Here is a 109,461-nt window from a genome sequence, read left to right as displayed (position 1 = left end):
CAAGATAAGCATAAAAAGGGTGTTCTTTTGCCAACATTGATAATCATTTAACAAATTAAAATATCATCATTGATATTATCTTATCAAACAAGAAAATCCACAGCAATCCCTACTGATACGGATCCGTATTTTAAAATCAGAATCAGATCACGTATAGATCCATTCAAATATTCAATAATTCAATCGTAATAACCAAAGGTAGATTTGTAATTAAGGTAAGATTTTAAATCGGGTGGCAAAATTATAATTAAGTATACTTAATAGCCTAATGGATAGGAGCAAGAGGATGGACACATAAGGTATTTGATTAATAGATTTAGGACAAGCTTGAAATGAAGTTAAATAAAGGGTATAAGGTAATAAAGGAGAGAGTGAGGGAGAATATGGAAAGAGGGGATGAAATTAATAAATAAGAAAGGGAGACGTGTCATCTACCTTTTTCTCAAAATCAAGAAACCTACGAAAAGGGAGAAGTGCCGTTTTGACTTTCGAGGTTGATTTTTGTTTTTTTTATCCCAAACTAAATGTATTAATAAGAATAAAATGTAGTATACATGGATAATACGGGTACCTATAGAATATATGTATATTACAACTTTTTTGGATTAATATGCCAAATTATGACTTTTTGATTGAAACGTTTGGATACGGCAAAAAATCCGCGTATTATTTGTGAATTTACTAACTGTTTGAGATTTAAAATGTAACCGCAAGCGTACGGATCAGTGTAGCTACGGGTCAAACATAGGGAGAGCAGCCACTTTATTTTTTATTTCTTTTAATAATGCAAAAGTGAACTGATTAATGGTTGTGATCTAATTCTAATTACCGTCCTAAACATATGTATCTAAAATAACGTCCTAACCATTCGTCATCTAAGAATTTAAAGACGCAAGTCACGCAATTAAAATTAAATAAATAAATAACTGAAAATAAACAACCCACGCAATTAAAAATAAATAAATAAATAAAGGAAAAAAAATGTTGAAATAAAAATAAAGTAAAAGAAAGGGAATAAAGCTAGAGAGAGACTCACAAGTAGGTTTCTCTACTTAGCCCGAGGGATGCATCATAATATGAGATTCCCTACTTGACCAGAGAGTCACTCTTACAAGGATTACTCTACTTGGCTTTAGGGAAAGGGAGACAGTTAAAATAAAAGCAATAAATTGATGGTTCTATGGCTAGGAGGGGCAAAGCCAACACATACACTAGCCATGAACCTTGGGGGAGAGGGATAGCAATAATGTAACGACTGAAAATAAAAATCCTAAATTAAGAAAGAAAGGGTAGTCAGAAGAGGGAATGAGAGGGGGGAGAGAAGACTACTGAAGGAGCCTACTTACTTGAATCAATGCTTGAACTTGAAAAAAAATTGTTCCACGGCTCGTGATCTTGTCACCTAGATCTAAGCCTAGAACTATAACTTAAAAAATTACAACTCAATTGCATAAATCATAAACATAAAAAGGTTGAATAAAAATAAAAGAGTGCTTGCATTAATTGACATAAAAAAAACTATTACAAAAGTGATTAAAGCAAAAATAGAGAAGAACTAGAACTAAAGAGAGAGCAAGAGGAAAAGAGAGCAACTAAAAAAAAACTAGAAGAAGAATGAATTGTCTCCCCTCCTCTTACATGAATTGTATTTATAGTGAATGGGGAGGTAGGGTAACAATTTTCTCTTTACTAAAAAGGAGAAACCCACAATTGATTGTGAGATCTTTTGAGTCCAAAAGTGCTAAGATGGAGGAGAGAGAAGAGAAATAAATTTGGAGAAATTTCCTATAATTTTTTTGCTTATTTTCTTTCCTTCTTTTTTTCTAATTTATTTTTCTTCTTTTCCTCTCTCATAGGGACGATTTTCTTCTTGCTTTGTGTGAGTTTCTAATTTATTTTTCTTCTTTTTCTCTCTCATAGGGACGATTTTCTTCTTGCTTTGTGTGATTTGGACAATCTTTGGTGATGATGTGGAGGAGAGAGAAGATTTGGACAATCTTTATTTCTCCCCTTTTTTTCTCTTTCTTTTTTTTTTTCTTCTCTTCTTGCTTCCACGATTTTTCTCTTCTTGCTTCCATGATTTTCCTTGCTTCTAATTTGATGTGGAAATCCCCTCCATGCCCTTAGTGCTTTAAGTGAATGAAAAGCAGGAAATCTTCAACAAATTCTCTAAAAAAAACAACCATGAGATTCGAACTTGAGACCTCTTGGTGAGTAAGGGAATTTTGCACACCATAGCTCACCAACTACACTAGGTAGTTGTTGTTACCAAAAACAAATCTTCAATCACTTAAGGATGTGGTCCATCGATCCTTGTTGGCATCTGGAATATTCCTTGTACCTCTGGGACAATTACAAACGGACTGGTTCTGCATCTCGGTTCAGTTCTGATCCATTATTCTTTTTCTGGCCCGAAAAGAATAATCATTTGTACAGGTGACCAAACGAATGTGTACTTTTAATTGAACACGTCCATCTTGCTCAGAATTTCGTCCTCTTCGCAACCATGAAAAGAAATAGGACCTCTTTACATGTAAAATTGAAGATATAGTGCCCGATAATCCTTAAGGCCTTAAAAATATAAAATCTGCAAAAAGAGAGTAAAACCCAAGGTAGCTCCATTCTAAATATGTAAAATGTATGTTTTACTACCCTAGATTTCACACATAAATGTGCTCATCACTAACTATGGGTATAAGTGTACGTGGATATGAGGTATGGGTTTAGGGTGTAAATGTATAAGGGTATCGAGTATAGGGCATGGTGTATGGAATATTATATATCGGATATAGAGAAATGGACCACCCAAATTAATATTCCAAGGTGACTGATAAGAGAGATATAATAAAGGGCAGAGAATGGACAAGTTGCTAGCTTATCGGTAAAATGTAGAGATTCATTTATAGTTTAACCATTCGGCTTGGCCACATCAACCCTCCGAATGAATCGAGCTAGGTTCACACCAAAATTGATATGAGTTTATTGGATTGTGTTTTGGGCTAGGGGTTTGTGAGACTGAAACCAAATTGGTACACATTGAAATCGATAACACATCGAATTGAACTTTAAAATTCGGATCGAAACCGATAACGACTTGAATTCATTAAAAATAAATTTCCCCCCCTTACTTTTGAATATATTTACATGGTAAAATGAAAACCAAAAGGTAGATCAAACCAAATAATCAAACCGACAGTAAACTGATAAAAAACCAAAATCCAACCAAAAATGATGTATCCTCATTAATTCATGTTTTGATTTCACATAGAAACCAATGAAATCGAACCAAAATCGGTCCAAAATTGACACCGCTTAGAGAAGTAATGTGTCATCGATCATGTGCGACTAATGTCTTTCAGTACAGCTTGCTATATTCCATTGGATGAACTTTTTTCAATCATATGCATGACTCTTAGGCAAGAATGGATTTTGTAAATGCCTCTATAGGTGGGAACGGAGAAATTTCCAATCCCCCAATAGAGTATGGACGAAAAAAAATGGGAGAGCATAGAAAGAGTGGGGGAGAGTGATTGCATGGGAGCAGGGAAAGAGAGAGGGCCTGGGAGGCAGAAAAGGTTTGAAGAAACAAGGAGAGTGAGTGGGAGCAGAGAAGGAGTGAGGCAAAGAGACGAAGGTAGGGAGAGAGAGAACATTGTGAATGGGAGAGAAGGAAGTCGTGGGAGATAGAGAGTGAGTGTATGGTATGTCCCTTCAGTCATCCTCCATTATCTTTCTCCCTCCCTCTCCCTTCCCATCTCGTCAAAATCTAACACCTTCTGAGCTCATCAATTTTCTTCCCGACCACAAACCCCTGTTATCTAATTCCATACACCAACTTGTCGACTCTTGTCAACCCTAACACCTCATTTTCAGATCTCATCTCATTTTTATGTTTTTTGTGTGAAATGGGTTCCACCTGATGGTTTGGGTTCATTCGCAGGCTGAAAGGGAAGAAGATCCAAAGAACTACGACAGGACTGGATACTTCTAGTACTATTCTTGTGTTACAATGGCTATATTGTTACATGTTATTATATCATGGGAGGTATGGGTTCTTGCAAATAGGAGGTGCTTATGTTCTCTGGAAAGATGATGGATGAGGTATATTTTTAGATCTGCCAAGTGGCTCGCTAATGTTCTTACCCTACTTCAGATATGCAGATTGTTTGTCCTGTTTAACATGTTCGTTTTCTCTCCCTCAATGATACATCTACTATGACTTTATTTCAAATTGAAAATTTGTTGTGATTTTGCAGGGACAAGTTTAAGAACGCATGTCAAGGACCTAGTTCATTTGTTGCAGGAACAGGTTTAATTAATCCCCTTAAACGACTACTTTTTTTCCTTTCTCTTGCTCTCTCATAGGATCATAGGATTATGTGTTTCATGACATCAAAGTGACTCTGGCTCATTGCTTTGATGACTTCTTCCCCCTTAGAGTTGAATATCTGACTTTTCTCTATCTGCTTCTCCTACTTGTTATGCAAAAAGCTGCCATCAAGAAGATAGATGTGCAAGCATCGAGAGAGTTCCTTATGTAATTAAAGGTTCTCACGCATGCTCATCACTTGACCCTGGTATTGTTTTTTCCTGAAGGAAGTCTAGTTTTTTTGTTAGACATGATCATGCATTTGAATACTATTTCCGTCGAAGATTCAACTATTATATTATCTTCAACATTTTATGCTTTCATCATTGAGGAGAATTTCTTACATACTTGAGTATTCATTTTTACATCTGAGAGGTTTTGTTGTCAAATATCAAGTCCTTGTGTCTAGGTGATAATCTCCATGTTCAACAACAGTAGTAGCTAAGGAGTTCTGGAAGCTTGTCACCATGGTTGACGAGAGAATAGGAAAGTGTATACTCATATGTGACTACCCAACTAGATGAATCAAATTCCTTAGCTAACCATCTAGAGTGGTCGCAATCTGTACAACCAAGTCTAAGAGCCATTGATGTGATCGAAACCCATAAATTTCATCTAGTGCCACGAGGTTATGGTTGTGACTTGAAATTAATTGGTCAACAATCAAGCCCCCTTCAATTGATTTTACCCGCAGATGAGCAGGACAACCAATTCTACTATCAACTCGACGGTTGACTTCTTTTCCTTCTTGCATTTTATCATTGCAATCCTTAAAACCTTCCCTACTACAAACATACATGCGAAACAAGACATCCCTCTCTTCGTTCATTCATTCTTTCGTTTTTCTTGACCTCTCCACTTTAGATTTTCTAACGCTAAATCCCATCTTCTGAGCATAATTGTTTTAAAATTCATATACATCATTTTCATTGGCAAATACTTCCCATTTTACGTTTCTTTCTTCCTTTGATATCATATCACCAGCTCCCTCAAGCCCTGGGCTTTCAAACCCTTTCATAATTTCTATCGGCAAACATCATCTGGTATAACCTCAATGTGCATTAAATGGAAGTGTCATTTTTGTTCTTTCAAATCATTGTTGCCTTTTAGGACATTGCATAGGAGTTCTTTGATTGTTAAGAGCCTTTCTAGTCTTCAATGGCACACACTGTGGCCTCATCTATGACATGAACCACAGCTATTGCTCTAGCATTGTGTGTCCGGATCTCAGCATCTAGCACATGACAATGAAGGTTAGCAAGCACATCACATTCTTCAGTTTTCTAAAGTAATTAGAATCTTGATGGATTCAAACCATCATACCCTAGATAACTCCCAGGTACTCTTCCATTTTGAGCTAAAGATTACCCAACAATCTAAAATAGTTAGAAAATTTCAGATTAGAACATCACATAATTATAATTCCAATAAACATAGAGCAATAACATTTTAACGTCACACTCTGGTTAACAGTTTCATATGGCATGCTTCCGTGTCAACAATCCTCAATTCAATCCCCATTTAGAGCAAAGTAAAAAAGTTTTAAACATAACCCAAGTCCCAGTTTTCCACTTTCAGCAAGTGAAGGAACACTAGAGACACAAACAGGTTGATTGTCTAATTGAAGTTGTGTTAATTTAATTGAAGAACAAGAAATAACTATAAAGTTATGCACTTGATAGCACTTTTGTGATCTTCAAAAGACTTCCTTTAACATTTGAACAAATTAAAAAGATATATTTTATTAAGGATGTATTTGGCAATAGCTGTGATCTTCAACGGTCATTTTTTTTTTTTTTTCTGGTGAGGAACTGGGTGGGGGGGGGGGGGGAGGGAGGAGTGCAGTTGCTTTACTATGATAATGATGGACACAATCAAAGTTAATATATTACACCAAGAACCAGCTCAAATAAACTATCCAGCCACTTGAAGAGTAACATTATTTGAACAGAATTACAGCCAACATCATCTAATAGAAAGGTGTGATCTTATATAGGGTTCATCAATAAGATGGTTCAGATACATATGCTAAGCAAGAGGCCGAAGATGGAAATGTCCCTGCTTATAACAAAAGTAATTACACAGTATTGCAAGTTGGACGTATCCAAGTACTCACACCAATTTCTTCAAATTAAGGTAATAAAAGTTTATTGCACGAATACAACGTATGTATAAACCTCATCTACAAAATAAGATGGTTTTGATACATCTTCTAGAATTGGTTATTACCTTACTTAAACTAATTTCTTCTGTTTTCTTATGCTGGTCTATATTGAGATTTGGGTGCAGGATGTTTGCAAGTTGGACGCATCCAAGATTTGGTACGATTGGATTGATAATATGAAAAAAAAAAAAAGGTGAATGTACCTGTATCGATTTGGGTACTCTGGTCACTGGTCGATGCTTTCTGCTCTGGTCGTTGCTCGGTCGCTGCGTGGTGAAGATTGGGATGAATAAACCCTAGATTTTCAACCTCCTGCTCGGTGCCTTGGGAAGGAGATAGGGAATAGAGGGAATCCGAAATAGAGGGTGCAGTAGAAGCATGAACCTCAGCCTCCCTGGTCGATTCGTCCTTCACTGTGTTGTTCTTGTTTTCCCCAGACCACCGAGAAGACCTGCAACGAAGGAATGAAAGAAACGTAAAATGGAAAATGAAAAATAGAAACCCTAGATTGGGATCAATCACCGAGAAGACCTGCAACAAAGGAAGAAGGAAACGTAAAATGGGAAATGGAAAATAGAAATCCTAGATTGGGATCGATAGTAATAAGAGCTAATGGAGGATTCCTCTAATCGGGTGGGTTTGCAGCTGAAATGGGTTGAGCAAGGGGCTAGGTTCGAGTAAACATCCTCAACCGTAGGATGCTTTTTTGCCACATGTCTTCATGCTGAGCTTCACAGCACCTCACGGTGCCAAATCCTCCCCGCAGAGGATGTTTTTCCTTTGTCCAAAGGGTCAGGCACCGGTTAATGTTATCACAAAAAGTATAATAATAAATATCCCACCATTTTAGCTCCTCTGGTTCTCTCTATATTAATACTTCCACCTTATCTCTAGTTTCTATTCATACACGCATATAGAAAAACAGAGAGAGAGAGAGAGAGAGAGAGAGAGAGAGAGTGCTCTTCATTGAAAGGGGCTTCGATATCAGAGAATAAATTAAGAGATTTTCCAAACCACCATCACCATGTGTAACCCAAAACACCACTGGTAGTCCATCATCCCAACCACTACCACCAAAACGGTTGTGATTGGGAAACCGGTTGAACAAATTCAATACGAACATTAGAAGCTCTTAGAAGGTAAAATAGAGACAAATAGGAAACACAAGCTAACAACAACAATACAAATAAGGCCACTTCACATTCTCACTCACAATACATATAGGAAGAGAGATCAATTCATGCAATATAAAGAAAAAACTGAGCTATGCAAATGGTACTGGGCAATATCCAAAACACAGGAAATGCATGTCCCAATTCAGTTGAAAGGCTTTTATCACCATATCCTAAAATTGTGATAATAGAACAACTGCAATAGAAAGCATCAACAAGATCCAACTTCTCAACTTTGTAATTCAAGATTGTCCCAACTAATAATAGAAGGGTAATCGAAGCTTTACTTCAACTGTTGTGCTGTTGTTTTGATCCACTATAGACAGACTATCGAGTTCCACCAGAGACTACTCATGAAAGTACAACTTTCTCCCCTGCGGCTCCTCTGTTCTGGTATTTGTTATAGCAGCTTTCAAGCTCTTGATCCTCTAGATTGAGTCATCAGATTCAGTCTATGTTCTAGTTATTCAATATCCTCTGTGGAACTTTCCTTACAATGGTATATTGAAACCGATCTAATGGCTGGATTGGTAGTAATTTGTGAGTAGCTAATTTTGGGCTGAGGTTTTGAAGGGTTATTCAACTCTAAGAGACCTACCTTCGATTGAGATACCAGTCCCCATCAGAGTAACTTACTTGTTATTTCTGTTGCTACTTAATTTTTCTAGTATTCTGCCTATTTTTTCTGTCCTGCGATAGACAAGATACTAGTACTATTTGTGTATCTAGGGGTTAGGTTTCATTCCAAAGCATGGTTGCTATGATTTGAAACACCATGTTGTTAGGTGTTACTGTTGTTTTTATTTGCTGCTTACATGTTGTAACCTTTTTTTTTTGGGGTAAAATTTACATGTTGTAACCAACTGATAATAATATCGAGTGATCCAACTGTGAGAATAGTTCCTAGTTGTCTTGTTGAGAACTGGCCTTACATTGGCATGGTTACTAACTAGTTTCAAGTAGGACAATTGTTTAAAAGGGTTGGGAGTTCTCAAACATGGACTTCAGAGCTTAGAAACTATCTTTTATTATAAATCGAAACTCAATAATTTTCAATTTTAATTCGAAAAAATCAAGAAAACTAAAAAATTAAAGGCAAAAGCATATGACGATCTCAGAGATTCGAAGCTTAAAATCTGAAGTAAAACTAATGTGTATGAACCGGCAACCCATGAATCAAAACCCTAAACCCATCACTAAGAACCAATAAAGCCAAAAATTCATAAAACAGTTAAGCAAATAAGCTGAAAAAAAAAAATGAAAAAAGCACAAGCATAGAAGAAGCTAATAACAGATTTGTATCTCTAGGAATTTACCATTTCTCCGCCAGGCACTAACGAAAAAGCAAGAGCAGATCGGAGCTCTGTTCACCTGAAAAAAGACAATAAGTTATTGCTCCGACGGCCGTCTTGTTCAGCTTACCCTTTCTCACCACTACAGGTATAAAGTAGAAAGGAAAATCGATAACTAGTGGGGAAAGCAGCAACCATTGGTAAAAGGCAGAGAATACCTGCAAGCAGTGACCATTGGTGGCTCGTGAACAGCAACAGTGCTAGCAAAAATATTATCCATCTTTTTTCCTTCTCTCTCTCTGCTCAGTGTTCTCTGAGTAACTCAGTCCCAATACTTCAAGTCTCAAGGAAGGGGATGATTCGTCGACCAACGACAAGAGCTGCTGAAGCGAGGGAAGAAAAAATTGTGTGAATGGGAGGTTAGGGAGGAAATGGGGTTTTGAGAAGAAAAAATGGGCCCGTTTGATAACGTTTCCGTTTCAAGAAAGGGAAAAAACATAAATTTTCGTTTCTAGAAACAGAAATGGAAAAAGAGGAGTTTGATAATACTTGTTTTTGGAAACTGAAACGAAAAAGAAGGTGTTTGATAAATATTGTTTCTGGAAACGTTTCGGACATGAGTTGATGTTTATTTTAATTAAAAATTTTCACATTATTTAATTGTCATAAAAACTCACAACCCTTCATTCTACCAAGACAAGCGACCGAACAACCTTCGAATTTCCTTATTTTAACTTACATCTAAATATTTTTCTTACTAAAACATATTAACCTACAATACTAATACAATACAAATATTCCAAGTATGCAATGTCTTACATATTTCCACTAGTTTTTCATTACCCGCTAACTACCACCTTTGTTGATGTCCATATTATTAATTGCATTTAGGATATCTGTATATATCCTTCATTTTTCCTCAAACAAATCTATTTCATTTTTCAATACTCTTGACTTCTCCTCTTCACCTTTAATTGCTCTTTTCCAAGTACTCCTTCACAAAATCAGAGGATGGTGCTGATGAAGAAGAGTGACCTCCAACCATCGAATTGCTTGTTCCACAATCGGATGAGAGTGCACTTGTTGAAGGAAAGTCTCCAAAAATCCATTCAAAAAAATTGCAACCTCGTTCTTGGGCCTGCAATTACATTCAACTGAATTACGAAATGTATTCACATAATAAAGGTGGAAATATCTTACTTTTAAAAAATAATGATAATAGTTATACCCCACTGGATTTAGGACAACACCAGAATCGACGATTAAAGTTCGTTGATGTCTTCGCGACGTGGACCTTACATTGTCCCTCGCCACAATCACATAAGCGAAATTCATCCACCCACATAAAAAATTCATTATGCCTCGGACATTTGAAGTACGATCTACCGCTATTAGACCCATGTTTCATTGTGAATTTATCGCACAAACCATTACAATATTCACATCTTGCCATTGCGGTGTCACTTGAAGACATATGTAGAGCGTAAATACTACAATTCATACCAAATTATAATGTGTGAGGCGAAAAAAATATAATTAGTAACACCATAAAGATATATTGGAAGAGAAAAAGTGCCTAAATCTTTTGTCAATCATATAATACATAATGAATGTGATTGGCAAACATTCAAGATCCATCTAATGGAATCGTAGCCATTTTCCTAGAAATTATCAATTGGTTGGCTATATTTAGGCGCACTATGGACATTTGTCTCGCTGAACGTCTCTGGGACGTATTAGATGTCAAAGCACGTTACGTATGAGGATCAAGGTTCATAGGGTCATCAACATGTTGTTCGCTTCCAAGCTCATTAAATAATTGATCTTCAATAGCTTGTTCCTTGATGTAATTGTGGAACCCACAATAAACGACCACGATTCATGTCTGATCTTCAATATCGTATGCCTTCATACTTTTTAAGATGTGGAATCTATTTTTTAAGACAATGAATGTTCCCTCAATAACATTGCGCAGGGACGAGTGTCTATGATTGAACAATTCCTTAGCTGTTCTTGGCCCAGGTCTACCCTCACCATAATCTTGTAAGTAATACCTTTGTCCTCGGAATGGCACCAAATACCCCTATTGATTAGCGTAGCCTGAGTCAATAGCATAATATTTGCCTTCAATTATTATGGAAACATGTATGGTATTAGATACCTATTTCATATCATACATATACGGAAGGACAACTGTAAGTTCATAACATATTTGTACTTGGTGCCGGATGACGGAACCCTAGGGTATCATTGGTTCTTGCTGCCTCAAACACCCTTGTATTGTGTGCACTACCTTCCCAACTCGCATACACAAATGTGAATCACATGTCGAATGAACATGCACACATAACATTCTGTGTGATCATACCCTTTTGATTTCAATAATGTGTCTCCTCTGACCTAGGTACGATGGCACTTATGTGGGTGCCATCAATAGCACCAATGCAATCCCATTTTTCATTCCACATAGGTTAGTCCATATAATTGTGTAAAGTGCAATGAAATTTAAGTGGAAACATCGAATAACTTTGTTCACTCTAAATGTGGTGCCGGTTACCTTGAAATATGGATAGAATTTTGGATTGTTGACAATCTCTGGGGGTACCACTTGAAAATTTGGTGGCCTGATTATCTCAAGTGACAATTGAAGCATACCTTGCAATACCGTGTGGAAGATAGTACTAATCGTCTGCGTGGACCGATTGAATCTCCGTTGTGTTTGTCTATTACTCAACCCTTGACCAATGTTGGGATTTAAAATGTAACCGCAAGCGTATGGATTAGTGTAGCTATGGGTCGAACACAGGGAGAACAACCACTTTATTTTTTTATTTATTTTAATAATGCAAAAGTGAACCGATTAATGGTTATGATCTAATTCTAATTACCGTCCTAAACATATGTATCTAAAATAACGTCCTAACCATTTGTCATCTAAGAATTTAAAGATGCAAGTCACGCAATTAAAATTAAATAAATAACTGAAAATAAACAACTCACGCAATTAACAAAAAAAAAACAATAAATAAAGGAAAAAATGTTGAAATAAAAATAAAGTAAAAGAAAGGGGAGAAAGCCAGAGAGAGACTCACAAGTAGGTCTCTCTACTTAGCCTGAGGGATGCATCATAATATGAGATTCCCTACTTGACCAGAGAGTCATTCTTACAAGGGTTACTCTACTTGGCTTTAGGGAAAGGGAAACAATTAAAATAAAAACAATAAATTGATGGTTCTATGGCTAGGAGGGGCAAAGCCAACACATACACTAGCCATGAACCTTGGGGGAAAGGGATAACAATAATGTAACGACTGAAATTAAAATCCTAAATTAAGAAAGAAATGATAGTCAGAAGAGGGAATGAGAGGGGGGAGAGAATACTACTGAAGGAGCCTACTTACTTGAATCGATGCTTGAACTTCAAAGCTTAGGTGATTTGAGATATTACCGGTACTAAAAACCATATATGGAATAAACCAAATCTTAAATTTCTAGTACTAGAGAAAAAAAATCTTAAAAAAAAAAAAAAAACTGAACTTGAAAAAAAAAAGATGCTCCACGGGTCGTGATCTTGTCACCTAGATTTAAGCCTAGAACTATAACTTTAAAAATTACAACTCAATTGCATAAATCATAAACATAAAAGGCTGAATAAGAATAAAAGAGTGTTTGCATTAATTGACATAAAAAACAATTACAAAAGTGATTAAAGCAAAAATAGAGAATAACTAAAACTAAAGAGTGAGAGAGGGAGAGATAGAAGAAAACTAAGCATAAACTAGAAAATAAACTAAGGAGAATAATAAAATAGGAGGGGGGAGGAATGGGCTTTTATAAGGTTTTTTTCTTGCCTCCTTCCTTCTACAAGTATTCTTTAAGAAAATAAAGAAAATTAAATTAAATTAAATCTTGGTAAAAATCCTCATTCTTTGAGATATTGTGTGAGGAAAGAGAGAATTTGTTTCCATAATTAACAAATTCTATTATTTCCTTACAATATTCACCAATATCTTGCAATCTTGATTAAATTATAAAAGAATCTCTGCATAGCATCTTCAAGATCTTGTGAGGTGGTAAGGAGAAAAAATAATCTTCAGGATTTTGTAGGAGAGAGGATGTGGTACCAATGAGTGGGTCCCACCTTTGGACTGGTTCTTGATTCACTTTAAGCACTTTCTTTTGTATACTTGAAAACTAAAAAAAACAAGAAAAATAAAAGTAGTACTATCCAAAGTGGGGCAAAATGTACACTTATATCCCTAAGATTTCATACATTATTGTGCTCATCAACCAACTATCATGAGAAACATTGCTAGCTGTTCATTAACTTGAATGTAACGATTGTCCTCTAACCAGCCTCTATATACCATTCTATCTCGTAGGTTGAGGAATACATATCGTTCAACCCTAAACTCTTGGTAGTACACGTCTGCATGGCCTGCGAGAATCTTCGCTACCATTATAGGACCCGTGTAACTACTATAATTCAGCGGTTCTCACATCCTATATGTGCTTAGAAGGTTTTGGAATTGATATAATATAATTTTATCATTGTCATCACTAGATGACCCTGTGATGTTGGTATCGGCATCATTTGACATCCCTGTAACTATGACCACATTCAATAGACCATAAGTACTACCTTACCTAAAAGTAATATCCCTACCATGATGTCATAACAAAAGTTTATATGTCATTTAAAAGCATCCACCAATCCTAATAGCATTACTGTCTATATGATAATATATGTAGCATCATTTAATAAGTAATTAAGGACACCATACACCAATCCTATCAGGACTTCAATACATAGCCATATGCATTACCTGTCAATATTATAATACATCTATAATCTTGTATTAAATAGGTAAGAGAAGGCAAACACCAATCCAAGAACATCCAAAACCTTGCAATAACAAACAAATTAACAACATGAACAAAAAGTAAAGTGTCAACACCAGAAACCATTAGCAAAAAGAGTATGTAGAAAAGTATGTAAGTAGTAAACTGTCATAAAATAATCCCTCATAAAACTAGTCCATCTGTATGTAAAATGATTCACCAAAACCAACTGTTCCACTTCATGGCAACTCCTTCAGATGCCTTATCATCCATGACCTTCTATCTGGGTGGACCTCCATGAAAGACAGGCGCCAACCAGGATCACTATGTATCTTCTTCTGAGCCAAGACATACAAGTCTAATGGAATATCATCCAAAATATCCAACATCTTTTGGCAGTTCATCATACTATGTGGCCCATCATACATAGGATAAGGAGGTCGAACTATGACTGAAGTTGCAGAGGAGTTTCCCTTATCCATCCTCCACCTCACAAAATCTCTGAAGTCCTGAGTGGAGGTCGTGATTGCCCTTGTCTGGCTCTTCCTCCTACGATCCGTAGGAGTCCTGTCAAGTTGCCGCTTGGGAGGAGCAGATATTTCAGGTGTGCCGCTACTACCATCACTGTCATTAGGATCAATCTCCTGAAAATCATCATTATCATTAGCAAGGTTAGTAGACGAAGGAGTAACAGCAGTAAACTGGGAAAACCCTCTATCTCCACGGGTAGTTGAGTCGGAGAAGATCTCTAACAACTTTGGCCACCAAGTAAGACCATTTATTCTATACTTTGCCAATCTTTGTTTCCTTGTAAACAAAAAATTGATAATGTAATCATATCAGTTTGTTTAAGTAGTAAATTATCATCCTAATATAAACCAAATAAATGGTCATACATGAATAGCTGATTCCCATACAGAAACCTCTGTTGTTGCAGTCCAAGCATTTGCATCCCATCCGAATCCAATTGTTTCCAACAACCGCCTAAAGTTGTTATACTCCTTCCGTAACTTGTTCATCTTATTACGAAGTTGCTCCTTCCCAAATGGTCGCTTGAACTCAGCCTCCAATCATTTACAAATATTCTCCCATCCAATATTTGTGAACGTTGAGTTGGTCTTCAATCCTTTCCGTACATTCTCAACCATATGATTGATGAATGCTCTTAGTTCAGCTTCATTCTATATTATAATAGTGCTTTTGGGGTTAGGGGTTCTTGGGGATCTCATAACTTTGGACATGCATAATTGATTAAGCAAGCATTTTTCTATAGAATAAACTATTTAAAAAAAAAAATGGTACTTGTGCATTAAGAAACATGAAAAAGTAAAGAATACAAGCAACAAGCATAACCATAGAGATGAGTAGAACTTGCACTTGAAGGAAAATTTTTTTACTCTCCGTTATAGTTATCTTGTTGAGTAAGAATATTGTGAGGATAAATATAAACAGGTAAAAGGTACAATACAAACATAGGTTATGTAAAATCAAATGCGAACATGACCGAAAAACTAATTTCATATACAGTGCTTTGGGACAGAAATAAAAATATATGACCCAAATTAACACAATTTCTAACTACTTCATTGTGTTAGTAATAGTCATGGTTAAAGAAGGTCAACTCTTAAGTACATGAAAGATGTCATAATCTTCAATGTATATTGAGATCCGTAGAAGGAAATCATGTGTGGATACGAGATGGAAGATCAACTAACGATTCTAATGATTATGCTCCAAATACACAAGAAAATTAGTGGAATCGATGAGTCATCTTACTTTTTGTTTAAGGAAAACACAAATTTCAGAAATCATGGAAGAGGTAATGGATCATAGAGATGTGGACGTCTATACCTGTGTAATACCATGATCTTTAGATTATGCAGTTTAAGGTCAAATAATCAATAAAAAACAGATTTTAAAGGAAGAAATACATTTGAGGCTAGAGACTCGTATGTAAAAGGGAAAGGAACTTACATATGATGGTTACAATGACCGGAAATTAATAATTGCATCTTACTTGTAATTCAATCAATGCATTTCCTTTATAACACATACTAGAGTCTAGGATATAGCATGATATATACCCATTGTCCAAATGAAATCTACTCATCAACCGAAGCAAAATTTTATTCCATCAATTATGAAAATCACTCAATCATATGTTTGTAGAAAAAAAAAATCATCAAGTAATTTGGTAAATATGCAAAGATGACAGAGATTGTCCATTGTGGGCTGAAGCTGAAACTGAAGGTCTTCCTTCAGCCTAGCTTTTGTGACATCTCCACTCACCTGGGATCCCCTGCTTGGTCCACCATGTTAAAAAAATACAGAAATGCTTTTCTGAATCATGCAATGACTGGTAAAGGAGACAAAATTTTTTTTTCTGAATCTGACAGTATGATCTTCAAAATGGCGTCAAGAATGCCTCCAGAATGGATGAGAAGAACTTGAAAATTTTGTTAAATCCAATTATTGGATTGGCAGGTGATGAATTTCTCCATAATCTTCAGAATTTAGTAACTTCTATGGTCTACCAATCCAAAGGCGATATGAAGAATAAACCTTTGTACATGATGTGTGTAGTCAAGGGAGATGAATCCCAAAATATCTCAAAGATCCAATGGTTGGATAAAAGAAAAAAAAAAAAAGGTTTCAGGTGCCGAAGAACACCTCAAACAAGAAGGTGCACCAATGAGGTAGTATGACAGGAAATCCACCACAGCAATGTATCAAACATTAGATAAACATATCACTAGAACCCAAAAGAAACACAGGGGAAAAAGAATTGCTGCCGTCGATTTCTAATGCAGAATATAAAACAAAAAAATAATTAAAAAAAATTAATCCAGACTCATAAACTTCATGCGCATGGAAATCCACAGTAGCAGAGAAGCACTTGTGCAGAGAAAGAAAAATCAATAATGGTTAAAATCACTTACCTGCAGGTGTTCCCCTTACTAATCTTCAAGATACGGTTTCGAATCACTCCGATATGTAGTAGTCGAAAGACAGCAGCAAAAATGGCTCAAAATAAACCCTACCTACAGATTTCCATAGCTTTCTACAAAATTAGGGCTCGAAAAATCCAGAATCAAAACCTCCAACCATCGAAATAAAAAACCTGCAACAAGAATCACGTGTTTCTGTCAAACTTGAAAGAAGATTTTGTATGCCGAATAGAGAAGAGATCGCTGGCTTAGGGTTCTAGAACTTTTCCTTAGTGCGACCACGATTCGTGATGGAAGCTCGATCGACACCGCCTCTCTTGTATTTCTCCCTTTTCTTCCTTTACAGCTCACTTGTACATCTATTTGCAGCTCCCTGCGACGAATCTTGGCAGATGAGAAGACATGACAGAGGTTCATGGGTGCTCCAGTCGTCTTCACGAGGGTGAAAATTAGTGGAATCGATGCTCTCGGAGGTGCAGCTTTGCGGATTGGTACGATAGAGGAAGTTGTGTTCACAACAGAGGGAATAGGGCACCGTCGACCGTTGAAGGAAAATGTCGGGTTTTGGGGGTTAAAATGGCCCTCATTTTTATTTTAAGAAGTGACGAAACAAGTTGACTTGTTTCTGTTTCTTGAACCATAAATAACTATAAATTCTTATTTATGTTTCGAAAAATGACAGAAATGGAATAGGTTTATCAAATGTTTTTGTTCCGTTTCTGTCATTTATTGACACAGAAATTGTAGAAACGCGTTTCTGGAAACGTTATCAAATGGGCATGAGGGTTCAGATGTTTCAATTTCTTCAATCGTGATCCATATGCGTATATAAAAATAAGGTCTACATAATTGTCTTTCATATTGCTGTATAATGTTTTATTCCAAATCAACACATCATATCTATGTATTTCAAATTCTACGGTGCAAAAGAAACCCCTCAAAAATACCTATATGGGGTGACCTACCAAAAAACCCCAACCCGATTATATCAAATAACTATAAAAATAAAAATAAATTATAAATTATATCAAATAACTATAAAAATAAATTAAATAAATACAAATAGAAATCAATCCAGAGAACCTAAATTGAAAGAGAGAAAGAAGTCATAGCATTTTAGATTATCCGGTTTCATAGTTTAAACTTTAAAGTAAATCCACGCGTCGACAAATGAAATGTACGAAAATCCAAGATCAGGTTCTTGTTGTCCGGACTCTATTGCTGAGCAAGAAAAGATAACACGTGCACCGTGTTCACGAGAAACCGATAACAAAGCCTTTGCGGTGAGAGAGTGAGAGAGTGAGAGAGAGAGAGAGAGAGAGAGAGATAGAGAGACCAGTTTCAGACTTTCAGTTGCTCGGGGCATCAATGGGTCTCAGAATCCCCTGCAATTTGTCTTTGTGCAGCTCAACCTGCCGGAAACCAGCTATTTTCCGTGAGTTTTCTTCGATTGGAAACAAAAGTTGCGACCATAGTCTGACAAATAGACGCAGGTCTACGAGAGCTGAACTGGAAACGGTGGCTGGGATCTTTGACTCTGAACGCAGCCGAAGCCGTATTTCGTCGGCGTCTATTCCAACGCATAAAGTCACAGTTCACGACAGACAGCGAGGGCTTGTTCATGAATTCCTCGTTCCTGAGGTATTATTTCAAACTCCAGTGATATCATGTTTTCTTTTTTTGGGTGAAAATTATGATCTGCTTCTTCTATTACTATTGTTATACTTTTCCTTTTCTTGGACACCGCTTTGTGCAATAGTTTGATGGGTGCCCATAGGACTGTAGGTTTTACTCTCGATGCATCGCTGGCTGGCGATTTTGTGGTTCAGTTCAGATGAAAAATCTCTATCTTTTCTTTTCTTGCTCGTTTCAATTCCGCTGATAATATACGCATTGTTTCAATTCAATTGCAGGATCAGTATATATTACACACTGCTGAAGCTCAGAACATAGCTCTGCCATTTGCTTGCAGGCACGGTACTGTACTATATTTCACCAAAAGTCAATAATGCCGTACAATATTCTCAGTTGAAGCATCTCCTGTGAAATCTAATTTGAGAATGGTTCTCATCGAAATTTGTTAACTATTAGAGTTGTTGTTGCTTTTTTTTTTTCTTTCTCAGATTGGTTCTTTTTATGGAAGAAGAAATATGATTTTCATTCATTTCAGCTGTTTATTCCTCCAAATTCCATTAAATATTTGGTACTTAATTTTCTTAATTTTTGGTGCCAAGTTCAAGCCGGAACCCCTTCTTGCTAGTTAGCAGAATTTTGTATTCGGTGTTGGTCCAAATGTTCAATAGGGTTCCTGCCAGTTGACATTGACTGTAAAGCTCTCTGTGTCGGTTCCGTATTCTGCATTTGTTCCCATCCAAACTTGTTCCTATGAGTTATTTAAGGCGACTTAGCACCTGTATTTGACCTCAAATTTATGCATTTCATTTGCTTGAGAAGTCTTCAGGGAATGGATACGAAAGTTAGGTGTTTTCCACAGTTTGGGGTCTATAGAAACTGATATATGTAAAAGAAATTGGAGAGCTTATCTATTAGTTTCTTTTCAATTTCTACTTAAAAGTCAATGGATTTTGGAGGAAAAGAAAAGGAAGAAAATTGGATAATTAATTGAGCTTTTTCCTGAATGAGTTAAAAAACTGTTGCGAATTTCTCAGCAAATTTGCACAAACAAGTAAGATAGAATCACTTCCTTTTCAGATTTTCTAGGATACTTTTATGTGCAACTAAATAGAAGAAATTCCTACTCCTTTCTTTTTTCTTAATCCACATTCTTGTGTTTTTCGTCCCCCTGTTTTTCGCAACAAAACCAAAACAGTAACAGTAGAAAACGAGAAATTGAGAAAGTTAGGAAAATCATTTGTTAAAAAGGATCCATGTGGTGGAGTACTAGAAATTTGTCCAGGGGAGTGGGAAGAAGAAGGAAAAAGATCTCTGGCCCAAACGGTTACAAGTGCCAAGTGGAGTAATATACTGGTCATTTTGACCATTGGATACATGGTCTCTGTATATCTCTACATGCCAAATTTATGAATATATCGCCGTCATTTATGGGACTTCTCCCTGGGATTTTTTAATGGTCCTTGTTCTTCAAACAAGTTTGACTTTTTTGAACAATTCTCAAGAGATATTTCCTTTTGTAAACTCTGCCAGTGTTGCTTTCCACTGCTTGAGCATGAGCCTGGATGAAGAATTCATATGGCACTACAAAGAGTGGAATGTCAGTGCAGGACTCATGTAGCCAACCTGAAGTAGTTGGTATATAGTTTAGAGTGATTTGAGTTGTATGCTTACTTTTTGTAGATTAGCTTTGCCATTTTGTTCCATTTTCATCCACTTTGTTTTTGTTGGGTCCCTTTTGGGTACTTGTTCACCAATTCATTAGAAATCTACTTTTCTTCATTGATTGAGCGGCCTTATTTCACTTTCAGGAGGTATTAACTTTAAAACACTTGACAGGTTGTTGTACTAGCTGTGCTGTTCGTGTAAAATCTGGGCAAATAAGGCAACCTGAGGCCCTTGGGATATCTGCTGAATTAAAGTCCAAGGTTTAAAACTATCACCTTTTATTGAGGTTCATTGGATACGCCAATTTTTTACTTGAGGTTCATTGGATGTAATTTCATCATAAGATGGATGTGCTGCTCAAGTGCCACAAATCTGAGGTTTATTGTGGGAATCGGTAAAAAAAAATTGTATTGTGCATACTGCATTTTTTGGTTAACTTTTTGTTTACTTCTATTCAATTTATTTCACCTTTTAGCTACAAATAACTAATGGAAACCCCATCCTAATGGTGATTTTGGTTGGGGCTTGAATACTTACATTTTATTGCGGTGTATGTATAAGATTTCCATTCAAACCTCTTGTATTGATTCAATCTTAGGTTCTCTATGCACATATCTCATATTTGATCACTGCTTGAGTGTGCATAGGATGTTTTATTTGTTCTCTTCCCCTTATTATTCCTTTCCTTTTTTTGGGTGGGGGTTGGGGTTGGGGTTGGGGTTGGGGGTCGGGGAGGGGGCTCCAGTCATGGATGAGCATTGAAATTCTTCAGTGCCCTTAAGTAATCACAAAAGGCTCCATTTATTACTATATTTTACTTTACTCCTTGCCCAAGATAACTTAAAAGTCTATGAATGCTTCTCAAACAACTGATTTTGTATTTTAAAATCAATTCTCATTGATTTGACCTAAGCCCTTATTTGCTTGTGCTTACCATAGACAATTTAACCAGAGACATTCAAGATGAGGTTCCTTGGTGTATTTTTTTTGCTGCTGATATTGTTTTGGTGGATGAGACAAAAGAAGTGATTGACGCCAATTGGAGTTATGGAGATTAACATTGGATTCAAAAGGTTTTAAGATAAGTAGAACGAAGATGGAGTATATGGTGTGTATTTTTTTTTTTTTTTTGGATGAATAAAATATATTAAAGGAGAAGAATATACAACAGGGATGGGAAGAGGAAGAGGAGAGGAGAGGGGGGTGCCTCACAAGAAGGCAAATAAAAAGGCATAGTTTATACAAAAGTGGGACACTACAAGGGGATATAATCCATCAGGGGGGAAGCAGTAGATAAGATCAAGATGGGGAGGCCCCAGGGGACAACAATGAGTCTGTTCCTTGGGGAATCTCTGACCGTGCAGTGGGGAAGATTGGCAAGCTTCGTGCTGACGTTGAATTAGATGGCCTTTCAAATCATGTCATAAGAGCAAGAATTGGAAGTCCATCTACAAAGATTTCGCTCCATCCAGAGGTGGTTTATGGTATCACAGAAAGCAAGTTTCCCAGCAATGTCACAGATGGTGGAGCCTTGAAATGTCATGTCAACCCAAATCCATTCCCTACAGAAAGGGAGAACTCTCCTACTAAAAGGCTAACAATGGCTGAGAACCTTGTTCCAGATGGCGGAGAAGGGGTAGGAGCATGGTTTTAAGTATTGGTGCGTATCGTGCCGTTTTGGCCGATACGTATCGGTATCGGTAGGCATCGGCACGATACATACCGATACGCTACAGGAAATTTTTGGATCCTCTGTGTGTATCGGTAGTATCGTATCATGCCATACCGTATCGGTACCGATACGTACGATACTCCACGATACAAACTTTTGAAAACCTAAACATTCCTGTTCGTATCGGTACCGTATCGATACGTATCGCATTGTATTGTACAATAGCGTACCGATACGGTACGATACGGCTATTTGAGTGTGGAATGTGCCTTTTTTGTTTGAAACAAACACTTCAAACTCTCTTATCATTTACCAACAGTTTTCTATATTTCTCTTCTTTCTTTCCCTTTGATTCACACACCTTTTTGGAGACTCAAATGGCAGATTGAAGGAAACATTATGGAAGTGAATGGTTTAAACAAGGAGAAAAGCATAGTCCAAGAAGAACCTTGAACTTGAAGGTTGAAAGTCTTGAATAGTAAGTTCTTGAATCTTTACTTACTTTTTTCAACTTTAACCTTATATTTTCAATTTTTTTTACAAATTAAGGTTCATCATACTTAGAATCACATTTTGTGCATCATTATTACATGAAATCATTGGATTTATAAGGATTCACACACTTTTTTCAAAAGAAAATGAGCATTTCAATTTTTTTCAAATTTCTTAGATCTGCTCATGCTCAATGGTTAAAAATGTTTAGATTTTTTATATGTTATGTAAAAACAAGTGTTCTACAACTTCTATAGAAAATTTTGATTTTTCTCAAAAAATGTATTTTCTTAAATTTTTTTATTCCTAAAGTAATTAAAAAAAAAAAAATACAATTTTTTTTTAGAAAATTTAGTTCATTCAACTCTTAAAAATAATGTCATAACTTATAATTACTAAATACATGATTTCAAATGAAACCCACATTTTTTCCCAAAAAAGTGAGGGTTTCAAATTTTTTTTTAATTTCTTAGATCTACTTAAATATATTGGTCCACACTGTATTGATTTTTTATATGTTCTTTAAAAATAATTAATCTACATCTTCTATAAAAAAATTAAAATTTCTAAATAGTTTGTATTATTTTATTTTTTTTTATTTCGAAAAGTAATTAATAATAAGAAAAATACTAAAAAAATACAATTTTTTTAGAAAATTCAGTTCATTTTAGTTAAAAAAAAATAATTATAATTTACTTGGCCAATGACCATGATGTGAAATTAGATGCATAATTTTTTCCAAAAAAAAGTGTGCATTTCAAGTTTATGTAAATTTGGAAAAATACAAAAAAATCTTTTTTTTTTTCTTTGGATGCATCTCATTCTAGTTTCTAAAAATATGCTATTACTTACTAAATACTAAATCAATAAATATGCATATTAAGATTCATTATGTATCTTTGTAGGAAGATGACGCCTAAAGAACGGTCTAGGGATATTGGATGGGCTACAGCCGAGAAAGTACAAGGTAATAGGTTGTGTACAAAATGCAATTACTGTGATACTATCCACCTAGGAGGTGGAATTACCAGACATAAACAACATTTGGCTAAAGGATTTTCTAATGTTGCCAAATGTACCTAGTGCCCAGATGAAATAAGCAAAGCAATGAGGAAGCACTTGAGGGGAAGTAGAGATAAAGCAAAAAAAGTTGTTGAAGAAGATGATAGATTGGTTGAGAATCTAAGGGATCATGAGGATTATGAAGGATCTGATATGGAGGCAGAGGATGAAGATCAACAGCTTGCACGAGCGATGCATATTTCAAGGGAGGAAGCAAAAGAAAAACAATGGATGGCAGAACAACTAAGAAGAAGTCAATCTGTAGGACCTAGGCGTGGTGGCCCGATGATTTATGAACAAGGTTCTGGCTCTAGAAGTCGTCCAAGTGTAGATATTGGAGGCACTGTGAAGGGCATGTTTGACAAATTTGCCTCTAGTGGTAAAGGTAAAGGGAAAAGGAGCCCAGAAATTAGAGATATGAGAGATGCACCATATAAACATCATGATGAAGGGCAACAAAGGATTGAAGAGGCTTTCCAACAAAAAACATTGAGTAAGAAAATTGGGAAAGCAATCTCTAGGTGGTTCCACAGTTCTATGATTCCACCTCACAAAGCTAAAGATCCGTACTTCATGGCTATGGTCAAGGAGATTTAGACATGTGGGAAAAATGTAAGGCCACCCACACCCCATGAAATTGCAGGGCCATACTTAGATGCTATTGTGAAAGAGGTGGATGAATACATTGAAGAGTTTAAATACAAGTGGCCTGAATATGGAGTGACCATCATGTCTGATGGGTGGAGTGGACCGACGAGGATGTCCATCATCAATTTTCTGATATATGTGGGAAAACAATATTCCATAAGTCTTTCAACGCATCCTCAGATATCAATGACTCAATGTATTTGTTTAAATTAATGGATGAAGTTGTTCAGGAAGTTGGGCCAGATAATGTTGTCCAGGTTGTGACTAATAATGCCTTTAATTTCAAAAAGGCTGGTACTTTACTTATGGTGAAGTATCCCACCTTATACTGGACATCTTGTGTAGCCCATTGTATTGATTTGATGTTCAAGGACATTGGTGAGATGAACAAAATGCAGACATTGGTTTCTGATGCCAAGATGATCACCAACTTCATCTACAATCACAGCTGGGTGTTGGCATTGATGAGAAAGTACACAAAAGGTGACTTGGTGAGGCCCGCAGCAACAAGGTTTGCAACAAATTATATTGCACTTGATAGTATTCAAAAACGGAAGGAATGGCTAGTTAAGTCATTCACCTCTAATGAGTGGTTCAGTTGTAGATATGCAACCACTGAAATTGGAAAAACCATTCAAGACCTAATCACCTCAACAAAGTTTTGGAAAAGGATATACCGATTTACTAAGATTATGCAACCTCTATTTGTGATACTTAAAGTAGCTGATGGTGATTAGGCACAGACGATGGAAAATATACTGCATTGTATGGAAGTTGTCAAACAAAAGATAGAAGAGGAGAACCCAAAGTCATTTAAGGCATTTTTGAAGATTATAAATCGTCGATGGGAGATAATTTGGTTCAAGACCTTCATCGGGCAGGTATTTTCTCAATTAAATTTATAAGTGACTTTATTAATAATTTAATATACTTAATCGCTAACAATAAGTAATATGTAACAATGTCAATGTGCAGCCTATTATTTGAATCCGGATTTGCACTACAAGAACAATTTAAGGTTTAGGAAAGATTTGATGGAATCTTTGAAGGATGTTATTAACAAGTTAGCTCCTAATATTGATTCGGCCAAAGATGCAGTTGAAGAGGTTAGTAGTCTACTATACTTACATATTGAATCATTGATTAATATTTAATACATTGAGTGGTATATTAATATGTTAATACATGTTATAGGTGAAGTACTTCCGAGAGGCCACTCAAAGGTTTGCTGATCATTTAGCTATCTGTGCTAGAGGAATACAACGCCCTGGTAATTTAGGCTTAATCAGCTATCCTTGTATTTCAAAATTATTTCAAACTCCTAATGTTGCAATTATCTTTGTACAATTGATTGGTGGATGAACTATGGATGGAGCGCTCCAAACTTGAGGCCAATCGCAATGAAAATATTATCATGCACGACATCCTCAAGTGGTTGCAAACGTAGCTGGAGTACGTTCGGATTGATACACACCAAACCTCGGAATCGTCTGAGTTATGAGAAGCTGGAGAAGCTAGTGTATGTGCACTACAACATGAAATTGAAGATGAAATATTTAGAATTGGAGAAATCAGGGGATGATATTGATGTCAACCCAATTGACATCACCCATATACTCGACGAGGAAGATCCAGTTAGGGGATGGATTGAGGAGACTGAAAATGTTTTATTGTTGGACAAATTATCTGAAGATCGACGAGAAACCGCACCTGATCCCATTATAGAGGACCTCATTAGAGATATAAATGAAGATTTTAAAAATATTGTTGATGATGAAACCCAAGCACCGTTAGCTATGGAAGAGGATGATGATAGCTCCAATGATGGCGATATTAGGAGGACGAGATCAGGTGCTACATATAGTGTAACTCAACCAGATAGTGATGATGATGATGATCAAGACAAGGATGGTGGTGATGATGATGATGATGATGATGATGATGACGACGACGATGGTGGTGGTGGTGGTGGTGGTGGTGATGGTAGTGGTAGTGGTGGCCAAACTTATATACCAGTACATTTCAGAGAGGAGGCTGCATTTACACATGCAACCCAAGATAGTCATCATGGTGCTCGCACACAACCAAAGTCTTATAGTTGGAGGGGTAGGAGATCCCACAATCCGAGTGCTACTGATGCATTGATGAGTAGCATGGAGTCAATGAGCATTAGTTTAGATCTCGCTGGTTCCTCATCCGAACATGGACACCATGTATCTTTAGATGCATCTTCAGGCTATGGGTATAGGACTTATGCAGGACAATCATTTGCCAATCCAAAGCAGTACAGCAGTTCAGATCATGCTAGTTCCTCATCCAGACATGGACACCATGTATCTTCAAGTGCTTCTTCAGGCTATGGATATAGGACTTATGTAGGACCAACATTGGTCACTCCTGAGCAGTACAGAAGATTCTACAATGAATGGGAGACCCACTACCATAAATATTTTGACTGGGGTAAATATTGTGCCTATATTCGACAAGTGAGAACATCATCTTAGTTGCTCCTATTGAAGAAGAAGGTCCTAGCCAAGGATTTGAACCACCACGACACGCTTCATGGCACTCATCACAGTGGCAATGGCAATGAGGAAAGAAAAAACTATAAGAAACCTCATCATTTTGAACATTTTCAACTCAATATATTTGTCTATCAATACGATACCCTCTACTTAAGTATTTATGGATTCTACATGTTATACATAGCTTTTTTTAACTGTTTTTTTTTTATGCAAAAGTGTATAAAAATGTGTTCCCTATCCATTTATGTGTATATCTTTAGCGTATCGTAGTGTATCTTCGATACGATACGATACCCTCTGATACGTATTTTAATTTTGACCAACCAATACGGCGACCAATACCGATACTTTAATCCTTGGGTAGGAGAAGAACAAATGGTCAATATCTTCGTTGCCATTCCAGCACAGACAACAGGCAGAAGGGACCTATATGTGACGGTAAATGAGGTAGGACTGCGTGGGAAGGCAGTTGGAGAAGGCCTGCCAGTTGGTGAAACAATGATAGGGAATGTGACCTATGAACCATAGGAGATTCTGCCAGGGAGCGAGGGGGCAGAAGGTCTGACGAAGTTCTAAGCAGAGGAAGAGCTGAACAAGTTGGAAGGGGAGGGCTTCCAGAGGATTGAATCTTCTCTACCTCGTTGCCCGAGGGGAAGGGGGGAGGTTGGCCCAAATGTCATCCAGAGGGGAAGGGGAAGGGGAAGGGGAAGGAGGGGGCCATACATCATTAAGGATGATGGAAGAGACAGTAGTTGATCGATCAAGGCCCCAGGGAATAGATAATCCTAGGGCTTACTGCATGAAGAATCACACCAGACGGGTGCCAAGGGTCAAGCTAGTGGGACGTAGAGGCACCATTACCAATGGAATACGAGATGGCATCTATGGCGAAGGTTCTTAAGCCAAGGATACTACACCAGACCCAAGAAGCATTCAAACCAGGGGAAGTGGTCCAAAAGGTGTCATGCTTCAGAAGATGGGAATAAACCCAAAGACTCAGATGCTGTTTTGTTTAGTCACCACCCTCCAAATGAGCTTGAGAATGCTCGCGTAGTTAATATATTTGATGCACCTAAGACCCATACCACCTTCAGATTTGGGGAGACAGACATTGCTCCAGCGGATTGGGTGGAGGAACTTGTTGGAGTCAGAGCCTTTCCAAAGAAAGGAACAACTGAGAGACTCGATGGCTTTAATGGTGGGAGGGGGAAGAACAAAGATACTAGACTAGTAGAGGTACATGGATTGGAGAACCAATTTGGAAAGCTCAAGCCTCCCAGCATAAGAGAGAAGTTTATTCTTCCACAGCTGCAGCCTTTTCCTTAAGCGATCAAGGATGGGAGTGCAGTAATGGGCGGAAAGCCTGGCAGGGATGAGGGGAAGCCCAAGATACTTGACTGGGAGAGAGCCAAAACCAGTAATCTTGAGGAGATGGGCAGAAGCATCTTCAGAAATCCTAAAAATGAAGATGCAAGATTTGAGAGGGTTAAGGCAGAGATCCGAGAGGCTTTCAAAAAGGTGGAGGGAAGTCATGGAAGAAATGAAGGGATCAATTTTTTAGCGAAGATCATTAGGTTATCGGTAAAGGCAAGATGGGTAAGGGAGAGAGTCTTGCATTTTAGGATGGGGGAGATTAGATGGAGGTCGGTGGAATATTGTATGGATCTAGAAAGGACCTCAAAGCTAAGGGAGAAGAGGAAAGGGGAGAGAGGGCCTCCTTGGCAAATTCCAACAGAAGAATGGAAGAAGCCAGCGGGGCTACCATTCTCCAGGATCGAGAAATGTGGGGTAGAGATGCAGGCTAGGATCCATCAGACAAAGTTGGCGGGGAAGGACATTTAGAGAAGGACCTTTGAGATGAAGTCCCAATGGATTGAGTCAAAAGCTTTATGAAGATCGATCTTAAGAAGGGCCGCCAATCCATGGGATTTCCGCTCAAAGCCTTAAACAATCTCGTGGCACAGGATGATGCTATCGGCTAAACTCCTACCAGAGATGAAGGCAGATTCATTTTGGCTGACAAAGGAGTCAATGACTTTTTGGATGCGGTTGGCCAGAATTTTGGCAATGAATTTGTAGATCAGGTTACAAAGAGAGATGTGTCTGAAATCCTACATAGAAGAGGCTCCATCAGATTTTGGGGATGAGGCAAAGGAAGGTTTGGTTTACACCATTAATCTGAGTGGGATCAAAGAAGAAGCTTTTGAGAGCCCGAATAAGATTTTCTTTGATGATGTCCCAACAGGAGGAGAAGAAGCTTATGCTGAAACCGTCCGGCCCAGGAGCTCTACTAGCTTTGTGGGAGAGGACAACAGAGGTGATTTCCTCATCAGAGGGGATGGCTTGAAGAGAAGGGATAAGGTGATTAGGAATGAATGTGTTGATTAGGGAGGAGGGAGGGGAGGATGGGAGGAAGGGGACGAGGGTTGAAGAGATCAGAGAAGTAGGATGCAGCTTCAGCTTTGATGTCAGTAGGATTCTGAAGTGTAGTTCCATTGCTGGAGATGAGAATGGGGTGGAGTTAACATTATTCTGACCTTTGATGGTGCGGTGAAAGAAAGCAGAGTTAAGAGTCTCCAAGCTCCAACCATTTGATGTGGGGTTTTTGCTTGAGGAAGCTCTCTTCTTGGAATAGGAGCGAGGAAAGCTCAAGAGAGACAAATCTTTCCTCCTCAACCAAAGCAGAGTTATGGAGATCCAGAAAGAGACCGGCTTGGATAACCTCAAGTCTTTCTTTACAGGAGGAGGCTTTGTCAAAGATGTTACTGAAGCACCTAGAATTCCATAGCTTGAGGGCAGCTTTGACGCTCCTGAGCTTCCTGGAAAAGGCAATGAGAAGCGAGGAGAAGGCATGGACAGGAAGACTCCAAGCTTAAAAAACTAGAGAGGAGAAATCAGGATGGAGGGTCCACATATCGAAGAATTTGAAGGGCTTTGAACCAAAGGAGGAAGAAGGATAAGCATGGAGGGTTATGGGACAATGTCAGAGATGGAAGGGGAATCAAATGTGGCATGGGATGAGGGGAAGGAAGAGAGCCACGCTTCATTAACAAGGGCACTGTTAATATTACAAGCTACATTGTCGACCCTACTTCTACGGTTTTTCCAAGTAAGCTTAGCACAAGACCTGCGGAGGTTAAACATACCAATGTCTTCCAGACAATTGTTGAAAGCCTCCACAGAAGTGTGGTCAATGGGACCGCCTCCCTTTTTCTCATGGCCAAATCTGACAACATAAAATTTGCCCGCTATCCCCCAGGAGGTGGAGTCAACAAAGGAGGATATGGATCGAAGGCCAGTCTAAAAGGAGAGCCTTTTAGAAGCCCCCGATTGTGAGCATAAACAATAGTGAGGAGACAACAATTGGACCTAGAGAGATCCGAAATGGAGAGATGAATGGACTAGGAAGAGGTGGTAAGGGAAGTGATGTGGAGAAAAAGGGCATTCCGTGACCACTCAACATAGATTGATGGATATATGCTTTAGTAGGCATAGATGTAGAATATCTTAACCTATTTACCCAAAGATAAAGTGGAGGAAATTAAAAGGAGATTCCTAGATTCATTTACTGATAAAGTGATCAAACAAGGATAGTTAGACTTTGAGGGAGACAACAATATGATGTGGAACAAGTTGATGGCATATATTAAGAAGATTGTTAAGTTTATCTCGAATTCTTGACCCGCTTAGACATATTTTGGTGGCTACCTGAATGAGAGTTTTTCTGAGATCTGTGATGGAAGTAGAGAGGTTGGGCCGATAGGCCCAAGCCCAGAGCCCAGCACTGATATAATGTACTATCGATCGCGACCCGATTGATCGACCTGTGACTTGGAGGAGAATATAATGTACTATCGTCTTGTTGAGCAAGTTATTGTAATTTGGGGTTTTTTTCAAGCTAGGGTTTCAGGGCAAGTTTTCTCGCCGCTGCTTGGGTGTATTCTCTCTTCTATAAAGTGAAAGTTCTTCTTCTTCGCCCGAGGACGTAGCACACCACATCAATTTGTGAACCTCGTTAAATCTCTGTGTTGTATGATTTGTCTTAGTTTATTTTCGTATTTGTTGGTATTTGCTATAACAAAGGTTTCTAAAGAAGTTCTAGGGGAAGTGAGGTGTATTTTTTAAGCTCCTAGGGAGACTAGGTGGTCGGATGATGACGTCCAGACACCATTAAGACTACGAAAGCTAGTTTTACGACATGACAAAGGACTAAAGAGGCATTAGATAAAAAGAGGTATAGCGTTTCTAGAAATGAAGTTAAGAAGATTGTGGGGATAGCAAGTGCGAAAAAATATGAGGACCTCTATCATAATCTGAAGATTAAGGAAGGGGAAAAGTGATCTATAAAATAGCTAAAATGAGAGAAAAGAGGAGTAGTAAGGATGGTTGAGTCCTAGTAAGGGATGAGAACATTATGAACAAATGGGGAAAGTACTTCTTTGATCTACTAAATGAAGACACTTCGAGTAGGAGTGGCTTAGAAGAATGCATTAGTCATTACTCATCAAGACACCACACATCATAGATATATACGAAATGCTAGAGTGGCTGAAGTTAAAAAAGCCTTGAGAAATATGAAAGTAAGCAAGATACCAGGCCTTATGAGATCCCTATAGAGGTGTGGAAGAACTTAGGAGTCTGTGGCGTATTTTAGATAACTAATATTTTTAACAAGATTTTGAACACAAGGAAAATGCTAGGCGATTGGAGGAGAAGCACCATAGTCCTAATTTACAAAAATAAGGGTGATATTCAAAGATGCAATAATTATAGAGGCATCAAACTAATGGGTTGTACTATAAAATTGCGGGAGAAGGTTATTGAAGCCCGCATGAGTAGAGAAACTACTGTCAAGCCCACGTGAGTAGAGAAACTACTATCAAGCCCACCTGAGCAAAGAAACCGTTAGATCAAACACCAAGAAACACGAATAATAAAGAGACAATAGATCCGTACGACACAGAGATTTAACGAGGTTCACACACCAGGGTGGTGTGCTACGTCTTCGGGCGAAGAAGAAGATGATTCACTATGCAGAAGAGAGATTACACCCTAGCAGCGGCGAGGAAAAACTCGCCCTGAAAACCCTAGCTGCATGAAAACCCTAGAATACAATAACTTTCTCAACAAGCAACAGTACATTATATATACTCCAAGCCCTCTGCTTCCATCACAGATCTCAGAAAATTTCCCATTCGGGTCGCCACCAAATATATGTTGGATCGGGTCAATCTTCAAAACGGGTCAATCTTCAAAACGGGTCAAGGATTCGAGACAAACTTAATAGAAACTACTATCTCGGAGAACCAATTTTGTTTTATGCCAGGTAGATCCACGACATAAGCTATTTGCTTGGGAAGCTCATGGAAAGATTTAGGGCCGGCAAGAAGGATCTCCATATGGTCTTTATTGATCTTGAAAAGCTTGTGACAAAGTCCCTGGAGAGCTAATAGCATTTGTTAGAGAAGATAAGGGTATCGAATAAAAATGAAGATGTAATTAAGGATATGTACGAGGATGAGATAAACTAGTGTGAGAACCATGGGATGCAATTCCCAATTACAATTGGGCTACATCAAGGATATACCTTAAGCCCTTATTTATTTGCATTTTTCATGATTTAACTAGGAACGTTCAAGAGGAGGTTCTATATGCTCTTTGTTGATGATATTGTTTTGGTGGATAAAAAAAAGCTAGCTGGAGCTATGGAGATCAACATTGGAAACAAGAGGTTTTAATATAAGTAGAACGAATACTAATTATATGATGTGTTACTTTAGTCCCACTATGACTAAAAATGCAATGATGAAGATGGGAGAGAGAGTACCATATAGTAATCATTTTAGGTATCTGGGGTCAATCATAAATAAAGAAGGTGATATGGAGGATGATGTTTCACAGAGGATTAAGTGGGATGGATGAAGTGGAGAGGTATGTCTGGAGTGTTGTGGCTGATATATTCCTTTAAAGCTTAGAGGAAAGTTTTATAGTTAAACCGGCTATAAAGTGCAGGGCAGAATGCTAGGTAGTTAAGAAGTGTCATAAAGATAAGCTATCTGTAGTAGAGATAAGGATGCCAAGATGAATGTGTTGCAAAACTGACCATATTAGAGCTGATTTTGGAGTTATCTCGATTCATGATAAGCTCCGAGAAAGCTGTTTGTGGTGTAATGGCCATGTTCAATGAAGGCTTGGGGATGCACTAGTAAGGAGGAGTGATTTGATTCAAATTAAAGGAGCTAGAAAAGATAGGGGCAGGCCTAAAATGACCATAGGAGAAGTAGTGAGGAAAGACATGCATAGTTTAGGTCTTGTCCCAAATATGACCTCCAATAGATTTGATTGGAGGGCAAGAATTCATGTAGCTGACCCCATTTAAGTGAGATTTTACTGATTTGTTGTGTTGTATTCTTCCCCTTCTCTTGATCGGGTCAATGTAGTCAACCCCATTTAGTTGGGATAAGGCAAAGTTTTTTTTTGTTGTTGTAGTTGATGATGAGGGAAGTCATGCATAGCTTAGGCCTTATATCAAGTATGACCTAGAACAAAGCTGATTGGATGGTAAGGATTGATGTAGACACTCATGCTGGCCTACACTACAGAAGAAGAAAGAAGGCAGCCAGCACCATGCTAGTTTTGGGCTGATCGAGCCAGCCAACCTTGGCCCCAATTTTGTACAATTCTGGCCCATATATTAGGGCCTTCGAGCCAGTTCCTTATGGCTATTTTCTTTGGTATTTTTGTAGAAACGCAACCCTAAAATGATGCAGAAGATAATGGAAAAACAAAACAAACAATGCACACGGATTTTACGAGGTTCGGCAAGGTTGCCTACGTCCTCGGTGAGATGAGATCCTGCTTCAATATCAATGGAGAATAGGGTTACAGCGCTCGTCCTCACACCTCTCAATATTGCTTGCATTACAGAGAAAGAAACCCTCGCTACAAATATATAGCGAAAAAACCCTAATCCTGATTAAACTACAATTGCCTTCAAATAAAAAAATTCGAGCGGGGGCTGCGCCCCCCTACACCCCCTGCATAGCAGGGGGGCCTCCTGCCCCCCTTGCAACCCCCGCGGCCCACTAACCGGCTAGCGGGACCACCGTCCTGCCTGTCTAGGTGCTGCACCAGTACTCCCTGAATTAAATTGCAACGGAATACAAGACATCATACACCAACAATTTTGTCTCCATTATGGCCTTCTAGAAGCCCCTTGTTAGTGCGGCAGTACCGATCAATCCCGCCTACAGCAGCTTAGAGAAGTTTATGTTTTGTCCTTCGAGCTCCATGGTCGCTGCCCTCTTGTATCTTGTGGTTTGACAAGTCAAAGTTCAAGTTGGGAGTGTGGAGTTGACCTTCTAGAAGGGTCTCTATTGTTCTATGTTAGTTTCTTAGTGAGCAAGTTAGTATTTAGTTGTTTAAATCAATTAGTTTCTATTTTCATGTTAGTTTCCATTTTGAGTTTCTTTCTGAATTGTTAGGCTGTACCCTCTATTGTATAATAGGAGTTGATGTAACACATTGAGAATAAAAATTACAGACATTGTTGCTCCTTACTCTTGAGATAGGATGTTCAACAACTGAGATACCTGTGGGTGAGAGGCCTAGGACTGAGGTAGTCCATCCCACCCACATCTTTCCATCCTAAATCTTATTTCTCATGTTCTCCTAGTGTGAGAGAGTGTTTTGAGGGCTTGATCTACCCCATACAAGGAGCACTCAACCAGGCTTGGAGGACCTTTGGAGGCCAGGTGTGTCTGAAGCAACTTTTCTCCCATTCAAGCTTTGGGGCGTACCCTGTGAACGAGGCCCCCGCATGTGTGAGTTCTACCTGGGGGGGTGGTGGCAAGAACTACGCAGCCTTACCCCGAGAATGTCGAGAGGTTTCGACCACTTAACCACCAGGTCACAACATTCGTACCTTACTGTTGGACCAAGTCCGCCCCTTTTTCTCCCATTCAAGCTTTCTAAACCCTATTTTCTCTTGTCTGTGGTATATGTGATCGTGATTGGTCTCGTACCCATTTGGTGTATTCAAGCAAAATTTGCAGGGTAGTTTGGGGATATTATTGGACACTTTCATGCCATATTTCAGGTCGGTCTGACTTATGTTATGTGAGATCTCATATTTTTTCTATTTCAGCCTACTGGTCAAATCTGAGTAATTTTCATTGGAGAGCAGATCTGAAATTTTGGTCTGTGATTGGTTTGGAATTTGTTCATTATCTGGGGTTGTAATTACTTAGGTGAACTTCCTTGCATCAAGGATCCATGTAGCTGACCCCATTTAGTTGGGATAAGGTTGAGTTGTTGTCATATATACTTAGGCAGATTCAGCCCACATGTATTGGTGCTATTGATACTCTAAATTGCGAAGCATAAAAATAGACACTACAGCTTGGGCATTCACTTGATCCTGAAAGTAGCTTAATGTTTGGATCAACAAATGGGCGTTCCTTTTGATTTACAGTCTTTGTTTTTCATCCACCAAATTTGTCATATGAGAAATTGATGGCGGTATATCTAGAATTGCACCGAGCAATCCAAATTACATTATCATCAATGTCAATTGCTTTTATTATTGTTTAATCCTTTTGGGCTTCAGGGTTATGCACTGCTTTGCGTGGGCTTCCCGTCTTCTGACATTGAAGTTGAGACCCAGGATGAGGATGAGGTAACATCTTGCTTAATTCCCAGGTGTACTTTATTCATATTGTTTCTTTTATCTGATTATACGAGTTGCTGACATTTGAAATCCTTGTCTTGTAAAGGTATATTGGCTTCAATTTGGAAGATATTTTGCCCGGGGACCAATTGTAAGCTCTCCATTCTATGCAGATTTTTTTTTTCCTTTTATCCTTTATAATTTTATCTCTATTCTGGGACAAACTCATTTACACCATCTCATGTTAAGAGCCCTGTCAACACCAACCACCCAATTGTGCCACATGGACAAATGTTGTGGCTATTCCAACCGTTAGATAGAGAGGGGGAGGTCTAGGTTAGCCATGTGTCAACTTTCAGACTCAAATTCAATCAGGTACTCCATGTATACCCATGCATCTCTATGTATGTCTATTATTGGTATTCCAACTACTACTGTGTACTCTCCCATGGTCCTGGATTTTTCAAAGCTATATTTTTGCCACCTGACAAACTTGGTTTGAGCTGAAATTTGACATGTGAGCAGGGACCGTGGGGTTACATGTCCACAAAATATGGCCCATTTGATATGCCTTGTGGTAGATATTCGGGCTGTGTTAACTGTTGAGAAGCCTCTTGACATGGGCCATGCTGAAAGTGTCACCGTTTTTGCAGGAAAATTTTTAGTTCTATTATTTGAATGAGTGAAACTTGCTTCTACATTTTTCTCCTACGTTGGCAGGAAAGGGATGACTATGCACTGGAATTGGCCATGGGTGATGAGTGATAAGAACTAGAAAATCAAAGATCCCTCGAGAGTAAGAAGAGCAGAACTTCCTTTTACATGCTTGTTTCCCCACATTTCTCACCCAGCATTTTCACTTTATTATTTTTTTGGGGATTCTTTTGGGGTGAATTTTCACTTTTATTATTATTATTATTATACAGTATTAGCACCAAGTGCTGATATCTTCAACTGTGGTGGGTAAGCCTGTAAAGTTAATTCCATACTTCAACATGATGGGGGGATTCCACTGCAACCTTTTTTTGCTGGTGAATAGATTAAAATGACCTGAGAAATTGCATTTCTAGATCCGGCTCATTGGTTTAAAATTGTACTAATCACCTTGGTCTTCAATTTAGCTCTTGTACTCCCTGCCAGGTTGTTACTTTTGGCAAAACCTTTGATTTTTAGTAATGGGCAGAAAAAAAGAAAGCGGAGTATTATTACCCACTCCCCACACCCCCGCCACCCAAACCCGCCCCCCCCCCCAAAAAAAAGAAAAGAAAATAATAATAATAATAATAATCCTTACGACTAAGTTTCTAGCATCTGCATCAGTTCCACTGGGAGAGATATAAGAGCAATATAAAATGCTAAAATCAACAAAGAAATTGTGTTGTCATTGAAAACTTGAATGCTTGTTTGTGCGTGCTGTTTGGTTTGGGAGTTCATTCTCATACGTTGTGCCTACTATGGAGGACCCAAAACTTTTATTGTGGATTCAAGGATGGAACTGTATAATTATGTCCTATGGGAAACTTGTTAGCCAGCAATCCCTTTGGCTAAACTCTTTTATATGTTGGTAGCTTTGGAGAGAGGAGCTACTTTGTATTCAAGCGTAGTTCTGGTCCCCTGGTGAGGTGATCCAAGCGTCCAAATTTGCTCACCAGGAATTTTTCTAGACAAATTGTCCAACCACTGTGACGACAAATGTTCCATCAGCCGCCACCAGCCAGCATGTTCATCGAAAATGCACTCCCGCCCCCTGCCCCCCTCCCCCTCCCCCTCCCCCCTCCCTCCTCCCTCTTCAAAGACTGACACGGTGAATTACGATGCAGCTCTCCCCATTAGCATAGTTATTAAATTCGGATTCGAGAATTATTCAGATTAATGCGTTCCATTAATTCAATGATGCGGTCAAAATATCTGTCAAAAAAGTGAAGATAATAAAATTCAAGTTCGGATTTGGATTCAGATTCGGGAATTATTTGTTTACAAAAATAAAAAGCGGACAAAAAATTCGGATGTTATTTTTAATATGTACAATACTTGTTTCATATTATCTATCAATTATCATATGTACATAACATAAAAATAATATAAAAAGTAAAATTTTAAATTTTAAAGATAAAAATATTATATTTTGGCTCATTTTTTTTGTTTCTAAACTTATTTTCTATTACTCAAATAATTTAATCAGAGAAAAAGAGACTGAGAGGGGGGGACTGAGCACAAATTCAGCTAGACCCACGTCACCCACCATGCTTAGTCATGGTGAGAGATTTTTTTTTTTGTAGAGGTGTGAGAGATTACCTCAGGAAAGATAAGCTTTGTTGGTTTCTATTAAAAAAACGAAGAAAAGTAACATTAGGATAATAAATGCATAATAACCACATTGTTTTCTAAAGGTTTACTCACTTATTCAAGATAAAGGTTTTTTTTTTTTTTTTTTCACATGGGATAAAATTAGGTTATAATTGGATAAAATTCGGTTCGGCTGAATTATTCATGAATTTTAAAAAAGTCTATAAAATTCGAGAACTTTTTATTTGATTTGAATTCTGACATAATTATTCGTAAAATTCTGTTCGACAGAATTATTCGTGAATAATTTGGAGAATTTAATAACGAGGCCCATTAGCCAGACTATGGGCAGATTTAAATCTATTATCAAAGAGGATGCTGAAATACAATGACTAGCAGACTAGCAGTACCTGAAACTGGTGCTCTTCCAATCCCTTATCTAATGGGTTGCCAACAATTGAAATTTTCTACAATTTACCATGATAATCTAAATTTAACTTCTTATTTTGAGGATTGTATCATATGTTCCAAAAGGGAGATAAACAACATTGCTGACTCTTTGGCCTATTTTCATTATGCTTTGGACATCTGATGCCTCGGTTTGTTAAAGTCCTTGCTCTTAGTAAATTTTGTTCGAATGATTTTTTTTTTAATTATCTAATGGATTAAATAATTTGAAAATTTAAGAATCACCAAAAGAGTGCGTGGACCTTCCATCGAGGGAATACATGAATACATACAAGTGGTATCCCGTAACAAGGGAAGATAAATGGTTGAATTTAGTTTCAACATTTTAACTGTAAAGTATCCAAAGTTCCTACATATCCAACAACAATACTATATTTGTTAAGACATTTTCTAGACATAGAGTTTGGAGATACTTTGCTATTTTTTCGATGAAATTTTTGAACTTTGTTTATTCATTGAAACCAAATGTTTTTTTTTTTTTTTTTTTTGGAGTGGGGAGGGGGGTTGAACAGAAATAAGTTAAAAAGTTGAAGACTATTCATTGTTCAGTTTGTGAGTGTTAATTTAGAGGATCTAGCTAATAGTGACATATATCATAAGCAGCCAAAACATGAATATTACTTTACCCAAAAAAAAAATATATATGTAAATTATATGCATTAAGGCTCTCTTTGGTATGATTTTTATTTGTATTTATTAACTATTTTTTCAGAAATGATTTGTGATAATAAATTCTGGACCACAAATAGTATTCGTTTGGTTACTATTTATAAAATAAATTATATAATGAGAAAATAGGTTTTAGTTTTCACCTTCAGCTTTGAGCTTCGAGCGAGAGAGATGATAGGATTTAAGGTTTTTTTATTGGAAAAGTATAAAACATACTGGAGTTATCTATTTACTATTGATTTTTAGTAGTTTAGCACACGTGCTCATATAAAGTAACAAAAATCAACATAAATGATTTGTTGCCACAAATCACAAATAGCTTGAGAGTAATTTATGATTTGTGATTTATTATAATTTATTATAAATATAAATAGGTGTTATAAATTATACCAAACACTTGTAAAAATAGAAATAAGTCATATAAATACAAATAGAAATCAAACCAAGGAGAGCCTAAATGAATGGCATTTAGATTTTTTTTTTGATTGAAGAACACTAAATTTCTTTATTTTATCTTATTTATGTGGAAACAGATTTTTATTAACTAAGAAGGAAGAACACCAAATTTCAATCATGCCAAAAGAAAAGCATAGCTATAGAACCCAATATTAAAAACCTTTTGAGGTCAAATTTTAAAAACTCTTTATTTTTTAATAAATCACTGATTAATTCTTGAAAGGAATTAACCATCAAATGTTCAATATTCAATCCTAAAGGACGCGCTCACCAAGTCTTTAGTTTTTGAACTCCTGAAAAATAAATGCCAAAGAGATCCATTATTATATTTACAAATATAACATAGATTCTTAGAAAAACGATTAAGACGGTCCTTAGGCAATAATTCATTATCAATACATTTCCAATGGAAGATTTTAAATTTTGGTTATAAACTAATCTTCCAAAAAAAAAAAAAAAAAATCCATGGAAATTGACTCGGATGTGCATTACCACAAAAAATTATTTCATGAAGATATAAATCTCAATTTTCTTAGTCAATGCACCATTTCTAGAAAAAGGCCAAAAAGAATCCTCAAGTCCAGATTGTGGAAATCTAATTCGAATATCATGACTGTCAATATTTTTGAGGAAATAAAGACTCCAAGAGAGGTAGATTCTAGTTGTTCCAAGAGTCGCTCAAAGACAATAAAGAGATTGGTTAACTTGAACCCATTCGAGTACTCTAATTTATAGAGAAGGAATCCAAAGATTAGACCAAATATGACCCATAGAAACCATGGAACTAGTGCAAATTTTGTTGCACAATATTTGTTGGAAGTCCTCTTTTACAAGCAAAACTTCAAAACCTTGTTTTTACTTACTTTTGCCTCCCCTCCTGCACCTCACCCTTCACCCTCAATTTCTTTTGAGGCTCTATTTGGTTGCCAATGAGGGCAAGGTGGGAAAGTGAGAAGGTTTTTTTTTTTTTTTTTTTTGGGGGGGGGGGGTTGGGGTGGTTGTGGGGATTGAAGGAGTTGTCCTATCATGTTTTGGATCGTAAAGACTAGAGTTGATGCCTTCAAAGTCAAGAATCAAATTTCCTAACAAGATGATGATAGATAGGAAGGTGGACATGGAAGATGGAACGTTAGTTTTGTATTCTTATGTTGTATCTACCATAGGTCGGTTTATTGGTTTCAAAATCAAATGAAATTGTTTATTAAAATTGAACCGAGTCATGTACATTAGAATTGCGAAACCATTTAATAAATGGTTCATTTTAGTTTAAAAATAAAACCGTTTAATAAACAATTCAATTTTGTTCTAATCATTTAAATCAATTAAGTTTTGATTTATATATTAAAAATAAATAACACCCTCTTGAATCTTTGACATCATCATGGTCTCATCCACATTGATGAAATTGTTTATGTTCTTTTTTAATGCTATTTTACTTTGTGAATTGGAGGCGGGGTTCTGTCCCTTTTGGACACACTGCCTACATTGGTGGGCCAATCCAATGAAGAACATTGTCAAGTGTGGAGTTTGGCTGGGGGCAGCACATCTATTACAAGATAACGTAGGTCTCCAAAGACAGATTCAATGATAATAGAAATCTTGTGTAGAACAAAAGGTTAAAAGCTCGTTTGATTATGATTTCTAGTATGTATACGTTTGAGATGGATTGTTTTGGTGGTGGACGTAATGCATCTAGGACGCTTTGGTTTGACGGATCTATATGGTATGTTGGATATACAGTCGATACCTTATTATAAGTCTGTCATTGTAAGCTTGTGGCCAATCTATAGTGGTGCGTTAGGTTGACAAATGAAACTTATTATAATTAATCATAACTCATCAATCTTTTTGCATGGATTATTGCGCTCGTCCTTATTTGGAATCTTCATATAGCCGACCTTATTAAGTTGGAATAAGATTTTGAATGCTGTTATTGTTGTTTAAAAAAACAATATATATATATATATATATGAAATATGTTTATATTAAATAAAAATTTTATGTCATTTATATAAAAGTAGTTTTATATTAAAAAAGGGTACTTTATGATTTTTTTAATAGTTAGGAAAAGGGTATTTTATGGTTTTTTTTTTTAATTAGGTTTTTTGATGGGGCATTTTCTATGAAACCATTTGGGATTTTTTTTAAATAAATATTTTAGTTTTAATTCCCCTTTATGAAATCGTTTGATAAATGATTTGATTTTAATTATTTGATTTTAACCTTGGATAATGGATTATGTGGAGTGTGGATCGAATCAAACCATCTTTGGTACTATTTAATAGAAACCACAACTTCAATACCCTTAGGCTATGTTTGGTAGTCAAGAGAAGAAAATAAAAGAACAAAGAATCTAGAAAAGAAAAGATAAGAGAAGAGAAGAGAAGAAAAGAAAAGAAAAGAAAAGAAATGAAATGGTGCAAAAATAAAAATAGTATGTATGCCTGATTACCATTAGAGGAGAAGAAGTATGTATGTTTGATTACCATTAGAAGAGAAGAGAAGATAAGAGAAGAAAAGAAAAGCTTTTGTATTTTCTCATATTTTATTGTGTTTTGGATAATAATTTTTTTATTTTTAAAGCAAAAGAAAACTACAAATTTGAAATTCAGAAACTGAATATCAGCGTATGCTTAAGCATAAAGAGAAATTTTTAAATCAAGAAGAAAGTACAATTTTTGTATTTTTTTTTGGTCCCTCCTCTTCTCCAGCCTTAAGGCCAGTTTTACTGTCCCTTTCCCAAAAAAAAAAAGAAAAAGAAAAAAGAAAAAAAAAGGAGTTTTACTGAACCTAATGTGCCACCTTATTTTTTTTTTTCTCTATTCGGTAGGACCTAAACTGTGCTAATTGGAAAGGGAGATTCCGATGTATATTTACGTAATTTTCCGAAGAAATATCCTGGTTCCTGATAAGGATCCTCCCGCGATCGGAAATTCGGGATTCTGAAGTCGAAGAAGAAGAAGAAGCATCTTATCCTTCTCGTAGGAGCTGCTAGTGACCGAATAACTCTGTTATTAAGTCTGAACTGTTCCTCGCCGCTCGCGTCTGTCTCCCGTTCCGTTCCCTTTGCCCACTTCCGCATTACTGCCTACTTCGGTACGTCGCTACTGCACTGGTCGATAGTCTATTTAAGCGAGAGTGTCAAGAAAAAGACAGAGAAAAGAAAGAACGATTCTGTTACTCTATAGCCATGCTTGCCAATGGCATCGGAACTCCACTTAACTTCAGAGGAAACCCCTCCCAAACCCCCCATGGTCTTTGCCACAACTTCTTTTGCTCGATATCCATTGGACGTGGTAGTGACAGTGGTTGCCGTTGCTACGATTCCAGTCGTCATCGGAGGAATCCGACATGTACAAAACAGAGAGTTTGCATTAGGGCTGGATACACTCGAAAGGCTATGCAAACCCCAGGAGCTTATCAACTAGTTGACGATGAGACCGGGGAGAAGTTCATTGTCTGGGGAGGCATTGGCGAAGACTCCCCAATTCCTTCCAAAGAAGTTCTCTCCTGGAAGCCCATAACGCTCTCCGGATCCTATACGCAGGAAAACAAGACTGATAGCAATGGAACAGGTGAGTCGCGAGACAAAGTATTCACTTCATCTGTTTCCCGTTCGGAATTTCTTCTTGATAACCTAGCTCCTATGCTCTCAACTTCCTCCTATCGTACTGCAGAGTCTGGGAGTGGCGAAGAATCCACCGCATGTGTCGGGGGTTCAACTGGGAGTTTTGGTAGACTAAAAGCCCAACGAGTGAGACTAATGATTAGGAAATCTTCTAGGAGTAAGCAAGGAAACGCGCAAGACGCTACTGATAAATTAGGCCCGGAAGGTTCTCCTCTGAATGTTTCTGATGCGTCATATTCAGATTTGGAGTATGAATTAGTCCCAACAAGAACAAATCCGGGTTTTCGTGCGCGGGGGGGAGGTAGATATTCAAGAGCTTGCCCACCACGGGATATAAAAAATACAGGTCGAGGCACCGATGAAATTATGAACACTAACTGTTCCAGTGTAGTTCCTGAACAAGTTTTGCGAGATCGAAGGACACTCTCACAACCTCATAGGCTTGACTTTGGAGGGGCCAAACCGTATAATTCAGTTCCACGAGCTGCTGCTGCTTCCTTGAGAGGATGGAATAAAGGTGAGCCAACCACAAAACTTCCGGTTGGCTCAACGAACCTTTCGAGGAAGCACCACAAAATGTCGGTTGATGGTGGTTTTTTCAGCAGAGAGTCTTTCCGAGAGATGGGTTGCAGTGACTATATGATTGAATCTCTTAGGGGTCTAAACATCTTTCGCCCTTCACATATTCAGGTACATCTTTGCCTCTGATTTTACTTGAATCAATCATGACTCTGGAAACGGTACAAACCCTTCACATATTTAGCTACATCCTTACCTCGGATTTGACGTGAATCAATCATGACTCTGTGGGAACGGTACAAATGATTCATATGATGTTGTCTTGGTTATATATAAGCTTTTACTTGCACTTCTCTTCTTTATTAGGCCAATTTGTTCTTTTGCTGTGGAGCGTGAGTCTAACTGGCCATCACCTCTTGACTTTAATATAGGCAATGTCATTTGTTCCTGTCATTAAGAGGATGAGTTGCATTATAGCTGACCAAAGTGGGTCCGGAAAGACATTAGCATATCTTGCACCGGTGGTACAGTGTCTTAGGCAGGAAGAACTTCAAGGTCTTAGTAAATCCTCACCAAGGAGTCCACGAGTTGTGGTACTGGTACCAACCTCTGAATTGGCTTCTCAGGTCAGTCCACTATTGTGCCCTCCCTCACTTTGTTTTCTTTTTTAATTGCAACAATTTATCTTTTTTAATTTTGGCAAACTCTTCCATCAAAAAATTATATAATGTATAGTTCATACAAGTGGATGGATACGTTAATCTAGTTTTCGTGCATGTGATGAATAGTAAAAGCTTTTCTGCCTGTTATTCATTTGTGGTATTTGCAGGTGTTGCAAATTTGTAGATCCATGTCTAAAGTCGGTGTCCCTTTCCGGTCCATTGTTACAACTGGTGGTTTCTCACAGAGAACTCAACTGGAATATCTTCAGCAAGGTTTAGATGTTCTTGTTGCAACACCTGGCCGTTTTATTTTTCTACTTAAAGAAGGCTTCTTGCAGTTGGCAAATCTTAAATGGTGAGTCATCCCAATTATTTTGTTTTTAGACCAGGTCTGAGAGAAGAGCTCACAACATAATGTCTTGTTGGCAAACTTCTGAAAATCTGTGGGTTGTGCACTTTGTTTATTCCTTGACATATTTTCAATTCATGCTTCTCTATGATTTAGTAAAGCTGCAGCCTGCAAGTCCCTTTTATTGTTCTCCCTTTTCAGTCCTTCTGTTTCTTTTTTTGTGACTTGGTTAGTTGGTTAAGTTGATATGTTTAGAGCATGCAAGATTAAAGACGTACACTTTTCTGATTCTTGCAACGTAGTTGTGCTGCTGGATGATCGGTACTCAGTCACATTCCCACTACCTGCTCGTTGGTTACTAGGACTTTGTATGATAGTAGTTGCAGTAGAACGCAAGGGCGGCATGTAACAGTTCATCTGTAGATGTGATAAAGCTTGAACATGCCAGAGCAGGACATTGATTTTCCCCTTGCCACAAAGAATGTTGCTAGAGCAGAAATGATTTGAATGATTCTATGATCTAATTCATGGTCTGTTTTCTGGAACTCCTAGTTTACTCAAATTGGATTGTTAGGATCAAGAAATCGGACAACTTTGTTTTTAGCTATGGAGACATCATAAATAGGTGATGGTCTTGACTCTTGACTCCCTTGATGGGTTTCTAGAAGCCTAAGAGATTAAGTGCAGAAACTTAGGGTTCTTTTTTTTTTTTTTTTAAATGATAGAAATAATTTAACACAAACCCAATATAGAGTGCAGAAACTCAGTTGAAAACCAGAATCACAGTGATTAGATATTGACCAGAATTGAAAAAGAGAAATAAACAGGAATCAGATTAGATACACTCCAGAATTTAATGGGATATCATTTTCTAATAGGAGAACAAAATATGGGGTTGAACTAATCCAATGGTCAGATTTAGAGCTATATAAGAATCCTAGTTGAAATAAAACTTTCTAGAACTGAAAATCAATATCAAAGTGTGGACTGATCTCAGAACAGCATATTGATGCAAACATATAACATATTAAGAAAGAACAGTAGGAGACTACTCAAAATTAATATCATAGTAATAACCTGAGTTGTGATGCAAAACAGAAATAAAAATAGTATTAACTTGAAAGATAACTCAGAAATTACTGTATTGATCAATGGTGGATAGATTGGAAGAATGATTAAATGGTACATGGATATGAGCCATGCATATTACCTGAAACAAACTAGACTGACATCCCATCAGCTGACCTCGGCATCACACCAACGATTAATTGCATCCTACAACTATGTTTTGAATCCATGGTTTTTAAGGCGGTAAGGTGACGGAGGCGTTTGAGGGTCTTTTGGAGCGCCTTAGCGATAAGGCGGGCATAAAGTGTCGCCTTATCGACTAAAGCATTCTTGTGTAATTTTTTTTTTATAAAACCTGTCTATTTGGCTCAAATCCTAGTTGAATCCTATTACTCATATGTTAAATAAATATTAAAGGTTCATATTCATACCAATGTAAGATATTCATCAAGAAAACAAATCAATAAAGTGAATAAACTAAGTTCATCTTCATCAATAATCAATCATCAATCATCAATCATAACATATTAACATATAATATAAATACATAATTATGAAACAAAATTATAAATATAAAGAAAAGAAGACAAAATATTCAAGTATTTATTATACTTACCTCTATGATGCCATAATGAGTGCCTAAGCCCTAAGGTCATCCACTATATTTCTACTCCTGTCAAAGAAGTAATTAATAATTTAGAATTAAAACACATCGAAAGTAAAAATTGAGACGCCAAATTAAATGGATGAGAAGTGACTAACCTGAGGATTCTTAATCATTCTAAAAAACTTTAAACTTCAATGAAGAAAAAACATAAAATAAACTAAAATGCTAAAAATTTAGTAAACAATGAAAGTCAAATACTTAAAAGTTCAAGGACTCAAAAAACTTTAAAGTTTAAAGACTCAAAATACTTCAAAGTTCAAAGATTCAAAGACTTTCAATCCAAATCAGTAATTAAATTAAAATCTTCTTCTTCATTTGCATTCTGTTGTTGGCTTGCATCATTTGGAGCTATGCCATAATCATCCTCAATGTTTTCATCGTCACGAATATCCTCTTCACTCGTCTCATCCACTTCTTCATCTGAAGAATCCTCAAGCTCAACCCTCCTACCACGCCGGGTATAGCAAAGATTGATTCCACTGGTAGATGCTGGAGCCCTCCTTGGTCTATTGTGGCCTTGATATGATGAAGATGCCCCAAGTGCTCTATCAACATCTCTCAAAGTGAGATCATTCTCAAGATGAATTAATTCATCCTCTGATTCATCAATCATCCACTCACTACTCCAATTAAGCTCATCGAGCAACAATGGATTGTAGTTTTGCATTGTTCTTCTCTTTCTTGGAACCTTGCTTGAAGTCGGCGATTATATTGAATGTAGACAAGATCATTTAACTGTTGATGCTCTAACCTATTCCTCTTCTTGGTGTGAATCTGAAAAACATTAGTAATATGATGTTATCTACTTATCTACAATAAAACCATATTAAATGAAGTACATGCACTTAGAACTCAATAGTCAATACTCACAAATTCAAATGTGCTCCAATTGCACTCACGACCAGAAGATGAGCAACAAAGACCAAGTATGCGCAATGCAAGCTTTGAAAGGTTAGGAGCAGTACATGTCGAGACCATCAAGAGACTAAAAATATATAATATAAAAAAAATAGGCAAAGTAAAAAATCAGTATACAAATTTCTAAACTAATTAGAACTTTAAAAGGAAATATACTTCCTAGGATTCAATTTGTCCCTTTGTCTAATCGCCATGTTCTTTGCAAAACTTCCTTGAACAGTGATATACTTGTCAACCTGGACAATGATCTTATCTTGCAAGGTCTCATCAGGCACCAACCTTGCAAGAACATCATCGAAGGCATCACTTGCTTTTTGAGCTAAGTCTAACTCATTATCTGGATTATCTGCTATTGCCTTAAAGAACTTATTTGGATTGAGGAAAAAGGCAGCTAAATATATTGATCCATTCATCATAGTCTCACAACGGTGATCAACAATCGCTATGATTTTCTTCCATTTCCTTTCATTGTCTCCAAAATTTTTTTTGATGTACTTCTTTGCCACTTGTATTGCCATATATACTTCAGGCATGCAGACGACTCATCACCATCTACAATCCTTAAGAGTTGAAGAAGAGGTTGTGATGCTCTTATACAATCCATCACACCATTCCAGAATGTTGTAGCAAACACAGTATCAGAAGCTTTCTTTCCTGCCTCTGTAGACGCAAGTTTAGAACGGGACCATTCATCATCAACAAATAATTTTTTCAAAGATTCTTTGTGCTTGTATAAGCTCTGGAGTGTTAGAAAGGAAGAGGCAAATCTAGTCACTCCAGCCTTCACTAAGTCTCCTCCTGTTTTTTGCCTTATAGCTTCAAGATGACAAGTGTGCTTGTAGATGAATGCAGTTAATTTCCTGCCCTTCGATAAAACAGACATATAAAAGCATAATTTGCCTATTTCGTCCATCATAAGGTCTATGCAATGAGCTACACATGGACTCCAAAATAACCTCTTCCTTTTCTCCATTAGTAGTCTACCCGCTGCAAAATAGTTGGCAGCATTATCAGAGACTACTTGAACCACATTATCTTCACCAATCTCTTCAACCTTACTATCAAGTAGCTTAAATAACATTTCAGCTGTTTGTGATTGGTTAGATGCATCCACAGACTCCAAAAAAAAAGTCCCCTGCGGATAGTTGACAAGAAAATTAATTAGGTGCCTTCCTCTCTTATTTGTCCACCCATCAGACATGAGTGTGCACTTATATTTCCTTCAATATCCTTGATACTTCACCTTTAACTCATCAATTTTATCATTTTCAGACTTCAATAGAGGCCCCCTATAGTCATGAATTGAAGGGGGCTTGAAACCTGGTCCATATTGACCAATAGCCTCTACCAATTCCTCAAAACTCCTTAACTTCAAAGCATTAAATGGAACACCACTCTCATAAGCCCACCTTGCAAAGTAAGAACAAAGTTTATCTCTTTCTTCTTCTCCTCTTACACGGTTCTCCATTGTTGTTTAATATGAACCTTTATCTCGCCTATCTGCAACCACTTCTTCAGGAGTCCTCACATGCTTATCCATGGGACCCCTTACTTGTTTGGATTGTGTTTGAATGATAGCTTTATTTCTTCTTGAAGTTGTCCCAGAGCTAGGGTTAGGAAATGAGACCCCCAAATCGGATACTATATTCTATTGTGGTCCCGTTACTTTTGTAGGTCCATTGCTAACATCCAAATTATCCAAACAATCAAGGTTCCTCTTCCTCTGGTTCTTCAAGATTGCATCTCTCATCTCTTTAGCAATTGCTTCCGTTATTTTTACACACTTGGCTACATCTCCATAGCCGCCAATAACATGTTGCTTCAATCGTTTTATTCGTCCCTTGACATCCTTCCCACAAATGGTACACTTAATCCAATTTCTGCCTGATACGTGAGGCCAATACCCATATTTCCATCCAGGATCATTTGATTTAGCTCTCATTTTTAGATCCTTGCTTGGATTAATTGTTGATTGTGCACTAGCAGCAGTACTTGTATTTTCACCCCCACTGTTACCACCAATTGTTTCCATAGATGAGTGGATTTAACTTGTCTCTTTGTCTAAGACTAATGTAAAAAGGTAATCAGAATAAAAAAAGGTAATAAAAGGGAATATTAATACTATAAGGGAATATGAGCCTATTAGGTAATAAGGTAATAAAAGAAAATGCCTCCATTAAAGAGATATGGGAAAATCAGAATAAGAAAAAGAAAAAGAAAAAACACTTCAGGAAAAATAGCACAATTAGCAATCCTAGCAGCAATAAAAATTAAGTGTGTCATTTCACAGATTACATTAACCCTCTAATTTAGTCATAATATTAGTAATATTTAACCAAGTGCAAAGATTAGCGCAATCTATACAAAATTGAGTCAAATGTAGAGTCAAAACTTGTGCTACTCATTCATAAGCTCAAATTCAGATAGCCTTTCTATGAGATTTTCTTTACATAACTCAGTTTTTTCTTCTGATTTCTCCAAAATTATTTTAATAAATACGTAAAGACCTATTGTTATTAAAAAAAAAAAAACCTGTACTGGTCAACCAGCCAAATTTACAGGTAAATTTTCAATTTGAGCTTGATAAGTATGCACATCATTTATTCCAAATGTAATATTAGAATAAAATGCCAGTGATTTGTGAAACAAAATGATGAACTGAATAGGCAACCCAAAAAAGACCATTTACTCTTCTGAGACCAATCAGTAAACCTTGATTCCAATCAGATTACTACAGGGTTGCATGACAAACAACAGCTCATCTCAAGTCGTTACATTCACTGTAGGAAGAAAGAAAAAAAAAACTTATCATATGAAGTCTCAAGTCTCACCGATCGAGTCACCGACACACCGTATGGTGTTTGATGAAGGTGAAAGAAGAAGAAAGAAGAAGGGAGAAGGGAGAAGGGAGAAGGGAGAAGGGAGAAGGGAGAAGAAAGAAGAAAGAAGAAAGAAGAAAGAAGAAAGAAACAAAAACCGTATGGTGTATGATGAAGATGAAAGAAGGAAGAAGGGAGAAGAAAGAAAAAAGAAAAAAAAAGATCACAAATCAGAAATTAGAAATATAAACTAAAACATACCTGGAGATGTGGAAGGACACTTTGTCGGAGGTCGCCGGATGTCGCCGGAGGAGACGGAGAAGTCACAGGAGAAGAATCGAAAGAGGAGGCTCACCGTCGGTTAGTTTGAGGTTTTGCGATTTGGAGCAGAGGTTGAGAGAGAATGAGAGATGCACGATTTAGCGATTTGGGTTTTATTTATTTATTTATTTTTTGGTAAGGGTTTTTATTTTCTAAGTTATATAATTTTTGATCAAATGCATCACATGTGCATCAAAACTTATACACTTGCCAATGAGAAAATGTAATTTGGAATCTTCATCAAGCAATTTTAAAATTTGTTTTAAAAAAAAAATTTGATCCAATGCATCACATGTGCATCCGGCCTTATACACCTCCCAATGAGAAAATGTAATTTGGAATCTTCATCAAGCAATTTTATAGTGTGTTTTAAAGAAAAAAATTTGATCTAATGCATCACATGTGCATCAAAACTTATACACCTGCTAATGAGATAATGTAATTTGGAATCTTCATAAAACAATTTTAAAATATGTTAAATTTTTTTTTTTATCCAATTCATCACATGTGCATCAAAACTTATACACTTGCCAATGAGAAAACGTAATTTGGAATCTTCATCAAAGCAATTTTAAAAAAAGCAAACACATAAGGCGACTGCCTCAGTCATAAGCAAGGATTAAAGTATCGGTATCGATCAACGTATCGGTCGGTCAAAATTAAGATACGTATCGGAGGGTATCGTATCGTATCGGAGATATGGTAAAGATACGCACATAAATGGATAGGGAACACATTTTTATACACTTTTGCATAAAAAAAGTTAAAAAAAACTATATATAACATGTAGAATGCATAAATACTTAAGTAGAGGATATCGTATTGATAGACAAATATATTGAGTTGAAAATGTTCAACTCAATATGCATCGCTCGTGCAAGCTGTTGATCTTCATCCTCTGCCTCTATATCAGATCCTTCATAATCCTCATGATCCCTTAGATTCTCAACCAATCTATCATCTTCTTCAACAACTTTCTTTGCTTTATCTCTACTTCCCCTTAAGTGCTTCCTCATTGCTTTGCTTATTTCATCTGAGCACTTGTTACATTTGGCAACATTAGAAAATCCTCCGGCCAAATGTTGTTTATGTTTGGTAATTCCACCTCCTAGGTGGATAGTATCACAGTAATTGCATTTTGTACACAACTTATTGCCTTGTACTTTCTCGGCTGTAGCTCATCCAATATCTTTAGTCCGTTCTTTAGGCGCCATCTTCCTACAAAGATACATAATGAATCTTAATATGCATATTTATTGATTTAGTATTTAGTACATAATAACATTTTTTTAGAAACTAAAATGAGATGCATCCAAAGAAGAAAAAAAAGATTTTTTTGTATTTTTCCAAATTTACATAAACTTGAAATACACACTTTTTTTGGAAAAAATTGTGCATCTAATTTTACATCATGGTCATTGGCCAAGTAAATTATATATATTTTTTTAAACTAAAATGAACTGAATTTTATAAAAAAATTGTATTTTTTTTTATTTTTATTATTTTTTAATTAATTTTCGAAATGAAAAAAATAAAAAATACAAACTATTTAGAAAAATTAAATTTTTTTATAGAATTTGTAGATTAAATGTTTTTAAAGAACATATAAAAAATCAATAAAGTGTGGACCAATATATTTGAGTAGATCTAAGAAAAAAAAATTTGAAACCCTCACTTTTTTGGGGAAAAAATGTGGGTTTTATTTGAAATCATGTATTTAGTAATTATAAGTTATGACATTATTTTTAAGAGTTGAATGAACAAAATTTTCTAAAAAAATTTTGGGGAATTTTCTTTTTTTTTAATTAATTTCGGAATAAAAAAAAATTAAGAAAATATATTTTTTTGAGAAAAATCAAAATTTTCCATAGAAGTTGTAGAACACTTGTTTTTACATAACATATAAAAAATCTAAACATTTTTAACCATTGAGCATGAGTAGATCTAAGAAATTTGAAAAAAATTGAAACACTCATTTTCTCTTGAAAAAAGTTTGTAAATCCTTATAAATCCAATGATTTCATGTAATAATGATGCACAAAATGTGATTCTAAGTATGATGAACCTTAGATTTGTAAAAAAACTTGAAAATCTAAGGTTAAAGTTGAAAAAAATGAGTAAAGATTCAAGAACTTACTATTCAAATTTTTTAACTTTCAAGTTCAACGTTCTTCTTGGACTATGTTTTTCTCCTTCTTTGAACCATTCATTTCCACAATGTTTCTTTTAATCTGCCATTTGAGTCTCCAAAAAGGTGTGTGAATGAAAGGGGAAGAAAGAAGAGAAATATAGAAAACTGTTGGTGAGAGTTTGAAGTGTTTGTTTCAAACAACAAAAGGTACATTCACACTTAAGTAAACGTATCGTACCGTATCGGTATGTATCGGGTCGATATTGTACGATACATTCGATACGTACCGATACTCATGGGAATTTTCATATTTTCAAAAGTTCGTTTCGCAGAGTATCGTACGTATCGGTACCGATATGGTACGGCACGATACGGTACTACTGATACGCCTATACACAAAAGAGGGCCCAAAATTCCCTGTAGCGTATCGGTATGTATCGTGTCGTTGCCTACCGATACCGATACGTATCGGACGATACGGCACGATACGCACCGATACTTAAAACCATGGTCATATGGCGTCGCCTTTCACGCCTTATAGCACCTTAGAGTGTAAGACGGCCGCCATATTCACTTCCCATAAGGCAGTCCACTGCCTTACCAACCATGGACTGCATCAGCACTTTACTAGCGCCTTAAAAACTATGTTTGAATCCTGCAGAAATGTAGGAGGCAAAAGCCAATTTTATTCAACCTGTACAACTTTATGTTGGAACTAATAGGGTAGTTGCATCTTGGCCGCAGGATAATGTAATAGCCAATAAGTGACATTCCCCTTAAAAGATAATGATTTAAACTAAGAAAACAAAAAAATAATAGAACTCCTCACTGTAAAACAATAGGAGAGTTCTATTTCAACTAAAACTCTTGTCCAAAGTAGGAAGAAGAGTTCTATTCAGACAAGTGATGCAGATAACGCACCCATGGGGTGATCCATGCCCATCTTGGTGACAAAGATGAACTGGATCCATATTTGAGTTTTTGGAATTTAATAGGATTTAGGAATATAATATATTTTATTTTTATTTGATTCACTTCACTTTTTTTTAGAAAGTAGGATATGTAGGTTATAATAGAGTTGGTTTCCTAGTTTCCTTTTAGGATTTGTTTCTGTTAGAAGTCCATCGTGAAAACGGGAGGAGGAGTCCAGTGCAAGCCGCAGGCTCCTCTCTTGGTGTTTTCCTAGTACAACTAGGATTGGTCCAGTTCAACTAGGACTGATGTTTACTTTAGAAGCTAGTAAGCCTATGTTATGTTACTTTTCTATTATTTTTGGGAGTCCTATTCCTAGTAGGACTTTTATCTTACTTGTAATAGGACTTGTAATAGCTGATTTGAGCTCTATATAAATAATAGAGTGGGTCGTCCCAATCTAACTATTGGGACTCCCTTGCACAAATCGTAGGACTCTCTCTTTCTCTTTCTCTCTTTTATTTAACATGGTATTAGAGCCTTGATCTTCAAGCAAAATCGATCAAAGCTCTTTCTTCTCTCATCAGTAACAACCCCTCTTTCCGTCAAAGGTTGTTACTGGTTCTCCCTAGGCTCCACGATTTTTAGAGGGGGTGGTTTCATCCCCTAGTTTGCTGGATTTTTGAATGAAGGATTGGTTAAGCTGTAATCAATCATATGGTGTGAAGGATTAGCTCTAAGTAATTGCTAGTGGTTGCTGGTTTGGTTTTCTAGATTGAAGATTGAAGTATTCAAGAGGTAGAAAAATTGATCAAAGCTGTTAGGGGTTTTGGCACTCTGTCAAAATCGATTATGGTTATATCTTTCTGTTCGGAGCTCAGTTTAAAAAACCCTTTGGAGGTTTTCTTCCCCACCTACCAAGCAACACTCGATCCATTTTTTAACTCCATCAGAGCCCTACAACCCAAACTGCAGGTAACCCTAGATTGGCCTGAAATAGGGGTTTTGCGATTTGAGCTAATTCTTCATGATTTGGTGATTTTGTGATTTTTGTCTACAATTTAGTTGTTCTTCTATTAGGATTGATCAGTTAGATAAGATCAATCGATTGTGTGATTTGTTTTCTGATTCTCTTTTCTCTGGTAATTCTCTTTTGCTTTAATGGCTGACACTGAGCCAAAAAGTGTTGTTAGTTTGTTGTCGAGGTGATATCCTCATCCTCTCATAGAATTATAAAGAAGAATTTGTAGGAGATGCCAATTTTCAACAGTGGAAGAAAATTGTACAGTTGGTGTTAACTGGCCGTGAACAACAGGATCATCTCACAAAGGGGAAACCTACTAAGGATGCTACATGGGACATTATTGATGCACGTATTTTGGGCCAGCTGTTGAACTCGATGGATAACTCTATCATTGATATTGTTGCTTGCATCGATACTGTAAAGGAGTTGTGGGATTATTGGCACGTTTTGTATTCTGAACAGAACAACCTTTCCTGTATTATAAGCTATCTCAGGATTTTTATAGGGTTGATCATAGGGGTCAACATCTGACTCAACACTTTGCTGATTTCAAGAGGGTGTATGAGGAGTTGAACTCTCTACTTCCTATTAGTAGTGATGTTAATTCTCATGATCCTGCACCTACACCAGTGGAGAGCTCCGCTCCTTGTTTCTTAAAATAATAATCGAGGTGGGGATCATAATACTGGCAGTGAAAGTAATGAGGGTTAACCTTTTGGTACTTCCAACACTTCAGATGGTTCAGTGGCAGCACAAACATGCCATCATTGTGGTAAACCAGGATATATCCAACGCTTTTGTTGGAAACTTCATGGCAAACCTCATCAGAAACAGTTTGCTAATTCAGCAGCAGTTACTGAGTCTTCTCAGCCTGGACAATCTGAAGGAAAAATGGTCAAGATGGCAGATGAAGAATTTGCACGGTATACTCAATTTTAGACTCTGTCTCCTCAACATTCCACTGCTACTTTTGTCCAAACATGTAATGCTACTACATGTTTTTCTTCACCTTCTTGACCCCGGATAATTGATTCAGGCGCATCAGATGATATATCTGATATATTTTCCTCCTTTCAAAAGTCTTTTGCTTTTGTCACATTGGCTAATGGATTTGTTGTCAAAGTCAAAGGCACTGGAAATATTCGTCTTAACTCTTCTTTGTCGTTATCATTTGTTCTTCTATTACCCAATTTTCCGTTTAACCTTTTATCCGTGAGTAAGTTTACTCAAGCTTATTACTGTTCCGTAACTTTTTCTCCAAGTTCATGTGTTTTTCAGGATCTTACGACGAAGAAAACGATTGGTAGAGGTCGTAAAGTTGGGGGGCTTTATATGTTTGAAGACAATTCTATTTCTATTGCATGTTCAAGTATCCTCAGCCCCCATCAAATCCATTGTTGACTAGGACATTCGTCTTTGTAGAGTTTACAAAAGCTTGATCCTCGTTTCCGATCTATTTCCACTTTAGATTGTGAATCGTGTCAGTTTGGGAAGCTTCACCGTGTAAGCTATCCACCTAGAGTCAATAAACGGTCTGCACACCCTTTTTCTTTGGTTCATTCGGATGTATGGGGTCCTTGTGACCTTCTCCGTTACTTCCAAATTAGGATTTCGATATTTTGTTACTTTTGTTGATGACTATTCTAGAGTTACCTGGATTTATTTAATGAAGCATCGTTTAGAGTTACTTTCTATTTTTTGTGCCTTTGTTGCTGAAATTCAGAATCAGTTTAATGTCACTATTAAGGTTTTGCGAAGTGATAATGCCAAGGAATACTTTTCTGGTCCTTTTCTCAGTTTATGGCTGGATGTGGTATGATACACCAATCTTCCTGCTCAGACACACCCAAACAAAATGGTTTTGTTGAGCGGAAAAATAGGCATTTAATGGAGGTTGCTCGGTCTCTTTTGTTTGAGATGAAAGTGTCCAAGCTGTCTTGGTTAGATGCAATTTTAACTGCTTGTTATCTTATAAATCGGATGCCTTCATCATTATTACAAGGTGCTATTCCACATTCTTTGCTATTTCCTTTTGACCCTTTATTTATTCTTCCTCGTATTTTTGGTTGTGTTTGCTTTATTCGTGATCATTGTTCCAGTTTGTCAAAGTTGGATACACGTGTTCTTAAGTGTATCTTTTTAGGTTACGTACTAAAAAAGCTTTTCATTGTGATTGCCCTACACTTTAGAAATGTTTTGTCACCGCTGATGTATCCTTCTTTAAGTCTGTTTTTTATCCCGATGAGTCCGTTGTTATGTCTGACGTGGATGATGATCTTCCCCTCTATGTTATTCAAAATTATTCTCCACATGTTACTGCAGATATAGTGGTGGCTCCACCACCTCCACCAGTGGTGCCACCACCTTCCACAGTTGTGCCTCCACCACTAGTTGGTACGATCATCTACACTTGTCCTAGTACAAATTCTGCACCCCCTGTCTCTAAGGTTCCTACCTCATCATCTTTGTCTACAATCCCTGATCCAGGTATTTCTTTTTCTAATATTGATGTTCCCATTGCACAGCGTAAGGATGTTCGGAGCTGTACCCAACATCCAATTTCCAATTTTGTTTCTTATTCTGGTCTGTGTTCCTCTTTTCATACTTGTTTTTCCACTTTATCTTGTCATCTTGTTCCTAAGTCTGTTGCAGAGGCATTGTCTAGTCCTGATTGGAGGACAAATATGGAAGAGGAGTTATTGGCTTTGGATACAAATCATACTTGGGATCTTGTACTATTACCTCCGGGTAAGTCCGCTTTGGTTATTGGTGGGTCTATGTTGTTAAATTAAACCTTGATGGTTCTCTTGCTCGATTGAAGGCTCGGTTGGTGGCCAAAGGGTACGCATAGTTGTATGTGGTTGATTATCTGGGTACTTTTTCTCCTGTGGCCAAGTTAGCTTCTATTCATATTCAAATATCTTTTGCTGCATCTTCTTATTGGCCGATATATCAACTCGATGTGAAGAATGCTTTTCTTAATGGCGATTTATATGGAGCGACCACCAGGGTTTGTTACTCAGGGGGAGTCTGGAATGGTGTGCAAACAAAAGAAATCGTTGTATGGTTTGAAGCAATCTCCTCAATCGTGGTTTGGCAGGTTCACTAATGTGGTTTGTGAGTTTGGTATGTCAAGGTGTGACAGTGATCATGCAATGTTCTATCAGAAGTCTGGCACAGGGAGGATTTTTTTGTTGTTTATGTTGATGATATTGTCATCACTGGAGACGATATTATAGGGATCCAAAGTTTGAAAACACATCTACAACAAAAGTTTCAGAGTGAGGATATAAGACGGTTGGTGTATTTCTTGGGTATTGAGGTTGGTCAGTAATAATAAAGGTATTCCCCTCTCTCAGAAGGAATATGTTTTGGATTTGCTAACAGAGATTGGAATGTTAGGGTCCAAGCCTTTCGATAATCCTATAGATCCAAATGTGAAGCATACAGTTGAAAGTGGTGACTTATTAGATGATCCTGAGAAGTATTAAAGATTGGTGGGAAAGCTTAATTATTTGACAGTGACTAGACCTGATATTGCTTTCCTATCAGTGTTGTGAGTTAGTTTCTTCCGTCTCTATGAACATCTCATTGGGATGTTATTATTCGTATTCTACGATATCTCAAGAAGGCTCTAAGTCGTGGTTTGCTTTACATTGATCATGGACATGGTCACGTTGAGGGTTTTTGTGATGCTGATTGAGCTGGATCTCCTATTGATAGGCAATCAACTAATGGGTATTGTACGTTTATTGGTGGTAATCTTGTGTCTTAAAAGAGCAAGAAGCAAGCTGTGTGGCTAGGTCTAGCGCAAAGTCTGAGTATCGTGCTGTGAATCATGTCACCTGTGAGTTGATGTGGGTAAAACAGTTGTTGACAGAACTTGGGTTTGATTCACTTCGTCTATGCAGTTGTGGTGTGATAACCAAGCTGCGATCCATATTGCATCTAACCCAGTGTTCTATGAGAGGACAAAAACATATTGAGGTCGACTGCCACTTTGTTCGAGAGAAGTTACAATAAGAAGTTATTTCTACGAGTCATGTTCGCATAGGAGAACTACTTGTCGATGTTTTTACTAAGTCTTTGGGGAGTGGTAGAGTGGACTATATTTGTAACAAGCTGGGCATGATTAACATCTATGCTTCAGCTTGAGGGGGAGTGTTAGAAGTCCATCGTGAAAAGGAGGGGCCCTATGCAAGCCGCATGCTCCTCCCTTCATGTTTTCCTAGTACAACTAGGGTTGTCCTAGTTCAACTAGGACTGATGTCTAAATTAGAAGCTAGTAAGCCTATGCTAGTTTTCTATTATGTTTTGAATTCCTATTCCTAGTATGACTCACATCTTACTTGTAATAGGACTTGTAATAGTTGATTTGAGCTCTATATAAAGAATAGAGTGGGCAGCCCAATCTAACTACTGGGTCTTCCTTGCACAAATTGCAAGACTCTCTCTCTCATTCTATAGTTTCCATGTTAGAGTATTTTATTTTCCTATTTGTATGCTTGTAACTGATGTTAGAGTCTTTTATTTTCCTATTTATATGCTTGTAACTGATTGAGAAAGATGGAGATTGAAAAGATGAATTGAGTTGAGTGTTTGTGAAGCCTGCCCCTTGCAACTCTGAGTTTCTCATGGATTTCTTCCCTTCCCCCTCCGGCCTTGCATCAACTTGGTATCAGAGCTGAAGGATCCCATCCCATCCCATCCTTCCTTCTCCTTCCTTCTCCTTCCCTGTTTCTACCTACCTCTGGTCAAGGATTAAAGTATTGGTATCGGTCGGCCAAAATTAAGATACGTATCGGAGGGTATCGTATCGTATCGGAGATATGCCAAGATACGCTAAAGATACGCACATAAATGAATAGAAAACACTTTTTATACACTTTTGCATTAAAAAAATAGTTAAAAAAAACTATATATAACATGTATTATGCATATACAGTAAATTGAGAGTATCGCACTAAGAATCTAAGGTTTGTAGTTATCCCATAAATGTAAAATCCTTGTTCCCAACCTTGATTTCCACTTTAGTTAGAGAGAAAAATGGTTGGCAGCAACTTTGGAACAAAAACACCTAAAAAAATGGCGTTTTTTCTGAAAAATTACCTATCTTGGCCATTTTATGTCCGTATTGGTGTGTATCGGTCGATACATACCGATACGTACCGATAGATACCGAAATGTACATTTCACTTTGATTTTGAATTTTTAAGAGTATCGGTGTATATCGATGGTATATCAGTGCGTATCGGTGCGTATAGGTATGTATTGTAAGATACGTATCAATACAAAAGGGTTTTAAGAAATCCATGTATTTTATCGGTCCGTATCGTATTGGTAAGGGCCGATAGATACGGATACATATCCGTATCGGCCGATATGGTACGATACGGATCGATACTTGAAACCCTGCCTCTGGTTCTAAATTTTGGGTTCCATTTGCTGTTCTTGTAGCAACAGTAACCCATCCTCCTCCTTGCCTTGAAGTACTCTCCTCTGTGACATCGAACCACTGAAACCTCCCATCTTCCCCATTCGACCCCCCTGAACAACTCACCCTTTCGTTTCCGCACAGAAAACCCCTTTCCCTTTGTTTTCAATCCAACCCATACTCTGATGCAGTTTAGTTTCCTAAATAGGCTTGTTTTATTAGAAATAAGCTTAGGGTTGGGTTCCATACATGTTGGGCCTTTGATCCCATGTGTTTTGAGTGTAATAGACTAATAGGCCACTTTTATGGGTCTAAAAGGGAGGGTCTAAGATTGAATACGGGATTACTAGTTAGTTTCCATTTTCATTAGTTTCCTTTTTAGTTGGGCTTGATTTGAGTTATATTTGTTTCCTTAGGAGTCAAGTTATTAATTGAGTCAAGTCATTAGTAGTTAGTTTCCTTTTTCAACTAGTTTCTAATTTTAGTTAGTTTCCAATTTCAGTTTTTAGCAAACTATTGTATTAGGAGAATATTTAGTTTCCTTTTTGAGGAACCTTCTATTTTGTTATTCCCTCCCCCATTAACATTATAAATAAAGAAGAGGAGGCTCCTAAAAGCCTAGAATGATTTTGATAAAAAAATAATGGATGTTGCTATTGTCTTCTTCATGAAGAGTTGTCTTGTGTTTCATCAAGGCTGATGGAATTGGTGTTTGATCCAATTGACTCTTTGCGGTGTGAAGCCCAAGAGGTTCTTTTCAAGTGTTTTTTTTCTTCTTCTTATTGTTACTATTCTTCTTCAGCCATCTCAGGTAAGTAATCTGAATTTTTCTGCAGAAATTTCTGGGTTAAACTCTCTGTTTCCTATTCTGTCAACCTAGTCTATTTGGAGTTCTGGCCACCCGATGGCTTTGAGTTTCTGGTCGAGTGTTACCCTTGTTGTATGGAAGACTCAATCCAATTTTTAGAGTAATCTGACCAGGGGATTGTCTGATATATTAAATCTTTCAAATCTGGTTGATCTCTGTTCTAACTCACTTCTGTCCAGAATTCTGGTTCGATTGTTCCAGTTGTTGATGTATTAAAATTGGTAGCTGCTGTTCATGGTTCAGCCTCTGTTATTGGACTACTAAGCCTCTGTTTTTCCTGGTCTCTATTCAGCTACAGAAATTCTGAAACACTGAGGTCGATGGACTGCTGATTTATTATTGTTTTTTTGCTGATTTATTATTGCTGGTATATTGGGTTCTTGGTTGTTCTTTGGTTTACAAGATCCTGTTGTTTGGGTCTAGTTTGGCTTGTCAAACCTAGTCCTACATCATACTCTCTTGGGCTCAGCCGAGAAAAAAACAAGTTTCAGTTGGGTCTGTCGAACGAGAGTCGACAAAACCAAAACCAACCCTTTCGATTCCCAGCAAACAAGCTCCCTCCGCACTTTTTCTTTTCGATCTCCTTCGATCGAACCTCTTCTTCGAGGGTTCTGGCAGCAACCAGCGAAAGAAAAAGAAAAGAGAAGAAGTTGAAGAGAGAGTAGAGAGATCGAGAAACACTGAACCAGGAAAAAGAAAAAAGGAATAAGAGAAGCAGTGAGAGAGAGAGACACAGAGAACCAAAAAAAGAAATAGTTTCTATTTACATACCTGGTTTTCTCGGTGTTCCGCCCTCCCACCACAGGTTTCAATTGCAGTTGCAGCTCTCTTCCAGGAAGTCATTGACCCCCCTCCTCTGTTGCAACCCAACTTCCTCTTGCTGGTTTCTTCGCTGATTCCATGGAAGATAAGACCTCTTTTTTTTTTTTCTGATAAAATAGATCTCTTTCCTTTTTCGGTATTAAAACCCCACACCCACGATTCCTTTTTTGCTTTAGTTAGTTTCGGTTTTCCCATACTGCCTTGCTTTTCTTCTCAAGTAGTCTTTTATATTTTCTATTTTGCTTCCAAGTTTACCCCTACCCCACCTTATAAGCTTTGTTCTCTTGTTTCTAATTGACTTTCCTTATAATTCCAATTCTGCCACTTATTAAGAAATTTCAAATTAATTACAAGTTTGCCACTGTTTTCACAATCTTCCATATATTCAATATTTTTTCATGCTCTTTGAGTGTTCCCTTACCATAGTGGATCCATAGTGATTTCCAATAGCAAGCCTGACCGATGGATCTAGATCTTTTATTGGATATCCGTCAACAAATGCAATCAATACGAGAGAAACTTGATGAGATTCAACGACACTGCAAGGACATCAAAGACCTAGCATTGGTCACATCTGATTGTATGCATTTTACGTTCAACTACGTGATCTTAGCCATTGAGCAATAGGTAGACTAGCCAGAAGATGGGTCACCAATGATGGAAGATGAGATGGCGCCGTTGGAAGTTGAAAATCAACTTGTGGAAGAATTTAAATCAGTTGATCTCTTCAGTGAACTGATCGATTTTATTTTTCAAGTCACTACTTCACCAATGAACTTTGCTTCATGGATTTCATAGCATTTGATTGTGGTTTCGTGACTTCATACATGCAAGGCTGGATGCTGATCGATTGGTGTTGATTCTCCGTTCTATGAAACTCGTGGACGAGTTTTTCTCAACACCGGTTGAATTGATGCAAATGCACACCCGTGGAGCTATCCATACCCAAACAGAGATGAACCGTTTCCATATTTGAGTTTTTAGAATCTAGTAGGATTTAGGAATATAATATATATAATTTTTATTTGATTGACTACACTTTTTTTTAGAAAGTAGGATATGTAGGTTATAATAGAGATGGTTTCCTAGTTTCCTTTTAAGATTTGTTTCCATGTTAGAGTCTTTTATTTTCCTATTTATATGCTTGTAACCGATTGAGAAAGATGGAGATTGAAAAGATGAATTGGGTTAAGTGTTTGTGAAGCCTGCGGGCATGTGTGCGATTATTTCCCCCCCTCCCTTAGTGCGGTTTCCCCTTCCCCTGCAACTCGAGTTTTTTCATGGATCTCTTCCCTTCCCCTACCAGCCCTCCATTAACAAGACTCTATCCAAAGATGTTAAAAAAAGGCTGAGAATTAATACGAAGTTCCAAATTTTACGTAGGAAATAAAATATAAAATAATGAAATAAAACAATCCTAACTAAGCCCATGACCTGGTACTTTTAGATGAACCAGAGCCAGAACTGCAACCCAGTAGACTGGTCCAAACGTGACATAAATCAGAACAGCAAGTTAAGGTTCTGGCATGGGTTGCTTCTTCTTACATTGGTATTTCGATGAGTACCTACCTTGATGCTGATGTGCATCACCCACAGCCAGAAGGCCAGAATATGTTCATCCAGCTAGTGCTTATGCTATCCTGACTGGAGACTTCCTCTGTCTGGAACCTATCAGTTTATTAGAAGATTCCATTTCTGTTAATTAATGCAAGGTTATTAGGGTTAGTCTGGTTTTAAAGCAACTTTACTTGCAATCCTTGCAATAATTTTGATATTGCCACTAAATGAGCCTGTTTCCATGGGATAAGTCAAAAGTAGTAAAATATTCTCCTATGACCTCTAAACCTGTAATACAGGCCCTGACAAACAAGTCATACAAGTGGGAGTTCTACTGTTATTTACTGGTATCTGAATTTTTTTTTTTTTTTTGATGAATAGAAAATTCACTAACCACCAAAGAAAGAATATACAAGGGACCCAAAAGAAAAAGGGGGGGTGGAGTGGGGTTCGAGACATAGTTTTTAAGGCGGTGAGGCGACGGAGGTGTTTAAGGGTCTTTCGGAGCGCCTTAGCGATAAGGCGGGCATAAAGCGTCGCCTTATTGACTAAAGTGTTCTTGTGTAATTTTTTTATAAAACCAATCTATTTGGCTCAAATCCTAGTTGAATCCTATTACTCATATGTTAAATAAATACTAAAGGTTCATATTCATACCAATGTAAGATATTCATTAAGAAAACAAATCAATAAAGTGAATAAACTAAGTTCATCTTCATCAATCATCAATCATCAATCATCATAACATATTAACATATAATATAAATACATAATTATGAAACAAAATTATAAATATAAAAAAAAAAGACATAAAAAATACAAGTATTTATTATACTTACCTCTATGATACCAAAATGAGTGCCTAAGCTCTAAGGTCATCCACTATATTTTTACTCCTGTCAAAGAAGAATGAAGCTCACCGCTGCCGGAGCAAAATGGTCGCCTGGATCAGTGGTTCTTCCTTGTTTCTTGATTCCTTCTCAAAGCCCTTTCTTAAAACCCTTGACAAAATCCAAACCCTGTTTGTGAATCGCGTTTTTGTTTTGTTTGTTTTGGTTATTTTGGGTGGAGTAAAGTTGATCCCATACATCTCAAGTTTTAGCAAAACCATACACCTACCAATAAAAAATCTATATTTGGAATCTTCATCAAGTAATTTTAAAATGTGTTAAAAAAAAAAAAAACCCGTAAGGCACCACTTCACCTAAGGCGGAGCACTACCTTACCATCTCTAGACCGCATTAGCGCCAAGGCGCTGGTAAGACGATACCTTAGCAACGCCTTAAAAACTATGGTTGGAGATGGAGACAATAAGATAGAGGAAGGGAGGCCCCACGACATAACAATAAGCCTGTTCCTTGGGGAATCTCTAAGGAGCCGTTTGACAACACTTCTATTCCTGGAGAGTGTTCTTTTACGGAAGTGTTCGTTTTCGATTCCTTGCTGTAAGAACACTCTGATGGAATAGAAACAACGTTTGGTAAAATTGTTCCAAAAATGTCTTTAGAGCAAGAAAAGAACAGAATTAGTGTTTAGGGGATATTTTATAAAAACTCACTTCTTACAATAAAATCAATAAGTGCACGCAAACCATTATGATGAAATTTAACTTAAATAAGGAAGTACTTTTTAATGAAATGGTCTTTTAAAATACCATTACACTTAAAAAGGAGAGGAAATATTGAGGGATGGTCTGTTAGTCTGGTCGACAGCTTGTATTTACAAAATCCTCATTGTCACCTTTACCAAATCAAAGGGTTGTTTTGATAAAGTATTATCAATGTTCAGATTTAAGATTTCAGACACAATAGGGATAAAAATGGTGCTCTGCGTAACATTTTATTTTCTTAAGTCAGAAACATGTGAAGATGAAAGTTCTCTGATATCATTAAATCCATGGAACAAAGAATTCAACAGATAAGATGAAGAAAGAAAGTAAGCAATCGTAAATTCGAAGTCTGAAACTGGGAACGAAAAAGAGATTAAGACAGGAAATATGCACCAATTGAATCTTTCAACAACAATGATGTATTAGATAGACACACAACAGGATTGTTAACAGGGGCTGAAAGTTTAGTCTTGTTTCCTCATGCACACAGGGATCTCATATTAACCTAATTACCCCAAAACCTAAAACTTCTGTTTGTGAAATCTGCAAATTGTTCACAGCATATCTCTCTGTTTCTTCACAAAGGGTCCTTCAATTTGTATGATTTATACACTTGATTTCATTTTTTTTAATTCTAAACTCCCCATGAACAGTATCAATCTGCAATATTCATGGTGAATTTGTCTATATTTTCACCTGACTTCTTACTTTAACTCTCTGATTTACCATCTTCATCATCTTCCATGCTTTAACCACCTGTGGTGGAGGTAATACCTCCAGCAGTACCCAACAATTGAAGGGGCCCTTGTGGAGACCCAGACTGCGAAGTGCTGGGCTTCGTGGGACTGTCCTCTCAAGACTCCATTTCCATTTCTGAGCAATGCATAACCCAACGACTCCCCCCATCTGATTTCCATCCTCGATCTCTTCTTCCTCCTTCCATGGCGTCTTCCTCCTCCACCTCCACCTCCACCTCCACCCCCACCCCCACCCCTCACTTCAACCACGATTTCTTCCTCAGCTTCAGAGGTGAAGACACTCGCCACAACTTTATCGATCAAATCAACAAAGCCCTAATCGCAAAAGGCATCCGCACTTTCAGAGGGGATGAAAATCATGGAATGCAGAGACAAGAACAAAGCTATGAGAAGCATTTTGAGAATCAGCGTTTTGCAAAAGAAATGGAGAGGGTGCAGATCCGGCTAGCGTTCACCAGGTAGGGGTGTAAGCTTCGTTCGAGTTGAGAAGGGGAGGAGACAAGTTTTTTTTATCGGCAATGAAATGAGAATAGGGTTTGCCCTTGTTCTTTCAGCTCGTCAAAAGAACAAACAAAACATCTTTTTTGTGTTCTTGCAATCTATTCTAAACCTATTCTTTTTCAGTGGTTCATTCTGTGAGAACACAAAAATGAACTGGACGTGCCAAACGCATTTCTATTCTATTTGCATTCCCATAGAATAGAAGAACACCAGAAGCATTCTCGCAGAGTGTTATCAAACGGCACCTAACTGTGCAGTGGTAGAGAGAAGTAACTTGGAACTAACATCAAAGTAACTGTGCAGTATCTGATATTTATTATTACTGATTTTTGTTTTACTACGTGGTGGCACTGTGGCAGTGCTGTTTTGGATGAGGTCGATATACTTTTCAGTGATGAAGACTTTGAACAAGTGCTGCAAGGCTTAATCAATTCTGCGCCTGTGACAACGCAATATCTTTTCGTGACTGCAACTTTACCAGTGGACATATACAACAAGCTGGTTGAAGTTTTTCCTGATTGTGAAGTTATCATGGGACCTGGCATGCACTGTACAAGCTCTGGGCTTGAAGAGGTTCGTTTGTTAGAATGTCTGCTTGGCTTCTTTTAATTTTCTTATACTAATGCAGAAAACAAATAAATTCTTGTCTTTGTTTTGTCTCTTAATTAGGCATTACTGCATTACAATTCATTTTTTGTCATATAATGCTTTCTCTGAAATGTCATTATTATCATCTCCAATTGTCAAGCTGTTAGAAACATTCAAGATGGGATGTTCTTGATGAATTAGTCATCAGAGTCAACTTACTATATCTACCCTATTAAATGTTCAAGGGAGTCTCTTGGGACAACACCCCCCCCCCCCCCCCCAAAAAAAAAAATAGTGTAAGATATATTGAAGTGTGCAACAAAAGCAACCTAGACAAAAAGATACACGTGATGCTATTCAATTAGGAGTGGCCAATTACGGTATCCTCTATACCAAAAGGAAAACCCTCAATCGTACTGTGAGACCACTGCTCATTACCCAATTACAAAATCCTCCCAATTCTCTCTTTCGAACAAGTCTACTATATATGTTTGTCTATTTCTAAAATACCAGGGAAAACCATCCAGAAATCACTAAATTATGTGGGAAGTTTCCGTGGTAAGAAAGTGGGGAAGATATTTGCAACGATTATGATACAAGAAAGAGATTATAATAATAATGAACACTTATCACCCAAAAAGAAAGGGGGGGGGGGGGGGAGGATAGGGAATACCACCAACATTAAAGAACAGCAATAGTAATAACAATAATGGAATGCCTTCCTTATCCGCACTAAATGGCAGCTTATTGTTGCTCAAATTTAGGGGACATGTACTGAAAATTATACTTGACTAGTTGGGTAAGTTTCAGCACAATCAACATGTTAAAAGTATTCCATGGAATAAAGGAGTCGTGGCCAGCTGTCCAGCGCAAGCCACGACTCCCTCACTCCCCTTGGTAGTATTCTAGTTATAAGTGGTTAGTAGATTAGAATTAGGGGTTAGGTTTTGTTTCCTATTTTGTTGCTTTCTATTCCTATTAGGAGTGTATTTCCTATTCTTACTAGGAGTGTGCAATTGTTAGTCTATGACTATATAATGAATGAAGCAGGGCAGTCCAATCTCATCGATTGGGACTCCGATTACCCATATCGCCTCTCTTTCTCTTTTCTTCTCTATTGTTTACATGGTATCAGAGCTTGGTTCCTAAACTAGTAAATTCGATCTCTGCTATCATCAGATAACTAGTAACAACGTCTTCTTCTCTAGCTTGGCTGTTACTAGTTCTTCCTTAGAGCTCCATGATTCCCTAGAGGGGATGGTTTCATCCCCTAGCTTGCTGGTTCTTTGAATGAAAGATTGATTGATTGATATCAATCATATGGTGTGAAGAGTCTGCTTAGAGCATTGTTATGAGTGATTGCTGGTTGGGTTTTCTGGTTTGATAATTAAAGAACTTTATTTGGAGAAATCGATTATAATTGTCAGGGTTTTGGCTCTATGCCAAAATAGATTTTGGCCATATCTATTTAGTGTGTTCTTATCTTGGAAAATCCTTTTGGGGTTTTATTCCGCATCATATTAAGGACGTTCAGTCCAAATTTCAGCAGGATTGGAGCATTGTACACCTAATCGCAGGTATTCTACTAATTTGCCAAAGTTAAGGGTTTTGAAATTTGGGTCGATTTCTCTATGGTTGTTGATTTCATTGAATTTTTTCTGGAGATTTGGTTCGATTGGTCAGCTACATAAGATCAATCAGTTATGTGGTCTAAATCTCATATAAGGTTAGATCGATTTCTCTGATTTCTCTATTTGTGGATCAATTCTTTGGTTCTTGTGTGATATTCTGTGAATCTTTGTGCATTAATGGCTAACACTGGAAGAAAGAATACTGTCACTAAGGTGATATCTTCATCATCACATAGGATTACAGAAAAGAAGCTTGCATGGGCTGCCAATTTTCAGCAATTGAAGAAAATTATGCAGCTGGTTTTGACTGGTCGAGATCAACAAGGTCATCTAACGAAGGAAAAGCCTGCTAATGACACTACGTGAGATACAGTTGATGCACGTATTTTGGGAAAGCTATTGAACTCGATGGATAACTCCATAGTAGATGTCACTCACATCGATACTGTGAAGGAGCTTGTGGTACTACTTGAATGTTCTGTATTCTGGACAGAACAACCTCTCTCGTATCTATGTGCTATCCGAGGAGTTTTATCAGACTGATAGGAAGGGTCGGCTTCTAACTCAGTACTTTGCTGATTTCAAGAGGATGTATGAGGAGCTAAATTCTCTACTTCCTATTAATAGTGATGTAAAAAAAATGCAAGATAAGCGGGAATGACTCACGGTTATGGGCTTTTTGGAAGGTCTTGGAGCAAAATATGACTCGGTTCGTTCTCAGATTCTTGGAGGTGACAAGGTGGCATCCCTTGCAGATACCTTCTCCCGAGTCCTACGGGTATCTCGAGAGAAGTCTAATGATTCTACACCAGTGGAAAACTCTACACTTACATCACAAAGTAATAATCATGGAGCTTCGCGTGTTACAAGCAATGGTGGTAAGGACAATCTACTGGAAACTCTTCAGATAATTTAGGGGCAGTACACAGGGTTTTAAGTATCGGTGCGTATCGTACCGTATCAGCCGATACGTATCCGTATCGGCCCTTACCGATACAATACACACCGATACACCACCAATACACACCGATATGTGCCGATACTCTGTGGAAAAAATAAAATCGAGGGGACTGTACATTTCGATATGTATTGGTACATATCGGTGTGTATAGGTATATACGGTATGATACGTATCGATACGGTGTGCTATAGTCATATAATGGCTAAGTTGGGTCATTTTTCAGAAAAACACGAATTTTTAGGGGGTTTTTGTTCCAAAGTTGCTGGTAGCCATATTTCTCTCTAACTAAAGTGGAAATCAAGGTTGGGAACAAGGATTTTATATTTATGGGACAACTACAAACCTTGAATTCTTCGTGCGATACCCTCAATTTAGTGTTTATGCATAATACTTGTTATCAATAGTTTTTTTTAACAAATTTTTTATGCAAAAGTGTATAAAAAAGTGTTTCCTATCTATTTATGTGCGTATCTTTAGCGTATCTTAGCATATCTCCGATACGATACGATACCCTCCGATACATATCTTAATTTTGGTTGACCGATACGGCGACTGATACCGATACTTTAATCCTTGGCAGTACGTATATGCCACCATTGTGGTAAACCAGGACACATCCAACGTTTCTGTTGGATACTTCATGGCAAACCTCCTCATAAGCAGTTTGCTAATTCAGCTATAGTTGATACACCTTCTCAGCCTAGAAAATCTGAGGGTAAAATGGTCAAGATGACCAATGAAGAATTTGCACGGTACAATTAGCTTCAAACTCAAGTATCTCAGCCTTCCACTGCTACTTTTGTTCAGACAGGTAATGCCAATTCATGTCTTTCCTCTTCTTCTCGTCCCTGGATAATTGATTCAGGCTCATCGGATCACATGTATGGTATTTTAGGTATTTATTTTCTTCTTTTGAGAAATTCTCTGCTGATGTCACATTAGCCAATGGTTTAATTGTCCAATGGTATTGGCACCGTTTGTATCAATTCCTCCTTATCGTTATCATCTGTTCTTTATTTGCCGCAGTTACCGCTTAACCTTCTGTCTGTAAGCAAGTTCACACAGGCTTACAATTGCTCTGTAACCTTTTATTTCGACTCGTGTGTTTTTCAGGATCTTACGATGAAGAATATGCTTGGTAGAGGTCGTAGAGTTGGGGGACTGAACCTTTTTGAAGACTATTCTCCTTCCATAGCCTGTTCTGGTACTCTGACTCCTCATCAGGTTCACTGCCAGTTGGGCCATCCGTCTTTATAAATGGTTAGTAGATTAGAATTAGGAGTTAGGTTTGTTTCCTGTTTTTTTGTTTTCTATTCCTAATAGGAATGTATTTCCTATTCCTACTAGGAATGTGTAATTGTTAGTCTATATAATGAATGAAATAGGGCAGTCCAATCTCATCGATTGGGACGCCCATTACCCATATCGCCTCTCTCTCTCTCTTTTCTTCTCTATTGTTTACACCAAATTAATTTTTGGGGTCAGGATTTTTTACATAGCAAGAAAATAGATAGGAGTTGGTCCAGAATTCGATGATACCAACAGAAACTTGCTTCTTGCTGGCTGTGATAGAGGCATTCAAAGAGTAGGGAATTGATATAATTTTGATTCAATTCATTGGTTGTGCCTTCCAGCGCTGAATTACTGGATTTGTTCCAGCTAGAAAGGCTATCCATTCGACTACTAAACTCCTTGTTCATTGAGGGAAGACTTGCCAAGTGGACTGCATACTAGTGATTGGGAGAAGAACTCAAAGGTTCAATATAAGGTGGGCCATAAAACTGAATAACAGAAAACTGGTCAACACATCTACATTTTGTTTGATGGGAACTTCACTGAATTTGTCCACAGGCTTGGCTTCACACCCTTTGTTTTGTATGGAGAATAGGCTATCATCCCACTCGAGTTATTGGTGCCTAATCTTAGATTGGTTGTGAAGTTCAGACTTGGAGACAGAGAGTATGGCACACTGATTTAAGAAATTGGTGACCATGGAAGAAGATTGAAAGCATACAGAATGGAGTACTCAAGCAAGACAGTAACAGAGGAAGGCCTACACCGACAAGAGAAGAAATGGAATGGATGGAAGACTCGGAACCCGAAGTATTAATCAAAGAAAAAAAATCAAAATCGAATTTCAATCTCTTTTATGGATGGAAAATCCTATTGCTTTATTTGACCCCAATATTTGCGTTTGAAGTGAAGATTTACCTATAATTGACTTTGATGCTTTTGTTAATAATGAGAAATTCTAATGTTCAGGAGAGAGAAGAAGCCACTTTCAGTTTTTTTTTTTTTTTTTTTTTCCATTAACCCAAGCACAGATAGATAATGTAGCGTAGGTAGCAATTCATTGCAAAAGGGAGGGAGCAAGAGGGATCTTTTGCTTTTAATGGAATGACGCTTTCAACTGATGTTCCACGTGCCAATCAAACAGAACGAACGGAACTACCCAAGGCTATCTCCGTTAACATCCAATCCTACCCACGTAGCATCCCACCTTTACCCAATGTTGTTCATCAGCACCAGGTCCTTTGATGAGCTAACTAGAGGGAGAGAGATTGAGCGCTAGCATAAAAGCTATCATTGATAGACATCATTGAGCTATGGAGGGATTTCGCTCGTCAATGTCCGTTGCCGATTTGGTCATCCATCTCGGAGTCATCAACATTGCTGTGAGAGGATATTAGTCTTACTCCATAGAAAGCTTGATCTATCTGCCTCTCCATTTTGTCGTATGTCTTTCGATCCTTGCAATGAGACCTTTAGATCAAAGCATTGCCATAACATATCACGGATACCCAATCCTACAACTTGATCAGTCTCCTATATCGAGACGTCCGGGCATAATTCCTATATGTTCAATGGTTTGAATTGCCACATCATTCCTCTAGATGTTTGACAACTGAAAATAGACAGGAGAAAATCGACTAAATGGTGGACCACATGGTTGAAATGACCCCTGAGTTTTGACATGTCTAAGCTGTCAACGAAATATATTCTCCATAAAGAGGGGCTTTGATGCAATTTCCAAAAGTTTAGAAATTCGAATTTCAAACCAACTGTCATTGTTAATCCCGCCTCATGCCTTGCGCACACCACCAACGTATCCTGCGCCATTCGGTAAGATTCCAAATGTATTTTTTCATTGGCTCTTAGTGTTTTGGGCATAACTTTCAATCCACATGGTCGATTTGGACAATTCAAATTGCAAAATTTTGAGAATTTCGTGCTCTATGTCCCTATGCTAAAAGAGATGAGATTTCTTTGAGAAAAAAACATACGGGAAAGCAAGGAGAGGCCTCTCCCTTCTATGTATGTGCTTTAAATGTTCATTGTTGCCTCAAGTTCACCTTCAAGACTCCTTTAATGATGTTTTGACTTTAGAGAAGGTGGTTGGGTGTGGCTTGGCTTCATTGAAAGCATGAGTGGGAAGAAGGAAGAAAAGGAGAGAGGAAGAATTAGGGTTGTGTCTTTTTGTGCTTTGAAGAAGGAGAAGAGAAGAAGTGATGTTTTTGTTGTCCCCGAGATGGTGTGCATACTTGAAGATTTGAATTCTTTACTCTAAAGGGGAGTTGAGGTTTCCGGTTTGCATAGAGGCTCTCAAATTCATCCCAGATACATCTCCGAGTGCAAAATCATCATAGGCAAAAATGGTTGTAAGATTCCGTATCATTGTATGAGACTTCAATACACTTTCTTTATGTATCTGTGAATGTTAGGTGTAGGTGAATATTATTGAAGGCCTATGCCGTATTGAGCTTGACTGTAGGGCATTTGTTATAAGCCCATTTTATTTGTATTTATTGTACAAGATGTTTAGTGGGTGATAGACACTGTGGGTGGGTGATCACTGTAGTGGGGCTGCCACTTGTATCGGCACTGCGTGTTCCTTCTGATGTAGATTGGGCTGTCAAAAGGAGGGCACAAGCTGGTCAGTTCTGTCCCAAGTTTGGTCCTGGCTTGACTCCATCAAACCAGCTGGTTGGCAGCCTTGCCCCTTCCATCGATCCAGCAAATCAAGCCTCTGTGTTGTCTTCAAGTGAACTTCTAGAAGCCCAGTCAGTTCAGCCATCGATGGGGCCAGCAACAGCTGTTAGAATCTTCAAGAAAATCTCTACCGATTTCAGTTTGAGTGCTGTTTTGTCTTGTTTGTGTGTCTTAATTAGCAAGCAAGATGAAATCCAAGGTAAATGTTCTAGAAGATCCCAAATCCTTGCTACCGATCTCAGCACTGGACTGCTATCTTGTCTGATTATGATGATATAGCTGGAGGGAGAAAAGGGAAAGTTAACTGTTCAAATGAACAGTAACCAGCCCATTATCTTCATGGATTTGTTACCTTTTTTTGTGTTTAGATTCTTTTGTTAGACAATTAATTAGTTTAGGAGTGTTAGTTGTTAGTTGCTTAAATTAGTTGGTTTCCATTCTTATGTTAGTTTCCTTTTTTATTTACTTTCTAATTGTAATCTGAACTCACTCCTTTTTAAGGAGCTGTTGTAATCAATTTGAGAAGTTAATGAAGATTTGTTTATGAAAGATGGCTTATGCTACTTGCTGTGAGATGCCTAAACCAGAGGGGTGAGATGCCTATTAATTAATTCTTCTCCCCCCTTCTCAACCCTCCATCGATTTCTCTTTTCTTCTTTCTTGTTTTTTGTTTTAGCCTTTGTGAGAGAGTGTTTGAGTTTTATTTGAAGACCTAAAGTTCAGCTTGAAGCTGCTACGGAGAATCTCCATTAAGTTTCATTTTATCATTCTTCGAGCATAACTTCCCAACCAGCCATCAGTTGAGGCTCATATTTTGAAGGATATTTAGGCATCACACGAGGGACCTTTGCTCCAAATTTGAGGTTCATCGGAGGCTGAATCTCAAGATATTGAAAGTTGTCAAAAGTTTCCTAATTCGTGTCAGCAGCATAACTCTCAATTCAATCATCAAATTTTTTTCATCTTTTGAGAGTTCGTTGACCCATATAGGACCTTCATCTACTCCAAGCTCCATCTAAGCTACGGTCTATGAGATCTCATTTTCCTCCCTATTTAGCCAGATTTTTCAGATCTTGCCTGGGATTAGGCCCTTTGTGATATAGTCTTACATCACCTTCTCGGTTGTATGCTGGGTAAAATTGGGAGTGGATGTTCCAACTGTAAGTGCAACAAAAATTGAGTATTGAGTAGATACATAACCTTTATTGACACTACTTTGGGGACGTAAGCATCTTGTCGAATCTCGTAAATCTTTGTGTTGTTCGTGTGGATTTCTCTATTTCCTATATTGCTTCGAAGTGTGTGGGTTGCAGGATGAGCGTGCACACCTGAAAGTGCCTGTGATGAGAGGCTAGGTGTGCAGAGGAATGTGCGTATGTTTGCTACAGTGAAGACTTGGTTCCCTCGTCAGCGCGCACAGTCAGAATTGGGATTTGGATTTGATACACTGATTCATTCCCTCTCAATGTCATTTGGGACTCAACATTGACTATATTAGTCCTCCACATGGCCAAAAATAGGATTCCTTAGCCATTAGACTAGGAAATATTTTAATAAGTTTTGTGACAGGTTTTTTGGTGAATCTTGTAGGGATGATTTTAGCTCAAAAGGATTGCATCGCTTGCTCGAATCCCCCACTCTAAAGTGTCCTCAGAAAATCACTGTTGATTTCTGTCTTTTTAGTAATACAAGTATACAACCCAACTCTGCCTTATCCCAACTTGATTTGGTTGGCTAGATAGATCTTCTTTCTCCAATCAGCTCTATTCAAAGATACACTTGTTACAAATCATGAGCTATGCAGTTCTCTTTCCTCATTTCTTTTAGGGTCTTTTTAGGTCTACCATTGGCTCTTTTAGCTTTTTTAATCTTAATCATGTTATTTCTCCCTAGTGTAGCATTCAAAGACCTCGTTGTAAATGTCAGTGCCACCTTAGATGACATTCTCTAAACTTATCATGTATTGGAGGAGCTACTCCTGAATTAGGCCTAATTTGTTCATTACTATTTTATCTTTTCTAGTTTTACCCCTCATCCATATCAACATCCTCATTTCAGCTATGCTAAGTTTATATGTTGTTTCTTCATTGCCCAACATTAAGCTCCATACATCATCATTGGTTGTATAACTGCTCTATAATATTTTCCTTAGAGTTTCAAAGGAATACATGTTGGTGTACGATGTCTTGTATTTCGTCAAAGTTTAATCCAGGGAGTACTGGTGCATCACCTCGACAGGCAGGATGGTCGTCCCGCTAGCCGGTTAACGGGCCGTGGGGGTTGCAGGGGGTGTAGGGGGGCACAGCCCCCCGCTCGAATTTTTTTATTTGAGGGCAATTGTGTACTTTCTGGATTAGGGTTTTTTTCGCTATATATTTGTAGCGAGAGTTTCTTTCTCTGTAATACAAGCAATACTGAGAGGTGTGAGGACGAGCGCTGTAATCCTATTCTCCATTGATAGTGAAGTAGGATCTCATCTCACCGGGGACGTAGGCAACTTTGCCGAACCCCGTAAAATCTGTGCATTGTTTGTTCTGTTTTTCCATTATCTCCTGCATCGTTTTATGGTTGCGTTTCTGCAATACATTGATTACACAATGCTCTATCCTTTCATTAATACATCATCAACACAACAAGCCTTATCCCAACCTAATGGGGTTAGCTACATGGATCCAAGCGAGGACAAAGAAGAGAAAAGGTAAAACTGAAAGGAAGTATATAATACCTTCTTTCGTGGGAAATAGCATATACTTCCTAAGTTTCTACTCAAAACTCCCTCTTTTCGGTGGTTTTGACTAAGAAACGTATATTTGGCCCAAAAGCATCATTTTGTGACGAAATCTTGCATTCTTTTCACATAACGTGCATTATCATCCATCTAGAAAGGGATTCTTGACAAGTGTTGGCCGATCAACAGGGGGATTCTTCCTTTCCAAAGGGAGTGGATTTGGATGGACATGACTTTTCAAGGAAAATCTATATGTGATATTGTGGGAAGAATAGCTTTTTGTGCTACAATAAACCAGATTTGGATGAAAAGAAATCATAGGAAATGGACCTTCAACTCTTGCCCTCTTGATAAGATTTGGGGTTCCATCTTCTTTGATGTCAAGGCTAAAATCTGTCGGGATACTTCCACTTGTAACCCCTCCCCTAGAAATTGTCATATTGTAAACTCCTAGGAGCTCTCCAGCTCCACCATCAGGAATAGTTCCTCCCTCTGAGATAGTTCTGTTTCCTTCTCCCTCCCCTTTCTAGGGGCTGTAATCTTTCTTTTTCGCTTGGTAATGAATTATTTATTCACCCAAAAAAAAACTTGCATTATTAATGAAGATCTAGCTATAGAAGATTACTTGGAGCTTCAAGGTAAATTCCTTTTTTCCTTAAATTCTATTTTTTTTTTTTGGGTGCAATATAGTTGTAAATTTAGTAGATTGAGGATCACAGTTCACGTGCTCAGAAAGGCTACGCTCGAGGTCCACACAGGTAGTTTAGACTTGAGGAGGCAGCTAGGATGGGGATGGGGATGGGGATGGGCATGGGCATGGATATATCGAGCTTTTCTGGCATAATGGAAGCCATGAATTTGGGGGAGAGTAGCAATTTGCGTGCGTGCACCTGAATTCATAGACTCAAGCCCTACTCTAGCACATCATGGTGATAGCGGCTTCGAGAGTGTCGGATTAGCATCACCTATTGGGTATGTACCGTATGGTGTATATGATGGTGGACTATATTTCGAGAGCACTGGTTCATATGGATATAATGGTGGGCATGGTGGATCTTCTACTTCATTTGGACATGGGGGTCGTTCAGGTGGTGGGTCATCTTTTGTCGACAACATCTGTGGATTTCTAGCCCAACCATGTGTGACACCTCCACATCCTTTTAGCTTGATTGAGCCATTCCCTAGGTTGGGATACCTTCCAGATGTTGATGATGAGTCTTATAAATAGGCAATGATGGACTTTCAAAACAATTGGGCCCAAAACATGCCATGAGCCTCATATTTTTTGCATTTTGAAGAGCGCCTACGACATCTATAGTGGCACGCACTTGTGGATTGGAGACACCTAGAAACTCTTCCTGGAATTGAGTGCTGAGAGTTGTATCCCTATCCTCTTACATTTTTTGCTTATTTTTCAAATAGAAAGTAGGTTTTGCTTGTTTTGATAGCTTATTTATATTTTCAATATGTAAGTTATATGTAGAGTTATTGTTTATAACAAATTAACAAGTTCAGTGTACAACATCATCTAATGTGCACTAGCAAACTAGGGTGAAAACCACAAGTACCATTTTTGGTTCTTTTTCTTTTTCTTTTTAAATAGTTCATGGATTAGCTGATTAGGTTTAAAATGTCAAAAATAGGCTGGACGCAAAAAATTAGACAGGAAAACACTATCTAAGGGTTGAAACCATCACATAGCCAAGAAAAAGTACCTAGATTCCCTGAAATTTCGCTGACCTGAGATTTAGAAGCTTGCGTGCAACCAAATGAAGCCAAAGCTATTTCCTATTTTTCCCTTAACTCTTGTATGTTATCTTAATTAAAAATAAATTTTATTCTTTTTTTTTAAGAAATAATAGTACCATAAATATAAAAAATTATAATATAATGAAACATGAATCATCATTTTCAATTCGAAGTACAACGACAATGCTTTCATCAATTTGAACGGATTCTCAAACCAAAACAGAAAATTTCCCCTTTGTCTCAGAATTTTCTGTACTTTTTAAAAATAATTTATAGGCAAAGTGTTTTCTGTCGAGGAGTGCGGCCCCTACATCTGCGCGAGACGCAATCAATGCCACCCTTTTGGTTCAATCAATGAGGGGAGTAGGGAGGTCATTTTATAGGGAGGAGGAAAGATTTTTTTTTTCAGAAATAATTAAAAATTAAAAATAAAACTAAAAAAAAAATCTGACTCTGTTGAGTAATAGTTCGGCTAAACCCCAAGGTAGTAGCCGAGTTGGCAAGGGACCTTCGCCTCAGGAAGCGTGTGGTTCTGAGTTTGACTGCTCTTACCTCCTTGGGGCCACTCACACGGGGGTGTTTTGTGCTCTTCAATGCTTTCTGTGAAAGTTGAATGGTTCTCATTCAACCTTGGTATGACACGGTCCATGTGGTTGTGTGGTCCTTATGGGCCCGCTGGACTAGTCAGGCCTAAGTGTTGGATACCCATCAAAGTAATAGTTTGGGCATGCAATGCTTAAAATATAAAAAATTGAATGACAACAAGAAATTATTGATCCTATTTTTTTTCCAAAAGTAGTTTTGGGGAAAAATGAGTTACCTCCACGATTCAATCTTTGCTCAGATCTTCTTGTTGGCTAGCAATCTTGCACAAATGTTGATGTTGAGCAGCAAAACTTTTTGTTCCAAGATTGTGTTTGGGAGAGATTCAGTCAAAAGAGGAAGAAGAATGGAGTTTTATTTTTATTTTTTTATTTTTTATTTTGTTGGGGGGGGGGGTGATGGTGGGGTGGATTTTGTTCAAAACCAGAAGAAACTAAGTCGAAATTTCAACCATTTTTTGTCGAAACCAGGCATTTAATCATGTGTCTTTGTGCTGTTTCAGCCAAAAACTGCAACATGAAATAATGGACTGTCAAAACAATGTATTCTTTCTGTTTGGCAAAGGATTTCATCTCGGGGTATTTCGAAACTGGGGGGAAAAAAAACCAAAAACTGAAGCCTTGTACCATGGTTTAGAATCTAGATAATGAAAGCTTGACTATGTGGAGAGGATGACGACTTCCGATGAAATGGCCAACCAAGCAGGCCTTCCAATTTTTTTCCTCATTTACAAGCAGGTCTATAGGGCAGAGGTCAACCTTAAGAGTTGTTGACAATGGAAGGGGACACAAATTGAAGGGGGGAGGCCTTCCCCAAGAGAGACAAGATGGTATGGCTGAAAAGGGAGCTCCAAGAGGAGCCACCTAGGGGAGGGGAGGGGTTTGCAGGAAGCGCAGAAAGGGCAGAAAGGGAGGGCAGAGGTGATGGGGGTGGGTGGGGAATGAGAAGGGGGCCCCCAACGGTGGCAGCAGCCCACCTGGGGGAGAGGCAATAATCCTCCACTTTCTCAGTTTTTAAGTTGACTTAAATGTGAGAGTTTTGATTCTTGAATCAAAGGTTTTTTCTCATCAAAATCCTTACAATCTTTGTCTGGCCTTGGATTTCTGTGCCCTCCCCTCCAATTCAAGAGACACCGTTCATCCCTCCCAAAGTTAAGGTTTTGTTTGGACAGATCACAAGACTAATAAAGCGAGGGGATTTTAACTACATGGATTCTCATGTTTGTCCCTTTTGCCAAAGGGGTGAGAATATCATGGCATTCATTGCAAGGTGGCTCAACAGATGTGCAACCTCTCCCCACCCCCACACCCACACCCCCCCCTCCCCCCCAAAAATATATATATATATATATACTTAGAGATGTACTTGGCCTTCTTTCTCATTGGGAATATTCACTCTCCCTTTATCTAGTAGTTTTGTACTTCCCTAGTTCACAATATAATTTCTGTTGGTTGTATTATACTAAAATCTATTTTAGTAATTGTAGCCAACCCCATTTAGATGGGATAAGGCTTCGTTGAGTTACCGAGTCTTGTTTAATGCATTTTTCACGATTATTTTGTGATGGCTGGTTTATATTACAGTTTCCAACAGGATGAGTCTGGATAACCTAGGAGCCTTACACTTGACAGCTTCTTTTGTAATAGAGAGAATTTCATAATTTTGCATCACCTTCTCTTCACCCCAACTCTGAACACTAAACCTCGCTGCCTCGAGGAAAAGGGAACACTTTGTTCTGCCCTTTCTTGTTAGGGAAAAGAGTTTCTAATAATAGTGCAACTACATGAATGGGAAAAGTCCATTACACAGTAAGATATAGCACTTAACAAGCAGCCATTTATAGGTTTTTTTTGTTCCTGATTGCCATCCCATAATATTCTTTAAAGAGGGTTTTGTTTAGTGCATTGATCTGGTTGAGACATTAGGAACATGATTATGCTTCTTGTAGTTCTACTGTCATCATGTAGCTTTACAGGTCCAGTACCTCTGAAATTTTGTGTCGGTTTTTCATGGAACTGATTTTTTCTTTCTTGGGGTTGGGGGTGGGGGTGGGGGCGGGGGGGGGGGTGGAGGGAGTGTTTGTTGGAATGTGTGTATATATCCAGCTCTGCTAAGAGCAATAGGACTATTGAGGGATGAGGCACATGGTAAATATTTCACTGATTTAACGGGGCACCTGCTTCTCTTCCTCCAACCCCATATGGGGATGGGGTGCATGTGTACATTTCAAACTGCTTATCTGATTTTGATGACTCCTGCTTACATGTACAGGTTATTGTAGATTGCAGTGGAGGTGATGGGATTGAGAGAAGTCCCGATACGGCATTCCTTAATAAGAAATCTGCTCTCTTGGAGCTTGTAGAGCAAAGTCCGGTTTCAAAAACTATTATTTTCTGTAACAAGGTTAATTTGAAGAAGCATTGAAAAGTTTTTCTTTGAACAATCTTATGAACATATGATTAGTTTATTTGCTTTGTTCTTATTCTACTCCTCCTTGCAGATTGAAACATGCAGAAAAGTTGAGAATGTATTAAAACGCTTTGATAGAAAAGGGCATAGTCTCCGAGTGTTGCCATTCCATGCGGCTTTGACACAAGAATTGCGTCTTGAAAATATGGAGGAATTTTTAAATTCCCAGTCCAACGATTCTCTGTTTTTGATTTGCACAGATAGGTACAATTTCAGAGTTACCTTGACCTTTGTGGTTCCATTTTATCTTTGCATCACTGTGTGTGCGTGTTGATGAGAAAGACTCACTTGAACCTCCCATATTTCAGAACATAATTTTCCAGAAAATTTTCAATACAGAACTTTTAGTCTGCACAGCACAAATGTTCCCTTTAGGAAGCTCATTACCATTGAGTTATAAATTAAACCTTTACTTTGATCATGGAAAAGTGAACTTGTTGGGAACATGCCCACACTCCTATATGTGTTTTGGTGTTAACAAGCAAACATGTATCCTTAACTTGATTTGATAAGTGTGATTAGCACAAGAAGAAATACACTTGGAAAGCTCAAGTCAAGAACTCAAGGAATAATTCATGGAGATACAACCTTGAAGCTTAAAGAGATGAAATTCTAAGTATGGAACGCCAAGACTCAAGATGAAGACTTCAAGACTAAAGATGAATACTTCAAGACTTCAAGACTCAAGATGAAGACCCTAGGATAGGCCAGTACACCTTGTATAATGTATACATTCTATATATGCACGCACCTCATGCATTGCATAACATCATGCTAGAATGACTTTAGGACATCCCTTAAGCATGCATGGAAGCCCTTAGGTGGTATGATACATACTCATCATATGTGTTCTAGCAATATTCTGTGAAAATCACAATGACCTGACTCAAGGGCATTTTGGGTAACCTTAAAGATGGTATCAAGATATGAACCCTTCATGGAAGTTGTAGGAAATCGAGTCACGATTCCAACGCAACTGATTTCAGGTCAATCTGAGGTCGGACCGAAAAATTATGGTCAAAACACTGACGACTGGTCAGTATGACAGCATTCTGTCAAAACAGAGTCTGTCACGTTGGCGGTCAACCGGAACTGTCCGAGACCATAGCCGGTCGATCGGAGGAAAGTCCCGGTCAACCAGTGAGTCGGTGACTGCCTGAAAGTGCTCCAACAACTATATTTTGCTATAACGGTCGGTCTGGTCGATCGGCTACCAATGGCGGTGGACCGGTGGACCCAGAATACGACCGTTAGAGCCTGATTTGTTACCTAAAATACTCTCACCTATAAATACCTAAGTTGCTCTTAATTAAATACTAATAAAGTCGGAGCATTAAGAGCAATATAGTGAGCATACAAGAGTTAAAAAGCTATTCTATCCTACTTGAGCTGTTCGGTCTTCTAAATCTCAGAAAACACTTAAGTCTCAATCCAATCTTCTACATTCTTTTGTGCAAGTCAAAGCTACAGAGAAGACTTCATAAAAAGGTGCATCATTCATTTCTCATTTTCATAATTTGCACCACACCAGAGGTATTCCTCTTATTCCACTACTCTCTATTTTACTATTTTTACAATTCTAGATTGTACTTAGGATTGTAAGGATTCTCTTATCCTAAAAAGAGTAAGGTGCCTCTCTATCTGCAAAGGAGATTGTAAATGCGCCTCTCTGCCTGTAAAGGGGAGTTGTAAGAATACTCTTATCTGTAAAAAGATTGTAAATGTTTTTTTTTCTACCTACCGTACTGAAAGGGAGAACTAGTGGAATACTTTACAAGAGGATTATTGTAGGGAGTGGACTAGACTTGGCTTGAGTCGAACCACTATAAATATGTGTTGTGTGATTGTGTTTGTCTTATCCATTCCGCATTGTTTTTAATTCACAATAACGCTCAGGGTTATTATTTCGAAAAAGATTAAACTTCCACTAGCATAACATATTCACCCCCCTCTAGGTTATTTCAATTGGTATCAGAGCGGGAGCTCAATTTATTTAAGACTAATTTGTCTTAAAAAGTGAGTCAAAGACCATGGCCACATCCCAATGACCACCAGAGGGCATGAACGCCGTGAGACCCCCTTACTTTAATGGAGAAAATTTCTCTTTCTGGAAGTGTAGATTTAAGAATTCATCTGTGGACATAATATTCTAGTATTGAGAGTCATAGAGAATGGACCATACACCATCACCAAAGTCGTGGATGGAAAGATAGTACTTAAGGAAGAAAAGGAATGGACAACAGAAGACAGTCCTCATTCAATACAATTTTGGGCTATCACATTTCTTCAGTGTGCCCTCAATGAGTAAGAATTCAACCGAGTCATAGCATGTGACACAATCAAAGAAATTTGAGACATGCTCCTAGTCACACATGAAAGTACGGAAGAGGTAAAGGAAAAAAAGGTAGATCAACTTGTCTCCGATTACGAATCATTTATTATGAAAGAAGATGAATCTATAACTTCCATGTTTATCTGTTTTACTGACATTGTTAATAGCCTTAAGAGTTTAGGCAAAACCTATACTAACGCAAAAAAAGTCAGAAAAATTCTAAAAGCCTTACCAACCGCTTGGAGGCCTAAGAAGACAGCCATTGAAGAAGCAAAAGATCTAACAAAGATATCCCTTAACTGCCTTTTGGGATCCTTGCAAACCCATGAAGTGGAGCTTTGACAAGCCAACCTCTGAAAATAAAAGAACTATAGCGCTAAAATCCTCTCAGACAATAGAAGAGGTAATTGACGACGATGAAGATGAAGAGTTCGACATGGAGAATGAAATATCACTCATCACGAGGAAGTTCAACAAATTCCTCAAGAAGAAAGGAAGAATGCAACACAAGAACAAATCCTATGGAGATAAACCCCATGGAGAAAAAGGTAAGTCTAAAATCAAAACTAAGGAAATTTTTTCTAAAGTTGTGTGTTTTGAGTGCAAAATGCAAGGTCATTTTAGAACTGACTGCCCACACAAACCAAAGAAGAAGGCTTATGCAGCCACATGGGACTCAAGTGATGGAGAAGAAAAGAGCGACTCCGAAGAAGTCACTAACCTAGCTTTAATGGCTATCGGAGATGAAGATCAAGAGGTATGTCAAACCCAACCTGATTCTCATAAATGACTCTAATGAAGAACTTCAAGAAGCCTTCGAGGCCCTATATGAAGAAAGTCTGAAATTAGAGTCAAATAAAAATAATCTTAAAAAAGTTGACATACTCAACAAAAGAGTGGAAGCACTAACTTCAAAGGTGAGTGAACTTGAGGAAGAAAACTCCAAGTTAAACTCCACCCTTTGTACCTTTACCCAAGGGCAAAGGAACCTTGACAACCTCCTTGGATCTCAAAGGAAAGGTCCTAATGAAAGAGAAGGACTGGGCTATAATGAACAAAATCCATCTAGGAGAAAAGAAAAACAAAATGAGAATCCAAGGAGTGACCAAGGTAATCAACCATCCACTTCTTATGTCAAATGTGGTTTTTGTAAAAAGACAGGGCATTCCATAAACCAATGTAATGCGAGGAAAAGACAGACCACAAACTCTCAATTGAGAGACCAAGAACTACAGTTAACCATGCTTATTATTACACACCCCAAAGAAGGCAATATAGGCCTGAAGAGGATCCTAGACCTATGCCTAGATATAGAAGATCCCAACCTCAAAGGGAATACTCTATTGAAAGGCCCCAAAGGTAATACCAAGATTATGGGAACTACCCTCGGAAGTCTTACAGACCTCACGGGAAATACCAAACCCAAGGATCCTATAGACCTCAAAGGTACTATACTCAAAGACCAAGTGGGTCATATGAACCTTAGAGGACCCAAAGAAACCCAAGGTCATCTCAAAGGCAGAACCAAAGTCCTAAAAAGTACAAAACCACTTGGGTTCCAATAGAAACATTCGACACTAACAATGACTTAACCATGAGATTAAGGGGACCAATGTACGATTGAACTACTGTTGTAGGTTTGCTTAAAGAATAAGGTGGAAGCCGAGTGGGTAATCGAGAGTGGATGCTCCAAACACAAGGCATCCAACAAGAACCTATTTTCAAGCTTACAGGACTACGACGGAGGATGGGTCTCCTTTGGAGATGACAGCAAAGGAAAAATTGCTGGAATTGGAAAGATAAAACTTGAAGGTATTTCAATTTCAAATGTCTATTTTGTGAAAAATTTGAACTATAATCTTCTGAATGTAAGTCAATTATGTGGTATTTGATACAAAGTAGAATTTGATGTTTCTCACTGTTATATCAAAGATGCAAATAATGATCTAATTCTAAAAGGATCTAGGAAGAACAATATTTATCTTTGCATGCTTGAAGAAACAAGACCCTTGAATGTATGTTTGGTTTCTAACCATAGTGAATCCTCATTATGGCATAGAAGACTTGGACATGTGAATGTCAAGTTAATCCAAACCATTGCATCGAAGGATCTTGTTAGGAATCTTCCTAAGATCAAGTATGAGAAAAATAATTTTTGTAATGCTTGTCAAAAGGGCAAACAAACCAAAGTTTTCCATAAGTCGAAGAACATTGTTTCTTCTTCAAGACCATTGGAACTCTTTCATTTAGACTTGTTTGGACCTATTAATGTATTTACTATAAATGGTAAACCTTATACTTTTGTAATTGTAGATGATTACTCTAGATACACATGGTCTGCCTTTCTAAGAAATAAAAATGACGCCTTCGATGAGTTTGTAATTTTGTGTAAGAGATTACTAAATCAGAAAGGATATACAGTAACCTCTGTGAGGAGTGACCATGGAGGAGAATTTGACAATATAAGTCAGTTTGACTTATATTGCAATAAGTATGGAATCGACCATAACTTCTCCGCTCCTAGAACACCTCAATCAAATGGGGTTGTTGAAAGGAAAAACAAGTCACTACAAGAGATGGCTAGGACAATGCTCAATGAGTATTCTTTGCCTAAATATTTCTGGGCTGAAGCTGTGAATACAACTTGCTATATGCTTAATCGTATAATTCTCAGACCTTTGCTTTCCAAGACCCCATGTGAACTGTATTTTGGTAAACTACCAAAGATAGACTACTTTAGAGTATTTGGTTGTAAGTGTTTCATCCTAAACACTAAAAACCAACTTGGAAAATTTGATGCAAAATCTGATGAAGGAATATTCTTAGGATATTCTCTCAACAGGAGAGCATATAGAGTTTTCAATAAAAAGTCATTAATGGTTGAAGAATCCATGAATGTTAGATTTGATGAATCATTGCCTAATGACTTGAATAAATCTCCTGTTGTTGATGATGATACTATGTTTGATGAGATAAAGAACAAAGTACATGATGTTTCTCTTGATGATTCTAAGGTCAAAACAAATGATTTTACTATCGAAAAAGTAGAAACACTACCTAAGGAAGTTATCCCCCATAGGAATCATCCCTTAGAAAACATTATAGGGGATCTAGATGGAGAAATCCAAACTAGATCTAAAACCCGAGAGGTATGCAACCACACTGCATTTATCTCAAGGATTGAACCCAAGAACATAGAAGAAACACTTTAAGATAGTGATTGGATTGTTGCTATACAAGAAGAACTTCACCAGTTTGAAAAAAGTAAGGTATGGGAACTTGTCCCAAAACCTGACCACCACACCATCATTGGTGCCAAGTGGGTTTTTCGCAATAAACTGGATGAAGATGGAAACATAGTAAGAAACAAAGCTAGTTTAGTAGCCAAAGGGTATAATCAGCAAGAGGGAATAGACTATGATGAAACCTATGCACCTGTAGCAAGATTAGAATCTGTTAGAATGCTACTCGCTTTTGCATGCCATAAGAACTTTAAACTATACCAAATGGATGTAAAAAGTGCCTTCTTGAATGGTTACATTCAAGAGGAGGTGTACGTAGCTCAACCTCCTAGTTTTGAAAATACAAAGTTTCCAAACCATGTTTTCAGACTTGAGAAAGCCCTCTATGGACTCAAACAAGCTCTTAGAGCTTGGTATGAAAGATTGAGTACCTTCTTAATTGAAAGTGGCTTTTCAAAGGGAAGGATTGACACTACCCTATTCGTGAAGAATAAGAATGAAGACATACTCATTATTCAGATTTATTTAGATGATATCATCTTCGGCTCAACCAATGAGAAAATGTGTACTAAATTTAGTAAGAAGATGGCACTGCATATCTACCCCATCTCAAGCAGTGGTGATTAGGGCTTTAATCAGGTTAGTAGACTCTCTCCCTACTCTCGGCGATACCCCCTCTTCCGATTTGCCCCCTTTTGCCTCTCTCCCTACTGTAGTATATCTCGATCTTTCGCCTCCCCAAATCTCTCTGCTCTATCCCCCCTGGTGTCTCTCTGCTAGCCCCGATTATTCTTCGACTCTTTACTTTCTCCCTTCCTCTCCTGATACCCTCCTTGACCTATATCCCTCTCCCGACTTTCACTATACTCTTATGATCTCTCCTCACACAATCTCTCTCCTGATTCTCTCACTACATCTTATCTGGATTTCTTTTCCCCATCGATTTCCCTCCCCACAACTGTTGATCTGCTCTACCTCAGCCCCATTTATCTCTCCACTCCCTCTCCCCTTTCCTTGATTCTCTCCTTGTTGCACCCGATACACCTACGCCTCAGTTATCTCTCTACCTCCTCTCCCTTTCCCCTGAATCTCTCCTTGTTACCTCAGATATATCCCCTCCCACCTAAGCTACCGGCTGGCCCCAGGCACTACGCCAATCACTAAAATCACAAACCTTCTACCAAAAAAAAAACGGGAGTACCCCATCCACCAAAGAGGCAACAGTTTAAAAAAAAAAAAAAATTAATAAACAAATTTTGAACTTGCCAGAAACTCTACTCTCTCCTCTTTTTCTTGACCTTTCGCCATCCCTCTAAGTTCCCTGTTTGCCGTCTCTCCCCCAGTCTGCTCTTTGCTCGCCCTCTCGCCTATGTTTCTTGACCCTTGATTCGCTAATTGTTCCATCCACCCGAGTATTACCATGCTCTCACCCAACCCATAATACCAGCACTACTTTCTAACCTACACATACTCTTTCCACCCACATCGACACCCCAATCCTCATAGCTACCGCCTGCCACTAACGCACATACTTGATACAATCTATGCAAAATTGATTCGGCCCTCTCCAGCTAGTCGTGGTCGGGGTCCTACAGGTTGTATGTAAAATAAATAAATAAATAAAATCTGCCCCCGCATCACCGCCACTGTCGCACAACCCTGGTACGAACTACACCAAGCTCCCCCGGTTATCTTGGTAGTGAGTTGACTTGCATCATGCCCCATACTCTGAAGAGCATCCTTGACTACGTGGAGCTTCCCGATTTCAGACATTCCCCATATTCTCCCCTTTATTTTCATAGCCATTGTGTGCTGATCTATTTACTTTTGGCTTACGCTCTAGTTTAACTTGCTATAACCTTTCATATATCTGTTTGTTTGTGCATCTATTTGTATCACTTTATATATGTTATGTTGTACTAGCTTCTTATTTGAGTTACTTGTCTGGAGGTTTTGAGATATTTAGTCCTTTGTGATACACCTGCTTACTTGATCATCTATATTTATGTCTATGTACTACTTTTCCATCTCTGTGTCTTGCTTTGCTTGATTATGCACCTTTTTCTATGTGTTGAGAGTGTCTTTTAATGCATTAGGTATCCTTTCCCTTGTACTCTTTTGTATCTACTATGTATCTATTTGTTGGGAAAAAAAACCCGATCCATTTCCCACCACCTGTGTGCAAATCAATGTAGATACAAATGCAACCAAATGTGCAGAGAACTAATAATGCAGACAAATTGATCAAGCCACACCACAATAGGAGACATCAATTTTTAACTTGGATAACCTTTCCATGAGAAAGGTAAAAACTATGGGACCTAGTCTAGATCAAACTTCCACTATGTAATAATGGGATTACAATATTCCTCTCTTGGTACACTAGCGCCTACCAATGAGCATCAGGAGAAATACCTTACTCTTAGATAACAATATATCTCACCAAATAACAAGGTGAAATCACAAGAACAATAACTCTCACTCAATTGGTAATGGCAAATGCAAGAAGAATTGTTGCCTTCCTGCTTCCCTAGACATGGAGAACACTGACACGCCACTACACCATGATCCGTGTACAAGAAATTGGGTTACTCGCTGATAGATCTCTCGCGGAAGTCTCGGCTTCAGTCTCACGGTTTGGAAATGAAAAACACAGTAAATAGAGAATATGAGAGGTATTCAGTCTCTGCCGCCTCTATTCCTTTTTATAAGGGAAATGAGAGAGAGGGAGAGAGATATGAGAGCTGATTCACAATACTTTGCGCTTCGTTCAAATGTTTCACAACTGAGGTTCCTTCTCTGTACTTCAGGTTCACAAGCTTTCTGATTAGAAAAGCTTTGTTGCCAGTATTCTTCCTCTATGAACATGGTGCTTGATGATGAGTTACAAGCCTTGTTACTTCTCAGTTCGTTACCTGACAGTTGGGAGACATTGGTGGTGTCTCTTAGCAATTCTGCACCAGATGGGGTGCTCTTAGTGAGTCAAGTAACTGGAAGTCTATTGAATGAAGAGATAAGAAGGAAATCCTTGGACTCGTCTTCACCTCAACAAGAAGCATTAGTCACATGAGACTGGGGGAGAAGTCAAAACAACTCAAGAAAGGAAATTGCATGTCACTATTGCAAAAAGGAAGGGCATATGAAAAAGGAGTGCAAAAAACTTAAAATAGATTCAAAGAAAGAAAAAGAGGAGGAGAAGACAGAAGATGGTACCACCATTGTCGTCTACTCAAATAGCGATATTATTTAGATCCTGTCACACATCCTAAGGGGTGTTCATACTGGTGGCCTTATTAATTTTGTTCCAGATCCTCTTCCCATGACACATAATGATGGGGGAGGTGTACAACAAGATGATGGGATGTAGGTGGTGATGATGGCGATGATGATACCCCCATTTACCAGAGTTCCACTACATCAGTATATGAAGCTAAACTGGAATGCTTGGAAGAAGCAAAGCCAATGAGAATGCTTGGAAGAAGCAAAGCCGATGAGAATTGAAACCATGCAAGAGGAGTAACTACATGATGAAGATTATAAGTTGTTTGCAAAAAGCAAAGAAACCACATTATAGGATTAGCAAGATGCGGTGGGCACCCCTACAAATGTGAGAAGTCTGTTATGATTGAAAGCCTGTGTTATAGGGGCACACAGATGTTAACATGGAATATTTGAGTGATCCTTCCTCCTGAGTCAGAGGGGGAGTTTGTTAGGGAACCTCACGTGGAGGGGGACCCACACTTGTTGGGCGGTGAAACATAACTGTATATATATATCTCATTTCCCCTTATAAAAGAGGTTTAAGGCGCCAGAGAGTTCTCACTCTCATTTTTTCTCTTTTCATTTCAAACCGTAAGATCGAGTCGAGCTTATGCGAGAGAATCAAAATTGTATTTTGGGTGCTCTCTTCGTACGGGTTGTAGTGTATTGGCGTGACAACGTTCTCTAAATCCAAGGAAGCAGGAAAGGTGATAGTTCTTCCTGTATTTTCTATTGTCAGTTGAGGTGAGAATATTATTATTCTTGTGATTCCACCTTGTTATTTGGTGAGATATTGTGTTATCCAAGATTAGGGTTTTGCTCTTGATGCTTATTGGTAGTCTCTAGTGTACCTAGAGAGAACATTGTAATATCATTATTGCATAGTGGAAGTTTGATCTGAACTAGGTCCCATGGTTTTTACTTTTCTCATTGGAAGTGTTTTCCACGTTAAAAATTGGTGTTTCCTATTTTGATGTGGCTTGATCAATTTATCTGCATTATTAGTTCTATGCATATTTGGTTGTCTTTTTATCTCCATTGATTTGCACACAGGTGGTGGGAATCGGATTTGGTTTTTTCTTAATAGGTGGTGTAGTAGAAGCTCGACCCGGTCTTACAATTTGAAATGATAAGAGAAAAATTGAGAGTGAGAACTCTCTGCCGCCTTTAACCCCTTTTATAAGGGAAAATGAGATGAGAGAGAGGTGGTTGTGACATATAGGTCCCCTTCCTGGAAGGAGGTTTCCCAGCACTATTTTCATATAGTGGTGTGTCAGGTAGGCAACCGACACTTTAATATATTCAGCCAACCACTTTTTGCATGGATCCTTTTATTTTCTGATCTCTTTTTTCTTAGTATCATGTCTTTTTGTCCTTATATTGCTAGGACGTTCCAAGTAAGGGACGTGCTGGGTCGAAGCCCGGATTCGGTGATAACTGGAGTTGATAGATGTTATAAGGAGACGAGGGTTAATATCGCATGTATCCAATTGATCGGATGGAAGGGTAACAAAGATAAGATGTTAGACAACTTTATACTTAAGTATTCAGGAGATCAGAGTAACAGAAGTGGAGTGGGTATAATAGTGGACAAAGATCTAAAGAATGATGTAGTGGAGGTCAAAGGAGTGGGCGATAGGATTATTATATCCATCAAACTGGTGTTGGAGAAGGAGGCTATCAATATTGTTTGTGCCTATGCACCCCAAGTAGGATTGGATGTAGGTGTCAATTTTGGGAATGCATTGATGATTTAGTGCAGGGTTTTGGCCAGGATGAATCGATTATTATTGGAGGTGACCTAAATGGACATGCTGGGATATTAGATTGAGGCGAACAACAAGGAAGGGACCTCAATCTTAGACTTTGTGGTAGCTTATGATCTATCCATTGTGAACACCTTTGGAAAAAGAGAGGAGCACTTTGTTACCTACAAAAGTGGGAATCATACCAGCCAAATAGATTTCGTCCTAACTAGAAGGGCAGATAAAAGGTTGTATAAGGACTGTAAGATTATTCTTGGGGACAGTCTAACCACCCAATGTAGATTGTTAGGCCTGGATATGCACTTCAGTGCACAAAAACGTAGGAGGGAACCTAAGTATCCTAAGATAAGGTGGTGGAGATTGAGAGGGGAGTCCTTAAGAGACACCAATGCGATGTGGAACGAGGGTTGCCAAAGAGGTTCTAGGGGAAGCGAATGGTAGTTGTCAGGCCCTAGAGAGACTTGGTGGTGGGATGATGAGATAGAAAAAAAGTATAATTATACAAGAAAAGAAGCTAAGAAGATCATGGAGAGCGTCAAAGGCGAAGAAATACGAGGACCTCTATATGAACCTAAACACAAAAGAAGGGGAAAAAGTTATCTATAAGATAGCTAAAATGAAAGAAAGGAAGAGTAGGGATTTCAACCATGTGAGATGTATCAAAAGTGATGATGGAAGAGTGCTGGTAAGGGAGGAGGACATTGTGAAGAGATGGGATGAGTGTATTTGTTGCATCCAAAATGGAGATAGTTTGAATTAGGAATGACTCGAAAGATTGTATTATTCATCAACACACCAAATGTTATATATATATATACGAAAGAATGCTCCCTTTTAGTAGGGAATGGATTTGGATTGACATGACCTACGTTGGTTCCTCCATTTGTGACACTATTGGAAAGCTCCCCTTCTGTGCCACCATCAATCATATCTGGATGGAAAGGAATCTTCGTGTAGACTTCCAACTCTCGTTCATTTGACAAGATTTGGAATGCCATCTATTTTGATATCTCCTCTAAGATTGCATCTCTGAGCCTCCAGGTCAGTTAGAAATACCCAAAGGAATAGGCTCATTGTTGTATCCTAGGCCTACCCTCTACCATTCTCTCCCTTCCCCCCTAGTTCCCCCTTTACCCCCTTTGGTTTGTTTGTATTCCCCCCTCCCCCGGTTAGTCGGGCTTGTTCCTTCTAGGCTTGCTCTCCCCCCCCCCCCATCTTCATCGCTTTGTATATATACGAAAGGTTGGTTGGGCGGAAGTTAAAGAAGCCTAAAGAAAGATGAAAGTAGGCTAGGCTCATTTGAGATCTTAATAGAAGTGTGGAAAACCTTGGTGTACATGGGGTATACTAGTTAACCAATTTGTTTAACAAGATTATGAAGACAAGGAAAATGCCTAATGAATAGAGTTGAAGCATTGTTGTTCCGATAAAAAAAAATAAAGGTGATATTTGTATTCAAAGCGACAATAACTATAGAAGCATAAAGCTAATGAGTCACTCATACTATAAAACTATGGGAGAAGGTTATTGAAGCCCTCTGAGAAGAGAGACTCATATCTCGAAGAATTTGGATTTATGCTAGGTAGATCCACGACAAAAGCTATTTGCCTACTGATGAGGCTCATGGAAATATATAGAGCTAGAGCTAACAAGAAATCTCCATATGGTGTTTATTGACCTGGAAAAAGCATATGAGAGAGTCTCTAGAGATTTAATCCGACATATTCTTGTGAAGAGTGGGGTGTCGAGTAAATATGTAGATGTAATTAAAGATATGTGTGAGGATTGAGGGCGTGGTGACTAATGTGAGATCTGTGGAAGGTCGGGGCAAGGAATTCCTAATTGTGATTGGTTTATGTTAGGGATCAGCCTTATGCCCTTATTGTTTGCACTTATCATAGATGATTTAATTAAGAGCATTCAAGGCGAGGTCTCGTGGTGTATGCTCTTTGCTGCTGGTATCATTTTGGTGGATGTGACAAAAGCATGGATTAACGCTAAGTTAGCTATAGAGATCAACTTGAAAATAAAAGGCCTTAAGAATTACTAGATCAAAGACAGAGTATATGCTGTGTAACTCACAGTATGATGGATAAATGACATGGTGAAAATTGAGGAGAGAGATGACACAAAGTGACATTTTTAGATATCTGGGGTCAACCATAGATAAAGATGGTGACATATAGGATGATGTTTCATAGAGAATTAAAGTGGGATGGATGGAGTGGAGAGGAGAATGTTGTGTGACACTGTGACCGACATATTCCCTTAAAGCTTAAAGGGAAGTTCTATAGGACTGTTGGACGACCGACTATGATGTATGGGGTGGCATGTTGGGTAGTAAAAAAAGTTATATAGATAAGCTATGTGTAGCAAATAAAAATGTTGCGATGGATGTGCAGAAAAACTAGGAAGGATAAAATAAGGAATGAACGTATTAGAGCTGAATTGAGAGTTGCCCCAAATAATGACAAGCTCTGAGAAAATTGTTTAAGGTGTTATGGACATGTTTAATGGGAGCTTGGGGGCACCCCAATAAAGAGGAACAATTTGATTATGATTGAAGGAGCTAAAAGATCCAAGGGCAAGCCTAAAATGATCATAGGAGAAGTTGTGAGAAATGACATGAGGTCTTGTCCCAAGTATGGCCTTGGATAGAGCCTATTGGAGGACAAGGATCCATTTAGCTGAGTTTCTCCTGACTTTTTCTGCTGTAACTCTTTTCTCTTGTTTTCATCTCTCATTCTTTTCTTGTTTATCATTTCTTATTTTCTTGTTTTCTTCATTTCTCCTATTCGGTTTGGACCTCAGTTTTCCCTACTTTGTTTTGCATGGATCCTTGTAGCCGACCCCATTAAGTTGGGATAAGGCTGAGTTTGTTGTTGTAGTTGTTATGATCACAATCCAGTGTTAAAATTGTTGTGAGTGTTTATATGATTAAGTGTAATTTCTGTTGAAGACATGCTAAGCATTGGATCTATCCATTACATTGACGGTAAGTTTACTCCATTATGACCTAGTGGTCGTGGATTCGAGTCGGGAAACTGGTGTATGCATAACATCTTTGTTCCAAGTTTATTATTATTGTCTTTATGTCAATTGAAGCTTGTGGAAGTCATCAAAGAAGACTTTGTTAAGGCTGTTAAGAGCTTCTTCAATCCAAGTCAGATCAAAGGGATTAGTCACACCTTCCTCTATCTCATCCCTAAGAAAGAATGTGTTGATACTATGACTATTTCAAGCCTATCTCCTTATGCAACCTCCTATACAAATTCATTGCAAAGATCCTTGCAAACAGAATCAAGCAAGTGGTTTTCTATCTAATTAGCAGCAACCAATCGGCCTTTATTCCAGAGAGGAGCATGGGGGATAACATTATTCTTTGTCACGAAATTGTTAGAGGATTTGAAAGAAAATCTCACTCTCCGGCTGCACTTATGAAAATTGACATCCATAAGGCCTTTGACTCTCTCAGATGGGATTATATTATCTTGGTCCTTAACAGCATGGGATTTCCTCCAGTATTCTCCAATTGGATTCATCACTGCATTGCCTCCCCTCGCTTCTCTGTCTTGGTGAATGGTAGCCCAGTTGGATACTTCTCCTTTTTAGTGAGAATCAGACAGGGATGCCTTCTCTCTTCTTACATCTTCTACCTGGCCATGGAAGTCCTCTCCAAAAGTTTGCGAGTGGCCACTGATCAGAGCCTCATCTCTACCATCCCTAAGTGTAAAGCAATTAAGCTCACCCAACTCGCCTTTGCTGATGACTTGATGATATTCTCCAAAGCCAATTCTTCCTCTCTTCAGAGCATCATGATTTGCTTAAACCAATTTGCAGCCTTGTTTGGTCTTCGTATCAATCCGGCCAAGTCTCTCATATTCTTACCTGGGATCTCAGACTCGGACAAAGCATCCCTGCTTCTTCTAACTGGTTTTAGTTTGGGCCATCTTCCGGTGAAGTATCTTGGGCTCCCTCTTATTCTGGCCAGGCTCTCTGCTCATCACTGCACTCCTATGCTTGACCTCATTAGGAAGTGGCTCCAAATCTGGAAAGGGAAGGTTTTGTCCTTTGCTGGCCGGTTAGAGCTCATCAGATTTGTACTCCAAGCTTCCTACATTTATTGGTCGGGTATCTATGGGCTTGAATCCATTTTTGCAACTTTCCTGTGGAAAGGAAGCAATGCTTCAGATTTCTCCGCCCCATTAGTTGGGCTTCTGTTTCTCTCCCTAAATCTGAAGGATTCTTAGGGTTGAGAAGGATCAAGGATGTCAATCTTGCAGGTGTTATCAAGTTTGCTTGGAAAATGATTTCGAAGAAGAGTATATGGGTTGATTGGGGCTACTCGAACCTTCTTAAGTCGGATTCTTTTTGGACAGTGAAAACCCCTGTGGATGCTTCTTGGGTTTAGAGAAAGATCATGGATACCCGCCACTCTATCTCTTCAGCTATCTCCTCCCAAATTGGCGATGGAACTAGCACTCTTCTTTGGCTCAACCTATGGCACCCCAAAGGCATTCTCTACCATACTATTAGTGCCAGAAGCGTCTACAACTCGAGTTTATCCAACTTTGCTCTAGTGGCAGATATCACCTCTTCGGGCAACTGGTACCCCTCGAATCAATCCATGACCCAGCTTGCTGACATTTGGAGCTCCTTGCCACTCATCCAGGCATCTCACAGGCAAAGACAGGATATATCCTTTGGCTGCCGGCTGCTTCTAAGCTCTTCTCTTCCAAGGTTGCTTGGGATTTGTCAAGACCCACAAATCAGCCACTCCTTGGACTCATATGGTTCTTGCACCACATCCCCCGTCAGAGCTTCACGGCCTGGAGAGCTTTCACCAACTCCTTGCCCATGAAATTCTCTTCTCATTCACAGAGGCATTTTTGTAGATCGTATGCGTATTCTATGTGGAAATGAGCCGGAAGATATTGAGCACCTCTTCTTTCGCCTATCCCGTCTCTAATTCCATTTGGAAAGGTGTCCTCTCCAAATGTTGGCCAGCAAACAGAAGAATCTTTCTTCTCCATGGGGAATGGATTTGGATGGATACAAGGATTAAAGTATCGGTATCGGTCCCCATATCGGCCAGCCAAAATTAAGATACTTATTAGAGGGTATCGTATCGTATCGTATAGGAGATACGCTAAAGATACGCACATAAATGGTTAGGAAACTTTTTTTTACACTTTTGCATAAAAAATAGTTAAAAAAAACTATATATAACATGTATTATGCATAAATACTAAATTGAGAGTATCGCACTTCGATGCCCATAACTTTACCATCCTAAAAAAAAGTCGGTGTACTTTCAAAGAAAGTAACATCTACACTAACAAATTATTGATGAGAGACAGGGTCATAACAATGATAACCTTTTGTGTATCAGAATACCCAAGAAATACATATAATAGTATGGAGAAATTTATCAATAACAGGACGAAAATTATGGACAAAACAAGTGCAACAAAAAAACCGTGGTGGTAGTGCAAATAACATAGTTGGAAAAACAACAGAAAAAGGGGACAGGTTTTGAAGAACCGAAGGGGCCATGCGAATAATACTATCACATGCAATTAACACATCATTGGATCATATGAAACATTACAGAGTGAGCAATTTTAATTGAGAAAACTATTTTGTTGAGGAGAATATATAAAACTAGTTTGATGAGCCATACCATGGTCAGAACACGAAAATGAGATTTCTCTTTGAATGTACTTTAAAGCATTATTGTAACGAAAAAAAATTTCACACCAAACTGAATTTTTATTTTATTATATATATAACAAGTGTTATAGCAAACGCCAACAAATACGAAAATAAACAACACAGATCCGCACAATACACAAAGATTTAACGAGGTTCACACACCAATGTGGTGTGTTACGTCCTCGGGTGAAGAATAAGATGTTCCATTATATAGAAGAGAGGTAACACCCAAACAACGACAAGAAAACTTGCTCTGAAACCCTAGCTCGAAAAACCCCCCAAAATTACAACTACTTGCTCGACAAGACGATAGTACATTATATATACTCCTCCAAGGTCGATCATCGGGTTGTGGTCGATCAGGTCGAACCGGGCTTGGGCATATCAGTCCAACCCCTCTGCTTCCATCACAGATCTAAAAAAAAATCCCATTCGGGTCGCCACAAAAATATGTCGAAGCGGGTCATTCTTCAAAACAGGTCAAGAATTCAAGACAAACTTAACAACAAGAATTTAGAACAATCCTTCAATAAATACAAGTATACAACCATGTCGTGTGAGAATAATCGTCCACAAAGATGACAAAATAGTGAAATTCGTAACTACCTTCTATCCTGTCTTGGACCCCAAATTTAAAAATGAACTAATAAAAACAAAGTGGAACTCCAAGGGACATCATGATAAGGAAATGAAAAATGATGGCGTTTGCTAATTTCACAAGATTCACATTCAAGACAATAAATTGATTTACAATTGGGAACCATTTGCTGAAGCTTGGAGAGAGGCAAATGTGAAATGGCCAAATCGAAAATGCTCGGCCATTGAAGCAGAGACACACTACTTACTACTAGAAGCAGTCGGTGTGAACGACTCAGTGATTGAAGGCAACTTCTCAATCTGCCCCCGGCAGCTGATATTAGGTCTTTGACCGGCATGGTGCCCCGGTTGGTTCCCGATTGAGTGGACTTAGGGCATGAAGGGTTGTGCATCGTTGGCACTCCCAAAATGGCGAGCGGAATCCCTCTTATTCTGAGCAAGCTGCCGAATTTATCAAGGTTGTATAAGCCATTTAGAGACTTGTTGACTAACAGAAAGAATATTTAATAGTAAATTAGGTACATGAGGAACAAATGGTAAAGATGAGGATAAGTTAGGAGAAACAAGTCCAAAACCAGTAATATGGCTATGGGTAGATGAACCATCAGCAAGAATAACTGGAGATGGATGACAAGATTTTTTAAAATTGGAAAAATATATCAGACTTACCAGTCATATAGAAGGAGGCACTTGAATCAAACCCAAGTGGAGGAAGAAGAAGAGGCGAGTAGGGCAGCTTTACGCAGCTTTACCTGTGTGGGCCAAAGTGGCAGTGGATGAGGAAGGAGATGGATTTTCAGAAGACTATAAAACTTGAGAATCTAAGAGTTCTCCTTACCTGAACCTAAATCCCTTTTTTATTTTTTACAGTGTTATATTAGAGAATCCCTGCCCTTTTCTCATCATACGTGATCTGATACTCAGAATTCTGTCCTAAGGGTCTGGGGGCTGTTAAAGGAGTCTTGTTATCTTTGGGTTGACTGAATGTCCGAGTCTCAAGCTGCTGAACACATCTTAACAAATGGTGATAATCATCTCGAGACATAGTCATAGGCTGACTAGGTCCAGATGAAGTGATATAAGTATCATTAGGTGATAACACTTCAGAACCCCCCATCAACCACTGATGATGTATCAGTAAATTGGTGCACCCATTGAGTTTTACTATTCTCAACCGAACACTTACTAATTGTAAATAATAAGAGGAAGAGAAAGAGAAGAGAACAAGTGATAGTTGTAACTTCGGAGTCACAACTGTGTGGCTGGGACTACCCCATTCATTCAATATATAGGTTAGCTATTAGAAACTCATAACACAGATAGGAAACTAGAAGACATAACCAAAAAGGAAACTAAACACTAATTATGCAAACAACTACCTAAACCCAATAGGAAACTAACAAAGGCATGCTTGAATAAAATATAATTCTACAGTATGGAGGTCTATGGCCACCCATAGACCTCCAACCGACAAATGCTCTCATAGACTCTTAACAGTAACAATATGATTACTCTTAGCACAGTGTGTACAGTGATGAAAGGCTTGATTGCTGTCCACCCACCATCTCCTCAACTTCCCCCGAACCACAACCTCTCCCAAAGAATCCAAAACCATGACCACAACCACCAATCATCAAGGCAGAACTTTCCTTGGAGAAAGGAAGTGATTCAGGTTTAGAATGAGGGAGACACATTACGTTGAATACTGCAAAACACTTCATTCATGGAGGGAACCTTTTCACTAGCTATAAGCTGAGTTTTGACAAGTTGCAAATCAGAATTCAAACCAGAAATAATTTTAGCCACATGAAATTCTGCACATTGAGACTTTAACAAGTCTAGATCTGTAGCCAAAGGTTAATAAATTAATTCTTCTCACATGACCTTGAGTGCACAATAATATTCACGCAGATTTGTCTCCTTGTTTAGATGAACAGATCTTTTCATATAGATCATACATTTGGGAAATGTTCCTATCTTGAGAAAGACTTTCTTTGAGATCATCCCGGAAAACTTTAGCTGTACTATAAAACATGATGTTTGCAGTAATGGATGAATCCATACTGTTCTTACCATAGAAGTAAGGTATCATCCTCCGGCATCCGTTCTTCTTTAGAGTCGGCAGATGTTGGGGCTGAAGTCATATACTTCAGTTCACCATTTTCATTGATATTAACTTTAACAGCCTGTGCCCACAGTAGATAATTAGAGGCACCACTTAATCTTATAGCAGTGATTTGAACATTCACAATATCAACTGATGGTTTGGAATCACCCATGATAGAGAGAATTTCCACAGCAGAGTATGAGAAGAAAACTTCGGAACCTGCACTAACAGACTGAAAGTTATATAAAACAGAAGAAGAATCCAATCACCAACAATAACCAGCACAATATAGAAACTTCAGGTAATAAGAGACCGTAATTTTGGAAGAATTGTGGTAGAATAACATCAACTGATCAAATCTGAACAAGCCCTTGGTCGAACACTTGATTAGAAGGATAAAGAATCATATCAAAATTCTAGGTCAATCCAATGGATGGATGACAAGTTCTGCAGTCTCTTATTTGGTGTAGGAGAACTCATAACAGAGAATCAAAACAGATTCAAATTTAAAAATAGCAATCTCGACTGGCAACAGATGTGCTGATAATACCAGATCAAATAATTTGAAAAAAATGAGAAAAACAAGATCAGACTATTGAAAGGTCTGATATGAACTCTGGTTGAAGGCTAGTTTATAGTGTTGAACAACCTTGTAAACTTTGATCATGATCCTCAGTTTGATTCATAGATTTGAAAGAGTTCAAGTACTGCAAGAAATAGCATAGAACACGGTCTGATGATCCAAATCCGGATCAAACTTCAGTCTTCTTGATCAGATCTCATGATCAATAAATGCACGTCACAGGAAGCAGCAATGATTACTGCAAATATCACACGTCCTCCTTGAAGACTCTCAAAACAGATTCAATAGGGTTGTAAATCTTGATTATATCCCCCTCTGATACCTTCCAGCTTATTTGTATTTACTTATAAGCCCAAAATGAGAAGTAACAATTACAAAAGGACCCCTACGGCTAATCTGTACTATTAATACTGATTAAATTTTATTTCTTAACATTACCATTTATCAATTTCAAAACATCTTTTATCAAGGTCAATGGTTCAGTCTAATGAATAAAATGACTTAGAGTGTGGATACCTGATTTTCTTCTTACATTTTTTCTTTTGAAAGAACTGAATTCCAATGTTTGTGACCTGATTTTGTTGGGGACAGCCAGATGGGACTTTAACTTTGGAGTTGTAAATAAATGTACTAATTCAGAATTGCAGGAGACCAGGCGTCAAGTTTCCATGTCCTGCTTCAGCCCATGAGTCAACACCACTTGTGCACAATGGTCTGTTTTAAGACCTCTCAATCTTCTTCTAAAATCACATAGAGCACTTACGTTGTATGTATCACTGTAATTCTTTTATTATTTCCTAGTGTGAGCCACCATTTATTTCAATGAATGACCGTAAATATGGTCAATAAATATTATGAAAAGCCTCCATCTCTGTTCATACATTGTGACAGAGAACCAGGACAGTTCCTACCTTATGTAATCCCATGCATAGTATCTGAGCTTTTTGTATGAAGAAAAAGAGTTTGATCCTTCTCTCTCTCTCTCTCTCTCTCTCTCTCTCTCTCTCTCTCTCTTAAAGTGCACCATGACCACCAGTTCCAAGCATCTCAGCCAAAGGTTCCTTAGCCCTCAACGTTGGGACAGTAAAAATTTTGTTTCAATTTATCTTGCACCCCACCAATTACTTGCTGAAGGCCCAAGTATCCAGTCTCATTGATTCTCAAGATTGACAAGGCTTTGTCAACTCATAGACCCAAGCAAGGCATGCCAACTTCACAGTTGGTGCCTGCAATTCTGAATTAGTATCTAAGTTATTTTGTGGGATTTTTGTTAATATTTTCCTTAGACATTGAGATCTTCTGGTTTCTTCCTTTAAATAATGTTAGAAGAAGAAAAGGAGAAGAGGGAGGAAGAGAGAATCGTTGGATGTGTAACCTGTTGGTAGTTCCAACTTAATGTTATAACTCCCCACTTCATTCAACATACAATAACATAAAGATAACAAGGACACAACTGGAAGAAATAAGCAGAAAAATGAAGAGACAAAACAGCCCCTACCCATCTCGGCTGTAACACTAATACCAAGACTATTGATCTCGATTTACATTTCCAATATGATTCAAGACTAGATTCAGCCTGAGTGGATTCCTCCGTCTCCTAATACTATTGAGCCGAACGCGGATGACAGCTCTGTGGGACTCCTGGCCAAGCTGGTACTGGAGGGTTATTAAGAAATTCTGGAGGTACAGTATATTGGTATTCTTGGTTACTGCAGATCATGTTGATGCAAGGAGATTCTTTGTTGGTGATTCAATGGTTTACGGAGAGTTGGCGTCCCTGATGATACCTTTATCTTATTAGGGATGCTAGGAACATCTTTTTCCTTAGCACGACATCTGCCACGTCCTTGGCAGATGAGTTTGGCTAGTGAGGGCCTCCTTTATATGATGTGATTTGAGATTATCTTTGTAGAGGGAAAATAATATCCATATTCAACAATTCCTAGGAAATGAAGCCCGGAGATTGTAATCATCTGATATGCAGGTCTTTCATTTGTATGTTGGATCTGACTTGTAGGTTCATGTCATGTATACGATACAACAATCTCTTGCATGTCAAATGGCTTCAACTAATGCTAATTTATAAGAAGGTGAAGTTTTCTTTTGTATTTTTTGGCAGAGCATCACGGGGTATTGACTTTGCTGGTGTGGATCATGTTGTTCTTTTCGACTTCCCTAGGGATCCAAGTGAGTATGTTCGGCGTGTTGGAAGAACTGCTAGAGGTGCTGGAGGAAAAGGGAAGGCATTTATTTTTGTGGTTGGCAAGCAGGTTTCTCTTGCACGAAGGATTATAGAAAGGAACAGAAAGGGCCACCCACTACACGATGTCCCATCAGCATATGAATTGGTGAGCTAGAGAGCACGTTCTCAAACAGCAAGCTCTTCTTTCTTATCCATGAATCCATTTGTCCTGCTAGTGTAAAACTAATCCCATCCTGCAAGTAGAAGGGAAACAGGTGATTCTCACTCACCTTGTCTACTCTTTCAGGATTTCTATTAGTTTGTAAATTTGAAGAATCATTGCTAGCACTAGATTTGGCAGCCTACTAGTAGGATATCTTCTAATGATTCTTTTAGATGTCTAAGGGGGTGTTTGGTTCGGTAAATCAAATGATGTCTATATCGGATATGAATGTCAATCTTTTGAGAGACATTCTTCTGAATTATGTTTCTTTCTGAAAAAATCGTTTGGTTTCCTTAAGGCTAGTGCATGTTTCTCGCGGGTTGAGATATTGGCTTCTGTAGAGAACGTCTTTCCGCTTTCTCCTTTTATACTAGGTGGTAAAAATGTTGCTCAAATCTGAGTTTAAGTGTTGAGGTGAACTAAGATTTGGAACACATCCTTTGTAATATGGTCATTCATGGGAAGTTGAGTGCTCACTTATGAGGGTCATCCTAGTGGAACCAAACAACTCAAAAAATTAAGAATTATCATTCTAAAGAATGTCATCCCAAAGATTTACCGAGCCAAACACCCCCTAAAGTTGTCTGTAATCTAAGCCATGTTTGAATGTATTCAATTTGTAGGGAGCAAGGTGTTCTAAAACTTGGGATTTGACCGATACCGATTTAGATTGGTTTGGACCAGACCTGTATCAAACAGATTTACCTTTAGTTTTTTATTATGTTTCAAGGGATCTGATTTTCAGAACCTGGACTAGGGAGTAGTAAAACTCTCTTTTCTCATGTTCAGAAAGTTGTCTTCTCACTGATGTTTTTTCGTTTAGGCTGTGTTTGTAACCAAAAAAGAAATGAAAAGAAAGGAATTTAGAAAAGAAAAGAAAAGCATAGAAAAAAATGATAAGAAAATAGAAAAGCATGTGTGTTCGGATACCATTTTAGGAAAAGAAAAAAAATGTTTTTGTATTTTTTAAGATATTTTTTGAGAGTAAAAGGAAAACTTCACCATTCTCAAGATGAATTTTGAAATTATAACAAGCTAGATTCAGACATGTCTAAGCACAAAGGCTATGTTTGGTAGCCAAGAGGAGAGAAGAAAAGGACTTGGTTTAAAATTTTTCTTTATGATTGGTATGTCTTCATCTAAGGGGAGATTCAGTTTTTGAATTTTAAAATTCTCCTTGGGAATTGTGAAGTTTCTTTTACTTTAAAAAAAATCTTGTCAAAAACACAAGTAAACATGAGAAAATATATAAAAAAAAATAACAATAAATAAAAATCTCTTCTTTTCTTCTCTTCTAATGGTAACTAAAAATACATATTTTTTGTTTTCTTACCATTTCATTTCTTTTCTTTTCTTTTTTTTTCTAAATTCTTTTTTCTTTTCTTCTCTTGGCTACTAAACATAGCCAAGGAGAATTTCTTAAACCAGGTATTTTTTTTCTTTTCTTCTCTTGGTTACCAAACACAGCCTATGTTTGGTAATTTGTTTGATCGGTTGCCTGTTGAGAACCAGTCCACCGGATGACATATTTGGGTGAAAGTTTTGCTACACCATGATTGGGTGAGAATGGCCCCACACACGTGGACGGTGTCAAATGATTGGGTGGTTACCACGTGGTCGGGGGAGAGGATACGGAATTTTTGTAGTGCCAAAGCATAGCAACATAGGCTTCTCCTCGTCTAATTGCAAGGGGACTCTGTCGAGTCTTGAAGACCCAACTCATAGCAACATAGTCCTCTCTCTCTCTCTCTCTCTCTCTCTCTCTCTCTCTCTGACAAAAAAAAAAAAGCCCAGCCGCTTGGAGAATGCCTAGACATAGCCCAGACCAGCAAGATTCCTCTTTTCAAATGAAAAATAAATCCCCGGTCATTAATTTCCCACTAATTGAATCCCTTCGATCCTAATTCGACTTGCTCTCCCAATTCCACCTTTTGCTGCATTCTCATTGTCTTCAGTGAGCCAGGTCAATCTTGAGAAACTCTTGTGTAGAGAATCGGGACTTGTCTATTGGTCAAATCGACTTGCTCTCCCTTTTGTTTTTTGGGTAAGAATTCGACTTGCTCTCCCAATATTGGTCATCCTGATGATCCGTACATGGCTGACAAGCTTGAAATAAATAAATGGGGCGTTGTTTCTGTTTCTGGAGCATGCCTTACACCATGTGACTTGTATCTCTCTCTCTACTCTCTCAATAAGTATTAGAGATGTCATTTCATAGGAGGGTAGGAGAAAGACAAGCAAGGGAACGTTGGTATATATTACACTCAAATATATAAAATTCGTCAATAACAAATTTTTTTCTGGTCACGATGAGTCACGGTGACCGTTGCCTCCCTTGTTTTAGAAGAACATGATCCAATAAAAAAAAAAATTTGATTCAGACTCTGAAATTTTATTCTTTGTTTTGATAAAACGACAAAGGACTTAGGACGAGGGATTTACAGTAATTGCTATAAGATATGGTATTAATCTCAATTGATATTGATCTGATGCCAATGTACATCGGCCCATGTCAAGCTTGGAACGTACAATTTAACCCTTCTTAAGGAAAAAAAAAAGTTTTTTAAACATTTTACTCTTATTCATATTGTTCCATCGATATAAGATTGGCCAAGAATGATGTGGACTCTGTGTATCAATATCAGTACGAATCAGCGGATCCAACTGAACCGTCTAAGCATGGTTAGGAGATGAACCCAAAACGCGTTGGATGAAAAAAAAATGTGACAGAGTTAGAATGCAAGTAATCGGAAATTTTTTTGCCGTTTCTTGAAATAGAAATGGAATTTTGGGTGTTTGATAAACCTTATTTTTTGAAACGTTTTTCTGTCTCTTCTGCAAATAAGAAACCGACCCCTCTAAACTCCATTTCCATTTCCGATCTCCATCCTCGATCTCTTCTTCCTCCTTGTTCCATGTGTTAAAAAACCCCCTGTTTGTCATTACCTTGATCCTACTCTTTTCCGTTCTTGCATAGACTTTAATTACTTGGGGTTTTGAGGTTGGATTATGTGGGAGATTGGTTCCATCTGCCACTGTATGGGGTCTGTGGAAGATAAGAAATAGAGCATTTTTTATTGTGAAGCAATGGAATTTACTGAAATATGTTTCAAATAGACCAATTCTACTATAGTGGACATGTTATTAGGAAAGAAAGAAACTATTTCCATTTCCATGTGTATTGCAGGTTTCAAATAGAAGTGTGTTAGAGAGAGAACGGATAACATTCAATGTGTATTGCAGGTTTTTATTTCTAAACCCCAAGTCAGAGAGATAAGAAACGAAAGGAAAAGAGAAAATTAACCTTATCGTTTTAGAGATTTCAGATTTGGGAGAAATTATCCAACCTTGATGAACCTAGGGCACCGAACTTCAATCCTTCCCACTGCCTCCAGTCGCACAACACCTTTGGGTTCTTAAAATCAGAGGTAGAACTCAAGGAACTTCACGATTTCTTCCACACCTTTTGTAACCCACCCACTTCCAACGTCTCCATCTTCAATATCGTCACCTTCGTTGCAAAAACAGAAGACGCATCTCTGCAACTTGAGAAGATAAAGGCTTTGTTCCTTCACGGGCGTGCCTTCACAGGCCTTCAAGGGACTTGCATCATATTCATCTCGTTGTCCTGTAGTTGCAGTCGCGGCTAAGAGGAGGAATACGATCTGTCCTAAGCGGAGGAGTAAAATGGTACTGAAAGGCAGGTTGTATCGTGAAAGGGGTATTTCATCGGACATGGGGTTATTTTTTAAGGTAAAATGTTCTCGGAAACGGCGAAATAAATCCCAATCGTTTCGCCAAAACCGTTTCTTGAACCATAAATCATTATAAATTTCTATTTCTATTCCTAGAAATAGGTGAAACGAAACGCGATTACCAAACACTTTTGATCCCGTTTCTCCGTTTCTTGAAACAAAAAAACACAGAAATGACTGAAACGAAACGTTATCAAACGAGCGCTCAGAATATCTGATAGGACCCATCCCCACAAAAAAAAAAAACCATGTCGGATGGGTTACAACATCCAGTCGATTAAACACGCAATCGCAGTCGAATCAGAGAGTCGATCCCTGATATCTGAAAACCCAACAATTGTAGGGTTTCAGCTAATGAATCAGCTGCATTAAATCAAATCCGTCAGAATTGAGATTGGACATGGTCGATTTCAATTCACGTATCTGATTCATTGTTCTTAGAACCATGAACACAGTGTATCACTCGGTTCGGTCCAGTCCGAAGTACCGAGGCGTATCCTATCCACCTAAGGTTTTTGGCGATGATGGGTGCGGCAAATGCGGCCATCATCGGACCGCGACTTCAGCGCATGCCCCAATGCCATGTCGGCCATCGGATGCTTGCCGCTCCGCCACACCTGAGATGGTGTCGGCACACATCCCAATGCCATACCGGCCATCAGATGGTCGCCACTCCGCAGCACCCACTGCAGAGGATTTTTTTTCCTTTTTTTTTTTTTTTTTGGTATTGCCATAGACGGGGGAAGCCTGAGAAGAGACAGGAACCTATAACCATCATCCCTACAGAACCTGTATGAGAACTTCAGTCGATGTAGATCATTCCCTACTAACAAATATCCGCGAATCAAAATAGAAACAAACGCACCAAATATGTAGACCGTTCTAACTTTTAACTCCAGGTACGATGCGGAGCGTAGCTGTCCCTGGCTCGTTCAAACTTCCACCGAGAGCTTTTAACACGCGCCAGAAGAGCAGTTACATTGGAGCGCTCTGATGAAGTAAAAAGCGAGCGTTGTGCAGAAGAGCATTGGCCTCCTCATTTGAGGCATCGACCAATCGAAGCTCATATATCTCCTCCTGCCATTTCTCGATCTGCTCCTTGTGTATTCTGCATCTTAAAAGAAAATTTTGAAAGAATGTGAGATCTCCAAGAATCGAACCTCTGAAGGAGCGACACCAATGGTTTCTCTACTAATAAACTGATCATTTTTTTGGGGGAAGGGGGGTGGTTTCAGAAACTCACATGATCATCCGCTCCTCAAATTCATTGCTGAGTTCCTTGAAAAGATTCTTTCCGCTTTCCAGCAGCTCTGACACCTGCCGATAACACTATTTAAAGATCAGTTGGGGATTTGAGGAATAGGATCACATGAATTCACACACAAATTGTACGGCAACTATGACTGCCAGAGCGTCTGTTAACATGCGGTGATGTTACCTGCTGAGTGAAGCGTTCGATTCTTTCAAGGAGACGAGCGATGCTGAGTTCCATCTCTTCGGATCCCGCAACGGCAACTATCGTTTCTGTATCTTCTTCTTGGACGACATCGACTTCCTCATCGCCTTTCTTGACCTAATACATTCCATTTTTTGAGAATGAGCATGAGATGCATCAGAAAAGCAAGAATGAAGAGAACACGACAGAAGCAAACCGTTGCTGGTTTCATTCGCTTCCGTACTACTTCGATATCTTCTTGGTTGTCCATTAATCCATTTGTTTTGATGAATGAACGCTTGTTGGAGTGACTGTTCGACGAAATCTAAATTATAAGTCAAGTTTATGCGAAACAGCGGGAAGAAAAACTTGAAACATAATCAATCAAAATCACAATTTTAATCATCATTCAGACTGGAATTCTATCTGTCACACACAACACACAGACGCACAGACACAGACACACACACACACACACACACACACACACACACACAGAGATTTGGCAGGGACCTTTGTAGCATCAGGATCATCTTAATCATCGAAATAAAAAGAGACTTAAACTTACTAACGGAAGAATATTGACAGCCAGAGATGTAGTAGAAGACGGTGGTCTCACAGATCCAAGCCCCCGGCGTCTGGTTCCCGCTGGACAAAACACCTTTGCCTCTCTGCGATCACTCAGCCCTGCCTCTGATGGAACCCGTCAATCCTTGTCGCCCTACCCTGAGCGACGTCCACAGGCTTTTACCCGTCCAGCTTCCCCTCCCTCCTCGACTGACGTCGCTTCTATCCTCTGGCCCCTTCGAGAAGTTAACCGCATCTAGTACTATCTATTCCCTTTCAAACTTGATTCTTCTTCCTCTACCTTCTAAGCCCTCTTACGGTCTTACCCCTCCCCACTCTCAGCCTATCGTAATTTCCACCACTACCCTTCCCAAATAGCAAGAAATCCCCAACCCTAGCCCTCTCATCAACTGACCCACCTTGACACCAAACCTGGCCCACTCGCTTATCAATCCTAACTTAGCCCCGGCCCAAACCTTCTCCCTCTTAGCCCACGGTAGTCTTTTCTAGCACAAGTTTACACGCTAAATCGACATGACATTGTTCTGAGATGTTCTTACCACTACATTGTTTTTTTTTTCTTTTTCTTTTTTTAGTTAGAAATAAATACCACTTACTTTTTTTTTTTTTCTGATAAACAAAATGAAAAAAACTTAGGGCTTTAACGAGTGGCAGTTAATTAGAAAACCACTAATGGCATGTCTATCATTTGCTAGCGTTTCCTCTGCCATAGAGGCAAAAAAGGATACATGTTCAAATTGTAGTACTAACGTACATGTTACATCAGCCCTATTTTTATATACATTCAAAAACATAGGGTTCATATTTAGAGGTCACAAGAAGTTCCCCAGGTCAAATGAGAGTTGCTTGTGTTAAGTTTGTCTCGAATTCTTGACTCGTTTTGAAAATTGAACCTATCCGACATATTTTGGTGGTGACCCGACTGGAAAATTTTCTAAGATCTGTGATGGAAGCTCGGCCCAATCCCAAAGCCCATCATTGATCTCGTATGGGGGTGCGGTGGCGCAGCTCCTATGGTACGGTTCAACCGGATCGATCACAACCCGATGGATCAACCCACGACTTGGAGTATATGTAATGTACTATTGCTTGTTGAGAAAGTCATTTTATTTTGTAGGTTTTTTCAAACTAGGGTTTCAGGGTGAGTTTTCTCACCGCTGCTTGGGTGTAATCTCTCTTCTGCATAGTGAAACATCTTTTTCTTCGCCCGAGGACATAGCACACCACCCTAGTGTGTGAACTTCGTTAAATCTCTGTGTCTTGCAGATCTATTGTCTCTTTATTTTTCATGTTTCTTGGTGTTTGATCTAATAAACTGGTATCAGAGCTTTAGATTTCTTCGATCCATGGCTTTAA

The 109,461-nt window shown here is 38.1% G+C and overlaps 4 protein-coding genes across 7 annotated transcripts; 3 read left to right on the top strand and 1 right to left on the bottom strand.

The window, feature by feature from the left end:
- Positions 1-18,038: 18,038 nt before the first annotated feature.
- Positions 18,039-36,223, top strand: LOC122058028 (ferredoxin C 2, chloroplastic). Its single transcript, XM_042620416.1, has 6 exons — positions 18,039-18,428; positions 18,701-18,764; positions 20,259-20,347; positions 35,095-35,163; positions 35,261-35,305; positions 35,875-36,223. The coding sequence occupies exons 1-6, from the start codon at positions 18,156-18,158 to the stop codon at positions 35,917-35,919; spliced, it is 585 nt and encodes a 194-aa protein (XP_042476350.1). The 5' UTR covers positions 18,039-18,155; the 3' UTR covers positions 35,920-36,223.
- On the top strand, positions 24,129-25,798 carry LOC122058029. The gene is made up of 3 exons (XM_042620417.1): positions 24,129-24,842; positions 24,937-25,067; positions 25,156-25,798. Exons 1-3 carry the CDS (start codon positions 24,806-24,808, stop codon positions 25,321-25,323), a joined length of 336 nt encoding a protein of 111 aa, XP_042476351.1. The 5' UTR covers positions 24,129-24,805; the 3' UTR covers positions 25,324-25,798.
- Positions 36,224-41,872: 5,649 nt separating the features above from the next.
- On the top strand, positions 41,873-102,472 carry LOC122058323 (DEAD-box ATP-dependent RNA helicase 50). 4 transcript variants are annotated; one of them, XM_042620953.1, is made up of 8 exons: positions 41,880-42,608; positions 42,711-43,351; positions 43,612-43,806; positions 44,010-44,197; positions 65,960-66,173; positions 80,122-80,253; positions 80,351-80,523; positions 102,042-102,472. In XM_042620953.1, the coding sequence occupies exons 1-8, from the start codon at positions 42,224-42,226 to the stop codon at positions 102,277-102,279; spliced, it is 2,166 nt and encodes a 721-aa protein (XP_042476887.1). In that variant the 5' UTR covers positions 41,880-42,223; the 3' UTR covers positions 102,280-102,472. The 4 variants fall into 4 exon arrangements, with proteins under 4 accessions (XP_042476888.1, XP_042476886.1, XP_042476885.1 ...); XM_042620952.1 differs by having other exon boundaries at positions 41,876-43,351; positions 102,102-102,472; XM_042620951.1 differs by having other exon boundaries at positions 41,878-43,351.
- A 4,365-nt stretch (positions 102,473-106,837) lies between these two features.
- LOC122057684 lies at positions 106,838-108,381 on the bottom strand. Its single transcript, XM_042619887.1, has 5 exons — positions 108,086-108,381; positions 107,735-107,828; positions 107,521-107,655; positions 107,326-107,399; positions 106,838-107,190 (listed from the first exon to the last, which is right to left on the bottom strand). The coding sequence occupies exons 2-5, from the start codon at positions 107,786-107,788 to the stop codon at positions 107,058-107,060; spliced, it is 396 nt and encodes a 131-aa protein (XP_042475821.1). The 5' UTR covers positions 107,789-107,828; positions 108,086-108,381; the 3' UTR covers positions 106,838-107,057.
- Between the last annotated feature and the right edge of the window lie 1,080 nt (positions 108,382-109,461).

Source organism: Macadamia integrifolia, chromosome 12 (assembly GCF_013358625.1).
Source record: "Macadamia integrifolia cultivar HAES 741 chromosome 12, SCU_Mint_v3, whole genome shotgun sequence".
Lineage (NCBI taxonomy): Eukaryota > Viridiplantae > Streptophyta > Magnoliopsida > Proteales > Proteaceae > Macadamia > Macadamia integrifolia.
This window is presented reverse-complemented; position numbering and strand designations above follow the sequence as displayed.

Bases quoted from the DNA above. Each gene is read 5' to 3' on its own strand.
- LOC122058323 (XM_042620951.1), top strand. From the start codon at position 42,224: ATGCTTGCCAATGGCATCGGAACTCCACTTAACTTCAGAGGAAACCCC. The intron at 43,807-44,009 runs GTCAGTCCACTA...TGGTATTTGCAG, and splicing joins CCTCTGAATTGGCTTCTCAG to GTGTTGCAAATTTGTAGATC. The intron at 66,174-80,121 runs GTTCGTTTGTTA...TTACATGTACAG, and splicing joins CAAGCTCTGGGCTTGAAGAG to GTTATTGTAGATTGCAGTGG.
- LOC122058029 (XM_042620417.1), top strand. From the start codon at position 24,806: ATGGGAGATAATTTGGTTCAAGACCTTCATCGGGCAG. The intron at 24,843-24,936 runs GTATTTTCTCAA...GTCAATGTGCAG, and splicing joins TCAAGACCTTCATCGGGCAG to CCTATTATTTGAATCCGGAT. The intron at 25,068-25,155 runs GTTAGTAGTCTA...TACATGTTATAG, and splicing joins CCAAAGATGCAGTTGAAGAG to GTGAAGTACTTCCGAGAGGC.
- LOC122058028 (XM_042620416.1), top strand. From the start codon at position 18,156: ATGGGTCTCAGAATCCCCTGCAATTTGTCTTTGTGCAGCTCAACCTGC. The intron at 18,429-18,700 runs GTATTATTTCAA...ATTCAATTGCAG, and splicing joins ATGAATTCCTCGTTCCTGAG to GATCAGTATATATTACACAC. The intron at 20,348-35,094 runs GTTTAAAACTAT...TTTGGGCTTCAG, and splicing joins CTGCTGAATTAAAGTCCAAG to GGTTATGCACTGCTTTGCGT.
- LOC122057684 (XM_042619887.1), bottom strand. From the start codon at position 107,788: ATGGACAACCAAGAAGATATCGAAGTAGTACGGAAGCGAATGAAACCA. The intron at 107,656-107,734 runs GTTTGCTTCTGT...GGAATGTATTAG, and splicing joins AGCGAATGAAACCAGCAACG to GTCAAGAAAGGCGATGAGGA. The intron at 107,400-107,520 runs GTAACATCACCG...TGTTATCGGCAG, and splicing joins TCGAACGCTTCACTCAGCAG to GTGTCAGAGCTGCTGGAAAG.